The sequence below is a fragment of the Astatotilapia calliptera genome, chromosome 15, assembly GCF_964374335.1.
Source record: "Astatotilapia calliptera chromosome 15, fAstCal68.1, whole genome shotgun sequence".
Lineage (NCBI taxonomy): Eukaryota > Metazoa > Chordata > Actinopteri > Cichliformes > Cichlidae > Astatotilapia > Astatotilapia calliptera.
This window is the reverse complement of record NC_137436.1, coordinates 39,609,973-39,754,151: the sequence shown is the minus strand read 5'-3', so window position 1 is coordinate 39,754,151 and position 144,179 is coordinate 39,609,973. Positions and strand designations below refer to the sequence as shown.

At 39.0% G+C, this 144,179-nt stretch overlaps 2 protein-coding genes and 1 long non-coding RNA gene across 3 annotated transcripts; 2 read left to right on the top strand and 1 right to left on the bottom strand.

Moving 5' to 3' along the window:
• Positions 1-24,191: 24,191 nt before the first annotated feature.
• On the bottom strand, positions 24,192-87,465 carry LOC113006402 (uncharacterized). Its single transcript, XR_003269748.2, has 6 exons — positions 87,326-87,465; positions 51,563-51,627; positions 29,516-29,634; positions 29,102-29,211; positions 27,819-27,887; positions 24,192-24,296 (listed from the first exon to the last, which is right to left on the bottom strand). It is a non-coding gene; the product is annotated as an uncharacterized LOC113006402 (long non-coding RNA).
• A 19,230-nt stretch (positions 87,466-106,695) lies between these two features.
• On the top strand, positions 106,696-118,799 carry adgrl4 (adhesion G protein-coupled receptor L4). Its single transcript, XM_026143091.2, has 16 exons — positions 106,696-106,848; positions 107,215-107,364; positions 109,809-109,958; positions 110,270-110,419; positions 110,808-110,878; positions 111,597-111,776; positions 112,191-112,374; positions 113,191-113,304; positions 113,389-113,588; positions 115,075-115,254; positions 115,925-116,128; positions 116,408-116,628; positions 117,130-117,196; positions 117,298-117,389; positions 117,595-117,763; positions 118,266-118,799. The coding sequence occupies exons 1-16, from the start codon at positions 106,737-106,739 to the stop codon at positions 118,326-118,328; spliced, it is 2,307 nt and encodes a 768-aa protein (XP_025998876.1). The 5' UTR covers positions 106,696-106,736; the 3' UTR covers positions 118,329-118,799.
• A 3,187-nt stretch (positions 118,800-121,986) lies between these two features.
• Positions 121,987-132,194, top strand: vtg3 (vitellogenin 3, phosvitinless). Its single transcript, XM_026142852.2, has 28 exons — positions 121,987-122,116; positions 122,555-122,575; positions 122,685-122,836; positions 123,937-124,188; positions 124,268-124,429; positions 124,526-124,674; positions 124,759-124,909; positions 125,029-125,186; positions 126,087-126,252; positions 126,341-126,466; positions 126,758-126,976; positions 127,266-127,483; positions 127,584-127,678; positions 127,782-127,906; positions 127,984-128,085; positions 128,178-128,297; positions 128,393-128,582; positions 128,682-128,769; positions 128,885-129,070; positions 129,323-129,413; positions 129,508-129,676; positions 129,859-129,968; positions 130,060-130,134; positions 130,355-130,555; positions 131,071-131,216; positions 131,371-131,509; positions 131,613-131,705; positions 131,901-132,194. The coding sequence occupies exons 1-27, from the start codon at positions 122,011-122,013 to the stop codon at positions 131,697-131,699; spliced, it is 3,804 nt and encodes a 1,267-aa protein (XP_025998637.2). The 5' UTR covers positions 121,987-122,010; the 3' UTR covers positions 131,700-131,705; positions 131,901-132,194.
• Positions 132,195-144,179: the final 11,985 nt, after the last annotated feature.

Sequence of the window (144,179 nt, the reverse complement as noted above, 5' to 3'; positions counted from 1 at the left end):
CACGCACCAACACAAATCCCTATCCTGATGAGGACACATGGTCTTTCTATCTTTAGTAGTTGGGCATGAACACAAAGCTGAACAAAACTAGCACTAAGAGACTTTAAACTGATCGCCATGGTGATTCTACGGTAGAAAAATGAACAGGTAGAGATGGAGGCTGCAGCCGACAGCTCATCAGTTTGGGATCTGTTGAAGTTCAGGTTCTGGCTGCTGGGCTGAGGTCAGCGTTAACTCAGCTTTCATGTCACTCTGGGTTCTTGATCAGCTGAGCATTACCACGCTGTACAGCTTGCAAAGGAGTTGTATTAGCAGTATAAAGACTGCACCATTATATTGTATATGACTGACATCATATCCAAGCATCAGTGTTTCCTCAGTCTAAATGGATTTTTAGAATAATGGACATTTTTTTAAAAACTATCTCCCAAACATCAGGTGCTACTTTTCTCACTCAAAAAACAAAACAAAAAAAAATTGGTCTGCTAGTGGAGAGTAACACTAGAGTGCACTAGACTGGAGACTAGTATTACTAGTAGTGGATTAAATAAAAATAAATACACCCAACTTTACCTGACATATTGAACATTACATAATTTTCCAGTACACTGTTAAAAAAAACATCTTAAAAAGACGGTAATATTCTGGCAGCTGGGGCGCCAAAATACTACCGTAAAATAACAGAAAATAACTTTCTCATGAAAATAAAGTTATTTTCGCTAATGAAAATAGTTTGTTGCGCTAATTTTACATGGGATTCTGCCTTTTCCAAGTGCTTTTAGACATTAAATTAGGAACATTTTAACGTGATCAAACAATGAAATTACCTATAAACAAAGTGAATACGTAAATGTACAGAAATATACAGTTAAATAATAATGGATTGCATGCCCTGGGACAGAGGCGAGGCTGCCATATCACACCATCGGCCCCTCTGGCCATCACCAGTAGGCAGTAGGTGAAGAGTCTTGACCACGGACACAATACCGAGAGTGTCCAAGCCGGGGGTCGAACCGGCAACCTTCTGACCACAAGGCGAACTGCCAACTCTTGAGCCACGATCGCCCTGAAGAGCAATGATAATAATACTTATGTGATGTAACACAAGCTTATAGGAATCATGTTATATACTTTTCCATAGCATTACATTTGAATTCAACAGTTCGACCTTTCAAATAACGGACAGATATTTGTGAAACCATGATACATTTGTGAATGTATTTTAACATCTAAATATGCATATGTACAGACAGATACATTTAATAATCATGAAAATTATGTTTTATTAAGTTACAGTGATTTAACGTTAATTTACATTTGAAATGTGAAATCAGTCTATTTACGTAACTTTAATGATATTCTAGAAGAACAGAGCAAAACTGTAAAATGCAGTAAAATACTTTTATATTAGGATGTTTTCAGTGCAGCCGCGACCTTGTGGTTGTTAGTTCACATTCATTGGCCGATGCTTAGCATCATGTTATTATGTGTCCCAACATCCAATGGCATGTCACATTGTTTTCATGGACACCCTCACCCCAGGTGCAGAGGCCTATTTCTTTGTTGTGAATACTTTGAGATTTGTATTAATTGCAAGTCCTACCTCTACATTTATTTTTTAAAATATATAATTAGCACAGCGTGCAATGTTTTATGTTTTTATTCCTATTAATTATATTTTCACTTGTTACCTCTGAATTATTGAATCAGACCTAGATGACATGAAATTTTCAGCAAAATTATAATTCAAATACTCCTTTAATTATTCATTATTCTCATTAATTTCCAATCATTTTATATATTTTTCCATAGTATTACATTTGAATTTAACAGATCATTCTCTCACATAACAGACAAATATTTGTGAAATTATGATACATTTCTGAATGTATTTTTACAATCTAAATATGCATATGTACAAAAAAATATATTTAAAAAACAAGTAAATTGTGTTTTACTGTATTTACAGTGATGTTATGTTATTTTACCTTTGACATGTAAAATCACAGTCTACTTATGTAAATGTAATGATATTCTAGAAAGACAGTAAACTGTAAAATATACAGTAAGATACTTTGACATTACTATTTTCTGGAACACTGTATATTAACAGGACGTTGACCCCTTTCTTTCAGTCGTCTCCATAACTTTCATCCTCTCACTGCTCACTCCAAGATTCAGACTGAGGCTGCTGGCTCGTGGTTGGCTCTGACTTTAATCACTTAACCTTTGTTAGCTTATTTCGATTATCTATATTCAGCAGGGTGATGGTCATTTAAGTGTCTGATTATGTATGTTAGGAACGTGTTTGATGTCGTGAACTTTGTGTCTTTGTTCCACACAAACACACTAGCATGTGTTTGTGTGTATTCTTTATTTTCTGTATTTCATGACGACCCCTCTGCATCCTATGGTGGTGTTTTCCTACATCCTGCAATGAAGAAACAAAAGAAAGAAAAGTAACAGAAAATTTAATAAGAAGCAAAAAATAATACGGAAAACAACATTTCGTAACATTTCTTTGCACTCATGGTGAACTTAGATTAATTTTGTATTATTCAAATGTTGCATGAAAACACTGGGTGGTTTTGTCCAGTATAAGCAGGTTAGTTTGCACTAATGTGGAGAATTCCCAGTAAAGCGCTGTGTTGGTCCGGTGCACAGTGACCGTGGTGCTCACGGTCACATTTAGGTTAGATTCAAATTGAGCACATTCATTAGAATTAGAATTTAGATTTGAATAGTATTTCTGTTAATATCATTTTATTATTATATTAATAAAGCAAAAGGTTCAATTATCTTTGTAATTTTTCAGTTTTACTTGAGTAAAAACGTTGCTTCAGCACTTCAACTTTTACTGGAGCATTTTTCTACCCTGGTATTTGTACTTTGACTTGAGTAAAGAAAGTCTGTATTTTTGCCACCTGTGGATTTGGTTTGTGTTCATCAGCAACGTGCACAAAATACGTCCTTTCTTATTTAACATAAGGGTCTCTGCAGAGTCCTACAAATCAAAATAACTGCATTATTTTAATTTTATTGGGCAGGAAATCTTCAGTTCTGACTTTTTCCCCAATAAACAAACTGTAAAAGTCAATGAAAGCTCGGCTGTACACGTTTTAAAAATGTTTCAGGTAGAAAGCATTCAACTTAACATAGAAATAGAACCGTAACCAGGTGTTATTGTGCTAATTCCCTGACAGTTAAAATATTAACGCTTCAAACAGAAAAAATGAAGAATGAACCCAATACATGCTTTTGTTACTTCCACTGAGGACCGACTGTCAAACTACTTTGAAGGAATTTCAGTACCTTGAATTCCACAGATAGCAGACTGTCTACAGGCATAACAAGTGCAATTTTTCACAGCTACCTGTCTGTAACACATTGTCCACTTATCCATCGTCAGGCCTCAAAACTAAAGCATTCAAGTTTCCACCCTGCGCCTGTGACGTCCGGCCAGCCATGACTCATGTAATCCTTTCCTCTATAAGACAAGGAAGGGTGCAAATATTATGAATATTATACATTCGACTGCTTTAATCACAACATCTTCAATCCAAAAAAAGAGAGAAGAAAATCCACATGACTTGACAAAGACATACTCTGTCAGAGAAGCAGAAAGTCAAGATTCCTAACAATTGTTACAAATTAAAGAAAACCTATTTGTCGATTGACATGTGTCTGGCAGACGTAGGTGAGAAAATTGTGTGTGTAATCGGCAATTACTCTAATAACAGTGCTGACATGCACTGGAGGGTAGGGTTTGGGGGCTGTGTGTCAAGTGGTTGGTGAGGGGAGAAGAGCCAGTAAGGTCTGCTGAAAGCCCTGTCAGGGTTTCCAAGTGATGGTTTGTCAACGAAACACTCCTGTTTCAGACAGCGTCAAGGCTCAGGTGGCTCCAGTGGGCCTTTCTACCTCCACATGGTGTGTCTCAGGTCACGCCTGTCCAGAGTGCTGGCCTTTTTCCACCCTTCCTCCATCTGCAGGACATTCCTTCTTTTCCCTGTGTTTACTAAGCTTTTTAGTCTGCTTACTTTACCACCTGAACTCCCGAGCTATATTATTTTCCTTGAAACATTCCTGAATAAATTTCAAAGATGACTACCCAAGGCTTCCATTTAGCTTGTTGGTTACACTTCCTCCATTACACAGCTACGCTGGGTTATATTTAGTTGTGGATAAAGGACTCCAGCCCTTTACTGGAGGAGCAATAACAAAGGAAAAGTAAAAGGAAATCATTAGCAAATGTTTGCAAAGGTTCAAAAGCAACACAGACACTGAAAAATGGCATCTGTGTCTTTTTTTCCCCAAATGGTAAAATTTGGTGATATATGAGATATTTACAGATGCATCAGTTTGTATGTACCTCACTGTAGTGAGGCTTCAGCAATCCAACTGTATAGTTGGGATCAGTGGTTTCTCACGTAGGGGTCGTTCCCTCCTCAAGAGGTCATGCGAGATGTCTGTCATCTGAGTCATGAAAGGATTAATGGGGCGGGAGGAAAGAAAAACCAAGTTCTTGTGTACAAATCTGTGTCTGAGTTTTTTAATGTTTGCTTTTTGTGAGAAATGTTTAGCAGTTTGACCTCTTTGATCCTGAGGAATATTAGTTATATTTGAAGTTCAGATTAATGTAGTGGAATAAAACCTCCAATATTTTCTCATGAAACACAGTGGAATAGAAAATGGAAGAATAGTAGTTACTTTCAACCAGCAGATGTATTTACTTTTGGGTTTTTTCACCAGAGGTAGTTTGGGAGAAGTTTGCCTTCAGGGTTTACTGAGACACAATACGAGATCCACAGTGATAAAAAAAAGTTAGCAGAACTGGTCTATCTCGAATTTGCCAGATTTCTCTCAGGGCATCTTTTCATGCACTCAAAGGACAAAGCTACTGGGTCCCCTGTATATTATAGTTGATGGACCTTTGTTCATGTGGATATTTTTTATGTAGGAACAAGGATCTAACAGGAAGTGTACCACACACCACAGCCTTTATAGCCTAAGCTACTGTACACTAGATGGATAAAGGCATTGAGACACACCTCTTACTTGTTGAATTCAAGTCTTTCACTGTTATTGCCTCAGAGGTATAAAGCACCTAGCCGTACAGTCTGCCTTTACAAGCATTTGTAAAAGAATGAGTCGCTCTCAGTGAATCGGATTTCAACAAATCCGTTTGTGAAGTTTTTTTTTCTAGATATTCCATAATCAACTGTAAGTTGTATTATTGGAAAGCGGAAGCATTTAGTGTCTCACCCAGGAAGTGGCAGAGCACGTAATGTTGCAGAGCGGGGTCCCCGAGTGCCGAGGCAAACAGTCGCCAACACTCTGCTGAATCAATAACCGCAGAGCTACAAACCTCCTCTGGCGTTAACATCAACACAAAAACCGTGCACTGTAAACTTTATGGCATGGGTCTCCACGGTTGAGCAGCTCCTCTAGGTGCAATGTGTAGATGGCCCAGTACTTTTTTCATGTTGTGGAATTTGCAATGTCAGTTTCAGCTAGTGAAAGAAAGGGACTTCCAATGAACAATTTAAAAATAGCAGCCACGGACAGCGAAAAACAACCTTGAAGGAAAAACTGGTTAACTTCAAAACAGGAAATTGTCTTTTTGAGTTTCTGAATCTTTTTGATCACAGCTCAGATTTTAGTACAAATAATCATCTTACCTCAAACCTAACACGCTATGCCCTAAAATACACCAAGATTTGTAGAAACTCCCACCCTCATCAATAAACTGACCTTCTGAGTCTACACTCACCTGACTTTGTTAAGCTTAATGCCAAAAAGTCATTTGTGGAAGACAAACTATGAAATATGTCACATAGACAAGAAGAAAAGAGGAAGACTTTAGTGCTGATGAGTCACATCCTGTAGGATTTGGTTGCTGTAAGGTGACAAATGCACTTTGATCTACGTCTGGATTATGTTGATGATGTTTTTCTTTTTTTAAAAATGGTAATAAAGTGCACGTTTTGCACTGTACTTGAAGCTGCTATTATTATTTTTCATATTTAATCAGGGTCACAGATTTTTCCAATCCTTAACCAAGTGCTGAGTACTGAAACATAACCATGAAAACATTTAATCAATCTTTGGCTGGAGGAAAAAAGTTTAAGACCGTTCTCATTTGTTGCCTTTTTCTTTCACACAGAATGTAAAAGTTGTGTGAAAACTAAAGCTTGTTAAACTACGATGTTTGTTTTGACTACGATGACCTGGATGACTGAGAACCTTCACAGACATAAAGCTTGTTAAACTACATGTTTTACTGTTTTGCTACATTGTAATTTTTTAAAGCATTTTCTCACTTGAACTTCATCTACTGCTTACGTAACGCACACTGAATTCAATCCATGTGAAATGTTGTGAAAGAAACAAAAACTGGAAAAAAAGCTCATTTATTGCTGATACTTGGCACGTGCTAATGTGAATCAAACGCTCTCCGCTAATCAGATCGTTAAGCACATACATATAAAAACACAACATGCGAGAGCTCTGTTGGCCATTATATGCACTTGACAGCTTAAGCATAACTATTATTATACAGGCATGTACGAAGCAGTCGTTCCAATTAGGACATGTAAATGAAAGGGCCTAATAACCACCTATGAATAATTCAGATGTAACACTGGTGTCACATTGATTTGCTTATACGAAGAGTTGTGTTAAAAACAGCCTCTTCATTATAAATGACCACTGAATTACTCATTTGTGTCATGGCCTGAAGAGTGATGTGGGTTTCAGCATAGTAAGTGCTCATCAAATTATATTCGGCAGGCCATAGCCTTGAAATTATATTCAGTAGGGCAGAGGCTGAAGTTTATTTACTACCTCACAAAGAAAAATATTTGAATATCAAACAAAAAAATCCCTGACTGTATGCTTTCAGGTAGATGCAATGTGCTTTGTTAAACATACAAGCAATCTTTTGAGCTGTGCATACTCGTAAGCTCATCCTACTGTGCATGCATTCATGTCACCTTTGGAAAAATAAGAATAGGTTTGTGGTTGTTTGCCTAGCTTTATGCTCATTGCATTTCATATTGAATTTAACCTGCTGAGTTGGAGCCCATTCAAAAATGCAGTGTGCTGTGCTGCAACTGGAAAGAGGCGATATTGAACCAAGCTAATGTGCATTTCTATTGGCAAACCAATGCACTGTAGAAGTCTCTGACTTGATAACATCATTCTTCTTTCAGTGTTACACAAAAGAATCTGCATGCTTCAAGGTACCCAATCCAAGAAGATCATTCTTTAGAGATGGTGTTAGCCAGGCAGAACCCGACAGAAAAAACGGATGAGTTGTTTAACACAAAATGATGTCATCACCAAATTCCCCCTGTCACTTTTAAAAAAAAAAAGAAATATTCAGCCGCTGCTTATTCTGCTGCCTCACAAAGATGTCTCTCTGTGCTGATGTGTGTAAGCAGTGCCTATGGGAGGGAAGCTGTCAAGCTTTGATTGTGACAGAATTTAAATAACAGTTGTTGCTGACCTAATTATGGTACTTCTGCATTTGAGGTAATGTGCCTGAACCAGTTGAATGATAAATTAGGAGTCTGTGCATTGAACATCTATCGCGTCTGAAAGCAAACCGAGAAAGTGACGCTGGTCCAAACAGCGCCGGCTTTGCTAACTAGTCTGTGCATTTCAGTTAAAAGCAAAAAACACTTGTGGATTGCGCTGTTACACGACAGGGCAATGTGCTTGACTGTGCAACTTTCAAACCTGAAAAAAAGAGGATGAAATTGGAATAAAAACCAGCAAACACAGTGACCGACACACAGAAATAAACAAACATCAACATCAACATCAATTCAGCAAAAAACAGAAGAAAGAGACAGACCAGAGGTGAGAACTGAAGAGAGAGGAATACAATGAGAAGGGGAGCAAGGTTCAGCAAAACCTTCCAGCATGAAAGACCCTAACCACTATATCTCCTCCCTGATAAGACTCAAGAAGCTTATCAGCCAGTAGGTAATTTCAATTAAAAGGGGTTTTGCAAGACAAGTGGTTAAATACCTCAGAGGGAACCTGTCACCACAGGAGAGGTGGCAGGCTGCCTTCACTAGACAGTGAAAGAGTAGGAGAGGAAGAGGAACAGAGTGCTGCATGAATGGCTGGACTTGGCCCCGGTAGCGGCACGTGATGAGCGTTATTGCATTAGCTCCTCGCCAATCACATAATGAACTCTCTGTCAGACGAGACAAAAGTCCGGCCACACCCCTGCAGCACAGCAAAAAGCTAGAAGAATGCGATCGGTAGGATTAACAATGAAGGAACCCTGAAGGGAGGCAGAGAGAGGCCTTTTGCCAGGGAGAGATAGGAAGATTCAGGAGCTTAGTGTTGTCAAATGTTTTATTCAGCCATGACCGTGAGTGCTGCCAAACAGATTAGCCTGTTTACCAAAGGTTCTCATTTAAGAGATAAATCTTTAAATGTTGGATTTGGTAGTGGTGGGAGATGGGGAGGGGCAGCATCTATGTCACACTAAGTGGGGGTAGGTGGGCGGGTGGCTTGGGGTGGGGGAAGGACATCTAACGCCAGCGAGTAACAAAGCAACTGAGAGGTAGAAATAAAACTTCTCATTAAGCTCCGAGTTGTCTGAATTAATGACAGCTGTAAGGAGACTATGATCAATATGCCTCAGAATATCTCTCTCCCCGGGTAAGATGAGGATCGAGCTATCTTCACACCAAGCAGGTTGAATGGCCGATGTAGATGGTGTGCTGGGATGGGTGGGGTGGGGGTGGTGGTGGTAAAGATTTGACTGTTTTCTTTGTTGTAGCTCAGTGGAATTCTTGCCTCTCTCCTCTCCTTCCCTCTTCACTCCTTTTGTTCTTGTCTATTACAGCGGGGGTGATGAGGCTCCCCTGGGCGTGTTCAGCTACAGAAGCCCAATCTCAGAGGATAATCATCTTCAAGATACATCAACAGGGCAGTTGTAATTTTGAACGACTGGGAAAAAGAGAAGCAGAAAAACGGCGAAGACAAAGGAAAAGATCAGAAAGGAAAAAAACAACACGAGTTAGCCACCGTAGGTAGAATTAAAACACCTTTCCTATATAAAATGTTCCCCATTTTTTTTATCTACATGGCACACTCCCATCACATTTGCTTTCCTCCCTACTGGTTGTGTGCTGAACGCACCCACAGTTTGGCTGTGAAAGCTTCAATTCTCAGTCAACTTGTTAGAAAAGGACCATGCCAAGCATTCCACTCCATTTCCAATTAATGATGCTGCTCTTGGCAGGAAAGTAGTAAATGACTACCAAGAGGGTTGTTTTATTTCCCAAGATGAAGCATACACAGCTTCCGTTTCTCAGTCAAGAATTGATAACTACCTAGATCCTATATGACCCACTTTCTTACTAATGAGAGGTCATCACACACTGGGTATAAATGTCAGGGGAAAATGCTGTCATTTCTGTTGGGCAGTTCTTTAGTGCTTTATTGACCTTAAGGGACAGGCCAGGTATTCCTGGCAAGTGGCAGGTGTGTGAGTTAGGGACCGAAAAGGACAAACTACTGTAGGGCAACTTTTAATGGAACCAATGGGACCTATGTGTGTTTTTGTGAATGTGAGAATGCTATGGCCCCTGCATGTGCACACACACACACACACACACACGCGCGCATTACAATAAAAGTGAGCTGGCATTTGGCTAACGATAACACCGTAATAGATTGCAGTGCTGAGGAGCTGCTGACCATTATATTTCAGAATATTCAAGTATCGTCTGTCATTTCTCCACTGACACGAGAAATGGAGCCAACTCTATCTGCGTGCAATGTGACAGCTTTCTCTGGAAATCTCATTGGCCACCTGGCTATCTCGTTCAAATCAATAACAACTCAGCCTACCACAGCTGTAGAGTGAGCCACTTCCAAAATGGCAGCCATATGTCCAGTAAAAGCAAATAAATAACTTGCTCAAATCTACACCAAACCTGGATGTTATTCAATAAGTCTTGCACAGAACAATATTTTCTGCTCTGAAAGGCTACAGTTGTCAAACTGGCTCTAAGAGTGCTCAAAATTCGAGGTAGTGTAGTTACAGAGTTTCAAGTAGGTTCAAATGTGCAAATCTGCGAATTAACATAGGTCTTGACATGGAATAGTGGGGAGTTGTCATAGAGGATCATGAATATTCAAGCTTGTGACCTAGTTTGAAATGCTAGAGCAGGACAGTGGGGTGCAGGGTAAAAATCCATCTGAACTCAAATGTACCACAGCAATGTGGTAATAGGAATCAATGTGGGAGGGATTTAATCGTAATTACTCAATCAACTGTTGAGCTACCTTCTGCTTTGCAAAAAGAGAGGTTTACTCTCCTCTCACGTCTTTGTGATGCGAGCGTGCCGTAAAAAGCAGGAAAGTAACACGCTTAAAATAAATATTTCGATTCGACAATCGAGCCACAAGATGCTGAGCCTCTCACGCTGGTACCCCATCACAGATCCCTCCAAGACAAAGTGTGAACACCCTTCCTCTGAATCATGAAGCAACATACTGAAGTACACAAATGAAAAGTGTTTCATTCTTCCCAGACCATAAGTTAATAAAAAATCCACTCTGTTGGCACCAGACTGTCTGACACAAACTCAAATTGATTCATAATTGAGTTTGTATAGATTTTTATCCAGCTTTTGCTGGTTACATTAGGGCTTGACTAGTCTCATTTTGCAGTGGAGTGTAGAGCAAATGCAACCCATGCTCTGGGCTCACTGTGCACCGTGCATTGCAATAACTTGCTCAAATAATAACGGCCTTTGAAGAACAATTTTGCTCCTCTCTACTCACCAGCGTGCAGCCACTGAAAGATGTATTTAGGGTCATCTTTTCCCCCTGACACAAGGCTGTTTTATTCCTATTAAGGTTTACATTTTGCATTTTGTTAAATGGAGCGTATAATAACATAAGGATTTTTACATCAAATCCAATTCTTGAAAACACAATTTTTATTTCTTTTAAATTAGTGCAGCTGTCAAAAGCACGTTTGCGTCATCAAAGGTAGATGAGCCATCTGAATCGGTGACAGCTGTGAGGTCACAAATCAAACACGAGAGCCTACGGTCCTATCTGAACACCATCACGTGACATCCCACATTCGTCCTAAGATGACGATGACGCTGATGATTATGCTGAGCAAAATGAGTGACAGGCTCCGCCCACTGATTGCTTAGCAACTGGGAGAGGACCTCAAAAATGGGAGCACTTCTGATCAGAGCGAGTTCAAACTTGACACTGACACTCAGGTCCCCAGCAATATACCCACCAAGACTGAAGTAGATCAGATGATGCTGATGAGACAGATGAAGGAAGTGCAGACAGACATAAAGAGGCTGCTGGTTTTATTAGACATGTTTATTATTGTCTAACACAAAATGAGCTTACAGAAAAGGTTTGAAGAGCATCCTTTTAGTTCTTTCAGGTTTAGATTTTTAGGTTTTTGCTTTTACTGGATTTGTGGGGTCGTTCAAACTACAGAGGATACTGGCACAGAAGCTGAGCAATTACTGCTTTGCAGGAAAACATATTTTAACCATTTCCACCTACAAGTTTGCAGTATCACTTGCATACAAGTACTTTACCTCACTTTCCAATAGGGAGCGTACGCATCTATGCGCTCCTGAAAACTGCTGCTCCTTTGATGAAAACAGTCATTTTACTTCACAGAACAAGGGAGCTGCTGGTCTGCCGCTGCCTCAAATGGTTAGTTAGTTTGTGTTATTGTGTAACTTTGGTGTTTAAAGGGTTAGCTTAGAACGTGTTAAAACACCAAAGGCGTCTGGTGGCTTTGAAAAGGGCAATATAATGGCTTCAGTTCCCTTTAGAAAAGAGCCGGTCTGACAGCAAGATAAATATTTTAAGTGTACGCTTGACTGATACAGATAAAATAAATGTTGTTGCTAACAGTGTCCACAGCAATACATTGCTTAGATCTGCGATCTATAGACTGTGACTAAGTGGCTCATTCAAACCCACAGTAGGGACCCTGCTACAATCTGTAGCGATAAAGAGATTAATAATAATAAAAATGTCTTTTTTGGTTCTTTTGTACCTCCATCTGCTAAATTTCCCTTTCTCCCACCTTCTCCTCGAAGACCTCCTCGAGTGTTGTTATAGATTGCAAGAGGCAAGGCTGTTCCTGGTGCCACTAGCTTCTTTGATAATTCAGGATCTCTAGTGCCTGGATTACAAGCCCATTGACTAAGCAACACCACTCATTAAAGAAGTCTTACACAGATAAACCAAACAAAAGTAACCAAAGACACACTGAGATCCCTGAAATTGCCCAGTACAACCACACTTGCCTTTGTTGAAGTCTTACTTGTAGTGAGTGCTTTGTGATTAAGAAAGAGGCAGGCCATTCATCAGACACTGCTGTCCATTCAGTCCTCAGTGGGGCCTGTCATATAGGTCTCTACCCAGCCCTGAGACATGGTCAATCTTCAGCCAGACAGCCACCTCCCACTGCGATAAAAAAAGACTAAGTTTGGGATTTATGGCCGATCTGCCACAGGCCTCAACATCTCCTTAGGGAGGACATAAAACACTGAGGAAAACAGAATGTAAGCAGTAACACACACATTTGTCTTTTATGGCTCGATGTACTGATAATGATGTTTGAGTTTCCATTATGTTCCAATGAAAGGTGAGAGAAATCAAGCCCAGTACCTTGATCTCCTGACCCACGGCGGTAAAAGTTCACGTCTGTAATGTAAACCTTTCCCGCCGGTTCCGATGGGATTAGGCACCAAGGTGCTCATTACGTGCGCCTGCTGAACAATATCATGATAATAAAAAGCATGCCCCGAATCTCGCTTATACAGTGAGGTTGTTTTTCTCATAAGGAGGGACCCAAGGTGGCTCAAAGCAGCTCTTCGGTTGTAAAAGGAAAGTCAGCTACCATCACTTACCCATCCTTTGTATAATATGTCTTTGAAGGATCTTGTGCATATTTAAATAAGGGTATATGTGGTGTGCATTGACAGTGCTTCATTAAAAGACTGAAATATTCCCATTTCATTTGGCAGAATCCCCAGTGCCGTATTTATTGGTTGTCCCTGGCAATACCGTGGAACATTAATAAAGCACACCAATATTATTCAGCTTGGGGGATAATTAGGCACCCCATCCAAGAAGATGGTATATGGCACATAAATTCTATTAATAAGCCATATATTGGTTTAAGATCTAGAGGTCCTGGGTCTAAACTTGTCATGAGAATAGCAGAACATTATAGCACCTTGGTTCTGCCGGGACAAGGACTAATGGATTTTGTCCTCAATTAAAGCTGAGATAGGTAAACATTCCCCTCCTCGCTGCTTCGTTAGACCACATTTGTTTATGAAGGAAAATAGATGACTTCTTTAATATTAATTAAACTTTGCAACGTTTAGCTAGATTTTCTTTAACTGCAACTAAATGCAAATAAGTCACAGATAGAAAATTCTTGGTGTGATTTGGTTAAATTTAAGAAAAGAAGGGTGCTTTTACTGACACTTTTCCCTCACAGATATTTGCTGCTCTGCCTGCATGTCCACCACGAACCTCACCATCCACTTCTCACATAAAAATGCATAAACTCTAAATATTAATGTATGGATATAAATCACGACAAAACGTACATTTCCATAATACCCTCGGGCTAAACGCACAAATCATAATTCGTGACATTTTCAAGTCAGTTAATTTAGCGATGATTTATCCAAAGAAATACACGAACAACTTTACATTCATGTTTCCAGTTAATGAAAAGTATCTCTTAGAATAACTGCTCAATGATGCGCTTGTTTCTTTTTACTAATTGTTTTCGGACTAGGCAAGGAAAATCTTTGCCTGCAAAAAGAAATAAAAAATAAACAAATCCGTACACACATGAAAATACAGAAAAAACACACCTCAAGTTTTAAGCATCACAAGTTTCATGAAATTCGAAATGTTTATTCTCAACATGTTTGTTTAAACGTGAAATTTTAGGGTGACAGCAAAGCTCATTTTTGGGCTGGTTCCATTGTTTGATCACGTGAAGATGAATGAATGAACGAATGAATGAATGAATGAATGATGTTTACCCCTGCGGTACAGACTCTCTCCAAACCTCTGCTTATTGAGGATGGCAGTAGAGCTGGAGCAGAGACACGCCCATGCAAAATCACACAATCCGAGTCAATGTCCGCTCTTTATTTGACCATTCGTGTTATGTTGCGTATTTGCTATGCAGACATTTGCATGTATTGTGTGGCTGTGATTGACTTTCTAAACATCGCTCCCTGGACCAATAATCCTCCAATCTGCAGCCTACACAGAACCAAACTAATCATAGTGGCAAACAGTACTGCTTTACTCACACTGTTGCTTATAAACAGGGGCTGCCCACAAATTGTTAAGCAAACACAGTGCTGACTGCATCCTCAGAGGAAACTGCTGCCACTTCCAGGAAAAATTCAAAAAAGTCTATTGATTAGTGGTCACTGGTTGAAAATAAGTGGGAATTAAAATGAGATGTACTTTGCTAGATTGAGGGTGTAAACCAAGCGAGTAGTTCAGGACATTATTGTCTTCAAAATGCATCCATGTGAAATGCAGCCTTCACCAGAACCTTAATGCTCACCTTAATCTATCTAACACATTTTGATCATTTCATTATTTTTATTGTGGGACATACACATGTATGTTTTACAGCTTTTGTATTTTTCTATTATCCGTGTCATTATTTTCTCCAGCTAATTCCTGGTAAATGGAAAAACACATCATTCATGCTGCTCCGTCTGTGGAGTTGATCTGTTTATAGCAGATCTGATTATGTCACAAATAACAGCCTCTCATCACTGAAGGCTAGATGAGTGCACAGTAGCACATGTGCAGACTGGATCACCTCTGGAGAGCGAGCGGAGTTTCAAAAGTAACAGATATCACTGAAGATGCAGCAAACACAGCAGCAGGTCTGCTTTCATGAGCACGATCATGCTCAGTTTTCCAGTTTCCCTGAAAACAAATGCAGGAAAAAATAGATAAATATGAGAGAAAAGAGATCATTTATTTGGTGACAGGATAAAGAAAAGGTATATTAAAAGGAAAGTTGGGCCTGAGCCCATCTGTTATTCTAAATTTTGACAAGAAGACTTTATTAATTTTGTATAATTAGCAACATTTACTGTGAAAGATCAAAAGGACAAAACTAAAAGCATACAACTAATTTCCACGCTGGCGGATGAATACACTTTCATTCACTGAGATCTATAAAAATAAAATATGAATGATCTGAGTCATTCGTTACCTTTACAGTATTTGCTGGATGGATCTTTGATACAACTGCAGACATCACATCCAATTATTAACATTACATCCAATGATTAACATTACATCTGTTTCTACTACTGTTTCACACTTTATTAAGTAACACTGACTTTATTATAATGGGTTCAAAGAGACAGCTTATTTTATATACTTGTCAGGTCCACCTAATCCTAAATAGCTAGGAGAAATTATAAATGCATCCCAAACACGAGCTCGGGTCTCAGGAGGTTAAATTGATTAACAACAATCGAGTGATCTGTTACGCATACTGATAATTCTGTCAACGAGTGAATGATATGCTTTATCTATGACCAAGTTGTACTTTAGAAAGCTATTCACATCTTGTCGGCTTGTTAGCCACAAACTGCCACATATCTGGGCAGAAATTACAAGTATGGCAGCAAAACTCATCCTTTTTGTGTCAGATTGAGAGATAATATATGCTGACTTATGTGATATCAAAATGATCTGATTAACTGCTCTTCATTGTATATGTGAAAACACTGCTGGTCTGTATTCAGGTTTGGTGTAATGCTCAGGTATCTGAGAGAGCAGTACTTCCGTTTAAATGTTTACTCTGGTTGCATTTAATATGTTTTTGTCCATTAAAATTCTAAATTCTGTGCCTCATTACAGAGCACAGATTCTTTTAGCTATATTTGGTACAGTATATGCATTGCATTTTGCTCTTGCTAGATAAATAAAATAAAAAGCTGACTTTTCTTTCTATATTCTGCACTTTATGTTGTAGTGCATCCATTTATTTACAACTTTTAGAAATCTACACGCAGGATTTGAGCAAATACACGAGGGGAATCTGGGGGGATTAGGCTGACAGTTTTGTTTTATGAAAGACTGTCTACAGTGACAGCGACAGCTCCCTGCAACAGCAAGAGAGCCCTGTTGCACTGTCCTTCACTGAAGCCTTTTATATTATGAGTATGCAGCGTTCCCAATAATCATAGCTTTTGATCCCTGTTTGAAAAGAATGGATCTAAGTGAGAGATGGGTTTTATCTCTTTGAAACTATACGGTGAATGAGGCGCTCACACAACATTCCTAAAATGACTGCAATGAAGTTCACAATGACTGGATTTGCTTACTCCATCCACCTAAGCCCACCACCAGACAGCTGAGTCATGCCTGGCTGCCAAATGGGTTACTATCAGCAACAGTGAAGTGGCAGGACCCACTCAAACACAGGCTGAGCCAAGAAACCGATCTCCTGTGAGAAGAATGCCTGGCTGTCTTCCCGTGTCATGTAGTGGTGCTGATGGGCTGATAAAGATTTTGCCAACTTGATTCTTCGCTTCCTGTGACACTTATGATCAGTCAAAGGTCTCGGAGATGCCGTTTTTTTCCCAGTGTGGACCCAAAGGATCTAAAGGGTAATTGTGACGAGCTGCTGACCCCTGAGCTCGGGTCAAATTTCTTCAGAAAACAAACTATCCAGTGAGGAATCAAAACTATTTCAGCTCCTTAACACTATCTAAGGACTCGTTCCCATGAGACTTATTTTCTTATCCGTTTCCTCAGTCAGATAAACTGTGATGGGTCTTACTGACAGCCAGTGATATGGCAGGATGTGCTCCTGGGAGATTTGTTTGCTGATCTTCATGTTGTTAAGACGTTTTTCATATTATTGGAAGACAGTTACTGCTCTAAATGAGAATTTTAACTACGGCTTTATGGCAATGTCAAGCTCAAACGGGTCCTATCAAATCAGGAAATGAGGAGGTAAATGAGAGATCATTTACTGCAAAACTATTTCCGCAGTCGTGCAGTAGATGAAGAATACAGGCATATTTGGCAGAGAACAAACTGCTTTCCTTAAACAGTTAAGAATAATGATGGTCACCGATTGATTTAACAGCAGAGTGCCCTCTGACACTAACTGCACAAATACATTCTTACCAAACGCATTAAGTTAACAGATGATTTCCCATGGAACTGTTTGTTTATGGGTCTAATTTATCTGAGATATGTCAACAGCTAGTTTCTCATGTCTGCAGCGTTGTATATTTAAACGTTTTCACACCTTTGATTGATACGAGTGATGAGTGAAATGCGAAGCTTTAATATATGCAGTCTTTATTTCAGATGTCAAAACACACAGATTTCCACAGTGCATGTGAAACATAAGATGGACTGTAGAAAAATATAAATGTATATATATATATATAGGAAAAAAAACTTTTTCCAGCATGAGCTGTTTGCATTGTAATTAGTATTCGTTTTAGTCAGTGGTTCTGCTCTTCACACAAACGTAACCTTCCCACTCTCATTTTAAAGTTGATTTCCACAAAATATTCTCACGATGGAACGGCAGCGATGACCTGGCCTGCTGGTTGGCACAGAAGGGGTGAAAGCAATTTTACACTTGTCCCACAGTCTTGTCTTTTATTTAAAAAATATTCTTCTTGTTATTATTATTGCTCCATTCATTTGAAAAAAGCACACATTGTTGATTGTGCCACAGATCGTGCATCTTAAGGTAGTTCCATTTTCAGGGAGTTAGTGTAAAATGACGTGCTAATGGGAGGATAGCACCAGCACTGTCCACAGTTGAATTTCTAGTCTGTATGATGATGGGCATAGCCAGTGTGATGTAATCCAAGTCATGTGAGTTTATTTCTATAGCAGATTTAAACAGACCAAATTAATTTAATAATTAATAAAGTGTTTTTGGGGACTGCACCACACAGCAGGCTGCATTATTTGTCACCAACACGTGTAACCAGATGTCCTTCTTTATGCAGGACTGCACAACATTTTTATCCCTCGTCCCGCCGTCCTGCATGTTGAGACAGTGCTCTACATTTTGATTGGCTCTGCAAGACAAAGACTTTTCTGAAGTTTGCCTTTTATTTAATACATGTGAAGTGAATGCTTTTTTATCCCATAAGTCACAAGATTTTGTTGAACATGATGATAACTACCACAAAGGGTGGGCTTATTTTTCAATTTCACACGGGAGAAAATATGGTGACACAGATAAGTGATTGGATATAGCTCAAGGAAGAGCACACATATATAAAGACTATCACACGAGACCATTAGCACAAACTTCAGCTTCTTTTTAATTCCTACAATATTCACTTAGCAGTGAATAATGCTTGCTAAGTGATTGCTAATTAATCCCACTTAGTCCCATGGAAATATTGCCCCACATTTAGTTTGTCTGGACTTGGTCACCCTACCCACAGCACAAAGAGGTCCAGTTCAGTGACTCCACTTAGCAAAGGTGAGGTCTAGCAGACACTAATCAGCTGCACATCTATTAATCAATGCAGGGTAAACCCTAACGTCACTGTCCAGATGGACGAGTAAGTCCTCCAGAGTTTTTATGAAGCAAAAATGATTCAGATAGATAGAAACCGTTTTTGCACACAAGCTTAATGCAGTGACGTTGGGCACATTATATGCTAAAACAAATTCTGCCCACATGTACATGTGCTTTTTTTCGTGCATTTTCTACACATAAATGACATTTTAGGTCACTGAAAAAAGAGCTCCTGAAAGCCTCATTGCAGAATTAAGACCTTCCTTTTCATTTGGAAAAGAAAAACAAAGATTTTGTGTACCTTTAATCTCCTTTATTCTTTTTTGACATGAGGCTGTTGATTATTGTGTGCATTCGGCATTTTTCTGCAATATCAGATATAAACAAAATATTATTGCTGTTAATCTTACTATTTGGAATTTTTACACAATTACATGTACACAAACAGCTACTGGGTCTTTTCTACAGCTACTGGGGGAACATTTCCCCCCTTATCTGATTGGCTAATATTTCAGTAAGGTTAGGCTTATATCACCACCTGTTACTTTACTCTTGACAGTATGGCCAGATATTTTTCAAAAATGATGCTCATGTGGATGTGGCTCTGTAGAAAAAAAAGCCCATCCATCCATCCATCCATCCATCCATCCATCCATCCATCCATCCAACCAATTCAGGGTTGCAGTTAAGCTGGAGCCTATCCCAGCTATCATAGTGCAGGAGGCATGGTACAGCCTGGGCACATCGCCAGTCTCAGGGCTGGCAAAACCCCTCTTTAAAAAAATGCCTGTGTATGTGTGGACACACAGAGGTTGTTGCTAGGTTAAAACCCACGATAACTGATTACACCATAACCATGTGTAACTAGTTACCTAGCCATGCAACCTGCAAGAAGGTGTAGTTTTTTATGTCCACCTTGAATTAAGTCTGTAGCATATTAGGCATAAATGCCAAACACAAAGCTTCTTACCTCCTTCCACTGATGAATAGCACTACAGGGCTGCACGGTCTCTCTCAGTGTTCTGGTGTTATGATTGTGAGTGTGGTGTAATTTAAAATTTTAAATATTAAATTTGTTTCAGTAATGTTTCCAATTACTTTTGTATACAGCATGTCATAAAATAATTCCTCATGCTGGACGCAGGCTATGAGAGTTATGTGCAGCTAAGGTAACTCTTTTTTTATATTTTGTGTATTTGTGCGGGTGACTAATTGTGGCAGATGGTAAAAAAAAACATCTTTCCACTGCTGCAGTGGTGTCATGACGGCTTTGAAGGTCTTGGTTTATTTACAATTTCTCTGTTTGCCTCTACGCATTTTGATTTTTTACAGTACCAATGCTACCTTCTTTTATTTTAATCTTTGGATTTGTAGATGTTTTATTGTCAGCTGTGTATTTTTAACAACACCTAACCAGTTCCATGCCTCTCGTTTAAGTGTCTTGGTTTCCTTTGCTGTTGCACTGATTCAATAAATAGAATCATTGACAAATTAGTTTAATTTGTCTTATTTACATATTGCCAAATCACAACAATCGTTACCTCAAGTCACTTTATATTTTAAGGTAGAGGCGTTAAGACCCCCTATGAGCAAATTCTTTGGCAACAGTGGGAAGCAAAAACCCCCTTTTAACAGGAAGGAGCAGAACCAGGCTCAGGGAGGGGCGGGGCCATCTGCTGAGAGCGGTGAAGAAAGGACAAAGACACGGTGTGGAGGAGAGCCAGAGCCACTCTGGTCTTGTCATTAACATAAAACATAAAACATCATGCAGGCTCATTTCCTAGTCCAGTTATATAATACAGCACAGTCACCATAGACCTAATTATGATATGTATTGTATGTATAGGAGTGTAGTTGGATGGACGTTCACACGCACAGGCAGAAAACTAACAGGAAGGTCCCGTCTGAATTGAAGCTTGCTCAGGTGCCCAGTTGCTCCAGTGCATCACACTCTTGGGTCTTATCGTCGCTATTTTGTAGATTATTTAGAATGCGGTTAATCTTTAAAGTCTTTGAAGGATTACTAAATAATTCACAGACAGGCCTGCATAAATGTAACACCACAACAAATTTTAAAGTCACAGTAAAATAATAACTAGTGGAACAGAATATGTGGGTGAGAAATACAGTTGTTATAAATACAATGTTATGAATGTACAAAACATTTTTAAAAAACTCACCAAGTGACTTGTAAAGTCAAATCATTTGCAATCTTCCAACTCTGTAGTTCCTCTCGGAGGTTTTTGGAGGAAGCTCGAGCTCTTCTTTGCCTTTTTACGCAACCTAATCACCTTAATACTTTCCTAGCAGCAGCAGCCTGACGGAGCGAAGATGAGCTGATGAAAGTAATAAAGTTGACTCCAATTTTCAATCAGAAGTAAGTGGACACAGAATCTGTGATGAACGATTCTTGCCATAAATTTATTTACAACCCTAAAAAATGAGGACATATTATAGAGAATTATCTTCATTAACAAGAGCAGCAAAGTATCCAACATACAACAGATGATCGGAGCGCACGGTGTAGTTCTCAGACAGACCATGTGAGTACACATCTGAAGCAGATCTTTCAAGATGTTAAAAAGTGTATGAACAAATTGCTTTACATAAATTAATACCAAGATGTATATAAAATGAACAACAAGGACCTTCAAATTCAGAATTATTCTGGAACAAAAATACAGTGAAACACAACTACACTGAAAATGATCAAATATTTAATCCAAGAAGGCAGAGCAAAATGAAATATGATGAAAAATGAACATGTAGTACACCGCAGTGTTCTTGGATTTACTGCTTGTTAAAGCTTCCACTGAGGATTAGATCTTTTCTTTTTTTAAAGATGGTTGTTTGTACATTTTCTAAAACTTGAGTCGGTGCAAACACAAAGCAATTCTCCTAAACATTTGAAGCAGAACAGATGGGCCTCAATCCAAAGGTCATGTTGTCATATCACAAATGGACTTATGATGCAGACATATGTGGCAGCTCTTTAGAGCTTATGAGTCATGTTGTCTGGGGTGGCAGCTAAACGCTAGCCTTGCTTGTAATCCAGAGTGCTCAGCCTCCTTTGGGAGAAACTGCAAACAGCACCTTGTCAGAGCACATAAGCAGTAACCTCAGCCACACACAGAGCTTGTTAACTGTAATCTAAAGGAAACATATTCATGCAATATGTGATTTAGAAAGAGAATTTATGCTGAGTGAAATCTATTCTTATGCTGAGCCACATTTGTAAAGCTAACACACTTACACATTCAATATTCTTAAAGGAAAATTCCTGAGTAGGTACAGAGATTAAAGTTAATATTCTGTGCTTAGTTTTCATGTTTGATTAGTATTTAATAACTTTAACCTCAATAAGGAATGTTTAACGCCCAGTATCAAAATGATCAAACACTGATTCATGTGAACTAATATTTCTGGCGGGGCAGGGCGCTTTCCTGTAATTACCACAAGTAGTTGTCACTTTTCCATATGTTATATATATGTTTTGCATGTAAAATTCACAAAGTGCCACAGACGCTCTCGCTATAAAATGCACTGACTCCCAACACGAGCCTCTTCAGGCCCAACCTCCTTCTGAGCATCTAAAATTCAGGGTTTAATCATAGTCTACAAATATCCTTAATCCCTTCCACAAGATCATTCTATAATCTGCAAAAGAAGGACAAAAAGTCTACTTCAAGATGAATTCAGTTGTAATCCTAGCATATTGTGATGTATTAGAACATAGCATCAGACAAAATATTCCTCCTTTATTATGTAAAGCCCCCCTCTTCCCTTCTTATCAATAACACAATGCACCGTTAGAGTAAATATAACCAAAAGTCACTTTTTGGGTTTTTTGATTTTAATGAATGAGCTCCACTCTGAATGTTTCCTTACACGTGGCCTCCTACTCGTCCTTTTCCATCTAACGGTTGCACCTGTTTTTAGGCAGGCATTAACAAATCCCATAATTTGTGCATAAGCACAGAATCTCAGTGCGCTCTGCGTAGCTGCTGCTGTAAAATATCAGCATTAGCCTGGATTTCACTGGGGAAGCCACAGGGTTTAGTACCACTGTCACTTTATAGCAGAGAGGTTCACATATTTGTCCCCGTGTCTGTGCATATTTCCTCCAGGTGCTCCAGTTTCTCCCCACAGTCCAAAGACATGCAGCTCAGGTTAACTGGAGACAATAAACTGCCTGTAGCACAAATGTGGATCTGTCTACTGCACGGTAGCACAGTGATGGATTGGCAGGTGCTTTTCTCCTTTCATCCAGGGACAGGCTTCAGCCTTTCCACAAAATAGGAATTAGGTACATGGTGGATGACTTTCAATAGCAAGTATTGTTTGACACATGATGGTATAATGGTGTAAGTCACGTTTAGTAAGAATTGGGCTCAGGACAGAACCTTTGCATGTTGTACTTTGTGTTTTTAATGTGGACACAGAAAAAAATATAAAGATAAATGTTTAATAAGTTGAATAAATTAAAGGTTTGGTTAGAATCCTTGCTCCTATATTCTGAAGTAAAAGATCTGCTCATGTTGTGTAGCTACAAATGTTTTTTTAAAGTATGCTTGTAGGAAACAAAGCACACAACACAAACAACACAAAGAAGAAAATATCTTCCTGCTTGTAATTGGACTGACTGTTCTGGAAACTTTCTGCTCCCAAGAGTAATGTCGATTTTATTTCAAACAATTTTTTGAGCACCCTGGATTCATGTTTTTCATAATAATGGATAGTATGTGTATTCCTCGTGTACATGTTTCAAACTATTTGGTTTGTTAATTTATGCTGATTAACTGATTCCTCGGTAATTATGCTCAAGTAATTACAACATAAATCTTTTGTGTGTGAATTCCCTGCACAAAACTTCAAGCGTAGATTCAGTGACAAAGATGACACATTAAAAAAACAGATGAATAATGTTTAATTTTGAGCAGTACATGTAAATCAGAAATGTTTCTGGGCAACAGAAACATGAGGGGTTGAAAAAAAGCCTCAGCCTCGCTTGAACCGTCTATGATGAGGAGCTCAGATGGTCATTTTTAGAGCAAGGATAAAGGGTCCCGCTGGGGGTCTGAGTGCACAAGAACCCATCTGCAGGTCTATTGAAAAAAAAAAATGGCAAAAAAGAGTCTGCTGAGGTGGGCTCATCTACATTCCCCTGACACTGTGCAGGAGCCCTGGAGGACTGGCCAGGACATAGGAAGTCATAAATGATTTTCTTACCACCGCAGGTCCTTACTGTTTCAAGGAAATGACCAGAACGTATGAGATAAAAAGGAAACGTGTTTTGAAGCCCCAAGAGTCAGGAGAACGTGCACGACAATGGAGAGCACAAAGAAGCAAGAAGTTATAAGTGCAATTATTGTAGTTCTTATTATTCTTTCTCAGTGTCTGGAAGCTTATGTTAACCATGAAGCTATGCAGTTCTCTATTGAAAAATTACCAAACTGCTTTTTGTAATTTTGGTGTTAATTATTAACCCAGGTCATCAACCTATTACTTTGCAAGGTATTGACAAAGCCTGCTGTGCGCCCCCTCCTCCTTCTATCCCAACAAACCCAAATTGAAGAATCATTGAACAAACTTTTTCATGTAATCATATGCATATTTTATTCATGTAATGATATGCAATCATAGCTAAATCTTTCCGTGTCAGCAGTTCCTGTATGCATGGCCCAAACAGAGTTTCCTGTAACAGAATAGATAAACAGCGTTTGCCAATAAATATCAGAATAAGTGGCTTAATTTAGGACGCTCAAAAATGCACATTTCCCCTTCGTTAAATCCACGGTGCATTTCCACCAACTTAATTACACAGAATCCTGTGCCCTACTTATATCTACACACTATGGTTCCTTCTCACAGGGGGGTCCCAAGCAGGCAGTTGTAATAAATATCAGACTCCCCGTGAAAAACAGCTTACCCAACTATGAAGGCGGTAGCTCCAAGATGGCTAAGCTGCTCCCAAAACAGTAAAAGCTGTCACGTATGACTTGTGTGTGGTGATGAATCAGCTGGAAACTAAATCAGAACTGCTAAAAAAGAGAAATTCACATCCACTGTATCATATTCTAATAAACCACATACCCTACCAGTTGGGGGGGATTATGACTGTCCATTTGTCTAGGCCAGGCCACCACTGTTAGGGAGGAATTCTCTCTTTGTGTCTGCACCATGCAAAGTTAAAAGCGATGGTGGTGACTGCTGTAAGTCATTTGTCTCTGGTAACACTGGTTTGTAGGAAGCTGGGACCTCAGCTCTGGTGGATGATACATTATTGCTATCACTTGGCCTTGTTTAATTACATCCATGTATGGGGTCTGGTATCATATTCTTCAAAGCATATCAATCATGGGAAACTTTAACCAAGGTCCAAGTTATTGTGTCATATAATCCGGTGTTTGACAGAATATGTGAAAGAATATTTCAGCAATAACTTAAGAAACAGTATGGTATCTCGGCAGCTAATCCATTAATACGGTTTATCGCAGCCGCAGAATATAAAATGAATTCTCTGGCTTTTTCTTGAACTGCAAATGAATAATGAACAGCACATGAATGTAGATATTCCTTGAAAAGCTTTTGAAGAACATCTACTTTTTCTTCGAGTGTGCAGTTTAATTTTAGCCTCATGTTGTTTATTAATCACACTTCCTTTCATAGTTATCACCGTTAATTTCGCCGCACAGCATTTATGTAAAAAACAAAAATGCATTGAAGCACCTATAGATAATCCCAAAGACATAATGCCTTTCTTTGGGCTCACAGAAATTGTTACAGCCATATATGTTTATTTAGGACAGTAACTTCAAATAGATGCATGTGGATTCACGAGCTTGATAGATTTAAGTGCATTATTAACTTTGACACAAACAGACATATTTATATACCTAAACCTTGTGATAGATGCAAAGAAAATATTCTCCTTGTACCTACCAATTAATACTTAATTAGTACTTTTACATTTTATTTATAGTGATTTTTATTGTGCAATGGACCTAAATTCCCTGCTATGCTTTACGTGCACAGAGTGTGGCTTATTACATTGCTAGCTATGTAATCATTTTGTATTTACTCAACCTTTGTGCCTTTATATTTATATATATAATATTTACAGGTTAAATGCATTATAATTGCTGTGGTGTCATCCAAATATGACTTTACTGGGATCAGATGACAAGATCAAAGCAATTCTTCAAACTGAATTTGCCAAACTGTGTTGTACAGCCATTTGTGTTTGTGCTTATTTTGCCCCCTGTAGCCAATCCAGAGACACATAAACAAACTGAAATGAGCTCTGCATGGAGGCTGATACGTCTCGCTATAACCCAACGCTACACAACAACTTAATGGGTATTTGATAGACTTAATAGACTCATATCTGGTCTGAATTTATGACTAATGTGTTGTAGCTTCATTACTAAGTTTGCTGAAGAAAAGCTGAAACTCGGATCAAACCAAATATTTTTCTGACATGGCAGCACTCTGGGGAACAGCCGGTGTGTGATTGTTGGCTTCTCTGTAGTTTACATATTGTAAATCTAAGAAATTCAAGCATCTCCCTCTGTTAACACAGTGTGCAGTTATGTTGGGAGAGTTGTCCTGCAAATGTTTCCTTCTATTCGCGCGGGCCATTTTTCACACGCAACGAGATCCTTGTGTATTTGTGCAACAGTTCTCTTGTCTACATTCGGCAGCTGCAATCTTAAGTCAATGATTTTTTCTCTTCCTTTCCCCAGTTGATGAATTGAATAGGAAAATCCCTCTATGTTTATCCAGGGAGAATATCTCTCAGAGTGGCAAAAATGCAACAAATCCACAATGAAAAGTAAACCGAACCAATCTTTCCCTAATCTCTGCTTGAGAGTAAAATAAAAACTAGATTTTGAGTCTACGTCCTGAGTCAATCGCTCCCCGGATGACTAATGTGTTGCTGGGATAGAAGCTTTGCAATGTGCGATGAAATCTCGCAGGGCCTTTGTGGCTCTCACTTGCTGGACATCCCCATTGAGACAGTAAAGAATAGGTGGTCACAAGGTATGGGCACAATGAAACAGAACTCAGGGACTAGAACAATTGCTTAAGCTGTCAGAGGGTGACAGAAACTGTAATTAATGATATTTTCTATTTTCACGGAAGAGAATGAGCAGCTGACAGAAGCATTATTAATGAGAGCTGCCTTGTTGAAGGGAATAATGGCAGTTTATTAGAAGCAAGACAGATTTAACGGATCTCTCTCAAACAAAGGCTTTAGACACATTGAAAAATGGAGACAATCTGCCTTAAAGATCTAATGGGAGAAAATGTTCAATACAACAGAAATGTCTGTATTGTGATCATATTCTTTTTCCCCTCGAAACCATCTGTTAGGCACGTCAAGAATAAAAGAATTCATTTTTGTTTTTTTCCCTTGATTTTAAAAGAAGTCGCTTATAGCAAAGTCTAACAAAAGTATTTTATTTTTACTATCGCTGCAATTAATCTACAGAAACAATAGCTTGACAGGTACATAGATGGATATTCTTAGTGTTAAATGCAAAACTATAGCTCAATGTCTAGTGAAACTGTCACCTATTAAATCAGAATTATGCTGTTAGAGTGGTTTCCACTCTATATCGAGGATTTCCAACATGATTTAGTATCAACAACTTTGTAAAAGTATACTGCAGAATTTATACATGTGACACAAAGGTATCGCACTTTTGGAAGATTTATTGCGTTCTACTGAATAACATTAGCTTTCTGTTTTTTTCTATTTAGACAGATGTTGTTTAATAGACTGACACAAGTAGGGCAATAGTTTCTATTCACCAATCCAACCAATCACTTTGAGAAAGCATGATGATCCCATTATTCCTCACAGTGTCTCGCGGATTTAGGCAAGATATAAGTATTTTTGAAGTAAAGCAGATAATGGCAATATTACCACGGGGTGAAAAAGATTTGTGTAACATATTCTGGCAGTGTTTCAACAGATCCTCCACTGCTTCATTCATTTCACTGGACTGAAATATGGCTTCGATGTGATACTACAGGCATATTCCACTGAATAGACGTATTAGATGATTTCCAGAAATGAAATGATATCTCCCCCCCGAACCTATATTCAGTTCATGTAATTGATTCTCATCCAGCAAGTTTGACTGTATTATGTTTGTTTGAAAAGTTAAAAGAATTCGGCTAATTTCTCCCCAAGCAGGCAATACTTAACCAGATTAGAGTGGCCACTTCAAGCTTTGTTGATGCATCCAAGTGAGGCAGGGCAGCCCAGCTGCAAAAGCTGATCAAAAGAGAGAGGGGGAATGTGATATTAGCATCAAGTGCTTCAGCGAGTGACTCAGACAAAAACATTGAAAAAAACATCATTATTAGACACTTCCTTTACCCATGTTTGGAAGTGAATATATCTGTTTGTCAAGCAGCTGTGTGCATCCATACATGGCATTGATTCGTACTTTAACCAGCATTATAAGGCAATTCCTCTTTTCCTTTTTGCAACCCCTTATTGGTAATATGCTAATGACATCCGCTGTGATTAGTGATTTTCTTCTAATCTTTATTCCACGGTGGCCTGAGCAATCACAGAGGTAGAGCTTCGAGATTTCGAGCAGTGAGCTTCTTCTGACTGCTCTTCCCGTCTGCCCCGACTTGATTTAATCTGAATAATAACTAAAAATTTGGATTCAAAGGCCACTGTGGTGCACCGATGCGCTTTTGCGGATTCAGGAAACACACTCAGAGGGAGACACTTTTTGGCTGTCTTAACCCAACCTGTTCTGATTAAAAGGTGTTTAAAAGAGGAAATCCTGATATATTGCTACAATAATGCTTAAAAGGCAATGTGTGGCATTTTAAAAAATCCTTTGGGAAACATTTATTGGACCATCTTTTCATCCTACAGCCCATGTGTCAAAGTATCCTTGGGCAAAATACTGAATGCCGAGCTGCCCAAGGAGTCCGTCAGACAGTGTGAATGTTAGATAAAAGGGCTTAGGTGCAGACAAAAGCGTTGCACTTTTAGTAGGATGCACTAGTTAATTTTACACCGAGCACTAAATAGGAAACAAAATTAAACACTGCCTGGTAAGACATGTAACCACTGTAAACTTTGGTTATTTAAACTCAGAGACATCTGTACAGAGACATCGTGAACGCAAGAAAAAACGTCCTGTGGGGATTGTGGGGGTACTCTAAATATTTCTGTGGTCTCACACTGTTTCAGGCGTTTCAAGCCTTGTCCATCAAGAACACAGAAAAAAGGATTATATGAATTTTCCAGTTAACTCACACCGTTAACCAAAGAGAAAGTCAGTTTAAACTCCAGCTTAGAACATTTAGGAAGACATCATTACAAAGTTCACCCCTTCCCCAAAGCCAAGTATTGAAATGAGGTCTGCCATTTATTCTAGTAATTGAAATACTTTCAGAAGTTTCTGTTGAAGTCTACCTGTAATAAAGTGTCTTTGAATGGAAAAGACTACAGGGTGCACTTACCAGTGCGCGTTTGCATTGAAATGCACTTGGAAGCCCTCCCTAATTGGCAGCCATCTCATTTGGCTTTGATATTGCACACCATCATCTGCATGAGCAGAACAGGCCATTGTCTGGGGGATGAAGTACAGGTGAGTAACAGGCTAATCGTCAAAGACAGCGCAGGCAATGCTGGGTTCAACATGAAGCCATAAAGTAACTCCAAAGTAGTGTCAATTACAGCTTATATTCATAATAAACTGTTCATCCCGGCGATGTTTCGACTCAGCTCGGGATGAACTGTGTTATATAAAGTGGTAATGTGGGCAGTAAAATGTGACTTTAGACAGCGAGATCCAAGGACCTTCTAATTAAGAGCGCCATCTTCGAGACATCATGTGGAGTGATCTAATGGTGAGTGGCCATGCATGCTTTTACCTGGAGTGTGCTTTATCTACCAGTGCCTCGCAACGGGACCTTAGACCAACCCGTCTCCTGCTTTAGTGCTGAGGTATGAACTGCACGGGTCCTAGCAGCCATTCAAGGACCATTACAACCTGAGTGAAACGAATGGGCAAAGTGTTTATGCCATGTAGTACAAACAGCATCGCCAGTGTGAGCTATCATAGGTGTATCTCAGCTTTGGATACAGCCATGCTGCTCCAGAAGGTGTGGCGATAGAATTCACACCACCTGCAGGAGTGAAAAAGACTTCCTGCATCGTTTCGTGATAGGGTGAATTCATGCTATTACAGTCATGCAGGTTTCATCCTCTCTTTAGCAGTCAACTATAACCCATCTCAGAGACGCTAGGTGCTAATTACAAAAGGAAGAACTTGGAAAGAGAAAGCAAACAACAGAATCCAAGATAAAGGATTAAGACAGGTGCCTAATCTTCTGTTTTGGATGTTTTGGGCTTGACAGGCTCAGAGCTGCACATCCTCCTACTTGTAGGTTCATACATTTCACTCTGAACCTGTTGCTAAAAGCAGTGATTAATCATTTAACTTTCCCACAGTCATCCTCGGAGCTTCACAGTGTATGAAAAGCATTAAGAAAAGAGTCGCTGCTGGTGGGATGTGACAAAGCAACGGCCCACTGACTTAACTGAAATTAAATGGACAATTTAAAACGAGCAGAAACAGAGGAGGAGACCGTGGATTGCTATTTTCATATTTTGATATAATTATTTTCAGTCCACTAGAGAATAAAAGCAGAGAAACCTAAATTAACTCCACGGTAAGCCCCCTATCTATTCACCTTTAACCCCTTTATATTCCATGCTCTAAAATATCTCCGTAAACAGCTTTAAATAAGCACTGCTTTATTATTTTCTTTGCAAAGGTTTGTCAGACATTTACACAAGTATGTATTGGTGTGTCATAACTCTACTGAGGGTTGAAAAATGGATTTAGTTAAGTGCAGGAAGTATTATGTTTAGCTCAGGGCAAAGTGTTCTGTTGAGTTATAGCAGCCGATTACCCACAGCTCTGGTCCGAGGACTACATGGGGTATTTGTTTACACCAAAGGAAATGAAACTATTTCCATTTAACTGCCCTGATTATTGGCCTCCTTTGCTTCATTCCTCAATACATGTGAAATGTTTCCTACTGTTACAATGGGTACCTTTGCTCTGACCACAGCAAATAGAGGAAAAAAAAAACCCCTCTGAGCGAGGAAATAAAAAAGGTGTGTATTACGTGAAGCATTGCGGACGAATCCTGTTTTCCATTATGTCTTCGTAACCGAATGAGTTTTTATGCAGAGGTGCTGATGCAATTAGCTGTTCCCCTCCTCACCGTGTGCCAGATCGTGCTTCGGTTTCAAAGAGTCAAAGAAACACTATCTTGCTCCAATTTCTGGAGACCTGTGCTTAATTTGGCCTCCTTTATCTAACAGAGTTTTTCTTTTTCAAACACCATGTGGTTTGATTTTGGTTGAATCCAAATAATGGACCACAATGGCGAGCAACCGGGGGCTAAGAGACTGATGTTTTAACTGTGATACATCCACATTTTTATCTCCCACTTTAACAAGTATATCCTTAAGAAACCCCACTGCTGCAGAGACCATTATCTATGTTTCATGAATAGAAAAATATCAATGCTGGAAGCAGAGAGAAAAATAGAAATGTGGCCCTTGGTTTTTGAAAAGAGCCGAGCATTAGGTTGAGCTTCTGCGACGTGCGTTGGAAACACATATTTTAGCCACGTTTATCTCCATTGCTTGACAAAAGTACTGACAAAAGCTCCATATCTTGATTTCCAAGTGCATATACAGTATTTCGGCATAATCCCTACCAGGAGTGAGTGCCGCGCAGAGAGATAGAGGGAAGGTTGTGGGCAGTGGAAAAAACGATGAGGTTGATCCCTCGTAAGCTGGCCCATGGCCTCAACCCTGCAGCATTTATCTGAGCAGCAATGGTAGTGAATCCATCACCAATCGCACAGATAAAAAGACACCCCTGCTGTCCCTGATTCTACTGCCCCCTTGAGGAAACAAAATGACAAAGGTAATAAATGCATCCAAATGCATCATTACACTCTGCGTTCAAGGTGGTTGTAGGTATCAGTCATTTTTATGAGGCTCTTGTAAAGCACACACTTCAGCTATAAGTGAAATGCTCTTCTCTGCTATTTTGCAACACAGATTATGTGACACGAGTAAAAAGGCAGGCACAGTTTATTCAAAGAAAACAGACCCTGTGCCTTTAATTTTACACACACAGTGAAGTAAAGACAGAAAAAGTGTAAGAAATACACCCCCGAAATCGGTGTTTCGTTTTTTATTGCTGTGGCCATTGTCTTACAGCTTCGGAACAAATCTGCGGAGCAAATCTACAATCTACTGTCTCCTCAATATTAAATTGTTACCCACCAATTACGCGAAGCACAGATGCTTCATCCAATCGGCAGCTGGTGTGCTGTATATTTCCGTTAATATTTCACATTAGCCTGTAGCGCTACATAATACCAGATGATTGCTTGTCTGTTATGGTATACGATGAGAAGTGTTCGGGGCTGCTAATGTGAGACGTCTCTGTTTACCACTTTGATGGATGGCCTCCCTGATAGGACCTGAGTTACGTTCAGGGGTGTCACAGGAAAAAGATGACAGATGGGCCCAGCTGTTTAAGATATCGACACTTTGACCAGACCATGAAGACATTAATCACAGCATGACTAAGCAGCACGGTGGGAGAACGGGTGACTTCTCTTATTAAGACACAAGTCGTGATGGTGGGAAAACCCTGCGTAACACACCGTTCAGTGATCAGAAGTTATAAATATTATGGCGAAGACAATGCAGAAGCGACCCAAGGAACTTGTAACATGATTAACCGTCACCAGAGATTAGGGGCCAGTAATAAAGATAAACGGGGGGCTGTTGATGCTGTAATATGATATCAAGGGATGGCAGCTATCCAAGAAGTCAGTGTCACAATGAAAAACAGGGCACTAATGGCTCTTTGGGATCTGAAGACTCACTCGCACCACGTTGTCTCGTTGATAAAACACAACTGGTACTAGTCTCGCCGGAAAAGATGCTGCCATGTTATTTCTATATTGTGCCTCTCGATTAAATATTTATCCACCTTGAGAGCATCACCTTGTAGTTTAGTTCAAAGACATTTATCCCTGCTACGGTGATTTCTATGATGATCCTCTTTGATACTGACAATTATTTGAGACGATAGTTTCTGTGTTGATATGTTTCTTATACATGTGATAATTACAAGACAGTGATTGGCTGTGTTTTAGCTAAATATTAAGATGCACAAGTCATATTTAAAGTTTATTTAAACTTAAAAATATTTTGGGATTATTTTACTGCAGATTGATTACAGTGCAAAACTTTTCTTCTCCTGTCATAATTGATGTTAATTTCAATGCCTCCCAACCTGCACAAAAAAGTGACAGAAAAGACAACAGAAGTCTGGCTGACAAATTAGACTTGAAATCGTTCATTAACATAATGTCTAGAAGTTCATTAATAACGCCGTTTTAAATTATTCATGGTCTTGTTTCACTAGATACAGCATGTTTCCTCCTGCTGAGCTCCACATCTCAATTGGCTAAAAATGGTATAAAAAAAAAGAGAAGTGAGAGAACGAGGGGATGAAAATAAAGGAAAAAAATGAGAGAGAGAGAGATCACAATGCACACAAAGACGACGGGTCATTATTTCAGCACTGCGGGGAAGACAGTTAGACACTACTTTGTTCTGTTCAATTTGACTCTGTGCGACACAACATGCAACCACAAGCGTAAACCAGCGTATACCTTATTTTAAAAAACAAACAAACAACTATGCATGTCATAAGTATGACTGTTTGACTACCCACGGAGCTGTGTATTTGCTGCACAGCTTGGTATACTATGGATATCCCACTGTTGTGATCAAATAGTTACTTGGCTAGCATTCGTGAAACTATGGTTTCACACCAGCTGTACCGCCGTTTCAGACATTACAAACTTTGAAGCAGCTCCTAGCTGTTTGTGCTAGCCTACTTTGCCTTTCACCTTTTTTCTCACAGTGCTTTCTACATGAAATGAACATCCTCACTGGTGCACGTTTCACTTACCCAGTAAAGCACAACCCCCCCCCCCCCCAAAGTGATCAGTTTGCTCGGATCTTACAAATGCTTCATTCTATAGAAAAGCACTTTGATGCTACAGAACCCAGTGTCATCAAGGACGGCACTAACATAGTAAACAGCAAGAAACACAATGTTTCTTTCCTCTTCCTGAACTGGAATAAAAGGGGATCTCATTTTTCTTACCATAAATATTATCTCTGGTAAGTAATTTTGTGACTACAATTTGATCAGACATGCTTAATATTCTATTGAAATGCCACAGGCTTTGGCAAGCGCCCACTCAACATACCTGTGCAAAGGAAAGCCATCTTATATTTGAAATGCTGAATAGTGATGAATGAATGGAAAACATATCTGCATGATTTTTCTCTCAAACATAGTTTCATACCGGGTGCTTAGCAACATTGCAGCTGAGCAGATAAAGGAGGAGGCGAGAGAAATCCTCGCTGACAGCTGCTTTCTCCAAGCTTCTCCATGTTGTAAAGATGTACCCTCAGAACTGTATTGAAACAACTGACCCCATTGTTCCCAGTGTAATTAAAGAGACCACAGCTGAAAACGCTGGGCCACATGGCCAAAAGGGGCTTTCCACACTTTTTCAGCATGCTGTCCACTGTAACGTTATGAAGAGCGACGAACAAAAGCTTCTTAAAATCAAAGACTCCGTAACATTTTAATTTATGCATATATGACCTTTTGTGTTGATTTCAAATTCTGCTGCATAAAGAAAAAGAGGTCCATCTTTCACGTTGAAACAATGTCTCAATAAATTTGCACTTGGGACACTAGGCAATTGAAAATGGCCCATTTTTTCTAATCATAAGCACTGCATGAGACTACTTGGTTTTTGTGTTTAGATTTGGTTTTAAAAATGCTAAAGCAGATTACTTGTATTTTTCTCTTTTGTCAAGCTTAGGGAAATTTGGAAATTTGAATAAACAGTGAGCAACTCTTGCAACATACAAATTTGTGCTGCCATAAAGGCTCATTTTCAATTAAACTTCCAATCTCATTTATCATCGTGAAGGCATTTCTCCCTGATTTAACTGATAAATCTCAACAACTGTAACACAGCTGTGTTATGGTGCTGCACAAAATTTCAGTGCCTGCAATCACGTTCCACTCACTCGTCCATGAGCCTCTGTCTGCAGCAGCTGTAAATCGAGTAATTTCACAGTAGCATGAAAAGTTGAAGACAAGCTTAGCAACAATGTCAAGCGAGACACGGAATCACATTCATCTGCCGCTGTGACTATTTGATACATATCTGCTTATGCTTTGAAAACAGACACTATATTCCTTCTACAACCTGAAATACAGAATGTCCTCATTCTGTTAGCCAGATAATGACCCGTCCGACTTCAAAACAGTCTGTTCTAATTAAAGTCCTGGTCCAAAGCGACGCTACATTCCAGGGGCAGCAATCTGATGGAGCGCATGGATTCACATGAACCAGGCACCATCACAGCAGTCTTTGATCTCCAAGGGATTCATTGGATGTCAATCATTCAGCTAAGCTGGTTTTGATTTTTGGTGCACATTTGTTTTTGCAAATTGCGAATGTTTTGTTATTTCCACTAAAGACAAACAGTATGGCATAAATTAGAACGATACAAATTGTGCATGTGTTTATTTGGAAAATTAAAATGAAACACTGAATATTTCGGCTTCACCAGTGGGAAGAATGGTTTATTGCAAAAAGTCACTGATGAGATGATTCACATTGTTTCTGTTCCCATAAGCTTATAATAGTCTTTATTGGAGCTTTTATTGTTCTAGGGCCATGCATGAGGCACCTAATACAAATAACAAGTCTATAATCCAATAGACATGTAATACATATTGTGAACAATACAAAGACAAATACGAGTTGGAGTGACAGCACTGTACGTCCTTCCAGCTGTGGCCTAGCTGCAGCTACTGTTAGCATCTATTAGTCGTGTTTCTGGAGCAGGAATGTAGCATCAAAAAGAGGCACTGCACACTTGTCTCTCACATACTGCAGTGGATTTGTCCTCCTGCTACTTTCAGTTTGAACTGACTTTTTACACTATTTGCAGGTCACAGTGGTTTGTTCACACTGGGACAATGGGGAAAACTGGAATAACACCAGTGCCTTCAGTTATCATTGGCTGTTTCTCTCAAAGTGTGATTGACAGACAAAATAACACATGGGGCATCTTCAAGAAAACAGCAATAGCTTGCGTTACTGTTTTGACTCCAAAGAAGTATGCTAGCATCGGACTGTTTGAAAGACGTATCACAATTTAGCGACTGTTTTTTTTAACACTGTCGAAAAGAAGTTGACAGGTTTTTAGGATTCAGTTAAGGTTCTGCAAAGAAAGACATTAAAGCACAGAAAGTACAAACAACAGATCTACATACCAAAAGCCCAAAGCACATTTGCCAAAATGTTTGGGCTTGGTTTTTGTTTGGGAATGTTTCACATGCCATTTTGCACATTATAAGAAGATTTGATGGAGGATTTGGTCATGAGTGAAAAGGTAATTGCACCATTTTTGGTATGGATCCGACTTCAAGACCACCGCAGACATGGCAGTTTAATTTCAGAATGTTCCAAATTACATTTTGCACATTAAAAGAAAATATGATGGAGAGTTTGGTCATGAGTGAAAACAGGTGCATAGTTTCTTGGATTTGGCTTCACCTCCGATGTGGGAGTTTAAGAAAACTTTACGCTTGGGATTTTAACCGCCATGGTAGTTTCAAGAGTATAATTGCAAAATCTGATAGCATTTTGCCAACATGATGCTTCTGCAATATAATAAAACGGTGATCAGTCTGACTTGAAATTTGGCACAACTCATCCATGTGCTTTCCCAGGAAGGATAAAAGCAGCAATCAGCTGAGCAGGTGTGCGCTGATAAATATCTGGACCAGATGCAGTTTTCTAAATTTGTCCTGTTTAAATAAAATAATGAATTTAGAGGGCTGTGCTGTTTTGGTAGATGTATGTACTTTGGTTATTAAACTTGAGTTCATCTGCTGCTTTCGAACAAGTAAGGTGGTGCTGCTTAAAACCCATTATTGTCGCCCTGTATCTGCAGACACAGTGGTAAAATGTTCTTTTTAAAGGCGGTTGCATACTCGAGCCCGTCATCTTTCACTTCAAGGCAAGGCTATGAAAACAGCTTCATAAATGAGCAGTTAAGGTTCTTAACAGCTTTACAGCACACGTTAAGATGTTTGCCACATAATTACATACTGCGGTGATTTGAAAATAGTACACAGCGAAATTATAATTTTTATCGCCTGTCCCCTCCATTCCTCAGAGGGTTTGTCATTCCGTTAAAAGAAATGATACCAAATCCCTCCAGAAGAAAAACAACCGACTGTGAACCATTATCAGACAAAAGAATTGCTTTGACCAGTGCATGAAACGCCACAAGTTTAGTTCTCCTGTCTCCTGCACACACAGACGTGCTCCTATGCAAACACCAGTTTGAAAACTAAAATCTATATATTCCATAAATTAATGGAATATATAGAGATGAATGCTTCTGAAATTCTAATGACCATTAAGAGTCCAAGAGGTGCTACTATTTTCTTTTGGGAGGTTTGAATCCCTGAAGCATAAAAAATGAACATAACTGCTTAAATGTGTTTTGTTGATTTTCAATGAATCAACCAGCTGTGCCTCTGTGCCCAACTCACCACCCAGATGCCAGAAACTGTTACGAGGTGGACAATACTTCACTGTTCTGTGATTAGCCGATACATCAAAGTTTATAACCTACCACATCAATTTTACTTGGGTAGATAAAAAAAAAAGGAAACTGACAAAAGCACATAGTTGCCACGCATTTATCACATCTATTATTAATCAGCTACATTTTCATGTTCACTTATCTTTAGTGGAACATTTTAGTTTTCCAAACCATATATTTCCCATTCTGTTATAATCAAACCATCCTGTTTAATCATAACTTACTTTAAGTTGGTGTTTTTTCGTTGTTGTGTTTCTTGGATGTGGACAGAATGCATGGTGGGCCTATGATGTTTGTATTCACCTCCAGCACCGGTTAGGACGCAAATCATACCCATCACATTATGGAAAAGTGCTCTGAGCTAGTTTTGATCTTTCGATATTTAGCCAAGGTTATCTTTGGCCAAATGAGACTAAAGTGGAGACGCTACATTCGGAGAAAACCAAATGCAGCATATCAGCACATCTCACAGTGGAGGGCCAATGATTTGGGCTTGTTTTGCACCCACAGGAGCTGCGTACTTTGCAGTCATTGATTTAACAGTCAACCATGAACTCCTCTACACCAAAAGATTCTAGAGTCACTGCGAGGCCATCTGTCCGGCAGCTAAAGCTCGGCCCGATTCGGGTCATGCAGCTGGACAGTGACCCCAAGCACAGCAGCAAATCTGCAACAGAATAGCTGAAAATAAAGGAATCAAGCAGTTGTAATTCCCCAAAGTCAAACTTTAAATCGGACAGGATGTTGTTTTATTAACTGCATAATCACCAACGTACCTATAGTTACGCTTTAAGCCAAGCAATTTTGGACCCCGAACTAACCATCCAGTGATCTTCCAAAACCACGATGTGAACAGAATTTAACAATTGTGATTATTTCACAAGTTAAACCCATGTGTTTTCATTTATTGTACTCCTCATAAAAAGTTGTATTAAATGTTTGTGTCAAATTTTGCAGGTATTTGAATCAGCCGGAGATCAAATTTGAAGATGTGCCAGCAAGTGTGAAAAAAAATGTTTCTTCCAGCGTTGCTTCACTTTGGAAAAGTCAGTTTCAGCCACCTGACAACCTAAAGTACATTTCTGTACAACAGCACACAGACAGGCTCTTATATGTGTGTGAAACAGACAGATATGTCTTAATATTAACACTAAGGAAGCCACCTTTACAATATGGACTCCCACGTGCTAATGAGATCACTTCCTCCTGCCCAAACTCCAAATTATCACCGTGTCACTGCAATTGATTTGAAATAATGTTATCCATAATGTTACAGCAAGGATTGATAATTTCAGCAGGTAATAGACCACTGCTACAACAACCCACACATTTCATTATTTTTAATTAGACCCACCTTTTTAGTCCATTAGCACCAGCTGCTACACCAGTGCGTTCAACTTGTGAACCTCTTTGCTGCTGATTAACATTACCATCCTCAGACTAAAGGCCATCCTGTTTTTCAGCATTTTCCAATTCAGGAATAATAGAGAGATTTCAGCCTTTCTCCCCTTCACAGCATACTAGATGGACTGCCAGTACACCAAGGGACTAATAGAGACACAATTCTGGGCAATTTGCGGTACCCCCTTACCTGAATCTTCGCAACAGGAAACAAAACTATAACTCCCAAGCAACTCCTAAACAGAGAACATTCATTGTCAACACAGTTGGGCTATGAGTCAACCAGGGACTATTTGCTGTAGGCCAGCTCTTGCCATCCAATAAGTAAGCATCGATAGCAAAATCACCTCTGCATTAAACAGTGCAAGGGGATCTGGTGATGTTTTTTTATTTATTTATTTTTTCCCACACGGTGAGAAAGTTGCTGAAAGGCTGTAAGAACAGAGTGTACTTTCAGCTAAAGAAAAAAGATGGGACGTACAGACAATTGTTGTGAAAATTATGATAGTTTGTGATATAATCACAAAAAAGGAATGGTTCCTTTCAAGCTTTGGACACAAAATCCCACATTTAGGAAATATTTTTGAGTCCAAAGCATGTACTTTTGAAGTGAAAGCAGGTAGCTGTCACCATAGCAACCAGAAAAGCATAATTTTTAACAGACTGGCAAGCTCTGTATTTTATTCCAAACCATATTTTTTCTAAACTAAACCAAGTAGCTGTTGATGGCGAAACCAAGCCAAGCAACATCATAGAAATACAAAAATCATGTAAACGATGAGTATAAAATATTTGATGTGCATGAATAGGGCTCGGGTCTGATGCCTAGCTCCCCCGCCATCGCTCCAGCCTCAAAAAACTTTTTCCTCTCTCTCTTGTCAATACATATTAAAGCAAACTGATGGAAAGTTGTGTTGCTGGACATGAAATTCTGTTGGGAATTTTATGCCCAGCAACACAAATCAATAGATTAAAGGTTGAGACTATTTCACAAACTACCCCGCGGCGGGGTTACATACACAGTGGTAGCCTGGCCATCAACAGTTACTGATTCCCAAAACATTACAATGATTAGGCAGAAAAGCAAAATGCAACTACACAAAAAACTGTAACATGCCAAGAGACTTGTGCTATGAAGCAGGGTTTAGGCTTAGTGGGGTAACTTTAGGGTTAACATCCTATCCTGCTGTGGCGCAGGTTATGTTCGTGAATAGTGATCGACTGAAACAGGTATGACTCAACAGTTCTTTGGAAAACTGGAAGACTTCTTGGGCCGCAGTGTGCAGATAGGTGACGATTTTAAATAGTGATTAAATTCTTTATCTTTCCCTGATAACATTCATTGATTTTTTTAATCATTTTTGTCCTTGGCTGACAGCATGTTTATTGTTCTATAACCATTAATATGTGACTGTAAAAACAGGGCACCATCAGGCCTTAATATCAATAGACTCTCTTACCCACGTCTAAACATCAATTTAACCTCCCAAGACCCGAACTCTTCCACGGCATTTTTAATTTCTCTTTCATATTTGGGCTGATTGGGACCTGATGAATGTAAAAACAAAGAATTACCGGATTTTTTTTTTTTAACCTAATTTTTGTTTCTAAGAAAAATAATAGCCACATATGACAATATTAGTTTAAAATTTTGATACAACAGTAGCAGCATAATGTCCTCGTAAGTGCATATCAGGCCCTTGTAGAGCAAAATTGAGTATTTTGGTCTAAATAACCCAAAATGTGATGTCCACATATGTGGACGCAGGTCCTAGGAGGTTAATGGAATAACAGTATAATCCATCATATTCTTTTGTGTCTTAATGATAAACCTCTAATACTAATACTATCCTCGTTTTAAAAGGTTAACACTTTATTAATATACTAGGCCTTTTCTGGTCTCATTGACCAAAACACTTAAATTGCACACACATGCAGTACACAAACTCACACCGCTCCTTTGGCTTCAGCAGCAAATTAGCTTTAGGCCTTTACTATGTGTTTAACGTCTTCATATTTCTATAATTTTATAGTTTTGTCTTAGTAAAATCAGTTGGTCAGCTGCCACTGTACTAATCAGCATTTCCAGTTAGGCACATGAATGCACATTTAGGTAGTTTTTATATATGTTTTATTTATCAAAAAAATAAAACAGCCCTCCAAAAAAATAAATAAGTTAAAAACCCTGAATTTTACGGATTATATGTCATCTACTGGACAGCATCTTTAGTTCGTTTTTTGTTTTGTTTTTTTTGTTTTTGTTTTTTACAACATTTCATAAGCTGACAAATTATCCTGGTTATGGCACCGCATTTTCCCCTCACATCCGTACTTCTTGTGTTTCAAAGAAAACAGACATACATTTCTGGTTTTAGTCTAAACAAACCGATTCAAGAAGAATGTAAGCATTCATTGTCAAAAGTGGCATCTGTTTGCTGTACGTAGGCTGCAAAACCCAATAGTGTGACTGCTGCTCTATGTCCGGGTGAGGTCAGCGGAACAATCAGCTTCACCTCGGGGAACGGCCTGTCATCACCTGTGTAGTTTCTGCAGCACTAAGAAGCAATGATGTTTTAACAGCAACTGCAGTGGGACGTATGGATCTGGCAGACAGCAGGTCACTGTGACTCTAAGGGAGGTGACGGACCGATTTCTGCGGTGCTGGATGGAGTATTTCCCCAAAACAAAAGCCACCACTGCTTATGTTGGAATGAGTCTTGTGGTAGCAGCGTGTAATATCCTCAAGTTGTCTCTTTTTTAAGGCTTCCTCTGTTATATTGTTTATTGCATTATTTCCAAGACAGTGATGGCATTAATTTGCTTTTCTACTTGGCCCTGTGAAGTTAAGCAGTTTAATTTCTTTCCATTTTTAGGTCCGACCCTTCTTTCATCTTTGGAAAGCCCCCCAGGGAGATGTGTCTCTGCTACTGACCTCTCTCCTGTCTTGAACATGAAAAATCTTTCTGCATACAGGCCTGATTATGCAAACACTGAGTCCGTTCCTCAAATGGGAGATGACTTGAACCTGCATAATTTCCTGAATATGTATTTTTTTTTTTTTTGGTTGGATGATGAATAGGGAAACATGTTGTTGCTCATACCTGCCCAACTGTAGCTCATCCTTCTTCCTGTTACCTTGGGCCTAATTTAATAACCAAAAACTCACTCAGCCAACTGTGATCCTACTGTGCACCCTGATGGCAGAAATATGTGTAAACACCTGCACTAATTACCTTCTCAGGCAGATTATTTATGAAATGCATTAAAGCATGTGTAAAACGATTCATTGGTCAGAATTCGGAGCAATTTTTCACTCGACCATCCAAATATCTTCCAGCCCAAGGGAGGCAGAGCACGTTTCCAATGAAACTAAACGGCATTATCGCTTCGTGACTGTTTATTTTCAGGATTGTTTGCGCTGTGGAGACTAAACACGATTATCAAATAGACAAAGATGAGGATTGCTGTGTGCTTTAAATCAGACCACACTGATTGTTTATGTTAGATGCAATCTCCTTAATGTGTTTATCATCCTGTGGACATTGGAGGCTTTTTCTTTTATGAATTTGACTAAATTCAGTTCAGACAATACCTATTTCTTAGGATCTGTATCTCTCGTTAATAACCTTCGCCTAGATATGCTTCTTAAATATTTTCTTTCATGAAGTTTGTCAGACTGTATTGACTGCACTGCAGGTGCTGGGTAGAGGACAAAATTAGCACGGCACTCAGCCTTGAGTGTTCAGGAGGACTAATTGAGCCAAAACTTCTCCGAGATAGACATCTCTGATTACATTACATCAGTGAAATATTCTTGTCTCACAAGTGTGCTGATACTGCAACGACAATGAACGAGACAAACTTCCATAATGATTAACAGTGGGTAATGATTTTACATATCTACTAATTGTCCATGTTTGGTTATCTTGTACCAGAAGTTACTGGGAGGCAGCCAAATTGATCGCGAAAATTTGTATTAATTTTCAAGCGTAATGATGAATGAATCAAATTTGAAGAGTCTAGTCAAATCCATTACTATCTCATCAGTGAAAATGACAACAGATAATAGATTTCCAGACCCCGCCGTTCAATTGGTGAATCATTTAATATAGTTTATACAGTTTAATTAGATCCACTGATAGCCTTTCAACAGACACAGAACGGTAGCAAAATCTCGCATCACGCCCAGCTAAAAATGTAAAATCTCAAACGAGCGCTTCACTTAAGCTACTGAAGGTTTTGCTTTACTAGAAAAGGTTTAAAGACATTTAATGACAAACAGACAAACCTCAGCACAGCTTCCTAAAAGGAAGGAGATTTAGCCACAATCTAAGCCTCTGACTGCGAAGATGGTGGCGAGACTCAAGTTTGATGCCACTGTGCGAGAAACACTTTTTATTTCTTCAATGAGATGAAAAGAGCTGGTTATCTCAAGCCGATCTACGGGAATGAGATCAGATCGATTCACATACTTTTTCTGGTGCATGATATCAGCACACTTCCAATCAGTTTATGATAGGCTACTACTGTTTGCCATGTGCACCAACCCACTGCCGTGCATCCCTAAATGCTGGAGCCACACTGCTAAGAACTGCTGAGCATTCAAAACAAATAAACAGCAGCCGGCAGTTTCGGTTAATGACAGCACGCTTTAGCAAACCTTGTGAGCAGAGTCGCGTTGAGTTGTTTTTTTTCTAAATTGTGCTTTATTTTTTTTACATTTGAATATCAGGGCTGATTGAACAATAAACTGATGTTTCGCTCAACTGATAAAATCAGAAAACTGCAAAATCAAAAAGTCCTGTGACAACTGAGCCGCTCTGATGTGTGCCAAATATATTTAAATTGCTCTACTTCTTTTAATGTTGGTCTACTTTATGCTAAGACCTCGGTGCTGTGTGTAAGGGGGGGGGGGGGGGGGGGGGGAAGGGGGGATTTTAAAGTATTGGGTCAGCCTTGGTTGTGGTAGATACTCTGGTAGAGTGCTAATGGACTGTGATCGGGATTGGGGGCAAAAGTTGGGCTGGGAAATCCCTAAAATCAATTTTATACTCAAGGGCAATCCAAAAATGTATGCAGCACCCAATTATTTAATATCTGAATGTTGTAGAATCTTAAAGTCCCATTTCCTGCTAAGGGCAGCAGTTACTGTACTGCAAATCATGAAAATGTGTTTGCCTTGACTTTGCATTTATTAGCTGGGTTTATTCGTGCTCTAGCAGGTGACAGCTAGTCGGATGTGACAGAGTGCAATATTATCCCTCAGACACAATCTCCGCAATTTCAGACAGCTACATCATGAGAGGATGATGTCTTTGAATTATTGATGCATTGTCAAGGTTGAGTGCATCATGCTTTTTAAGGGACTGCGAATACAAGGAAACTGCTTTTTTTAAGAAAAGGAATACTTCAAAGTCTAACATCCCACAATTAGAAAGATATTAGTACACTAGAACTATATAATGATTACCCCATCTGAGCACAGCGAGGCTAAGAGATGTAGCTTTTGATGACCGCAGAGAGCCGAAGAAGGCGACTTCTGACGGATCCTTCTATCTTCGCCTTGCAGTTGTAGCATTTGATTCATGAACGCTGTGGCTCATGCACAGGAGAAGTGTTATAATTAACTATGAGGGATAAATGCATCACACGGCGATTATCCTAATTACTTGAGATATTCTGGAAGTTCACTATAGCATCAGAGCTCTTCTCTGTGTATTTGTTTCATATGAGTCCCTTGGAGACACTAAAACACAACCGCTGTTTTATTTAAATGCAGAGCACCTGAAGTTGAAGTAATTTATTGCATCCACAACTTCATTTACAAGAGGAAAACATCAGTTTCTGCTTGCACAGTTTAAAGAGTTGTGTCACTTAGTGGAGACTCTATTTATTTAAAAATCTATCTAATTGCTCTCACACAATTCGCCCTGTATTTTTAGCGCTTGTAACCCAATCGTCACTCCCTGTTCACCTGGCCCGTAGACGAGCCTGCAGGCAAGAAGTCATTTGAAATGTGATTTAAAAATCTGTGAACTTATCCTTCAAAGTGACTCTTTATATTGAACTCACAACAACTCAAAGTTGCGAGCATAATGTGTCTGTGTTGTCAGCCATATTAACAAAGTGAACACACCATTAAACAATGTCATTAACCACCGACTCATGCTAATGTCTTCGTTTAACTATCAATGACGCTTAGCTTACTGGTCTGAAAGGGAAATCTGTTTTCTGGATTATTAGTCCAAAATAGAAATTCAGTGAGCACTTCGAATGTTGTTGTGGTGCTTGAGAGGGTGGGGCACTGCAGTTAAATTGAATTGAAATAATTCAAATGGCAAGGATGGGCAGTGTAGGACTACTTGTGATTGTGTTTATTGATGTATTTGTGAGTGGTTAGCACGGAGTCAATGAATTGGGTGTTGCTTTTATACTATGTTCTTTGCAATATCCCATTTAGCATGCCCATCTAAATGCTAATAAGAAAAAGGCTGTTTTGGAATTGCTCAGTATAACTGATGTGGTAATTCACTGATTGCTAACTAACTGTAACTTTGTGGCAAGTTAAACTTAACATGACACCTGTAACGCTTTGTTTTTATGAAGATACTTTTGCAGCAACTATCATCGCTGTATTTTGAGGCATATATCAGACCAAAACCTTGTCATTCATCTCTTTTGAAGCTTCTCCACACTTCTTTCTCACCACATCGCTCAGATACCTCCCCACAGAGGCGACAGGATGCTCAACAAATATGACCCTGAAAACAACCAAAGAATATTTTTAACACGTTTTTGTTTGCACTGTAGTGACACATGTCATTATGACCTCAGGTCACGCTGTTCTTGCGCGTTCTTGACTCTACCCAGGTGAAGGATCAAAATCATAATGCTTAGTCGGAGGCCTTAAATCCTTCAGCTAGTTTAAAAAACATTGTTGTCGGCTCCTGTGACTTTAGTTTCTTTGTGACATTCTCATTCAGTGGCTATATTAATCAGCCTCAGCCCGTAGGCCCAAACAGATGGCTTTGATAACTCGCTTAAAGCGGTCCAAAACTCTGCAGATAGCGCTACAGTAAACTAAACATCCATCTTTGGCTCTACGCGTTCCATTCCCCATGCAAACAGAGTCATTATACTCACGGCTTGGGGGAAAGATTCCCTGTCACACAGCCTAACCCTCTTCTCTCAAGGATTTGGATCCTTGTCAGCTGTATTTCTTAAACTAGTCAAGTGACACTAATGTTAAGTGAGCGTTACTGGCTCCAGCCACCTTGAATATACAGACATTTAACCCGACTTTTTTTGTCATCTGTTCAAAGTGACATTAAAGCAAACTTTCAAAATCTGTTTCATTTATTCATTTATATTTTAAATTGTTTATTTCCTTTAAAGCGTCGCCTATCGGACTTGAATAACGACGCAGTGCTTTTTACGCCTCTGTCAGCCTGCATTTATTTTAGCACGTTTGCTCAAGGTAAGAGGAAATACAAACACTGCATGGCACAAACTTTTTTTTCTTTTCCTTTAGTCACAGCCTGTTTTATCTTGAAGAATTAGAGTAAAAATAGATACACAAAGTGAGCTCCTAATTAATTTAGGGCCTTTTTGGCTGTGTACGCCTCGTTCGTTGGGTTTCCACTGATGACTTTAAAGTACAGTCAGTTTAATTTAATGCTTTGCTCATCCATTTCATAAGAACAATTACACATCTATAGCACTTTTGATAGATAGCCATCTCATTTCAAGGTGACTCGAGTATTTGAGAAGTAATACTGTATTTAATGTAGCTTCACAAATGACACTTCCAAATTGCTAAAATGTATGCAGTGGCTTAAGACAGCCGGCAGTCCTTAGTCACCGTGAAGTATGTCTTAAATTTAGCTGGTCCTGTATTCAAGGATAAAATTATTTTGGCATTTAGAAGCGAGTGGTTCTGCTCAGAGTTTTGAAGCATGTTTATTGTTATTTTTGTGTATTTTGAGAATGTGGGTAATGACTCAGCAGCCTGGAGCCCAGCTACAGTCAGTGCTGATTAAGCTTAGATTACTTCGTTGTACGGACACACTTGAATGTTTCCATCTGTATGTCTAAGATTCACCGGAACATCTGCCTAAACTCTTTATATGTCATTGCCTTCTCTTGGCTAACATTCATTTTCTTTATTTAATAAACTGCTGTTGTTTATCACACACTGATTCATTGTCATTCAAGTGCTATCCTGTGCAGCAGTCTTCACTCAAAACCCCCCAAATAAAGTCTGTGATTCATTTATTCATCTCATCTTTAATAACTCTTTTTTTTAGCTTGTTTCCTCTGTTTCCTGTAAAACACTCTTTATAAATAATTCTGGATGAACTTGAGTTGACCCTCTCGAAACACAGGTTTACAGTGTACTGTACAAAGAACACATTTCATCGTTACTCATTTCTCTTTGAAGAATCTGAATGTGAAACAAACAAAAATCACAATCAAAATGTAAAATCAGTATAACGCCGCCACCACTGAGCACCGGGGTCTTCAACAGACCCTAACTGTCACAGTGTGTTAAGCATATGCACACCAGACGCTTATGTGTCCCGTTACAGCAAATAGTCTAAAACACAGGAGAGCAAAATATAATTAGTGATTTTTCTTGTTTCTGAGGTTTTGCCAATATTTTGCAAAGTACTGCATTTTGTGAGTCTTGTCTGTGTTTGTTCATGACAAAAGATGCCATGTAATATTAAGTATAAAGAAATATAGTTGAGAAAGTGAGCATAACAAGAGAGGATGAGATGAAAGCATTGCTCTGATGCTTCAGCCACCCCCAAGTCCTCATTTAACTTCATCAGTCTGTCTGCTTTTCTTACTTTTTGGTAAAAGGCAGCTTACACAACACAGTCTTTATGCACCATCTTTGTTTGGTCAGACTCACATACACTCTTTTGAAAAGGAAAATGCACCTTTTTCAGTTTCAGGGTTTTTCAGGGTTTATAATCTTCAAACAACCTCAGTAGAACAACATATAACATGTTACACGGTGTCATTATTCTTTTAACAAAAGCCAAACCAAACTGAAGAAGCAGTGTGTGAAAAACTAAGCATAGCCCATGCTTCACCGGCACCTTTAGGACCAATAATAAATTTGCTGTATTACTTTATCAGTCTCTCACATCACTGTGGAGGAATTTTGGTCCGCTCTTCTTTACAGCCTTGCTCGAGCTCTCAGAAAGGACTGCTGCAGCATTTCAATCGGGTTGAGGTCTGCACTTTGAGCCACTGGAACACCTTGATTCTTTTCTTTTTCAGCCATTCTGTTGTAGATTTGCTGCTGTGCATGGGATTTATTGTCCCGTTGCATGACCCAATTTAGGCCAAGCTTTAGCTGTTGGACACATTTCACTCTAGAACACTTTGTTATACAGAGGAGTTCATGGTCGACTCTGACTGAAAGGGGCCCACGTTTTGCGGCTGCAAAACAAGCCTGAATCCTCATCCCCCCACCACCATGACTGACAGTTGGTTTGAAGTGTTTACACTGATATGCTGGGTTTGGTTTTTGCCTAATACAGAGCTGTGCATTATATGGTCTCCACATTGGTCTGTTATGTCCAAAGGACATTGTTCCAGAGGTCTTGTAGTTTGTTCAGATGCAACTTTTCAAGCCATAGCTATGCTGCCAGGTTCTTTTTGGAGAGAAGAGGCTTTCTCCTGGCACCTCTTCCAAACAAGCCATACTTTTTCAGTCTTTTTTATCTGTACTGCCATGAACTTAAACATTTAGGATGCTAACTGAGGCCTGCAGAGCCACAGTTGTAGCTCTTGGGGTTTTTTTGCAATTTGTCTGAGTATTGCATGAGCTGACCTTGGGATGAATTTGCTGTAATGCCTAATCCTGGGAAGATTGGCAACTGTCTTTAACATTTCTCACTTGTAAATAACCTTTTTTCACTTTCAGAACAGTGTAGTGAATTCCACATTTTACTAACAAACAAAAAATCCCAAGTCCGATCCCAGGAGGAGATGCAAATCCCTTTGTGGCTGCGTCAGGAAGGGAATCTGGAATAAAAAAACCTGCCAAACCAAACATGCATAGCAACCCACTGTGACGACCCGTAGTGAATAAGGGACCAGCCAAAGGTAGCAGTGGGACTGTAGAATAAGGAACTTAAGTTTGTTTAAAAATGGCCTCATAACCCTTCATGGGTTGATGGGCAGCAACAATGGCTCCTCTAAGATCAATGCTGATGTCTTTCCTCCTTGGCTTTACATTAACACACAACTGAATGCTCTGGACCCGAAAACTCAAACCTTCTCCTCTTACAGAGGTGCTCACACTTGCTGATAATCAGTTCATCAAGTGCATTTAGCAGCACCTGGCTGCCTGTTTATCCTCTGAATTCCTTACGGGTGTAATGCTTTGTACATTGTGGCTTCGTTTTTGTTGATTAAATAACATCACGGTGTAAAATATAAATATCTCATGTTCTAGACCAGGTTATATCTTATTATATCCTGATATGTTAAAATGATCGAAATGAAAGAGTGTGTACTTTCTCGTTCACGTGACTCTATTGGTACACTATCAAATTCTCACAAAGACAGTAAAACATTTGCACCTCAAAAAAGTTCACAACCACAACCAACTTCAGAAAAAAACACAGCGTTACAGAATTACGAAAAGCACCGAAAAGATGTCTGACGTAAAAGATTTGGCTGTGCACCTTTAAAAGCAATTCCTTTTTCTCTGTTGATTGTGAGGAGCTATACACCCACATAATAAAACTGCACTTACACCCATATTTTAAAAGATTTTTACATGCGCAATTTGTTTTTCATGGCAAAAGCTGCAGCTATTAGGCCAGTATTCAAATGAGGCATTTGGCAACAAACCATATTTCTCTCACAAGACACTTGCGTTGTTTTTCCCCGACCTAGCTGTATACAACTATTACAAGTACAAATTGGACACAGCTTCATGGAATCCTGAAAACTGGGCAGAGAGTGACTGGTGGGCAGATGGGCAGTGGATAAAGTCTTTTATTTCCACCATTGAGCAGCTCCACACCTTGGATAATAGGAGCCAATTCAGTTCAGCCCATAAAAAGGTTTATCAGTTCCTGTCAGCATGCCCTGCAGGGGTGAGGCGACAAATAACAAGGTAGTGAAAAAGAAAAGTGGTAGGAGTCCAGCTCCCTAACCTGTTCCCCTGTGCCAATGGCCATCTGCATTTTCAAAAAACTCTCATTTCCGCTCATGACTCGAGATAGGAGATTGGAGAGTTAAAAGTCATGTTTGAGCAGCATTAGAAGGAGATACTGAGGTCACGTGATGTGAAGATGCTGCACTCCGTGCATCTTAGCAACGTCACAAAATGTCAAGCACTTTGTAGGCTGCCTGGCAAAAGAGGACTCGCTGTGAGCGTTACGTTTCACCGGATGGTCGATTTTAGAAAATGATTCAATTAAAATTAACATTGTATTTACTGATGTATACAAAAAATAAAGATACAGAGTTACAAGTTGTGTGTTTTAATCATTTGACTGAAAAACTGCTTTGGCAACAAGGTTAATGTTCTTTTGATATTTATATTGCTAAAATAAAATGAGCGTATTTAAAATGTTTAATGATTCGGTCAAAGAGGTACACATAGTCTTCTGCACTTCAGAATATTTATTTCTGGGAAATGATTCTATTCAAGTGCAGGACGATGAACAAACCGTGTCAAATTACAGCCCTCATCCTGATTTGACAAGCTTGTCAGATCTAAACTAAATTTCTGTCTCTACCTGTATATATATTTTTAAAGTGACCTCAAACCCAAATAAACCTGGAGGTTCTCTCCAAAAGCCAAAAATAAGGTTTCACTATAACAGACTAGATTTAAGGAATTACTCAGTTTGAAAAGAAATGTTTTTTTCTGTCAAAATATAGGCGACTTTCACATGATGCAAAACTTTGATGATGGAGAAGAAGAAATGAGACAAAGTTTGTTTTGTTTTTTTAAATTCTACATTGCATTTTATGTACAGCAAATAGTAATTTTATATATATATATATATATATATATATATATATATATATATATATATATATATATATAAATTGTATCTATCTGTATATATATATATATACACACATATATATGTGTGTGTGTGAGAGAGTATTATTTTTTCCCCCCTTTTGAGAAGTGTTGGGAGCACAGTCGTGAGAGCTCCTCCACTGCGTTTGCCTTATGCTTGCTGGAATAAATTGGTACCATATGGCACGATGACAGGATCACTCAATCTTCTGTGTACCTGAACACCACATTAATCATTTTTTGGGGGATATTCTTTCCCTTTCATCACACAGGAATTTCCAAATAGCCCCTGCCTTTATTTCTCTCACACATGTAGTGAATTTACATAAACAGAGTACACTCTGCCCTTGTTATAAGCCAGACTATTTGCCCAAGTTGGAGCAGGAGCAAAACAAAATGTTAAGGTTGGGTGTCAGGTGAGACTTTCTTCCTCCTAAACATCTTGACTTACTTTGATTGTGAAACGTTTAGAACGAGGCGCATTTTTTAAATAAATCTTTTCAGATAAACCATAAAATTATCCACATGTGTGTATGCAAATAAATCTCACACATCGCTTTTTTATACAAGTAAATAAATAATAAGTGAATTTTTAAAAGATTTCCACAGATGATCAAATGTTTGCACAGATTTTTTTTTTATCAAAGTAATAATCATAACTGTTACTTTAAATGTAATTATTTGCACCTACCTTTATTGAATTGCTATGATGAAATTCCACATGTATGAACATAAAGCTCCTTCCACTAATTCAGCCTAAGAGTTTATAGACAGAGAAAGGTGAAGTGAGTAAAAAAAAGGGTGGAGTGGCCCAGAGGTGAGAGAGACGAGAGAGAGAGAAATGGAGAGAATGAAAGAGGGAGAAGTGGGACAAAAGAGAAAGAGTGGTCTTTATAGCAATGTCCGCTTGATGAATCAGACATGTCTTATTTGTTGGCTGCACTGCCAGGGAATTTGCATTGATTATTTTCCCCTCAACAGATACATTTAAATCAATGTGGCACAGCACAGCCAGAATAGTGTGAGAAAATGTGCTAGGCACACAGTGAAGCCCGGAGCTTTAACCTTGGTCAGACAGGAGGAGCCACAGCTCCCCCTTCATGCCAAACAGATGAGATCAGGACTGAAAGCAGGACAGCACCATCTCTGATCTCCCAGTGAAAAAACAATCCCCCTCCTTCCACCCGTAATAATATTTCTACGGGCCAATATGTCTTCATTACACTGCAATTTTTCATATGCAGATGTGCCAACTAGTGTTTTCCCCTAGTTTTACAAAAGGATATATTTTGCTTTACACGTCACAGTTTTGCTTTTGTTCTGCTCTTTTTCCTCTCAACACTTCTTAGAGGTTGCTTATGAAATCATGTTTTTATTGCTTTGTCTGTATTTACACATGCTTTGTATTTATAGTTTTTTTTCCCCAAGAATACAAAGAGGTCAGCAAAATTAGTTTGTTGTCATTTAACATTTACAGGAGGAACTGCTTTATTCGGCTCTGCATATCCATGTAACTGTATCTGCTTTGCAGTGGTAGGCATCAATGTGGTTTGACAAATGCAAAAAAACATTTTCCAGGCTTTCCTTATTTACAAGGTCCAGAATAGACTGTTGCATATTTTCTTAATGTTATATTAAATGTGAAATCCCATCTTTAAAACACAGCTCAGGTATGATTTGCACTGCAAGTATTTTTCTTTCCTGACAAAAAAGCAGGGTGTCAAGACTTCTTGAAATACGCTGTCAAAGATGTACTTTTATTTGTAAAAACGAGCTTCTCAAAGACAACAAATGCTGTATTTTTGTGAATAAATAAGCACGATTTGCATCATCCTTTCACCACTCTATGGTGACACATACACTGTTGCTCAGTAAATGTATTTGATCATCTGGTATTTGCAAGCGAAAAAGTAGGTTAGGTTATTATTTACTATCACAGATGCGCTGGCTTTAATGCAGACCCAGTGTGGATCACTGCTAATGCTCCATCACAGGGTCAGGCTTAAATAACACTTTGATTGAAGGTTTTTTGTCTCCTGTAATAAAGTCCTGTGCTGCCCTCTTGCAGTATGTTAAACTATGTGATTGCAGGGTGCCAGCAGCGTGACATTGTGAAATTAACATGTTGCAAAAGGCAACGTCTATTGTATGTTTCCAGTTTAAGAGAAAATCAGTTTTTCATTAATGTTGTGCTTTTTTCTTTTTCTTTTTCCCCCCATTTTCCAGATTTGTAAGCTGTGGGCTCTAAATTATGAATTTCACATTCTAATTGGATTGGCTATTTTTAACACGCATGCCCAAGATGCACACATACACCACAGACCACTCCTGCTGCCTCTCTTTTCCTGTCTCTCTCATTCCCCATCTCATTGATAATTTCTCCTGGAGCTTCAGCCTCTCACAGTGAGATCAAAGTGCCTGTCACACACTGCCAGTGGAGGATGGTTCAGGAGCATCACCCTACAATATATTATTCCTCTGTGGATGATGAAAGAGTGTGTACTGGGGTGGAGATGACGCTGTTACGAGGCAAATGCAGCAGGGGGCATGATATTAGGCAAACCAATCCACTCCTGGGCTGACCGTTACATTAGGGCTCTAAAGTTAAATTAACCCCTGAACGTGTTACTGGCAAATACGCCAGCATCTCAGAGAGATTTACTGCAAGTGTAAATTTGCTGCTGCGTGCGCTGCTACAACAAGGACCTTCATTTTAGAAAAAGAACAGGAAGTGCAATGATTCATATTTTGAGCCCGTTTTGATAACAACTGGTGGCAACAAATTATGCAAAGTTTGCTCACTATTTTTTTTTCTTGCATCAAGTTGTTTGTTTGATTTTTTTCCTCTTCGAAGAAAAAAAAGAAAAGAGAGGCTTTCCAATATCTCCTGACTGTCTCTCTTTTCTCTGAAAGGCACATCTTAAGTCTGACTAAAGCATACACTCGTCTCTCCCCTAGGGTGCAGTGGCAGCGGTGCAGAAAAAGTGAACTGCCGAGGACCCCACTGTTTAGCAAACACTCCTACTGAGGGGAGGAATTAATTATTCAGAGCCAAGGACCAAGGCAGCCCCATTTGATTGCACCACAAAAGAAAGGTCAGAGCTTTTCATATGAGGAACCTCCTGGTTGTGCATCCTGTCAGCTGAGGGGACGTGTGTAGGATATAGGGCTGAATGGCAGCTTGGCTAACGGCTCAATTAAAGGGACACAAATTTCTAGGTGAGTGTGTTCACCAGATATGCGGCAAACAACAGGTACAATGCAATTTCACAAAAAAAATATGATTAGCAGCAGAAGAGAAATGGGTGATTGTGCCAACTCTGCAGGAGCTGGAGCAAGAGAGAAAGAAATACGCCTATTTTATTTAGGAAAAAAAGAAGAATGCTGCTGGTGAGAATAATTAAAAAGTTATGACCACTGAAATCAGCTTTTGTATAAATTTGAAAAAAAAAAAAATCATTTCATTTTCCTTCTTCGCAAGTTAGCAAATGATCCATTACCGTTTGAATTGTTAATAGGCAATAATGGACTTCACATTTAATTAATAACATATTATTTAATTTTGTGCAAAATGACCTTCTAAAGACTGAATTATTAGCTTTCAAATACTGCAAATACAGTGTGGACACTTGTGGCAATTAATTGAGTCGGTGAAAGTTTAGTGCCAGGCTCCCCATAGTGTGATCGTCTGCATAATCCGATCGAATTTCACCAAGAAAGGCACGCGTTTTTTTCCCCCAGTCATGGTAAAATGCCTGATTTTCATCGAGTCCCTTCTCTCCACTCTAAATTCACAATGCTTAGCTCACAGAACAGACCATGAACATAGCAGTGCCGCAAAATCCAGCTACAGCATCCTTGGGGTTTATGGAGTAAATCTGCTGTCAAAGTAGAATACTGTTGAGGCCTCTTGGTCCGTTACTATAGGTTATAATCTCTAAAAACTATGGACTAGTGAGCCCCAGCAGGGTGGAGGATGGAGCCGGGAGAGCAAATTCTACAACCATGCAACAGGGGGTGCCTCTTCACTCACTATTGGTGAGTGTGCGCTCCACACCAGAAACCGAACACTTCTATTGGCTCTCTTCAACACCCTGTGAGCCAATCGTGTATGGCCCAGCTCAACCATTCCATAGAAACCAGGCCTGCACCAGTAATGACATCAACTACTCCATTGAGCTCCAGTCTTCACCCAGTAACTCACACTATAGTGCTCAGTGTGTCTGCAAAAGGTCAAAAAGTAAAATGACAAAAATGTGAGGAATGCAACCTCACAAAATCAGCAACCTTTGAATGTTTTTAGTATTTAGTATTTAGTATTTATTTATTTATTGTCATTGTCAAGAACAATGAAATTGCGTTTGGGGCTTCCATACAACCCAAAAAAAAAAAAGAACATAAATATAAAAATGTTGTGTAAAAAGAAAAAAAATATCGGTGGTCTAATTGCAGGTAATCAGTCAGTAGGTTGTGTGTGCTAACTGTGGTGTCTTCACCTTAACAGTATGAATTAGCTCATTGATTTATGCTGCTGGAGCATTATGGCTGAATAGACAGATACAGATAGTAAAGGGGATAGGTCCTTTCTGGGATGATTTCTTGCAGATGGTTCAGCCATTACATCTTAGTCTCTCAGACCATTAATTTCCCAGGTAATAAACCCCTGTGTTGTTAGCAGGTCCCCTTCCCCCCTGCACCCTGTGCCGCGGGATGCAGCCGGGTGTAGCTTGTGAGTAGTTGCCAAATGGAGATGACAGTTTGCTCCATTGTTCATCAGTGAAACCATGGAGCCATGCTGAGTCTATAGCACATGGATGAAAAACACCAAAAAATTAACGTGTTGTAATACAGTGTGTTATTTCCCCCCACAGAGATTTCTATCACTGCTTCAGGTCTGCCTCGAACGCGTCCAATAGGGCTTGACAGATATAAGATTTTGCAGACATATTTAATATTGAAATTACAGACAGATGAAATTTTGCATCAATATTCTAAATGTATCAGGACAGAGAGGCACAGGAAAAAGTAATTAGACATAGACACCAAAGTCCTGGGCGAAGCCTCATGTTCTAATTTAAAGTTTTTATTTCCACTTTCTAGATTTAGAGTTTCTCACTTACAGTAATCATGCAGTGTCAACGGAGATCTCTGTATCTGCTTAATTATTAACATACAGATTTTTCTTTTTCTTTTGCTTGTTTTTCTGCTCTGCTTCAATTTCTTCACAGAGGTGAGAGGAAATATTAAATTACTTTTTCCCCTTTAATATGGGCTCACTAACTTCTGGATGCATCGCATGTTTTTATGAGGGATCGCAAACAGCACAGGGTCTAAACTTACCGTAAGCACCTACAAATTCAGCTGCATTGAAAAGTATTATATCCTTTCACTAAAGCTGAGCGGGTTCGGTTCATGTTCTTTTCAGACAGATGTAGTGCAGCAAAGAAAGGCCAAAGTGAGAATTTATTCAGGATGGCCCAGGCATTATCTGCAATAGTGAGTGAGTGTAACCCTTATCAACTTTGAAGTCAGGGAAAATGCATGAGTCGGTGGGAATGTGAAAGCTTTTCTTCCTGATAGCACAAGTATTTCATCACATTTTACACCAGAATATACTGTACTGTTGGCTACTTTCAGTGCTCCAGCAATCCAAAGGCTAGCAATCGACTGTGCCAAAAAAAGAAAGAGAGGGGGGAAAACAATCTAACCTTGATTGTCAAACACTCCTTTGCTGTGCCAGCCTCATGAACTGAGGCAAAACAGCAACACAATCTACCCACTCATAACACAAGCGAGGATCTCTGGAGCAATAAACTGATTCTGAGAGCTCTCATCAATCTTTAATCCTTCCTCAGGCTCCGTGGGGCCGCAGTGAGTAAAAACCTCCCTGCAAAACCAGAACGAGGCCGGAATCTGGCACATTCAAGGTTCAAGCAAAGGCCTGGAAGACTTGTTCATGGGGCCAAATCAACTGAGGAGACCTTTTAACGCTTCATATCCAAGGGCTGAGACATGTGCCAATATTCATCACTTGTCTACAGCAAAGGTTTTAAGGGAAGGGTCATCAGAGCTTTGTGGTAGGTCGGGAAAAAAAATATGTTACGGGATTTTTAGAGGACGTATTTAACCTTGGTTATCTTCTCTGATACAAAGAAGATTACGTATACGTAAAAATCCGAAAATACAACCACAGGCTGTATTGAAATTAGTAAATACATTCACTTTGCAGTGCACTAAAACGAAATGGACCCGGGTATTGACAGCAAATAGTTAATCATTAGTTGGAAGGAGCATTAAAGTAAAGTTGCCTGGTGTTGTGTGGGCTTTGGCACTACATCCCAGCATCCAAAAGTCAAGGACACATTCTAAGCTGATACGAGAGAGGACAATCTAAACAACTATCTGTGTCATCGTACCAAAGCCACAAACATAGCAGCTGCGTGTAGCCTGTGAGTTGTTGCCAAAAGGATATGACAGTTCGCTCCACTGTAGATCAGTGAAACCAAGGAGCCTTGCTGAGTCTAGAGCACAACGATGAAAAATTAATTCAGACACCGAAAAAAATTAAGTGCCTCAGGAAGAGTGTGTAGTCTGTCCCCAGAGGTTGTTCTCGTCCCTATTCTGAGTGGTACGGGGCAGCTTGTAATGCGACCTAAGTAAGTGTCTGCTGACTGAAAGTCTGAGCTTTAGTCCCACCATATGTTTTCCCACCAGTATTTTACAACTCGGTATATCCGAGCAAGTCACTACAATGCAAACGCAGCGTATCGAGGTGGCCTTAAAGGTCTGCTGAAATTAGCGCGTGTATGTCTGTTTAAGAGGAAGGCTCAAAGAAAAATGTCCTGCTTCCAGGACACACAAAAACATTGGTTGGACACCATTTGAAAAGTAAGGCCACGCAGTGAGTGGGCTTTGGCACTAGCATCCAGAATCTCAACGTCAAGGACACAAACGAACAGGATATGGCAGGGGCCAGTCTAACCATCTGTATCGTCACACTAAAGCCGCAAACAAACCTGTTTACTTTTCATATTAGACAAAATACCGAACTCTCTAGAGTAAAGCCAGACAACCTCCACTGGCCTTTCTAGCTAATTTGTATCTAAACTTGCCCCGACATAGCTTGGTTTTCTGTTGAGGCTCGTCTCATAAAGATATAACAAGTTAGACTGGGGAGGCAGCGGGAGGGAGTCCACGCTAGTTCACCCACTGCAGAAGCAAAGCAGGTGGCCAAGTTGGTGACAATGAACAGACAGCATTGGTGGCCTAATTTCTTCATGTCAAACAACACCATATGGCTCCTCTGCTCCCCTGTACCTATTTAGAAACTGCGTCCGCATAAGTATGCAAGTATCATAGTCTTCACAATTAATTAAAAAAGGGAGGTAAGAGGATGCACTTCATTGTATATACTGTAAAAGATGTACAATTAAGGAGGGGAAAAAAAAAGAAAACATATCCCCCCAGGTATTTAGGCTTTATGCATGCCACGTCCTTGAAAGCAGCAAAGTTTCAACAGACAGTGTTCTTTTTTTTTTACCCCCTCGACACATCCTCAAATTTTGCATAAAATTGAGACAAGGCCTCTTACAGTTGTAGAGCACTCGTTTGGAAAAAAAGTGGAATATATTCAATTAATCCCTCTGACCTCTGGTAAATGTTTCAGAAGATGACAAGAAATCCTTGCTTTCCAGTCGTCCGCACTTGATCGCAACTTGAAATCGGTTTACAAAAAAAAAGTTGTACATTTGTTTTTTATCACTACATTATGTAAAAACACACCGCTTTAGACGCTGGAATAACAGTTATTAATGTTCAAGGATGAGTCAACCTTCTCAGCATTTTCATAGATAATAGTTTGAAATACAATGTCTTTGCTGCTGATGTCAACAGTCAGCCAGCTAAACTAAAATGATATTTAAAACATATCACCAGAAAAGCTTTAATGATGTTGGCCAGTGATTCTGTGACAGCTCTGCTAACAGAAGTGAAAGGCTCTGTTTATACCCAACCATGTGACTAATGGCAGTGATTGCTGACACAAACTTTCTCAAAGCAGAGGTGGTGACAGGTAACAAGGTAAACTATGTGCACGGAGACAGGCCGACTCCTTAAGTGGCAGCAAAAGAATATTGCACCATATGGTTCCATATGCTGCACGCAGCACTGGAAGCAGATCCATTACAGTTTATATTCAATGCAAATTATTTAAATCCCATAACAGAGTCTGCTGTTTTTGTTTTGGATCATATCGATTTCATTAGGTGTCTAAAATTCATTAAAAAAATGGGTTTATACGCGAGTGGTCCCACTCTCATTTAACGTGTGTGCTGCACCATTTGTGGCACCACATAAGAACTGTTTCCATTTAATGTTTTATTCCACAAAAAATGCTCACTTATTCAGATGTGAGCATAAAAACAGGAAAATATGAAATGAGAGACCTAATCAAAACATATCCAAAGTTGTAACAGTTATTATGCCTGTTATGATTATAGCATTTAATCCAGTTAATTTGAATTCCATTTATGTCGACCCCCTCGGGATTATTCCCAGGTGTCATCTTAACACAGAAATAAGACCGCAGACAATAGCAGAAAGTTTTCAGTGAGAAAGAGTTGAAGGGCTCTTGTCACCCCCCATGGGTTCCCAGCAAAATCTTTCAGCAGGGGACGAATAAAGCAGAAAATGGGTTTGTGCAGCATACAATAGCACACAGATAACTAGAAGGACAAGTATTGAAAATGTCCAATGGGGACGAGTTTGCAGAAATGCCTTGGTTCTGCACGACTGTGGAATGCCTGGTTCTTAATGGCGCACTAGTGGGGGTCACCATTAAGTGACAAAACAATATCAGTGGGGAAACATTTGCATCACGGTGTACAAATATGCAAGTTGTCAGGCATAGAAAGCCTGGCCTTTTCACTGTGACAGCAATCCCTTTAGGTGTGAGGCGAGTGCAGTTCAGTGGCGCAGGGGACAGCAAGAGATTTGGTGGTGGGGAACCGGTGGGACTGCGGAAGTTGCATGCAGTGAGGTGTGTGTCAGGGCGCCAGAGACAAAGAAATGATTACACACAATGAGTGGAGCAGAGTACATGCTGACACTAATGCAGTCCGAGGGGAGACACGAGACAGAGCACTTGTGACAACTGTGAGAGGGTGACGCTCCTCTGACAGACAGCATCGGGGGTAACAAATAAAACAAATTTGGGTTTTTTTGGTTTTTTCATTTGCTTTTTGTTTGTTTGTTTTTATAAAAACTACAAATAAACCTGAAACAGGCCGCATAATCGAAATGTTGCCTCAACAATGTGACATAAATGAATAAATCTTTTTCAGGGTTTCAGCTTAAAAGGTTACACATCTGTACAGTTGCAGTACAAACAATGTGATTTCATACAAAGAGCTGCACAATCACGTGTGTGGTGAACATAACAGCACGTCTGAGGCCGCCATGTTGCTGCAAAATGTTAAACATTTGAATCCTTCTAATATTTAAATGATTGACTGTTTAAGGTGTCCTTGGCTTCTAATGTTACAGCACTGGTTAACGTTACTTAAATAAAGAAATGTACCAAATGTTAATGTCAATAAATGTTACCATTAAGGAAAAAGGAGCTCAGACAGTCTGACGTAGTCAGAAATATACTTGCTATCTACACAGACGGGCTCCTCTTATATACAATAACATAAATGGTTCTTATATTGCATTTTTCTGCTCCACTTGAGCACTCAAGATGCTTTATACAACATGCATCATTCATACAAACACTTTTTTATGTGTCTAAGTGCTTTCTGCCTAACATTCACACTCGGGCTAACGCACTGCCAGCAACCCTGGGTTCAGTATCTTGTCCAAGGATACTTGTATACCAGAGCAGCTGGGGATTGAACCACCAACCTTTCAATTAGTAGATGACCTGTGCTACGTCCTGAGACACAGCCAACCAAACATATCACGTATATATTGTAGGGGACCGTGCCAATAGGTTATGGAGTACACAGGACAATAGTTTAATTCACAAGTCATTAATATGCTTAATACTAAGCATACTTGCATTCAAGCTGTAGCAGAGAAAATCTCCATTATTTCAAAAAGATTTTTTAAAATCGTTGTCAGGTCTGCAATTATGGAAAGTACAGAAATGCACAGTCGCTACTGTACAGATCAGATGGCAGCTTTCAAGTTGTCTGCTTCACTGAACACAGCGAACGAACCTTCACCACCTCTTCCAAAAAGATATAATTGTAATAAAAAACATGCAGCACAGCTGTAAAGTACTTTGTTTGAGATCGGTAAAGGCAGTTCTAACTTTACTGCAGCTCTGAACACTTTGCTCAAAGGATGTGTGTCATAAAGACTTTACAACTTCTAATTAAATTTGATTCGGAACAAATGAGAATGTTGCACCATCATGAAGTCTGACAGCACATTACATATGCAGCCCTATTATTGATTTTACTGAGTCTACTTGTGTGAGTTCCTCTGGGCCAGCCTCCATCTCTTTATGACAGATGGGGATCCTGATGTGCTCCTGACTGCATCTCACTTAAGGGGTGTGCTTAGGTGCATGCTGTTTGTTAAAACAACACCTGTCTGCGACTATGCGTGCGAGCAGTATTCAAGAACTTCTGTACAAGTACCTATCACCAAGTGTGACACCACCGTGGCTGAAATTGTGGCATTTCTGTTCCAAGTCACCTCATCAAGCATAATTTAACTGAAAATCAAACAGCAAACAGCTCAGCTTTGAATACTTCATGCTTTAATAAATATGCGAGGAAGGATTTCGAAAACAGTTGAAGAATAGCAGATTGCAATGACCTAAATAAATAGTTCACATCAAATTCACTGCATTCCCAGGAACTAGAAAAGTGTAATTTTCACATCAAACCCGCGTCCTCTTTCTTCAGAAACACGAGGACAGAATGAATAGAAAAGATTATCGCATTGCACAAAGATGCTTTAAAGTACCCACATAACACGCACAGCAGAGTGGCGTAACCTCTGCAGATTCTTTGATACCACACGCATATTTCTGAAAAAAAAAAAGCCTATTCCTCTTTCCACTTTTCTTCCTTGCTGAACACGTAAAAATGCAACCATGCATCAACTCAGTAAACACCTTACTCATTGCAATAAAACAAAAATGCAGCAGCCAAAATACATTTGGACTTTAGACAAAGCCTCAAACTGTGAGTCACATCGTGATGCAACCAGAGAAAATATTATTCCAGAAACTGAAATGAAAAAGTTGAGCGGTCAAAAGAGAATTTTAAAACGCATGCTGAAATGATTTCTCTTGCTCTGTGCACATATCTCAGAAAGCATCTTTGGACAGTGAGAAGAGAAGTGATGCTTGCAACTTTCTACAACACAACTTTAGTCTACAGATTTTATGATAATGACTCTTTATATAATGATCATTAGAATATTTGAAACCTCTGGGTTAAAGTTCCAGACATTAATCACTCTACATGGTTTAAACAACAAGCTGCATGAACACCTTTATCCTCTACACCAAATTAGGGAACTATTGTCTACGTTACTGAATGCCTAGTGCATTCCTTAAGGAAAGTTTAATCTATTTACAAATACTGTCATACAGTAAGCCCAAAGGCAACAATGTCACGCTGAGAAGAAGAATTACCTCTGCAAGTGACAGAGAATTTCTATCAAAACATAATGATATTCTTTATTTTAAATGCACACACAAGGCTTCAAGAAAGGACTAGCCCTCCCTAAATGCCAGTCAAAGTGTCACTGTAAGCTCTGCTCTCTTATGACTCCTGACTGGGAGACACTTTTGGGAAAATCAACAAAGGAGAACTCTTCATCATCTTGGCAGGTAGGTCTCTTCACAAATTACCTTTTCCCCTCCATCCGTCACACAAGGGAGTTCACCTGCATCTGTAGCACAATGCTCTGCTGCTCGCTTCTTTAACATCCCACATCTCTACAGCTCATCTCATAAAATATTGCTTCATTATGTCTTGAAATAATGTCACAAATGCTCCACATGTGAAAGACACCGGGGAGAACACACACACACACACACACACACACACACACACACACACACACACACACACACACACACACACACACACACACACGTGTATATATATATATATATATACATATATATGTAAATATATATGTATATATGGTTTATGGGGTTTTTTTGGGTTTTTTTTTTGTGTGTATATTAAAATTTAATAAAGTTTGAGTCATAATATATATATATATATATATATATATATATATATATATATATATATATATATATATATATATATATATATATATATGCAAAAGTCCTATTGCACTTATTTAGGTTTCTCCAAACCAGTGACCTACTAAGCACTTGTTTTTTGTATTGATGGACACTAAACACAGCTGGTGAACCAAAGGTTGCAATCATGTGGTTTAATTTGCCCTTGAAAACAGGCCTGTGTCAGCCTTTATCCAGGTTGCTCTACACCTCTTTCACATACCACATCCAATGAATGAGAAAGACTAATAAGCAGCAAGCATCACCCAGTGGACTTGTCTAATTGGGTCAATCAACATCATCACCTCCTATAGCAGGGAAAGAGCGAGAGCATTCAGTATGTCAGAGGTGCTGCTCAGACCACTGCAAATGAACAGGCAGACGCGTGTGGATATTATGATATGGGTCTGTGATTAAAAGAAAAAGTTTCTGATAGTCTGGCGGTGACATTGCATATCTTCTTGGCCTTCTTTCGATCTGACATCTCTTTACGCAACTCCCCCCCCCCCCGTGCTTTGAGAAAAGGAATGTTTTAGTTAAAATGTGAGAAAGATACTTGCATGTCCACAACCCCCCTGTGGTGGACTCCCATAAGACTTGTGATTCTAGAGCTTCTTGTCCAGTGCTTTTCATGCCGATGGACCAAATGTGGAGGAGTGCAGCTGCCATTCAGGCAGCGTAATATGCAGTGATGCATGTGTTTTTCATAAGGCTTTTACTGCTCGCTTCAAATTGAAATATTGCATCAGAATTGCACTCGTACTTAAAATACAATCAAAGCACCCGAGGCTAGGTGTCAGCACAAGATAAAGATGACAGAAATTACTGCTTGGTAATTCAAACATCTTATCTGTTATAACTCTGCTTGGCAAGAGTTAATCTGACATTGCAGAAAGCTGTCATGAGTGCGACTTATGCTGTACTGTATGAAGGATGCATGTACATGATGATAAACAAGTTTTTACGCACATGTTCTCACTATATTTTTTTAATGATCTGACCTAAATCACATAAGATATATGTTTGTTAGACTAAAGAACAGAAACAAATCTTTAAACCCATTCCAAATATTTAAAAAATGCTTGTTTACAGATTTACAGAACTGTTACAGATTAAACCAGCAATGTTTGAACAGCCAACCACAAAAACACCAACTGTGTGAACGAGCAGAAAACGTTGAAATGGAAACTAGACAATAGGCAAGCTAGGCAACCGCATCCAGTTTGGGCCAGGTTTAGAAACATTGTGCAACTGAAGCACTGGTGTCATCAGTAAAAAAATGACAACACAGATGGCCCTGCTGTCCGCAGGGGAAACACCATACAGGCTGTACTGGGTTTAAATATAGCATAAGCAATCATATCGGAAAAGTCGGAAACAATTAATTACTCCAGTAAGGTATTTTTAAAAAAGTTTTCACTTCATACATTGCAGCAAATTAAAATGTGTTTATGGAGCATTTTATGGAAGGTGAACTCCAAAAGAGGCAATTTCAGTAAGACATTGGTCATAAAACCTGAAGTCACCAGTGTGTGTGTCTCTCTTTGTGTGTGTGTTTCTCTATGTGTGTGTGTTTTGAGCTTTTATCTATCTATCTATCTATCTATCTATCTATCTATCTATCTATCTATCTATCTATCTATCTATCTATCTATCTATCTATCTATCTATCTATCTATCTATCTATCTATCTATCTATCTATCTTATGGGGCAGGGATAGCTCAGTAGGTAAGGTGGTCGCCCCATGATCGGAAGGTCGGCGGTTCGAATCCACTTAACGGCTACCCTGAGGTACTCCTGAGCAAGGTACCGTCCCTACACACTGCTCCCCGGGCGCCTGCTTAGTGGGCTGCCCACTGCTTCACTGAGTGAATGGGTCAAATGCAGAGAAAAACAAGTAATTTCCCCATGGGGATCAATAAAGTATCCATTATTATTATCTATCAACATTGGGTGTTTATGAGATGATTGTCTAGGGGCTTGTATATCTTCTGTCCTTTACAGTAGCAGACTGTAGGTTTGACCAGTTTTCCAGGGTGCTTGGTGGGTAATTTATATTCTTGTATGTCCTTTGTGGGGCCATACCTTCATTTGCCAGATTCCCTGTTGTTCTTGTGGCTAAAGATATTCCTTTCCCTTATAAGTAAGTAAGTCATAGACACAATTTTATTAATATAGAAAAGTATGTTGAAATATGCAAACCAGAGCAAAATAGTATAAAAGGCACTGATCAAAAATGACTGCTCTGGACTAAGTTAATATAATTTAGTTTTGTTATAAAGATCGCAGCTGACAGAATCCAAACTGTAGCCAAACAGACAAAAAAAAGCAACATATTTTTTGTTTTGTTTCGTATTGAATGACTTAAAATGTCCTCTTTCAGTGCTTTGCACTGAGTTACAAATGTGAGTAATAAATATTGTGTTAAGTCCATGTGGAGAGCAGAAAAGCTAGACAAACAGTCAGTGTAAAAGTGACTGAACCTTCCTGACATCTGATTGCCACTGTCAGCCACAAGGCCCTTAAATTTTTAACCAAACCTTTTGTACTCTAGAGCAGTAAAAAATTAATCACTACTCAACATGAGAAAATTACTCTGCCTTCTTTTTATTTTTTCCCTTTCACTTTGGCTGTGGCCATTAATAGCGCAGTCACTGTTGCCCGGACAGCGTGTAATTCCTTTTGACTTTCCTTTCCATTTGCCTGGAGGATAAAGTAGTTTAAAACATTTCTGCACACAGAAGCATGGCTAACAGGTAATCTATCTAATTATGGCAAGGGAGGGGTTCCCCTGTAAAATATTGAAGAGCTTCCATAACCTTTGTTTCACCCTTTCTGTACACAACCCCCTAAAACAGACATAGTCTTAATGGTAGGTTGGGCCTAAAGGTTGGAAGTGCAGACAATTCAAGCTAGCCAAGTGGAAGAATAGGAGCTGATCAGCTGTTTGTTACCATGGTGTCATTTCAGAGACCGTCCAATATCGCGATAATTGCATGAGATAATTGAACTGCATGATAAGAAAAGTAAAACCAATACAATAGCCCTGCAGTATAAAGTATTGCTGTTGGCATGTTGGGGAGATTTTGATTTGATGTTGGACTGCATCACACTCTGATGAGCTTCTGTCTGAGTTTCCTTCAGCAGGAGGAAAGAAACAGTCAGACACTTGTATTTTAACTGTAACATACAGAGATAGTACTTTTGTTTTTATAATATGTAAGAGAGAGTGCTATGTACAGTTTTATTAATTTATTTAAAAATCTTATTAATATTAATTATATAATATTAATTAATATTAAAAAAATACACAATCTTCCTTTTTATTATCTGCACCTCAGATAATTTACTGTCTTACATGTACGTGTTGTAGGCAAATATTTAGCCTATTGGGGTGGTTAGCACTCTTGTCTCACAGCAAAAAGATCCAGGGTTTGAATCTGGATGGGGCCTTTCTCCCGTCTTATTAAATGCATGTTCTTCCTGTGCATGCGTGGTGTTCCTCCCGGTACTCTGGCTTCCTGCCACAGTCCAAAGACATACATGTGTTGGGTTAATTGGTGGTTCTAAATTGGCTGTAGGTGTGAATGTGAGTATGAGTGGCGGTCTGTCTCTTAGTGTTCGCCCTGCAAAAGATTGCCTGTCAAGGGTGTTCCCAGCCTCTTGCTCTGCAGCAGCTTGGATAGGCTCCAAGCCCCCAAGCAACCAATTGACAAGCGGTTAAGAAAATGGATAGATGGATGGATGTCCATTATACATCCATCACTGTTTCACTGGAACACTGGAGAGTGCTGAGATAATGTTAATAAACACGTCATTGACGCGAGGTTGATCTGCAGCCTTACTGTAGTGGAGGCAGGAACAGAACACACCTTTTCTCTAAGCAGTCCATCATAGCATCATTGCCATAAGCTGAGAGACCCAGAAAAATGACAACTTGTATCTACAGATTGTCCGGTTTATTGGAATAAAGAAGTTTTCTTATTCATTAGAACATTATTGTGATAACAGTTGCTCCATGTGTTAGTGAAACATGTTATGGTTTATTAAATAGTCCACAAAAATACAAATTCACGGTCTCACTTCCTTTCTTATTCTTAGCAAGTTACTATACTATGCCCTTTGACATGTCCACAGTCAGGCATTAATAAACTCTGCACAGTTACGGCCTCCAAGAGGTCCATTCATTTCTGATAATGGAAACCTCATCAGGGACTATCTTTCACATAATACATATAAACCATCTTCACATCAGGTAGCTACTGATAATTTCATACTTTGCCCTTGTTCAAGATACAATAGTCTGAAGCAAATTGGCAAAAGTAATGTTGTGATTTATTTATAAATGAAAAATAAATGTTTGCTAAATAATAAACGATGCCCAATTCTCCTGGATACACTATGAAAAACACTTATTGTCTATAGCATAAATAACAATTTCAAGTGTTCTTCCAAAGGCATTGAACTGAAATAAGCTGCATTCAAAGTCAAAACTGAAATTGTGCAAACCAGATTATGTTTCATGGGTAAAAAAACTGAAAAAAAGCAAAAAACTTGCATCAACTTGAGTTCTTTGGAAACTTGAGTAAAAACAGTTTACTATCCTTTGTAGTCTGCAGACTCATACATTTGTTATTATATAAATGTATTATATAATACATTTTTTGAAAGTATGTTTATTATTTAAGCATCTTTTTAATTTTAAATCATTTAATTAGTTTATGAATCAAATTGGGTTATTTATAAATCCTTTTTTATAAACAGTGCTAAAAAAATATCCAGAGAAAGCAGCACAATCGTGCTTCTGTCCTTTTAAAAGCTGCGTTTCAGGTTCAGAGTCACATTCTCTTCTTCCAGATCAACATTAAAACAATGCAACCGTGGCGCAGACAGCTCGTGCACTTCAAACACCTTCTGAGCCTTTTTGATGTGAAGCACAGGAGTCATCCTAAGGAACACTTCACCTCAGCTGCTGTGACCCTATTATCCATAAAATAAAACATAAACGAGGAGCATCTGAGCTCATTAGTAAACTATGATTAATTTGAATTTTTTGGGTAAAAATAGCATATAGATGTGAGTTATTTGAATTTCTCTGATTTGTATGTAATGTTAATTTGCAACCTATTTTAAACTCAAAGCAAAAAATATTGCCAAATTAAAGAAGTGATGTTTTTAAAAGCCTGTCACCTTGAAATGTCAAATTTTTCCTTCTTTGCACTACGTATTCAAGAACAGTTTTTTACTACATCAAAGCACTTTGCAAAACTTGCCACCATTATGTGGATTTGAGCTGTGAATGATCCTAGAACTGATTACCTGCCTAATGGGACTGACTTTGATTAAGAACATGAATTATTTACATTATTATCCTTCACAGAATCCATGGGATTATTTAGGTGGAACTGATGCGACTCGCATAACAATCTAAATGGTTTCTGAACTGATTCTAAACCTGATTTTACATGAAATACAACCACACCCAGAGAAACACTCGATATTTACTAGCATTAATAGTGACAATAATTCCCCGGTAGAATAATATTTCCTTTCAGATGGTGGTGACAGTAATTTACCTAAACAAAATCACTAAAAATAAACTAACATTTGTGTTATTTTGACTTTTTGATATTATCCTGTAATAGAAATGCTTGTTCAGGGATCTTGTCAGATGTAATAACTTTCAAAATAAAAACATAAAAATCAGTTTTATTGTTCTATTTTATTTAACCCTTTCATGCATAGCGGTCACTACAGTTACAGCTATTCAAAGGCTGTTTTCTTGTATTTGTGCCAGTGTTGATTGTATACTTGCACATAAACCACTACATTGGACACTGATGTGTCACTCCATACCAAATTCATAAGTCAAAACGTATGTTGTCCACCTGAAGTGGACATGTAAGTCAAAAACTTTTTTTCATGCCTAAAGATGAATGAAAATCTAGATTGAGGTTGTCATAATTCATGCATGAAAGGGTTACGCTCAGCACTAACACCAGAGCAGCATCATAAACTAGTCTTAAAATATCATACAGTTCTTTCCACACTTTTACGGGGGAGTAAGACCAGGTTTTGTAAGTGTTGCTGGGGTTCAAAGAGATCAGGCGTAAGTATTTGACCACACACGAGGGGGGTGGGGGGATCTTTCTTGCTAAGATAAATGAAGGAACCTGGTATCAGCAGGTCATGTGTAATAAGCATTTATGATTAATGTCTTTAAAGAAGAATCACCTAAGGGACTCTTTAAGCTGATTAGGATACCAAGCTGTGATATGATGAATGCTCACTTTTGAGTAAAAATACACACTCGGAGTCCTTTGCATATGGGAGACCTGCTTGCTTGCCTAATTGCCTCAGCCTGCAAAGATGATTCATTTGATCTTTCCGATTGGTTTTTGTAAGTGGAACAAACGGAGAGCCACAAATTTGAAATAAAATTTCAAGCTTTATTATTAATGATGTTTGGCCGCTATTGGTTACTACGAAAACAAGTCTTTATCCTGGTACTGTACCACACTGCATTTACAGTATATATGCTCTTAACTGATTTCTATTTTAATCTGGGATATTTTTACTCTGTGGTATGTATTGGAATTAAATCAAATAAATGTATCAGTCTGACTATACAGTGTGTGTGCTTATTTTTTTATTTGCTTGTGTGTGTGAAGTATGTGCATAAATCCCACAGGCCTGGAGACGAGTCACTGGTACCCTGACAAGCACTGCTTGCAAGTGAAAAATGTGAATGTTTCAGACACCTTTTGAAATGTGTTGGTGTTTGCAGGTGGAAGGCACAACTTTTACTTTGAAGGGTTTGCATGTTGCTTTTTTCTGAAGCTTCACTATCCAATGGTGAGTTGTTGATGAGTGTTTGCAGACATGTCAGTGTCTGCAAACTATTTCCTGCTGACCAAAGCAATTACAGAAATGTTTGTCCTTGCAAGAGATTTCACTGAGCCACTTCCTGCAATGATTTATCAACCAGTTGGCTTTTCTGAGCTCTTTGACTTTGGCCTAACATAAACAAATAAGTCATCTGGGCAATGCTTATAGCAGCTTTTATAATAAGAATAAATAACTTCTCCAATGCAATATTTGATTAAAATATGAAAGGACAATCAAGTAAAGTGTTACAGTGAAGCCATTTTTTTTTGTACCAGCAAAAACAGGAGTTAGTGAAATGTGTGACATGTTTCAGCGCCTCGAAAAAATGCTGCAAAAATTCCTGATGAGTAAACCCAAGTTAAAATTATCCTCTAACATCTTTACTAAGACAAAAAAAGAAAGAAAAATTATACCGGAGCCCAGAAATCTGCCAAGTTGCCAAGAATCACAGATGATGAGGAGCTTAACAACAAAGATCGGAAAATAACTCCCCAGAAAATGATTCTGACCACTTCCAAGAGACAGAAAGGAGAGTGTGAGTAGATGACTGACAAATATAGCGTTTATATTAAGCTCTAGTATTAATATTTTCCATGGATAAGGAAAAGGCTTTTTAAGATGATGATTATCTTCTCCTGAAACTAATTGTGTCTGTAGCTTTCCCAACAGGATTAGCAGAAAACACTTTGCATCTTCACAAATATAGGTGTTTTAAATCGAGAGATGTCTCACAGTCAGGTTAGTCTCGTTTTGTGACAACCCATTTTGAGAGAAATTAATACCCTCTGGTGTGAATTTGCATCACAGGGAAGAACAACAATGTTGCAAAATGCTCGTATTAAATATTCGGATTACAACAGATTTTCTTTGTTTTTAAATCTCTGCTTTTACAAATATACCCGTTAATAAGGAAATCGTATATTTAATCAAAACAAATTGTTGTTCTACCTCAGAGAAAGAAAAAACAAAACCACTCACAAGATTTATAATATGGACCCACCTACACACACACACACACACACACACACACACACACACACACTGACCTTAAACATGAACATTATGCAGAGTTCACACATACAAACTTTTGTTACTGCCTCTACTGTGAATACAAATGTAGCAAATTTATACCTTTGATCCACATTACTGTAATATCACTTTCACACACCCTCTCTCTCCTCCCGCTTCCATTTCAAATAAGTAAAAGAAAAAAAACCCAGGATGTATTGTTTGTTCATCTATTTCTCAAAATGCCCGGCCTCCTGTTGGTTGTGAGGACTGGGGTTCTTTGACCACCGCCATGACTGCAATTCCTCCCACACAGGGGAGAATGGCATGACATTTACCAGAGCTGCAAGGCGGTAAAACATCTTTTTTAAATGGCAGGGCTGGAATATGCAGGGCTGAAAGGACCCACGCTGGGCCTCACCTGGACTTCTTCACACTAGCTTGCTAAGCTCATTCCGATAGGGCAGTAATTACAGGCACGGAGGCAAAGCTGAACTAATTCAGACAGGGCAGACCAAATGTTGGTAAGTTTACTATTGGAGCACCTATTCTGTTCAACTGTAATCAATAAATATGTGATTTTTGTAACGGTTGCACTGATTTACATCACTGTGCAGAACAATCAATCTCTTTATGACTTTATGAAATTATTTCCCAAACATTTCCACATCACTCATGGTGGGTTTTAAGATGGAAGTTGAGGAAATTATGCTTCAGTTTTCAAGTTTTTTGTTTTTTATTTAACTGTGAACATGCCAAACTATACACAAGCCCATAACAGTGGGAAATACTCAGTCGCAATCAGGCCTGCCATTATTTGGGGTCTTACACGCACGGTGAAGTATATTTATTTCCATCGACAGACATTTATCCATGAAAATATTGTTGGTGGAACACCACTGGGAGCAGTAACCTCCAGCTCAGAGGCCATATTTTCTGATTTTAATTGGATGTCTTCACAGCGGCGTTGAGAGAAGTCTCCGCTGCAATACAAAGGGAAAAACTGAGAACACCACTGTCCTTTCATTATTCCTGTAAACACGACAATTGCTCTACAGCGACATGAGAACTTTTGTAAACTCTGACTACCCAAACTGCAATTTGAAGGTAAGTAATGAAGGAATCGGTTTTCCTACTTTGTCTGCTCTCTGAGAAGTCTGCTTGTCTGTCAGTTCACTTTGTTGCTTAAGCAATTTCAAATATCTGAGACAGCAACCAAAAACATCATCTCAGCAGGGTGGCACTGAAGCAGTCATAATCAAAATCACATCACAGCATCGTTGATATGAAAGTTGACCCCCCTGTGAACATGGAAATCAATCTCTTTGACTGGCACTGAGATTTTTTTCCCCCATTACACGAGAACAAAAACAGTGCATTATTTTTCTTTCAATCTCATTTTTTTCTTCTTTTTTCATTAAATGTACTTTCTGAATTGTTTAAATGTATTTGTTTCAGTAAAACCAGCAGTTTTCTGTTCTGTTCTTCTTCATCCTTATACATTATCTGAGTAGCAGATGCCAGTGAGATATAAACTGGAAGGCGAGGTGGCGATGGCAAGCAATCAATTGAAAAAGGAATATTTCGATTGCTTACATTCGTCTTCTTTCAGCAGGTCCGTTTAGGGATGGGCATAGCAGATCATCTGTCTCCATCTCACCTATCCCTACCATCCTCTTCTGTAACACCAAACTCATCCATGAATCTTTTCTGTGGTCTTCCTCTTTTCATCCTGCCTGCTAGCTCCATATTCAACATCCTCACTATTCCTCCTCCAAACTACACTCCACATTGCTCAACCTGAGCTGTCCCTCTGAAAACTAACCTTATCCATCCCGGTCACTCCAACTGAAAATCTTAGCATCTTCAGCTTTGCGCTCAGCTTTCTTTCTTTTTGTTTGTACCCCCATGTTCCGACTATACATCACAGCAGGCACTCACTACCATCTGGTAAGCCTTTCTTTTCATTCTTGCAGGTTTGTTACATCAGCATTAAAAATATATCCTTAATCTGTTCCTAAGACATAAATGTAGATTTATTATATTCTCCAGCTAGCCTGAACTTCACTTTTCTTCATCGTGCAGTGATGGAGTATAAAGTATTTGTATAGTGCTTTACACATCCAGTCATTCACACACTGGTGATGGCAGCTACATTGGCAGAGGCGAGGCAGCCGGACACTGGCGCCACCACCACCAGTAGGTAACGGGTGAAGTGTCTTGCCCAAGGACACAACGACTGAGACTGTCCGAGCCGGGGCTCGAACTGGCAACCTTCCGATTACAAGGCAAACTTGCAACTCTTGACCTACGATCGCCCCGTTGTGAAAGCATGTAAAATAAATGTTGTTAAAGAACATTAATATATAAACTATAAAATTGATTATTGATTTGCTACAAGCAACATTTAAGATAATATTGTTTTTCACATTTTTAAAGTTTTGTGAAATTCTTGTTAAACCCACAAAGATATAAAACTGAGCTTTTTTTAAACACCCATCTTTTGAAATAACATCTTATATTCTCCACAATAAATTAGACCCAAGTCTAATCCTGACCCTCTGCTGACAAATACAGTCCTATCAAGTTCATTTTGCTAACTTATGCACTTAATGGATATGCTATAGAGTTTCAGGTTCCTGCCGTTGCGGAAGTTGGAGGCCTTTAAAAGCCACCATGAGCTAGTTATTTAGCACTGATCTCCCTCCTGGCTGTAATGAATCTTACCATGGGGTCTCTCTGAAAAGGAATTCAAATTGTGACAGTTTTAGTAAAAATAAGGATAAAAAAATCTTGGAATGGATTTGCATCAGTGTGAATTAAAAACACAGAGCGAATAGAAATTAAATGAAACCAAATAATCAGCAAGTACTGAATAATACTGAGGAATAGTGAATGGTGCTCAAAAGCAAATAGTCATCAACAAAGGGACTTTTCTGGCTCTTATTGTCATGACTAAATATATTTACTGAGCTTAGTTGTCACTGAACAGGCAATCACTTTGATACTGCATCAGATCAGTAATGAGTAATCTGTAGGAATACTTGTGTGACTTATGAGCCAAGTGTGAAAGGCAAATACACTCTGTGATACTACAAGTATCACAAGGAAATCCACGCTTCAAATCATTTCTAACTTTGTCCAACTTGGCTGAAGAGAAAAAAAAACACCTTGTATTTTAATTAAAGCTATGTATCATAAAACACTCCATATGGCTATAACCACTATTAAGAGGAAGTGTATACGAGTCCATTTGGATGTTGCATGATATAGTGACACACAGACTCAATTATACTGAGCTGTAAAATTTTTATTCTGCCAGAAAAATCTTTCGGCACGAAGACTGGAACTGCAGCCTAAGATAATCCATAAAAAAACACATGAAATGTTAATAGATTTTAATGATTGATGTAAAGATAATTGGAATGTCAGAAATGAAGAAGTGTAGGGGAACAGAGGTGTTTTGGAGCATAATAGTTGAGCTGGTGGCAGAGGTTCAATCAAGTTTGCCGTTGCAAACTTGATGCAAAAATGACTCTTCTTGAAATTCTGTAATGATGAAAATGTGAAAAATCAAACAGTAGTTGAAGTATTTTCTCTCTTTTTCTTGACCCTGAAGCAGTTACATGAAAATGAATAATATCATCCATAATGTAGTTGCAGATAATACTATAGCTCAGTAGTATATGTTGTAAATGCTGTAAGAAATAATGTTATCCTCAGGAATTTGCAGTCAGGTTAAAAAAAATCTGAATTCAAAGAGAAATTATTTTATTTATAATAATAAAATAGTTTAAAAATAATTTATGGGAGAGTAAAAATCTTCTACCTTCCTAACCCCACAGAGGCAGGGCTATTATCACAATTTGTAAAAAAATACTATTTCTGTGCAGAAAAATGTGTAATAATGAAATAATAGGTCTAAAAAGTTGAATTTATTCAGTCAAACACAGATGCTGTAAAAAAGAACCATCAGATGCTACGATGACCCTTTAGCGATAAAAAAAACTATACTGGTAACTCAGAAAACCATCCTTCAAAAAAAGCAAAAAAACATAGATGTTTGAGTTAACATATGATAACCGCAGGTCATAACATGTGATCACATTATTTTGATACTAGGAAACGACTCCTATCAGGACAGATATGTCACATCGTGGGGAAAAAACTGATATATTTTTTTATTGATTTGCTCCAAGGGGACAAATAAACCCTGCTAGCAAACTGACCAAAATGCACAACACAGACAGACCCACTGAAAGTGTAACATGTTCGGGATTCTGGTTTGATTTTTTAACTTCATTACACACATATCTTAACAAGCATGCATAAACTGACACCCACTCGATAGCCAGGGGTGAAAGGAAAAACATGAACTCGTCTGCATTTAAATTAGTTTCACTCTCTAGCCATTTGAATGCAATAAAAAGTTCAAGTATAACTAAATTGATAACAATCCCGTGGGATGATAAAAGAGCCCTATGTGGCCAGTACATGTTTGGAAACTGGACAATCGGGGCTATAAATACATGTTTTAATTTTGTTTTGTGTTTTTATAATGTTATTTTCTATAGACTTATAGCCAATAAATGTTCAAATTCAAAATGATATATAAGAATGCAGAAAATATTTATACTGTTTAAGCTGCATAGCTAGCTACCATCCATTGAAAACATATCAACCATATTGTCCAAATTGTTTCAGTCATTGTTATGCAGCTGACATTAGCAAGTTAAATGTGTTTGAGAGATGTTCATTGGCTACCTTTATTATCTGGGCAGGACTCCACAGTGGGTGCTGCTGGTGAGCATGCAGTTTGTTTGTTTTTTGTAGTGGTTATGTGATATATTATATATATTAAATCGTGATTTTTTTCAGTCTCACTTTTGTCACAGAACATCAAAGCCTTGGAAATGAACACATTAAGTGAACATTATTATTATTATTTTTTTTTAATTTAGAGACAAGTACACACAAGTTGACCTGACTGCTGTAGCCACATTTCTCTCAGAAGGCACAATATAATAATTGTATGCCGTTAATAACAAGCAGGATTGTTCTGCTCTCTTCCTGCCTCTGGTCAGCTGTGTCAGGGTACAAAACAAAACCAGGTCGACTATTTCAATTTACTTTCCAAATTAGAAACAAAATCGTTGTTAACAGCAACACTGATAAAAAATAATCTGAATTGAATTCCTAATTAATTTCTAAATCCAGAATCAGAACTTAATCATTTGATCCACAACTAAGAAAACACACATCCCAACCTCATACTCATCCCAATCTTTAAACATTCCCATTCTGTTTTGTTGTTGTTGTTTTTTCAATAGGTGATTTCTGTGTTTTCCTCTTTGGTGGACGACGTTCAAGGGCAACACGTGACGTCACAGACACTATAAATCGGCGTCTTGTGAAAAACTATAATTCGAATCTAATTAAATATGTAGCATTACTTCAGTAGTTACTTCAGGAGCTGGTCATATTTGGTGAAACCACACTGTTCCTGAAAAAACTGAGTGAGTGATTTCACTTTAAAAGAGCGAACAGGATTTTTGCTGGTGCGCTGACAAAAACACACCTAACTTTGACCAGGAGACGAGAGTACAAGTCTCGCTTGCACTTGCACTCTCGCTTTTACAAATGACCTATGTATGTTGTCTGGAGGAGGACAGTCGAGGTGAATACTGAGACCGCCCTAAAGAAGTTCCCCTAAAAACTATGAGGATGAACCATAAACGAAGTAGAGGGAATACACAAACATCAGCGGCTTACAACTAAAAAGAAATTACTGTCAGTCACAGAGAAAAACTCCTCCTTAAACATTTTGATATTCTTGCCATGTTACTCTTCTTGTACTGTACAATAGCACTGCAGAGCACAGTGGCAGGCTGCACAGGGGTGTCCTACTTTAATAAATGAGCTCCAACTCTTGCTCCAGAGCATCAGAACTGCAAATTTCCTTATGTAACTGCTCAGTGTTGTGACAAAGTAAATTTGAGGCAGGTTCAAAGTTTGCACTTACGAGGTATAAATGACCTCGCTTTAACACTGGGCGACACCGATGCTGGTGACTTGACTACATCTACCTGTAAGTGGACTTTTTGTGTGAACCTTTGATGTGTAAAGAGCAGCAAACAGATGGTTTGATGCGATGTTGAAGATGTGCTGCCTCCAAGCCTTTTTGGAAACAGCGTGAAGACCTAAAGTGAAATTCAAGCATTCAAAACTGTAACTTTCTGCACTGCCTTTGCAAAAGCTTTGATAGTATGATCAGTGCTGGTTGTTGAGCAGTATTTTCACAACACCAATACTATTAGAGTCATTAGGGGCCCTGCTGCGGTACAATCTTTAGTTTATCCTGAGGGTGACCATTTGGGAATTGCAGGAACACAACTAAGCTGTAAAATTACATTCCATAGATTTGCTTAGATCTCGTCTTGATACAAAGTTGAATTGCTTCGTGAAAGTGTTTTCCACCGACAATAACAATTAGTTTTTACAGTTGAGCTGCTCAGAGATTTGTTGTTATGTTTCCATGACTGTTTAAAAGACTTCACTTGATGTTATGGCTCCATTCTAGAGACATTTTGTTGAGGGACTTTATGGCCCGCTGAGCAAACAATCATTTAAATTCAATTAAGACTACGAAATGGCACAGCTGAAAACAGTCCTTTAAAAGGTTTGTTTTCGTGTAGTCTTGACCTATGTTCAGTGACTATATCCAGCACAGTATATACAGTATATTGCACATGACAGTGGATAAACTCTTCAGTGCATGTGCAGTGAATAAAATGGAATCATTAGCACAAAGCTCAGCATAATGAGAAATAAACAATAATGGGATGAACCCACTGTGTCTCTGCCCATCAGAGAATTTCATAATTAGCAATTAGCGGCCATTGTATTATAGTAGGTGCAACTCAAAGCTGGCTTAAGTGTCTACACTCACTTTGCTATCCTGAGGCATTGGAAATAAAATATCCCACTGGATTCAAACTTGATTAATGTCTTTCACGAGAAGGACTGCGATGGCAGATTAGCTATGATTATGAGTGGCTCATTTATTTTCAACATGTCATTATCTTTTACAACACTGACGAAGCAAATGGCCAGAGTGTGTTTACGAGTTTCGCGATCATTAATAGTGCGCCCTTAAAAAAAAAGCAGATGAAATGAATCAGAGGAAGTCCAATAACCCTAAAGCTTGATGTCTTTCCAATCAGAAATATTCAGAGTAAAGAAAGTTTGAAAGAAACATGATTTATTTCACAGAAGATGCATTGTTTTTGTAAACCTGAACACGCCGCTCTTTCTCTGCAGTTTCTTCCGCTCTCATCGTGCTCCTGATACGACAACATTATTAAACATCTCGTATCTTGTACTCCTTAATTCTTATGTTTTCACATTATCTTCAAAAACTTAATTAAGAAAACAAAAATGTTTAACAGCGTTTTTTCCTGTATTACTAGGTGTCTCGTCAGCCCACCGTTCTGGTAAATGTTGATGAGCCTGTTGAGCAAATGTGAATAATTGATAACTGTTTTCCAGTGGCCTGATTGTCACAAAAAACCAAGACAAATAGAGCGAAATAGAATCATAAAATATTCACCAAAGTGTTGGCTTGAAAATGATTAATTCCACAGTCATTTTTACAAGGATGCAGGTGTCCTCGCCCAGACAGGGAGACTTGACCACGGACAGCAAATACTAAAACCACTGAAGAAGCGTGTGATGTTCTAGCTTTGCCCTCTTCAAACTTTTCTACAGACGAAGAATGTCGACCAGATACCATCAAGTGCATTCGGGCCTCTTAAAGTGCAACAGGTAATAGCAGTCAAGAAGCCTTCAGGTTAAGGTTCAAAGAGAGTTATCTCCAGCAAACGTGAACCCTCACTCTCGCTCTGACATTTCGTCTAGTCTCTGCTGCAGCACATTTTTGCGCTGATTGTACTTTGGTGTAGTCACAAACACTCCAGCAGCTCTTCTAGTGAACATCTTCACACCCACAATTGTTGCATCACAAACAATGAGCGTTCAGTTCCAATGCATGCTCCAAGCTGAACGAGACACATCGGAGCATCTTCTTTCAAATATGATAAACTGCATTATTATTATTATTATTACTACAAGACGTTCAATAATGTTACAGTTCTAAATAAATAAATCAAGAAAATCTTCCCATTCAGTGGATTTTGGCAGATCTGGTACCCCACCCCCATCCCCGCTCCTCCTCCCATTTGTGATAGAGATGGTTTGGAAATAAAAGATGAATTAAAGCTTACTCTTTATATCACGATGACATGGTGCCATCTACTGTTAATAAAGAGATGATATTGCTCGAGGTTCATATGCCTTTGAAAAATATCAGGAAAGTGGAACCGTGATTCCAAATTACATATTTACCCAGTTTTCCTTCCTAGAGCCCTTTTTATTTGATGTGTGTGTGTGTGTGTGTGTGTGTGTGTGTGTGTGTGTGTGTGTGTGTGTGTTGTTGATGTATGGGAGTTTTTCTTTTCAAACTGTGGACTCACACAAATCTCAGTGTCTGTAAACAGATGTAAAAATGACACGAAGCCATTTTCAGTACAACATGTTTTCACAAATAGAAATATGGTTTCACGTTGTAATTGTGTGATCATGAACTTGACTGATCTCTTTCTATGTTACAGTTCTGTGAGAACGGTGGACAGTACTTCCGGCAATGCTCGTCGTCGCCACAGTCGACTCACAGCCCACCACAGGGCTTCTATATGAGCACAATTTGTACAGACGATCTTTCTGTAGAATTTTAACATTGTACCTCCTTCAAGTAGCGTGCGCTGCTGCCACAGACAAGTTGGATTGTGGGAGTAAGGTATTCATTAGCATATCAGTGACACAGATTAACATATATTAACATACATTATGGCTGAATTAATCATGGCATGTAGTAGAACTTGGAGCGGCATCTGAAAACAGTGTGCTCTGAAGTCGATTCAAGGAAGAAAGCTCGCTGTTCTTGCATAGTAATCTCAGGCAGCTCAAATAAGCCCATAGAACATGTGATACCCTGTGATATCTTGGCTCTTTCATAAAGCTTGTTCATTGGTTTTTTTCATATCCAGTCTCTTGTTTTGGCTGATCTACTCATTAATGAGGGATTTGGGTTGTAATATAGTTTTACGTTTTTAAAATGCATTCATATAGATATATTTTGGCTTTTAAGGTAAAATTGCTTTGTGGTCACAAACGATAGCGTGCCTTGGTTAGTATAAAGCTTGTGAACAATGAGATTTTTCACATATTATTACAATTGTAAATTGGGATACTCCACAGAATTTGATACTGGAACTCCATATAAACGGGCTGACTGTTATATTTTTGTGGTTTAAGATACTAAGTCTTTGCTTTCAGTTGCAAAAAGTTGAAGTCCCAATCAAAAGAACCAAAAAATGGGATTATGGGTCAAAAATTGCAGAACTAAAAGATTTAAAATGAAATTCTTCATGAACATAAAAGGTAAAAAAACCCTTAAATGTCACATCCTGTCCCTTAAGGGCAGAAAAGTTATAAACACTTTAATCAAGACATGCTTGATAAGAATAACACATCAATCTTCCACAAGTCTTCCTGCAGCCACAAATCCAAACTCCTCGTAGCTAAGGAGGAGCAAAGCCACAAAATGAATTGATAAATAAATCGAGCCTTAAAAGTGGGGTGGGGTGGGGGGGATTAAACTAACACATCAAATGTCACCGATTCATTTATCAGCATTTTGGTCATGGCTACTTTTGTGGTGCGCTATCTCAGTGAAACACACAGCTGGGGTCCTATCTAGGTATGAACACAGATTCTGCCTTGGGCCCAGGTAGCACATTTAGTTTCTGCTCGTGGAGATGAACACTAAGCAGATAATGCTATTCCTTCCAATACTTATCATTAACTTTTGACTGCCAGGCATATTGTTATAGGCCTGATTGAAGCGAGGCCATATCACTGGTAGTATGACTCCGGTCCGGACCGCCTGTTCCACTCAGTTAGGAGTAAAGCAAATAGTTTCCTTTTAAACACTACTTAAACAGCTCTCAGAGTGCTCTTAAAATCGTAATGAAAGCGTCATGCACGAATCTGGAATGCAAGCGCCCGAGTGGCCAGTATCACTTGAAAAGGGCCATTTAAAAGGCAAGCCGGAGCACATGATGGACAGCTCCTTCTCTGTGTTGCCAGGTGAAAAGGGGCTGACAACTTGAATTATATGGTTATTACACCAGTCCAGTCTGCCTCTATGGACCTGCTGACACCACCACAATAAACACGACCCATCACCCACCAAGCTTTTTGCCGGGCAAAGAGTAGATATAATGAAAAGCAACTCTTTTTTTATATATATTCTACTGTGAATATCTACTGCAGGTAAAGCATGAACTTGGGCCTTTTCTTTCCCTGACATCCCCCAGCAGCAATTCAGCCTAACAAGGCACAGCAGCACAGTAGGAGCAGCACAGTGTTTTAGCTTAAGTAATGTCAAGTTAAATTCTGTAAAAAATCAGGCAAAAGAGATGTGTCTATTTTCATTCCTCCGTTTGCAATCAAGACATAGTGATACGCATGCTTATTGCTGGCATGATTTACAGTCGTTTGCACTGATATGACACTGTTGGGGAAACTGAACGATTCAGCCAAATAAACTTACTTACAGGCAAAACAAACAGACAACCTCTCCTTGTGCCTTTACCTAATTATTCCTTCTTCTAAAGTCCTAATGAACTCCATGTGATAGATGTTTATGGCTGCTGCAGATAGTTTATTTGGATTTTTTGTGTGCTTGAATGCTCGTCAATGAAATTCAACGTGAGAAAAGGAAAAACTTCTAAGTAAACCACTGAAGATATCGGCATGAGAGGACAATGTCCCTCTAATCCTTCTAGTACTTCCTGAATAATTCATGAACTGTCCAAGTGTAACTGCAGTTTTAGAAATCATTACTTTATAGTAATTGAGGACCTAAAGGGCCTTGTCTCACACTATTAGCCAGGTGAATTAAAACACCCTTGCTACCTTACATACTCCAGCATTTAGGACCACATTTTGTGTACCACAAAGAAAAAATTGTGTGCATAAAGGCAGATATGCATGTAACCACAGCCAATTTCACTCCTACATTAACACAATACAATGTGCTAAGTTGACAATTACTTGTAGAAAATGCGGTTTCTTCCTTTTCTTTTTTCCTTTTTTGATGCGAAAGTTGGCGCTCGTTTACAAAGCAGGAGTAGGGATGGGTATCGTTTAGGTTTTATCCGATACCGGTGCCAAATCGGTACTTTTGAAACGGTGCCGGTGCTTAAACGGTGCTCAAACCGGTGCTTAAAGAATGGAGAACACAAACTTTGTCCAAAAACCTCTCATGTTCAGCTGTTTTGTTTTGTTTTTTTGTAAAAAGATAACAATGTTAGCCTTTTCTGCAGCTATGGGGCATATATGGTATCACTCTTGGCTGGAAGCAGTGCTTAAACAATGGAAAAAACACAAACTTTGTCCAAAAACCTCTCATGTTCAGCTGTTTCCCACTTTTTCTTTGGTCATTTTAGCCTTTTTGGCCAGGGTGAAGGGAGCATCTGCCATCAAACAAGAAGACAGCCGCATGTAGCTATGATGATGTTTGTTAGTTCACCTTACATGCATTAATGTAATAACGTGGTTAGCCTACTCAACGTAATTTACACTCGAACAACATTAAGCGACTCACGCAGAGAAGAACGGCTGCTGCCATCATCATCCTCATCATTTCTGCTACACTGGCAGGGCTAGGGGCCAGGACTCTATTCTTCGGGTTTTTGGGGGATGTTGCTCCGGGTCCGATAACTGGCAACCCACCCAACGTGCACAGTGTGAGGTCTCGCAGCAAGCTATCAAATACGGCGCATTTCTCGGCTTTTAACAAAATGCTATGCGTCGCCAGGTGTTTCATCGGATTTGAGGTGTTACCTCCTTTGACAGTATCACAGTATCAGCTTAAAGCACTTGTTGCTGCTGAGTTTGCATCTTTTGCTGTGAAGTACAGCCAGACTTTTGACCGCTTCGCCTTGGACATTTTTAATCTGTAGCTCTGCTCTAACTGAACCTACGTACCTGGCCCCGCCTACTATCCTGGGAAACGTAAAATGATTGGCTAGAAGTGTATCACAGCTCAGGAAAAAAAAGCACCGAAATAAAGCACCGAAATGTGCGCTGCTTTTCGGTCTGGTTACTACCGTTTATGTCAGAACCGGTGCCATCATGGCACCGGACACCGGTACCCATCCCTAAGCAGGAGTTGCAGCTACGGTAACTGCACGAGTGGACCCAAGATATGTTCTCCCCTGCCGATGCAAATACAGACATTTTGGCACAGAACTCCTTGCATTATTCAGGTCTATCTATAGAGGAGATTAAATGCATAAAGAAGTGCACTGCTGTTTCAAATGTGGAAACCTCGAAACATACTGAGGGTGGGGGTGGGGGTGGGGGGATTTCCTGTTTCTTCCTTCCTTCTTAAGGACTCGTCATTCAGTGAGCTGCGCATGCTCCTCCTCAGATAGGTTTATTACTCGAGGCAACACATGGGATTAATAATGCATGTTTTTTGACACGATAAAACAAGAAGGTGCAGAATCAGAGAGCCGTCTATAAATTTAAGATGTACTTTTTACATTGATTCTCTCATACTAGACTAAATCACTACAATGGGGACATCTGGAGGAATGGTAATTAGACATTATGTGAACTGTTGTACATGTTTTATCGCGGTGATCTCAGAAAGTGTAGGTTTTACTTTCACTGCTGATATTCTGAATGGATTGCTTGCTTTTCTCAGATAATGCACGCACCTCAACACTCAGCAGATCGTTTCTTAAGATATTGTAAAGTATGCTTTTTGGTGTAGCTCTGTGTTTTGAGTAACTCCTCTTCCTTAGGGGAAGGATTTATACACAGCACAATGCCAGAACCAGGCAAAGGACTGACAGCCTTAGAAATGGGAATGTCAGATAACTGGCTGAGGTTTTTATGCCAGTTTTCTGGTTGCATTGAGTTCTGTTGTTTTGGCCGGGGAATACTGAGGCCGTAGAGAGATTCAATACAGACATTTTGTTGATCATAGATGGTCGGGTTGACATTTTGACACTACTTGTACAAGTTTTGTCTATTTCTATCACTGTCTTGTCAGCTGAAATGAGAAATATACTGAAATATGAGGTGATCCGTTAACGGTTGGGTAACCATGAGTGAAGGTCTGTCAATTAGTCGTCAGACTACGGAGTGTCATTAAATAGTCAATGTACTAAAAACTGAAAGATCTATATGATTGATTTCTGCATGCTATGCAATTAGAACTGGCATTAAGTGTGTTTTAGGGTAAAGTGTTTCTGATAAGTAGGTGACATTAAAGACATGAGATAAAGTCAGATTTTTGAGAATTCTTTTGACATGAAATCAAACTAAAAATAAACACAAATACCCAAAATGACTGGTGTCAGAATAATGTTCCCACATTACTCTGTGGTCTCCTGGAGAATGAGACTAAGCATCCCCACATAATTTGACTTCATGTCTGCAATTTATGAAGCAAAGGATGGGAGGAAGGCGCACTGACTGAAATTAGATGCCATGCTACAAAAACGGGGCCAGCATAGGTTGCCAATGAAATCACTGTATTCACCTTACATCATTTGACAGCAACAAAATGGCGACAAAGTATCTCTTCAGCTCCTAGAGGTCACAGAGGATGGATGCACCACTAATCTCTGACACTCGCGCTGGGACGGTGGGGGAAATCGACACAAACTGGGGCTTTAGATAACTTCGCTATCCACCAGTGACCTCAAATGCGAAGGCATCTCTGAGCCCGCTGTGCTCTGTCAACCAAATCCTTCTTACTGCTTGGTGAGTTCAGACAGGGAGACGTTGCCTGCCCCACAAGGATAAATCCCAACCAAGAACGGGCTATATATTAATCTGATATTGTCTTTTTATTGTTTGGGGAATAATGCTGTGGAAAGCGATGACTGATCGGAGGGCTTGAGAGACTTTTTTATTGTCAAACTTGTATTTAGAGATGTGTGAATGTTTCTCCAGGGGGTTCGATCACACAAAGCCAAAGAACAAAAGCATCATCTTCCTCAAGTCTTTCCGACTTTAAGAATAAGACCTAAAAACGCGCTAAACCTGTTTGCTGTTTGCACACATTGTAAACGCCGTTGATAGAAGCGACTGATGAGCTGACTTTCATGCCTTAAACTTCTTCACTTTCTTTTTGGAGCAACATATGACACCGCTTGAACAGCTTTGTGGTAAACATGCAGATTTGTCACCAGCTCATTGAGTATAGTTCACGTCAAATTGAGCCCACAAATGCCTCCAGTAAAGACTCTGGCAGAGGGATAAATAGTGCGCTGAATGTATCTGCCACTGCACCCCAAGAGGGAATATTATCAGGAAGGTTTGTGGTTTCATTGATTTCAAGACTGCAATCATCCCCATCTCATGTAGTGGGCTGAGAGAGGATAAGTGAGTCTGCAGTCAGTGGAACAGCTCCGTTTGACAGTAGGACACGTTTGAGATGACTTCAGCGATAGCAGTCCACTAAGGAAGTTTCAAGAATTATTTCCTGTAACCAAAGAGTGCCAAAAAAATCCCACTTTTGTTGTAACAACTGATCACATGAAATAAAATCTGTCCCCTCTTTAGTTTATTGAATTTCCTTCCTCGTGTATTTTTATGAATTGATGCTTTTATTCAGGTTTCAAAAATCCAAGTTTTTGATAATTAGAAAACAGAGTGCATTCAGAGGACGGCCCCGGTACAATACTCTACAATAACACAAATGCAAAACAATCAAAGCACTTCTAATGGCCCTGACTAGATGTTATCTCGCCCAACTTTGTATTGCTGCTTTCAGAAATAAAGTTCAAACCATTAAGCAATTTGCAGCGAGGGGCAGAGCACAGAGAAATAAATTGAATTCACACTTGCTGTGCTTTAAAGTTCTCCTGACAGATGGAGAAGAATTATGCTTGCACCGTTTTACTGAAAGAATAGGTTCAGCGAAAACGAAAGCTCTGCCATATTTGGTTTTCAAAAAGGCTTAATGGATGATGATGTTAACTTCAACGCCCTTTCCTCCTTTTAACCTGCCACGACAGCACGGAGATTTCAACTAGATATGCGAAAACTAAAATAAAAGAAGGGGGGAAAATCGATTGTCCTTCTTCATCTTTCATTCATCATGCGTGTATTTAGGTTTTAGGTCAAATCTAATATTGAAAGTAAGCCACAGAAGCCCTCAATTTCTTGTTGCCTTGATACCTTTATGATTATAGCGAGTTTATAAATAGGCTGCGTGTCATCCACCGTGAAAATAAACATGATGAATTAATCAGTTGTGCTTTAATGGATATGTATGGAATTGATTCAGACGCTTGCTATGTCTGTGAGCTACGCTGGGCCAGGATTCAATCTAAAACCCTCTGCTGGTAGGATCTTTAGACGTCTCCTCTGGCATTGTTCACATCCATTCTTACCGTTTCTCACTGGCACAAAGAGAAAAGGCTCGAGAGTTTTGTTTTATACAGAAGCTACATTTTTAAATCCAAGTGAAAAAAAAAAGAAAGTTACAAAACCTTGGATTGGTGAGCAGTGGAACGTTTAATTTACTGATCTAAAATTTTAAAGATATATATTTCCTTTGGGACTCCAACTAAGGTGCTCTACAACTTTATTTTTCTTTTCATCAATATTAAACCTCATCCTCTGATGCCAAACTAAATGGTGATAAATAATGCATTTGAATTAAAATGCAATGTAACACAATGTTTCATGTAACACAAAATTAGGATTGTTTTAATCACAACATTTTTTAAATGTAATCTGTTAAAAAAAGAACAAGCTGTACAGTTTACCTCTGGAAATTGGATTTCTCAAATGTATTCTTTTAAATGTTTGATTGTCTTGACTATCCTCATGGAACAACATAAAAACAGGAGATACATGCTAGCTTTTCCAAAATGGCCTTTCCTTAACCAAAATCACATGCATGTGCAAATCCACTTTTAACCACTATAACACACACAAAAGCTTTCTACATCCCAGACAAAAGACCCTGCAAGCAACTTTTCACAGCTAATGAACTTGCGTAACTAACAGTACTGCAGTGACAATATCGCCAGTCAACACAAACAATCAATCGGCTCTGCAGCAATAACACCGAAAGGAAGTGCCTCCAATTTATCTTTATTAAATCAATAGGGATTTGATAGCCTTACCTGCAGTGGTGCGCTTTGCCAAGTGTTGGAGCTGTAAGTGTCTAGAGCATTGGGACAGGGGGAGATCTCTGATTCACTTGTTGTTTGTCGGGTATGGGGTAGTTTGCTGTGTGGCTGGAAGCGACACTCCTAAGGGCCCATTGTGAATAGAGGTCAGGATAATAGACACAGTCACACAACAAAGACTGATAATCCTGTCTCGCCCCACAGCTCCCATGTTGCAATCAGACATTTTAAGGGCAGTTAAGTTGCAGCGAGGGGCGGCTGAATGAACTGCGGTTAGGAAAGACTCCCAAGCTCCCATTATGGACTGTAACCGGTGTCAATTCGCAGCAATTAGACCACTCAGATGTGTCAGTAGACAGGCCTCAAATTAATAAATAAATAACGTCAACCACAAGTGCTCGCTGATATAGCCTTTTGAGTCATTTGAGTCTCCCAATGGTCTGTTTCAAAGCAGAACACTTAGTCCTTCAAAAAGTGACGAGGTGTACCTCCTCTTTCCTGAATGACCTTTGAGTGAAAATAGTCCTGACCGAGCAGGCTGCTTAAATCCGCTTCCTCTGCTCATTAGAAACATCTGTTTAAAAAGGACCAAACTCTTTGTGGCGGTTCACTGACGGCCCAAACTGCTGACATCAACTAAAAAATAAATAAATATAAATAATTAAGAGCTTACTACATGTTATATTTGTGCAGCACATCAGTTAAATCTGATAAAAGCAGTAGCTATAACCCGAAGAACCCGATCCATTGGGGGAGATAATCAATGAAGACACAGAATATATATTTTTATATCCTCCCTAATAATAAAAGTGGGTTATGACACGGACCAAGGTTGTTGCCTTAGGCCTTAGGAAACAACAGCAGCTAAAGACTAGCCTCGGGCTCACCGCTGTATATCCTCTATAAAACAATTTTTTGAGGATCATCACGGTCTGGGGGCACAACCTTTTAGTTAGCCCTGTGTATTTGTGTCACTACTCATTTTTTCTGAAATTAACACACTGTAGGAAAGTAAATAGCAGTCGACTTACCCTAGCACAAATCAATGCAAAGTAATTCTGAAGATAATAATAATAATAATCAGGTCTCACAGTTAACTTTGCGGGTGTTTCAGTCCAACATTATTTGACAAAACCCCACAAAATACTGTTTTATTTTAAAGTCTCATATTATGCCCCACACAGAACAAAGAACACAGATCTCTCAGCATTTGACTGGGTGCACTCAATCAAGAGGAAATCATTACTTCAGAATAAAGGGTAGCTATGCTTTGCTGGCTGACTTCAACTGAATACCTCACCTTTCAGCAATGCATAAATAATGTGCCAACTGTCTTTGATCTGCTGAAGGTGATAACTTCACAAGCATGGGCATGCTCCACTGATATAACAGCCTCTGCCCTGTCCAAATATGTGTCAACAAGCATCACTCTTACAGAGATGAACTGATGAGGAAAAAAATTAATGAAGCAAGAGCCGAGAGCAGACTTTACAAAACCAAAGGAAATAAAATCATGATCACTGTGATTGTGAGGGGGGAAAGAATTATTTTAGATTGAAAAACAAGGTTATTTTTTTGATTGATTAAAGCACAGATTGTTACTTAATTACTTCTATTTATCGTTTGTTGTTTACAATGTCCCAAAACAGTAAAATAACCTTTGTGTCATATAATCACTGCATAATGATAAACCTATAAATACTTGGACATGAAAAGCTACATTTAAAGGATTGTTACCATATGTCTGTTGACACTGATTTATTGAGAACAAATCTATTAATTTCTGAAGTTTTTATTCTTATTTCAGCTTCGTAAAGTTACATCTTAAACTATCAAATTACCAGTGAAGTACCAGTGAAGTCTAGTCCTTGGAAACCAATACCACAGAGCTAATATTTGAACTGAAACTGTGGTTAGGCATCATTTTTGTCCCCATTCAGCCTAAAGGAAATCTCATTAATACTGTTGTCAGCATCTTTTAAGTGGTCATAGTGGACACTTTGGATTGCGGTTCTCCAAGAAATCCCAGAAGCCTGTAAAAGCCCTTTTCTGTGTCAGCGGGGCAGATTGGGTGACTTTTCCTGGACAGTCAGACACCCTGATACAGCTGAAGAAGGGAGAAAAAAACACATAGTAAAGTGAGCACACAAAGCACTCTCCTGAGAGGTCAAAGCGAAGACAAGTGCCCCTTTCAGACAGAAAGAAAAATAAAAGCCCGTGTGACTTCCAACAAGCCTGCTTTATCCAAAGTGCCCAAACTGTGTGAAATGAAGGGTCACCATGTAATAATGGTGATATTAGAAATTGTTATAATTGCCTCTCATTTCCATTTCAGATTTAAGCTGTGAAAATATGTCCAGTAATGGCCTAGCCCTCCAATTTATTTAATCCTTATTCACATGAAATGGCGAGGAACACAGAAACTATTCAACTATGTTTAGCACCATACATTCTATTTTTATATCTCATGACGCGAATACTTAACATTTTAAGTCCACAATGAATGAAGTGCTGAATACTTTGTCCAACATTTGAGAGCTCTAGTAAAATATCTACAAGAACAAATGCATCTTTAGTTCTCTTTATATTGTAGGGAATGAGGTTGAAAACAGGTTGGGGTTAGCCCGGGGAACTTATTAGCAGAGCCTCCTTGGTGGGTGAACTTCCAGGGAAAAAGGAAGAGAGGCTCTTCCTCAGAGTTGGCTCCAATGCCATGAGCATCCTCTGCTGGTAAAGAAACACTTCAAACAACCGGCCTGAAAAGAAACGCACCAGAGAGGCTCCTTGCTAATTAATACACAACATGCATGAATAACCCATATGAGTGTACTCGCTGTTCAAGCTTATATTATAATCACATCTTACACTGCAGATTACACTAATGAAGACATACATAAAAGAATAGTGTTGCACTCAATATCACGATCTATGCAGATGACAGTGTATAAAACCTTTTTTTTTCTCTACATCAGCAGAGGCTGGGGAAATCACGGTGAGTATGCATGAGCCCGTTACTAATAAGAGTCAGTAAATAAATGACTGACAGCACATCACAGAGTCGGGTAAAAACATTAACAATTATCATTACTCTCATTTTAGCAATAATACTACAGGCAGTAGTCACATTACCAACTGATAGTTATTTATGATATTTAATTCAAAATACTATCAATAAAATGTTATTTTAATACCTCGCTTAATTGGCCGTTATTACTGTTTACTTAACCCTGTAACACAAGTGTGTCATATTTGGTGCATGTGTTTTTGTGTTTTTTGGACCTCCACATCATCAAACTAAATATTAAATATGTAAATATTAATTTCCCCAATTATTTGTTAAGACAATACATCACAAAAAAATCCTGGACGCAGGAAAAATAATACAAATTTAATGATTGAATGATATTTAATTTCTTTTTGTCAGACGGTTCAATAAACAGGCCGGTTAAAAAGAAAGAAATTTCTGGTAATTATTTCATTGTTCAAGCTTAATTTAAAAAATGACGTTAAACAGGAAAAAGACGCACATTTTAGTTTTGTACTATACAGTAATTCAATGGATAAAACACGACACATGAACCTGTTATTTTATTTCTTTTTATTTTATTTTATGATAATAAAAAAAGTAAAGCAATAAATTGTCACATTTTATCAACCTATGCAGGCAAAATTTTTTGCATTATTTTCTTAAAATTAATAAAATTTGTTTTTGATGATATTAGTTGCACTGCAACTAATATCAGTTGCGGTGTAACTGGTATTAGTTGCAGTGCAACTGATATTAGCTCACCCAGCACACATCTGTTCTGGCTCCTTGCACTGCTTTTTGATAATTGTCTGAAAATGATTTTGTTTTTATTTTAATTTTCAATTGTTTGTTTACCCACATCATTAAGATTTTATCACACTATATTTGAGTTGTCCGATAAACCATATTCTTATAATCTAAACATTTTGCAGGTTCAAAAAATTTAAAAACCTCATTTCTGAACTCTTAGTTCAACAAACAAACATAAAGTTTTCCATTTAAAATGATAAGTGTACAGGTTAAAGAACAGGTTAAACAATGGACACAGAAAACAACCAAAAATGGAAAACTTCACACGTCTCGCAGAGGTTATAACACATCCTGTACTGTATTCCCAGGATCCATGACAGAATTGCTGCCTGAACCATAAAATAGATTGCTGGGCCAAATAAAAAAACACCATGTGGGTACAATAATCACTCATTGTCCACAGATACACAGACTGTGGCAGTAATCTTCAGAACTCCTAAGTGGGGAAATACAGATATTTGTAAAAGCACTGAAGGGATTAGGCAGGGTTTTCTACCTCCTGCTGTACATGGACTGAGTCATGCTGAGAACACCAGGAGCTCTGTTGAAGTCCGTTCAGGATGGAAAGGATTTGACCTGCTTGCCGCATTATTCTGATATGACCCAAACAAAAGCCATCAGCATGAGTCCAGGGTAGGGGGTGCACTCTATTTTTGTCTCTTACTCGTTCCTTTTTTAAAAATTTTTAACATTTTTTGTTCCGATAACTCAACATTTAATAAGGCAACTTAGACAGAGATAACTGGCTGACCTAGTGTTTTTGTTTATTTATTTTATGAATAAATGAAAATTACATGATAAACAGAGCTGAGGTGTTTTTTATTAGATGTCTAGTTCTAATAGACCTAATTTGAAGTAAATATTTTTCTACAAGTCCTTCTTAAAATAAGTTACTAAACCAAAACAGCTTTATTTTGTAATTTTTTATTATCATATTTCTTCTGTTTCAGGCATACAAACATTCTCAGTTTCTATAGAATAGAATAGAATAGAATAGAATAGAATAGAATAGAATAGAATAATCCTTTAATTGTCCCTCAAGGGGAAATTTGGTTGTAACAGCAGCCAAAAAGACACATACACAAACAAACAGTACACAGGACACAGAACAGAAACATACACATTTTTTCTTACATATTTACATTAAGGACAGTGGTTACTATATACAGAATACTGTACAGTTATTAAATTAAATAAAAATAACTACAGATGAGAGGCAAACCAGGTTGTAATGTGAATCGGTTAATTAACTTATTGCAGTTACAGCATTGATGTAAACATCTATGTTTGTTGGGAGCAGTTCTGATTGTACAGTCTGACAGCTGCAGGGAGGAAGGACCTGCAGAGACGCTCCTTCGTACATCTAGGATGCAGCAGTCTGTCTGCAGTTCAGCAACATTTACATGCATGGGGTGGGAGACGCTGTCCATCAGAGATGTTGTTTTGGCCACAGTCCTTCCTTTAAGTTTCTGTCTTTAAATTGTAAAAACTGAAGAGGTTTTAAGTCAGGAAATTAAATCTCTTTCAGTAACATAAATAATTACATTTGAACATATTCTGGGATTTATGCCATTTTTGTGGTGTGGGTATGGGCAAGGGGACGTTTTTCTAACCCGCCAAATGAGTAACGAGGAAACACGTGCCTCTCTTAAAATTACAAAGATAAAGGTAGAGTATAAACATTAGTCATGTGTGACAAATTAGGGGAAACATGACAAACTCAGCTCTTCATTTATGCCTCGACTGTGTTTAAAGTGTGGGGACCGTAGCGACTGTCCGCAGCGCGCTGGGTTGACGATGTCACCACCTCCAGAAGAAGAAAATACTTTGTGTTTTTCCAGTTCCTCACCACTTTAATGAGGCTTGTGTCTGCTTATAATAAGCCTGTGCATGAGGTCGTGCAGGCTAATTGCAACAAAATATCACACAAATGTCTAATATAGCGTAATGCATGTTTGTGTATGTACTGGAGTTGGATGTGCAGATATGCAAATCTTTAAAGTTCTTTTTATTTGTTTGACATGAACCAGACTAAGCATTTTAACTTATAGTGTGTAACTGCAGTTAATGACAGATTCTAAGGACTATTTTTTGCCAGTGCATAGATGTGAAAAATACGTGGCTTAGAAATATTGTGCACAGTGGCCATGACAAAAATACCCTGCAGGAGATTTAGGTGTCAGAATGAACCAGTTTGTCTCTCAAATTGGAACATCTCACTGGGGGAGGCAGAGAGCGGACATCATTTAGATATGGGTTACGTTTGAAGATGCTTCAACATTTAAGGGTAATAATTTTGACAGTGCCTGCTTGAAGGTGGTGTGTGTGAGGATGTCGTGATAGCTCTACTTCCTTGACTAGCAGGGATTCCTTTTCTGAAAGAAGCAAGCAAAGGTTCATAGTGCTCTATAGTGAGAGAGGCACTTAGTGATACAATGTATACATTTCAGTAAATCAGGAAGCTTCTATTATCTCTCTATATGACCACAGTAGCATCAATGCAACTTTCTCGAAAAGCAATCTGGGACAAAAATGTATTTTTGTTTCAGATCAGTTTTATCTGGAGAGCATGCAAGAAGTTCAGTGTTTGTAGTAAATGGACCGAGACAATCTTTGTGCAGAATTCTTCTTCCGAGGGAAAATACTGAACATTATAAAATAACTCTGACAATCAGAATACAAACAAATGCCTTTTGTGCATCCTAAACATTTGTGGTTTAACATTTTGATGCCTGTGTGGAACTTTTGTGGAGGTAATATAACAAGAGCTGAACTAGTGGCCGTTCACTAATTTTGATCATGGTCTCAGTCATACACGCCTAAAGGCCAGAAACAACTGGGGGTCAGCTGAAATCAGCTGCAACTTGCAGTTGCTTTGGCACGGTCAGCCAAAGTTTGCATGGAAAACTTGTCTTGTCCTCAAACATTCACTAACCACTAGCCGAGTAGTTTTGAAACTTTGGCCTTGAGAGGTCAAAAGTAATGCATCATAAGGATACACCAGCAAATAGAAAAGCACTGCAAAATCACACAAAACACAACAGAAAACATTTAGAGGCGACAGTAATAAAAGGATGAAACCTTTAAACTTTTTTTTTGGAAATCATGCTTCATGTTTGTCTTTTAATACAGTCTATGTTTTTTACATGAGGTCCCAGCAAGGTTTACCTTTGACCTATGAAATGTGAGCTTCAGTTTGGAGTCTTTCCCAGCTCACTCTGGGTGGAGGCGGCTGGCGAAATCTCGTGTGTTTGAATTTTTCCTCAAAAAACAAAAACAAAGTCTGTGGCTGAGATGTGATTTAGTCTTGTAAACACTTCACTTCATAATAATGAAAGATACATAAAGGAGACAGTAAAGGCGTTGTAGCAAAGCACTCGCCATCTGTAGCTCCTTTCTTAATCTTTTAAAATAACACAATGACTAAATCTTCTCAATAGCAAATAAGTCACATTACCAAAGACCTCAACTTCTGTTTTACTTGTGAAAGTAAAACTGCAACATGTTAATAATTAAGGCATTATAAATTTATTATTATTATTTATTAATATGCACTCACTAAGCGTCATTAAATCTACATGTATTTACACAAACCCACTAAAAATGCACACTGCATGAGAGCAATACTTTAAAACTGTGCAACAGACTTTCGAAGAGGCTGTCCTCAAACCTATTAGTTCATACTGGTTATGTACACATACAGCTATTAACCCTCTCAGTGATTCTCCTGAGTTAATTCCTAATGAAAAATAAATTGAGTTGCTCCCTACACTTTCATAACATTCCCTCCTCAAAATAAATGGGCTCCTTTATGAGAAAAGACATACTGTTGTTAATGATTTTATAAGCAGGGAGCCCACCTGACATCCTGTTTTCTATTACTGTTCTTTATTCAATTTGCAAGGCACGCTGCAGGTGACCTAACCTATAAAAGGGCACTCCAAATTAAATTATCAGAGCTTCTTGAAATTTTATAAATTCAGAATCGGCCTCACAGAGGGATCTCATACCAGAAACTAATGGCTTCACCTTTAGCTTTGCATAAATCAATTGCACCAAAGGTTAGAACACATCATGCCAGGATGTATCAATGCAGTTTTTAACATCATAACATGCAGTAATTTTGGAAGTGCGAATGGCAGGTGCGTGAGGTCGTGTGTGTGTGTTTCTTTTCTTATTTATTAAAGTTCCAAAAATGTGAAATTTAATGCAGATTTCCCCAGATAGTTTAAATCTAGCACAAAGAATTACCATTACCAGTAGAATTACCAGTAGGCAGTTTATCTTGCTGATTTTTTCAGCAATTACGTGTATTTGAATCCAGTTCGGAAACATAAAACAAAAACCACGCTGATCGTATATTTTGTATAACACAGCTTTGTCACCTCAATAGGACCCCCTTTATCCTCGAACGAGCACAAGCTCTTCCAGTGTCATTTTGTTCCAGTCGCTAACCTAACAAGAGGTTGGTGGCAGGAGAAAAAAAAGGGCCAATCAGTAACACTTGTTGCACCTGAGAACATGGAAATTTTAGACTTCTCTGTTTGAGAAAATGAAAAACATTGTCTTGTAAAGAAGTCGGGAATATGGATAGAATCATTCAACTGTGTTCAATCTGAGTCAGGACAAATGCTTTTATGAAGCAGTCGAGCATGAAGGAAATTCATTTGTAAATTGCACCCGATCTTTGGAAAAAATTCCTTCTTTTTCCAATTCAGGTCCAGATGCAGGATCGACACAGAACAAAGTCTTTTTCATTTATCCAGCTGTACACAGACTTCAAAAATGGACTTGAGCAGTAATATATTAAAATACACTACACAAACCGCGTTGTGCATTTTAATATACTTTGCATATGTTACATTAGAACTGCACATAACTAAACATTTCTGTATGTACAGCATATCAGAAGCTATTAAATACTTCGAGAAATTTGGCAGGTGGTTTTTTTTTATTTAAAAAAAATGAATGAATTGAATTGCATCAATTTGTATATTTGAACAAATATGTTTTAGCTTTGAGCTCTGCAGAAAGAGATGCAGTCAGAGTACCGAGGTCTTCAAACACTTTTTTAAGTGAATGAAGAATAATGAATTATATTTGTGCAAAAATCAGTGGTTTATGGAGGAGCAAGTAAAAAAAATGGATATATTCTTTCCAACTATGTAAATATTTTGTCCTTTAAACAATTTGCTAAACATGTTCCTTACATTGACACTAGGGGGCTCTTTAAGTTTCACAAAGATTGTCTATGGCACAGAAGGACATTACATTGGGTTCTACATTTTGCTAGAACCCCAGGTAATAAATGAAAGACAAAGAGGGATATTTAACTATTAAGCCTCGTGAACTTCCGGTTAAGAGGTTGTGTACACTGATGATGTTATTTTTTTCTTGGTTAAAAGAGGTGAGAATTTACTCTATTTCAAGGATCTCCACTCCCATGAGAATTACGAACTGACTCCAGAAAGGTGCCCTGTTTCCCCTTGTGCAGGTATATTTAAAGTCTACTGACTGCCCGGCATTAAAGGTAATACACATATTAAAAGGAGCGAAATATTCACTGTAAAGGAACATAGAATAGATCAGGGCAGTCCTTGTCTTAACTAAGGGACCTCAGTGCACTCATCTCATACGTCTGTTGTACACACAAACTTGAATCTGATTACAATTATGCAAAGTGGTGTCAAGTATGCCATTAAATCACACACTTCCACTTTGATGTTAGATAGACGATCTTTTCAGACAGTTGCCTCACTGAACCTGAGTGCTCCTGTAAACAAACGAAAGCGCGTGGCCTAGAAAAACCCTGTAGCTGTTAAGCTTGAGGTTCAGTGCTTTTATGCTGAGAGGTTTGCCCTATTCATTTGTAAACAGTGCACGGCTTTTTTGTTTGTGGTTGGAAATTCAGTGACTCTTTTTGAGAGCAGCGTTTTAATGTCATCCATGCAGCACTGAGCAAGATTCAACTTTCAGATATTTGCACAATTAGTCTGTAAGTGTCCTTGGGAACTTTTCAAGTTATAGACAAAAGCTAAACATTAGACCTGTGTTTATTTAGGTTTATGTGTATAGTTTAAGTCCTTTTTTCCTGGATTACCTTTCTGTAGTATTTTAAATTTTAGCAAGGGCGTGTTTAAATTTAAATTGGTTCTAAAGTTGTACAAATATATCTCTCAGTGTTTAAAATTAGCTTGATAACGGTCAAGCCTTTGACTCCGTGACACCAAGAGGAGGGAAATGCTGCCTGCTGCTCGCTTTCTGTAGTCCACACGTGACAGGAAGCCAATGTCAACCTGACTCCTGTTGACCAGGCAGCTGCTTTAACCCATAGCACTGTTATTCAACTCTATCTAGCTCCAGAAGAACAATACGGTGCGTGGGTGGTAAGGGCACACGTAAACACCGTGAGCTGTGCTGGAGTTTCCGTGTGCCTTCAAATATGCAGGAGCAACAGTAATAAGGCGAAACGGCAGTACAACGAAGGTCAGAGTTTTCCTGCCTCACAAGAGAGAATCTTGTTTCTTGTTTGTTATTGGTTCAACTATGACCTCTGTAAGCTGTTTATTAGCAGCAATTGAACTTTATTTAAATACTACGCATTTACTCATGAAGCAGGTTTCAGCCTGCCGAATCATAAAATCATTCACTCTATAATAATAATAATTAAAAAGAGCTTGGATAGATTGTGCGAGAGCTTTAATGCTGTATGTAAAGTGTATGGACATAACAGACAAAACCATGACAGAAGGTGAGGATGAACGGCAACAAGGATAAATGCAGAAGCCAAGTGCAAGCACAAAAACCATACATACACTTTGTCCCACTTCTGGAATTTTTCCTTTAAAAAAGGGAAGAACATGCAGTAAAAATGTGCAGACCTCACACATTCTTCACGCCACACCTGCACATGCTTTTACAGAGCAAGCCGAGCTGCGGTGAAAAACAATGTGAGACCCCAATTCCACATTTTTTATTATTATCGTCATCAATTTTTACACATACAAGCATACCTGTAAGAATAATAAAAACCAAATATGAACATAAACCATCCACAATTTATGAACGTCATTGATATTATTTGCAGCCTCTTCATAATTATACTAATTATTACTATCATGGTAGCTAATTATTGGGGCTAAAAATAGCTTAGCCATGCTTAATGGTCTGTTTTTTCTTGTGTGCACTGATGTAGTCTGACTATGCATTATTCATTTATCTTGCCAGGGCCCTTTGTTCTGAATTTCACAATATATCCTCTGTAACTTTTTTCCCAGAACTGAGACCACAAAATCAAAACTTCCATTTAGGCCACTACACTTCACAGGCAGGAGAGAATTCAACTCCTTTTATGTGTTATTTTTATTGTTATGTCTAAGAAGCTGAAGTGAAAACAGTCATTTTGAATGGAAATGATGTCATAAGGAAATGTTAACATCTATTCATGGCTAAAGATGGGACTGTCAATAAGGCTTGCTCTAGTAGCAATTTACTCTAGATTGCAAACAGGTGTGTCGGAAGTGCTAGAGTCAGTCTTTTACATTATAAAGATGTAGGATGAAGCTACGAGCGACGGTTTATACCGTCTGAAACTCCACTCTCCTTAGCTTTGCATTGAAAGAAATTTGAACAGTAGACTTAAGATTCAACAAACAACAGCACAACTTGAAATATCATAATAATAATAATTAAAAATTTGACCTCATTTTTCTATATAGCACTGATTCACTAATTCACAGTAACCTCAGCATGCTTTATATTGTAAGCGAGGGACGCTACAATATTAGAAATAAATCCCAGCAATCACACGATCACGTGGCGACAGTGAGAAGGAAAAAAAAATCATTTTTAATAGGAAAAACATCCAGGAGAACCAGGCTAAGGAACGTGGTAGCTACCAACCGTGGCCGGTTGGGTGCGATGTAAGTGTTTAGATAACTGCTAGCAGTTATCTAAACCAATATCTAAACCAGTATCAAACCAGTATCTACCAGTATCATTTCTCTTCATAAAACTACTTATTGTTTCTTCTGTTTGCAAAAAGCTGCATAAAAAAGAGGGCTGAAGGCTGGAACAGATAGATGCTTAATCGGGAAATCAAAGCTAGCAAGAATACAGCCTTACAAGTGTTCGTAGTTCAACAGAGTCACTCTTTAGAGGTTTGCTCTCATTTAAGATCAAATCAAATACTCCATCAGTGAAATAAATATGGTCATATAGCACTACTCAGACATGGTTGCTACTGTGTTTTAAGGACTAACAGCTAGCTAACTATCATGCTAGCAAACTGTTGACGTTATCCTTTTTTTTGTCTTCTCTACGAAACTCCTTTCATGAAGCTTGCTAGCTTCGGACTGAACAATATAAGCTTTAAAGACTTGACACACCATGCAAATAAAACTCTTTTTGGACTCACCTATTCTTAATGCACTCATTCACAGATCATGTAATTTCAATGAATGAATTCGCAGCGTTTATTCTTCCAAACCAAGCTTGAATTCTTCAGATTTTTCTTATCTGAAACAGATATGACCAATCAGACCACTCGTAGCTCAAAACGGGCACAAGTAGTGACTATACAGTGATGAGGAAATACTAAAATAATACTGTTTTACCTCATAGCTAGGCGCTGCTCCGGGTCAATCGGCCCTCTGAAATGATTTCCCTCATCAGATGTGTTCCCAACTCTGCCAACAAGAGCTCAAACTGCCCCACTGGCACCTGAAAAATGTATGAATGCGGCCATGATACAGCTTCAACTCCTGGATCAAACTATGAAGTTCTCCCTGCTGCTGCCTTCTCTTGAGAGTTGGATGGACCCAGAATGTGTTCCTTCCTTTTGCTGCTTAGAAACATCACGACCATCGCTTGATACAGTTTTTTATTTTTTTCACGGTCTGTTTTTTGAGGAAAGCTTTTCCACAAAACCACAACAAGTTCGGATCCAAAAAATTCGGAATTTCGGGTTTGCTTTTTTTGCAATGCGCTTGATGTGTAACGGCCTTAAGACTCACATTTAAACTAACACTTACCATTGGCTGTTCATCATCTCCCATATTGTGATAACCATTCCCTCCTTAAATTAGTTTTACCACCTCAAAACATTTTTTTAGATTTACAGTTCACTGGCTATCAAAAGAATATGATTCAGTTAAAGCCTCGTCTCACGAAAACCATTTCCTGATGCATCTCACTCCAACACCAGACAGCACCTTGTGCATAATCGACATGCTAGTGACATAGTGACAAAACTGCATTGTTTACATGGAAATGACACCAGTCTGAACCAGTGTTGGTCAAGTTACTTGAAAAGAGTAATCAGTAACTAATTACTGAGTACTTCCCCAAAAAAGTAATCCCGTTACCTTACTGATTACTTATTTTCAAAAGTAATTAATTACTTAGTTACTTAGTTACTTTTTAAAAACACGATTTACAATCTGAATAGGTGATAAAGCGATAGATCTTTCAGCACAATTCTACTTTTTCTGCATAATTCATCATACAAAATGTAATCAAATGGAAAAGTCTCTTTTTAAAACTTGTTTTATTAGTTTTAATCTTTTAACTTTATGCATCAAGCAAAAATTTAATTATATTATATTTGTTTAATATTTAAACCTATTTTCTGCACATTCCAGCACATAAAATAAATATCTATCTATCTATCTATCTATCTATCTATCTATCTATCTATCTATCTATCTATATACAGTGGGGCAAAAAAGTATTTAGTCAGCCACCGATTGTGCAAGTTCCCCCACCTAAAATGATGACAGAGGTCAGTAATTTGCACCAGAGGTACACTTCAACTGTGAGAGACAGAATGTGAAAAAAAAATCCATGAATCCACATGGTAGGATTTGTAAAGAATTTATTCGTAAATCAGGGTGGAAAATAAGTATTTGGTCAATAACAAAAATACAACTCAATACTTTGTAACATAACCTTTGTTGGCAATAACAGAGGTCAAACGTTTACTATAGGTCTTTACCAGGTTTGCACACACAGTAGCTGGTATTTTGGCCCATTCCTCCATGCAGATCTTCTCGAGAGCAGTGATGTTTTGGGGCTGTCGCCGAGCAACACGGACTTTCAACTCCCGCCACAGATTTTCTATGGGGTTGAGGTCTGGAGACTGGCTAGGCCACTCCAGGACTTTCAAATGCTTCTTACGGAGCCACTCCTTTGTTGCCCGGGCGGTGTGTTTTGGATCATTGTCATGTTGGAAGACCCAGCCTCGTTTCATCTTCAAAGTTCTCACTGATGGAAGGAGGTTTTGGCTCAAAATCTCACGATACATGGCCCCATTCATTCTGTCCTTAACACGGATCAGTCGTCCTGTCCCCTTGGCAGAAAAACAGCCCCATAGCATGATGTTTCCACCGCCATGCTTCACAGTAGGTATGGTGTTCTTGGGATGCAACTCAGTATTCTTCTTCCTCCAAACACGACGAGTTGAGTTTATACCAAAAAGTTCTACTTTGGTTTCATCTGACCACATGACATTCTCCCAATCCTCTGCTGTATCATCCATGTGCTCTCTGGCAAACTTCAGACGGGCCTGGACATGCACTGGCTTCAGCAGCGGAACACGTCTGGCACTGCGGGATTTGATTCCCTGCCGTTGTAGTGTGTTACTGATGGTGACCTTTGTTACTTTGGTCCCAGCTCTCTGCAGGTCATTCACCAGGTCCCCCCGTGTGGTTCTGGGATCTTTGCTCACCGTTCTCATGATCATTTTGACCCCACGGGATGAGATCTTGCGTGGAGCCCCAGATCGAGGGAGATTATCAGTGGTCTTGTATGTCTTCCATTTTCTGATGATTGCTCCCACAGTTGATTTTTTCACACCAAGCTGCTTGCCTATTGTAGATTCACTCTTCCCAGTCTGGTGCAGGTCTACAATACTTTTCCTGGTGTCCTTCGAAAGCTCTTTGGTCTTGGCCATGGCGGAGTTTGGAGTCTGACTGTTTGAGGCTGTGGACAGGTGTCTTTTATACAGATGATGAGTTCAAACAGGTGCCATTCATACAGGTAACGAGTGGGGGACAGAAAAGCTTCTTACAGAAGACGTTACAGGTCTGTGAGAGCCAGAGATTTTCCTTGTTTGAGGTGACCAAATACTTATTTTCCACCCTAATTTACGAATAAATTCTTTACAAATCCTACCATGTGGATTCATGGATTTTTTTTTCACATTCTGTCTCTCACAGTTGAAGTGTACCTCTGGTGCAAATTACTGACCTCTGTCATCATTTTAAGTGGGGGAACTTGCACAATCGGTGGCTGACTAAATACTTTTTTGCCCCACTGTATATATATATATATATATATATATATATATATATATATATATATATATAAAAACACCCAGCACGCCCCTGCGGGCGGTTTATCCTTCAAGCTCGGGTCCTCTACCAGAGGCCTGGGAGCTTGAGGGTCCTGCGCAGTATCTTAGCTGTTCCCAGGACTGCGCTCTTCTGGACAGAGATCTCCGATGTTGTTCCCGGGATCTTCTGGAGCCACTCGCCTAGCTTGGGAGTCACCGCACCTAGTGCTCCGATTACCACGGGGACCACCATTACCTTCACCCTCCACATCCTCTCGAGCTCTTCTCTGAGCCCTTGGTATTTCTCCAGCTTCTCGTGTTCCTTCTTCCTGATATTGCTGTCATTCGGAACCGCTACATCGATCACTACGGCCGTCTTCTTCTGTTTGTCTGTTTGTATATATATATATATTTGTGTTTACACTCACTCTTTCAAATAGATGCAAGTAACTAATGTTTTTGTCACTTTTTATGGAGTCAAACTTAAAGTAAGGTCAGTACTTCCACGCTCTAAACGCTGCATGCTCATACTCTCTCCTGCACTGGATATATTATCCATTGTTGACTGCACACAGCTGTTGTAACGAACATCGCACTTGCTTAGGTCACTGTCATGAGACATTCTCGCAAAAAAATCACGGTTTTAGTAACACAGTAACGCAGCGTTCCTACGGGAAAGTAACAGTAATCTAATTACCGTTTTTGCAATAGTAATCCCTTACTTTACTCGTTACTTGAAAAAAGTAATTGGATTACAGTAACGCGTTACTTGTAACGCGTTACAAGTTACAAGTAACGTTACAAGTTGCGCGTTACTGCCCATCTCTGGTCTGGACACACCCACTCCCAGTGTGGGAGTGGGTGTGTCTGGTCTCAGCAACGCTCGTGCCCAATGAAAAGAAACCTCAACGTCAGCCCTGAATATAAGCATTGCTGTACAGGTTCATCAAATACATCAGCAAAATATATCCTGACTAAACAATCATGATGAATAGACATAGTTTGTTCCATGGTAGGGATGGGTATGGATACGATTTTCACGATTCCGATTCCATTTTCGATTCTGTTTAACGATTCGGTTCTTTATCGATTCTCTTATCGATTCTTTTTAAAAAAGGAGAACACTAAGGTCGATTAGCTTAGAACTTTGTTTTATATCTTCTCTTTGAACAAGATAGAAATTTAGGAGTAACATGGCCTTACAAAGAGATCCACAGCCTACGGCTCTTCAATGGAGTGTCACAGAGTCCCCAGGAAAAGAAATTGTAAATGTAAAATAATAAAATAAATATTCTTCTGTAGCAATAACAAAGTATAACATAAATTATTCTGTAACAATTGTAGCAAGAATATCCAGTAATGTCCCTGCCTACAATTAAACACATTCACTTACCAAAAATCGGGGGCATCTGTTGTGTGGCAAATAGATGCAAGCCTTTGACCACAAACTCGCGCTAACATAATATGCACTGTTAGTTGATTATTTACCTGCCGCATTAACGGGAGAGGACGCGCAAACGTTACCGCTGCTGCTGGGTTGAGATTCACGAGTCGAGCGGAATTAAAAACACGACATTCATTTAAGGTCATCGTGTGTTTTGTGAGCAAATGCTTTTGCATATTTGTAGTGTTTCCTCCCTTAAATGAAATATCTACTTTGCAAGTATTGCAAGTTGCCCTGTTGTCATCCGTTCTCGTAAAGTATAATCAAACTTCCTGCCAGGTACGTAGCAGGAATAACGCGGTGACGTTATTCGGGGCGACTGGAATCGATAAGGGAATCGTTTGCAAAAATGGCAAACAATTCCAAGGAATTGAAACAGTGGGAACCGGTTCTTGTTGAGAACCGGTTTTCAATACCTATCCCTGTTCCATGGTGTGCATAATCCTGCTACATGAATTAAGATTTAATGAGTTTGTAAGAGAGAGTTTCTAGTCTGCACAAGGATTGATTGAAACATCTAAGCAGACTAAAATAATTTAAGGTTTCTTTTTTTCTGGTCAACCAAATAGTTTCTGAAATTGTGGCGATTGGTCCACTTAAGAGGATATTCTTGATCCTCTTATCTACCCCTGACCAAAAGCTGCCCAAAATAAATGGAAAATTTGAACCAGAAGAAAACTTACTTTAGTGCTTGATGAGCCCAAACTCAATCTCAGTGCATCAAATAATTGTGCTGCAGCTGGTAACTCGAGGCATTGGTGACAGTCGTCAAAATAGCAACAGGTTATTTTTTAAATTCTTATCATGGTCATATTTTTCTAGGCTCTTTTTATTAAGTAGTGCCACCTATATGTGCCTTCAGTGTACGTTCTAGAGGGTTCTCCACACAGCAGCTGGTAGCTCTGAACTCAAACAGAGGGCGTACTTTGTCTCTCCAACGCCATGTCCTGAAATATTCAAGAGCTCCAAGTTTATGAGACAGTTGCTGCCATCTGTGCCCCAGCGTTCAGTCCTCCCATCATGGCTGAACATACGGCCAGCATCAGAACAGATATCTATGAGAAGTATCAAAATAGATTCTTCACCCTTCTTCGTATTGCAAATCTCAGTATCCCCAATGGCACAAACAACACTCTTCATTTGCTCACACTTGCACACACACAGAAAGCCGTGCAAAATACCACAACCGTAGAGTCAAAATTTCCATATCCATGAGAGAGGAAAGGAAAGGAGGAAACATTTACACAAGACTGCCTTGACACATTTGAAGAGCTCTTTTCTCTTAGATGTCTTTTTTACAATGTCATTGTGGAGCAACCAAGCTCCTGTGGGCTTACTGAGTTTCTTACTAAATGAGAGATTTCCTGAGACAAAAAAGCGGAGGAGGAAGGGTGCAATCAGTCCAGGTTTGTTCGAGGCAACATCACTTCCTTCCTTACCGTTAGGAGAGTGTCAGAGTGAGACATTCAGATGTGGTTTTCACCAAGCCCTTTCCCAGGACAGTAATGCAGAGCGATTCTAATGGTGTCATTCAAAGCAGCTGCTAAACGCCTTGCCTAAGCAATTCAAACCGCCTCCACAGACTGCAATACAGTCAACAAAGAACTTATCTTCCAAGTGAAACTATTCATCACTGAATGAGTTTGTGTGCTGAAAAAGTAGAGGGTATTTTGAAAAGACCTCAGACACCTGAATGGCCACTTTTCTTTTTGGAACCATTGTCACTGCATCACATTTTAATTCACCTGTTCTGGAGCAGCACTGCTAGTTCAATTCCACCTTAAAACAGCAATTCTGAGGGCCGATGTTCATGGGTGAGGTGAAAAGGCGCCACTGAAAATATCTGCATTTGAAATGAGCAACTCCAAGTGAAGACATTTTGTGTAGGTCAGTGGCCCACACGCACCAAATAACCTTCGGCCCCGCTCATTTCCCTCACGCAAGAAAGGGGTCACTGCTCCATGACAGTCAAAGAACCTGCGATACAATGTGTTGCTTAATCACTTCTCTCCAAAGACAAACTCGAAATGTAGCTTCATTCAATGACCTGTTTATGTTACCATTTTACACAATATGACAATTAGTCTGGCAGTGCTCATAGAAATCCAACGTGTATAACAAAGTGAACAATAGCCAACTGGAGCGTATTTCAACAACTCTATAAATGGAAAATGGTATCTGCGCTGTTTTAGAGGAAACGTGGAAAATCGGGCCTTTTTAAGTGAAAGTCCAAAAAGAAAGACTGTTAATAGAAATTGCAGTGGGACCACTGATAAGAACCAGTCAACACTGGCCAATCAACATTTCCTTTCACTGTGTTTTCTCAAGAGCAGGAGCCCCGATGCATTAAACACACCACCAAAGAGTCTGCATCTCAAGTTTAGTAACGTGTGTCTTGGAAAGGATAGCATGTGTAAGATGATACGTGGAAGACACAGCTCTGGAATGTCCGTGTGTGAATTTGTGTGCTAGCGCCTGCGGAAGGGAGGGGGTCGTCCTTCAATGAAGTTAGCTGGTGTTGTTTAGGCCTGTGTTTACGTAACCTACTGTATGTGGTCAAGTGAGAACAATGGCACGCAGGCCTCCAAAATGACAACCTAAGACAAAGTGTCAGCAACGCTACGAAAAAGCGACTCAATGCAACTAAAAGTCCTTTTATATTTAGTGAAAAATGGAGGCAAACGTGTCTGTGTGGCTGATGACTCGACCAAGCTGCGTGTTTTTCAAAGCAGATTAAAGAGCAGGACAGGAAGGGCCAGGTTTAAGGAAACAGGAAAACTGATGCAAGGAAATGAACGACGTCACCAGACAGCCCACTGCAGTCTACGATCAAGTAAAATCCAGACACAGCGCAAGTATGGATTCTTTGCTCAAGTCACCAATGAAACTTGTACTTTTGACAGGTACGTGAGCTAATTTATACTCGACGGGTACCAGATGTCTTACTGGGAGACTGTTTTAAATGTATGTCCCTCAGAGGGGTCCGCATTATCAAGTATTATTAGTTTGGAAAGGTGGTTTTGTTTAACATAAATTTTCTCTTCAACTTTATTTCTTTTGGGGGGGTTTAACTGGTTTTTGACAGGTACGTGTTGCTTTTCGGTTTAAGTTGAAGTTTGATGGATTGCATGACTGACTCTGCAACTTTTAGGAATTTGGAGGTTAACATGTTTTGTTTTTTATATAATCACACGTCTTCAGGAAGGTTTGGAATAATAATGTTGTGGTGTAATTAAAACATACACAGTGTGTCTCTTGTGTCTACGCAGCGTGGCTCTCGAGTCTGATGGGCCCATGCGTCCCCTCTGACATTTGTGTTTCTTGTCACACACTTGCAACATGTAAGACCTTGAATGGATCAAACAAGGCCTGCTACTGTAATCACGGATACACCGGAGACGGAACGACATTTTGCAATGGTGACTACACGCACGCATACACAAATCAACCTTTATATTAAAGAGCACACGCAGCGAGACTGTGGAAGCCTCGACTATTTTAGGAAGCCTTTGTTGCTGTGACTGCGTGTCGTAAACAACAGTATTAGGCCTACGTTTTGAAACAAGCGGGCTAATTGAACATTTTTAGAACATTACACTTGACGGAGCAGAGCATAGATGTGAGGCGTTAAAAATATAACTCTGGGTGGGTTAAAGCTTCTTATGACGGCTCTCGATGGCAAAAACGTTTGTGTCAAAACTTAATGAGGAACAAGGCACTGCTATGGTCATATTATCAGTATAAATCACTGTGACTTGTGCAGCTTTTCTCTTCTGGAACCATTTATCTCTGATTATCTCAAAATAGTCCACAGACATGAAGCAAATTAGCGACCTAAGGATGCTCGTGTGCAAGCAAACAAGATTTATTATTGTAATTCAGCTTAACTCTGGCCAGTTTAGAAAACGTAGGCAAAAGGAATGGCTGAAAAAAACTTAAGGTCTGTGTAAGTCATTTGAAGTTAGTTTTCTCGTGTTTGTTTGTGTATGATCGACTCGCTGTGCTGGCTTAAAACAGCTAAAGTTAGGGGGGAGGTTTTTTAGAGTTTTCTTGCCTAAAAAGTTGCCACAGAGTTATTCACCAAGGGAACAGTGTGAAGTGGAACATACGTCCAGATACAGCTTTATTAGAAGGATTTTAATGGCCTGCATCGCCTACAGTCGGCATTGTTAGTCCTGTTATGTTTCTGGGCTGTTTAGAATTCCTGGAACCCCTTTGGTTTCCTGGCCAAATCTGACCACAATCACCGCTTACATAGCCCAAGGGCCAAAAGTAAATGAAAATGTTAGAGGGGTTTTTTTTGTTGTTAAGGTTACACTGAAGCCAGAGACGTAAAATTAGGACAATATTAACTAGCAAGAGCATTTCAGACTGTGTCTGCTCATGCTTTATTAAATCTGCATTTTTACCAAAACTGTTTGGAAAATTCACATGAAACAAACAACAATTGTAGATTTCACACAAACAGGAAGAAAAGGGTCATCTTTAACTTTTAAGAAGTAAGTGATGATAGGAGGGTAAAATGGATCCATAAAAACAGGACATTCAAGTGAATCATGAAGTATGTGGGTGAAAAGTCTGTGAGGATGACAGATAAAGGATCACATGTGCTATGGGAGTATTTCCTCTCTGACTATGGTCACCTTTCTCGCTGAAGCAGAGGATTTCCCTTACCGGACAGATTGTGTGCCAAAGGTACAGAGGAGAGGAAGAGCAGAGTGTCCATCATACGTCGACAAGTAAAAACAACAGTGGAAAGTCTTAGCAGGTCCTTGTCAACAAGGGGCGGAAGGTGTGTTTGGAAGTAAAAAAAAAAGCTGGAACAGCATTTTCTATAATGAAGCAGCATCTTCAGCAGTGCTCGGTTAGCCTGGAAAGCAAAATATTTTAGGTAATTTGACTTCCATGAAATCAAACACAGGCAAACAACTGCAAATCAGTCACAAATGTGAACTATTTAAACTGCGTGCAAGTTACACCCAGCCAAGGCTTTAATCAAAAGAAGACTAACATCTCTGAGCTTCATCAGCTCATCCACACCACAGCCTTCAGGATCACGATCACATTTGGGCATTCCTGAAACAGCAATCATGGATCAAACTTCAGAGTGTACTTGTGTTAACATGCGCTCAAAGTAACTCAACAACAATGATACTAAAAAGGATCTGGGAAGATGTTATGTTGAGTTTTATGGTTTAATATATAAATTGATATGAAAAATGGGTTGCTTTTTTCTCTCCATCCAGTACAATTTCAACAAATTTAGGGGCAAATGCATAAGTTCAAGTTGGTTCTTGAAATTTCCAAAAATGCTGTCTTTGTAGTAATTTTTGTATTATTTTTGTGACATTTTGAGTCAAAAACTTAGAGAACACTTTGCATAGCATATGGTTAATCATGGAGGATTAAATTAAGATTTCATTTTCAAAAAGTAACTGAGTCTGAGTATTTCAGTGATTTTTAAATTAATGCTGCACATTCAAAGAAGAACTGATTTATTGTTGATTCATTTCTCATTAGAGTAAAATGCATTTCAGCCTCAACACAAACCTGGACAGGAAATGAATCTGCTGAGACAAGATGGAAATATGATATTGTAACAGTTTAAGAATAAAAAGTAGCCTTTTTCAAAATGCTGTAACTTTTAATTTGTAAAAAAACAAACAAAAAAACATGAATTTTAATGCAAAGCAAAAATGCAAACTACATCAAACTCCTTTCATCTTTGTTCTAGGTCATCTGTTAACCAGCTGGTTTACCCACTCCATGAGTAACAGAGTAACAAGCTGAATCTACTTTGCTTATTGAGGATGAAAGATTTTGAGCTCATTTTAGCGTTTGTATTTCCATTTCCTCACCACAGATGATGACGAGTGCCAGAACGTGACTAATATCTGTGGGGACAGGGGCCAGTGTACCAACACAGTGGGCAGCTACTACTGTAAATGTGTCTCTGGATACAAATCGACAGGACGGGACGAGTTCCTGCCCAACGATGGCACTGACTGCATCGGTAACGTCTGGTTGACCTGTTCAGGATTTAAATATACCAAACTTTGTTTTGATCAGTATCATAAAGAGTTATAAAGAGTTATAAAGTTTAACGAGGTCATGAGAATGAGTTATTAATGTGTAACATGCGTGCAAGAACTGCTGGTCACATATTTGTATTTAAAAAAACCAACCAATTCTTATTTTGAGGTAGGAATGCTGCCTAGACAAACATCTGTAACTGCATTAACTTTGTCAGCGAGCAGCCAACGTAAGGGAACATCAAACTGCTTTGCTTTAATTGAAGCTGAACTCTTCATTTGCATCTTTCAGATATTGATGAGTGCGAGTCAGAACAGGTCTGTGGACCAAACTCAGACTGCCATAATACAAATGGATCTTTCAATTGCACCTGTCAGCGTGATTACATCCTGACTTCAGGCCCTAAGCACTTTCATCCAGAGAGCAAAGTTAGATGTAAAGGTCGGTATGAGGATGGAAGAGCACACACACACACACACACACACACACACACACACACACACACACACACACACACACACACACACACTGATCCTTACATTCAAGGACATACATCTTTTTTCATCTTTCTTTTTTTTTACTTGCTTTTACACATCTACACACAACCCAGACACATCCATTATTGTGTGTGTGTGTGTGTGTGTGTGTGTGTGTGTGCACTGTTCGCTCGATGCAATACATCGAGTGAACAGTGCAATACTGAATTGTTTGATGTTTTAAGTAAAGTTGATGATAAAGAGAGCTGCTGTTTTTTTCTAAATGAAAGGCAGACTGGCCAAGTCATGGTAGTGAATTAAAGATGCGCTTTTGCAAACTGTTTGTTTTCCAGAGCATCCCCAGAAATACTGCCATGACAACACCGGCTGCGTGACGCAGGTTGTCAACAGAACATTGGAATCTGTGAGTACTCCTTTCTCACAATTTTAACCAAACGGGGTAAAAAAGAAAGGATAAGATGATGCTGCCCTCTGTTGGCGAGAAGTAAGACAAACAGAGGGTGGAATAGGAAAACGGCTGAAATGACTCGAGATTGTATGATAACAAGGATATGCAACACCAGCCGCTATGATCCAAACACAACCTGCAGTTTCAATCAGCAGTTTCGGTTTGGAGTCCTGCCCCCTACTGGAGAGTAAAGTTATAGCAGGACCAGTTAATGGATGTCATGTAGCACATTTTGTGTTCCTTGTTACAGGAGAATGGGAGAGATTTAATTAGCGTGTGGTTAGGTGATGATTTATGTAAAACTGGCTCACTAACGTGATAATGAAGCTGAGTGTAATCCGTCGTTCATGAACTGATGTTTATAAAGAAAAGCAAAAAATAAAATAAAAATAATTCTGAAGGTCATATTTGGGGATTTACTGCATGCAGCTGTGATTAGTTTGAAGTTAAGAGGAGTACGTGAAAATTTTTTAGCATCTTTTCAAGTAGTAAAAACACTTGACACAATTGCCGCCTTTTGTAGAGAGTCTTCACGTGATTAGATATGTGCACACGTGTGAATAGGATGAATAGGATACGTCACGTTTTCATGTAAAGTTTGGTCGTTTCACAGCTGTGATCCAAAAAAACATAACAAGGACATCTATCAATCTAAACATTTCTCCGCCACCAGATGAGCAACCTCACGGAGCCCCAAAGTCTACTGAAAGAAATTGCCAAGCAGACGTCTGGTGAACTTACTTCAGTGGAAGTGATTGCATATGTTGAGGCCTTGAGTAGATCCGCATCAACACTGGGTGCCGCAGAGAAGGATTACGCTGTCAAACCATCTGCCATCAACTCAACTCTCTCAGTAATCTTTGTTTACCATTCTTGTTTCTCAGTCAACAGTTGGAAGTCTGCCTGAAGTGCAGCTATGCTTTGAACTGGTTTAAGAAAAAGTGGCACTGGTTGCAGCCCATTGCCTTCTTAACAGTTACGCCTTGGAGATACTATTACTTTCTGCTAATGTGTCATTTTTATTATTAGCACTTATTATTTTGTTGTTGTCCCAAAGCTGACAGCAAAATTACCCATTAACCAATAATTTTTTAAACACAGTGTAGCTGCTGCTTGTATTTAATGAAAGGCCAAAAACAGCCAAACTGACGTAAACATCCCATTCTAATCATACCTAATTGGAAGCATATTGCAGTGCAGACATAACATGCATTACATGCTATATTATTGTGCACATGTTATACTCGAAGCAAATCTTTTCAAACAGAAATTAGTAAATGCAGTAAACAACCTGGTGGAGAAGGATGAACTGGTGGCTTGGACCAGAATGAAAGAAGAACGTCGTGAGCATACCATCACCAAGCTGCTGCATGTTGTTGAAGAAAGCGCTCTGTCTTTGGCCAGCAATTACAAAACTCCAACAGAGCTTGAAATCAAAGCTACAGATATGGGTGAGGCTTTCAGTTAATTGTCACTGTGATGCATTTAATTCCTTTATTTGCTTTAAAACCAGACAGGGCGCTCCTACGTTTGCTTAGAAGTTTCACTGTTTAAAAAAAATCATCTGTAAACATAAATGAATGCCATGAATTAATTCACCCTAAAATTCAATGAGCGGTTCAAAAACACAGAAAAAAATTACTAAAGGTATCAAAATACACAAAAGGCAGTTATGAAAAAGATAATATGAATTTTAATACAGCATATGTATTAATTCGATATGGTAGTATAATAGTAGGTGTTGCCCGTTATTATTATTTTATTTGAATTTTCAGTCGGTCATCAAATTATTTAAATACTATTTATTTATAATCTTGAACCTCATGGCTTCATTTCACTGTTTTATTTTCGAGAAAGTGAAACTTCACCCTCGTGCAATGTTGAATATTTTTTGGGGGGTACGGGTTCTTTTTTATTTATTTATTTAATATCTGTCCTCCTTTTGTGTGCTTGTGGTTGCTTTGGATCTGTCTCCTTTTTTCTGTTTCAGCAGAGAGCTATTCTTCCAAGTCGTAATCTCTTTTTAGAGCCAAATAACATTTTCATCCACTTTAGCTTTTAGTTTCTTCTTTTCTGTGTCCCAAATAGCTTTCCTTACAGTGTGTTATGATTTGGTTTATTTTGATTGGTGTTTGAACAGCAGTGATAGTTACAGTGTGCCTGATAAGACTCAGTAACTATCACTGGGCTCAGCTCTCCAGTTTGGCGAGGCTTTGAAATGGAGAGGGTTATCCCTGACCTCTTTTTTTTTTTATCCTCAACCGCAGAAGTGAAACTCTTCACCTTCGAGGCTCATCACACAAAAGCCAAACTGTCTGCTTCCATGGGAGGAGATCATATAAATCTAACACTGAAAGTGAGACCAGAAGAAGACCGAAATGGTAAAGTAGCTTAAAGCCTAAAAGGAAAATCAGATGCAATCTGTGCCAAAAAGAAAAGTTTGTATAAATTTTTTTTTTCCTCAGGAAGCGTGTCAGTGGTGTTTGTGCGATATGACAGCATCAGTGACATCCTGAAGCCGAGCAGCGACCCAGGTGTCACTGACTACTCGCGGTATGCAGGGACGGGGGAAATCACTGTCAACTCCCAAGTCATTGCAGCAGCCGTCAAACCTGCTGACGTTTACCAACTTGACCATGTCACCTTCACTCTGAGACACAGTGAGGTACAGACTGCACAGAGTGCTGAGGCAGGCTACATTGTTTGCTTTTTTACTTCTGCATTTGTAGAATGTAATGTCAAAACATATACTGTTTCAGAAAGTCGCTGCTCCTCTACACATGACTGCAGCTTTTCTTAAGGGAAGCGATTACTAGAGATTTTCATTCATTTTTATTCTCTATATAAATTCAGTCTAATCCTTTTGCTCAATTTGATCAGGGTAAATTAAGAGCAGCGATTCAAAATAGTTTATGTTACTCAAGGTTTTTCATTTCGAAGCGTCGTGTGATAAACAAGCTAAATACGGCGTTAAAAACAAACATTGCTGCTCACTTTTGTGCCACTTTAAACTTACAGCTAAACTTTCTATTCTGCAAACGAGTCATTTATCAACATTAGCTAATAGGATCTTGTTCAGTTCTCTCGTCAGTATCTCATCATATATATCCTTGTCAGACTGGGGCGTTGTGCTTTTGTTGTGAGAAATAGCTTCCTCAGTCCCAGATTGGGTCTGGCAGTAACCTGATAACTGCCAGAGTTTCCATTAAAGTCAAATTTGAACAAACTCACATGGGAGGAACAGTTAGCGCTTTGTGTAAAGTTTTTATGAAATTTTAAGATTTCGCACCGTGTATTTCGGCAATGACCTTTCATTTAAAGGGAATAGCTGAGGAAACGTGACGAGATTATGGAAAAACGTGGGTAATGAGATAAACAGCCCTAAAAATTAATGTACTGGTGTTTTCTTTTAGGATAATTAAAATGTATGAAAAAGTAAAATCATTATTTTTGTTGCTCCCTTGAGTATTAAGGCTAACAAAGGATGAGTTGATTTATTTTCGAGCCGTGAAAATTCTCTGTGAACTGCCTTCTTTGAAGAGCAACAATCAATAATTTGGGCCCCTTTTTTGTGCAGATACTTTTTACTACTGAAGCAGATTTTTTTTTCTCCTGTGATGCACGGGATGCTTTTTTCTTGCCTGCACCTTTTAAGTTTTTAAGTAAGGACTTTGAGAGTATAAAATACACAATTTTAAACGTTGATATACAAACATATTGTCCTGGTATTTTCTTTTAGGATCATTAAAACATATAAAAAAAAGTAAAATCATTATATCAATATATTATATCATTGTAAAATATATATATTTGATACATAATCATTTAGAATAGGCCCAGTGAGCCCAGCAAAAAAGCTCATGTGCCAGTGATTAATGATCTTCCCATTACATTTATTTTCTGTGCTCTTGCATGTCAATGGCAATATTAACGTGAAAACTTGGAAAAAGCAAAGCTCATAAATAGTGTTAGAATCAATAACAGAACAACAGACCTTCGATGGGCTGTGCTGATTTCTCACAGCTGTTTTGATGAGACCAGCTCTGGGATCAGTTTAAGCCCCTATTGATTTGTTATCCCAAAGCAGCGAGCTGCAAAAACTAATAATAACTCCACAGTTAACAGTCTTTGTTCCTCTCCATCCCCTGAAGCCCATAGACACTAAAGCTGATGTGACGAAGTGCGCCTTCTGGGAGTACGAGGCGGATAGCCTGCAGGGCCGGTGGGCCACTCACGGCTGCAAGACAGTCCACGTCAACAGCAATGCGACCACTTGCTCCTGCAATCACCTCACACACTTTGCTATCCTCATGTCCTCTGGGCGAGCCAACGTGAGTGAGCATACACTAAATTACAACAGTGAAATATGGAGCAAGATCAAGGAGTTTTTTAACAGCTTTTTTCACCAATGTTTCCACGGTTACTGAGGGAGAAATTTCATTTCATGCAAAATAAACACTATGTTGTCTTGTTTTTAAGTCATATATTATTTGCTTGGTGGACAATTAGTCGCCTGTTAGCTGAGAAATTTAAATATGTGGATTTATCTGTGAAGATGATGGAAATTTCTACTAAATATTTTGAAAGCGCTGCTTTGTTTACAGTAGAAAGATAAAAAATCAACTAAAGCCAAATGCAGAGGAAGTCTGAACAGGTCCTAGAGGCAAGGTGACTCAGTGCACATGTTTGGCATCTATAAGAGTTATCCACCCACTACTTTTTGAAACCTTCTCTCACTTTATTGTTGGTTTCAATTCCAATTTAAATTGTTTGGTGAATTTCACACCAACAACGAGGAAGTTACTTTTTTTTAAACTGACAACAAACCACTTGCCTATAATATTTGGACCAGTATCGCCCCAGAACGTCTCCAAGCACAACATGCTGCTGTAACCCCAGCCTGTGCCTATGTTATGCCAAATGATTCCAAGCAGAAAAGACAACAACTCGGCGCTCCATGAAACTGTGAATGAAACGCCTCCCTTTCCATTCGCTTCTCAGCTGGTGGCCCACTATACCATCCTGACCCGGATCACCCAGCTGGGAATGATCATCTCGCTCATCTGTTTGTTCATGTGCATCTTCACCTTCTGGTTCTTCAGTGAAATTCAGAGCACCAGAACCACCATCCACAAGAACCTGTGCTGTAGCCTCTTCATGGCCGAATTCATCTTCCTGGTAGGAATCAACATGTACACGCATAAGGTGAGGATGCCCTTGACGTAGTGAAACGTGAAATATCATGAAATATTGTCCGTTTGTCAGCTTTAAATCTGGTGTAAATCTGTTCTTATTCGACTTGCAGATAATTTACTTTATGAAAATGAAAATAGAAAGTAACAGTACATCTCAACATACACATTGAATAAAGATTGCAAAATACACTTAGAGTATATGAATACTGTACCACTTTTTTAACACAGTTTTATTTAAACTAAAATTGTAAAATCTCTGTCTTTCTCTCTCCCGTCTGTTTCTTGGCAGCTTTTCTGCTCTGTGATTGCAGGGCTGCTGCACTACTTCTTCCTTGCGGCCTTTGCCTGGATGTGCATCGAGGGCATCCATCTGTACTTAATAGTGGTTGGCGTCATCTACAACAAAGGCTTTCTGCACCGTAACTTTTATATTTTCGGCTATGGAAGCCCAGCGGTAGTGGTGGCCATTTCCGCAACACTAGGCTCCAAGTATTATGGCACAGATAAAGTGTAAGCTGACAATATTTGCAGCTTTTTTATATATATGTATGTGTGGATAGACAAAGGGTCGTAAAATGACTTCTTCATTTTTCAAACTCATTCAGGAAGCAAGATAAACAAGTTACATTAATTATAAGTACAAGGGGACATAGATTAAATTTGGCCTGGAGGGACATGAAGGAAGTTGAAGATGGTTGTGCCGTGGGGCAGAAAATAAATTCTGAAATGTTTTGGGTACCACAGAGAGCTTGATAAAAAAAAACCCTAAAATAGTAGCCCTGTTGTTTATTAGTGTAAAATGCTATTACAAAAGACAAGAGATAAGTTATGCAAAAGACGCGTTGATTGCTTTTTTTAGGGGGTTTTAGGGGTTTTATCCTAAGATAAGAAAGCTTATGTACAGTATTATTATAATTAACATCAGGGAATTTTACACTAAGGTGGAAATCATAATTTGCTAAAATATGAATCAAATGTATTAAAATGTTATTAAATATTATTCCATCATAGGTGTTGGCTCAGCACAGAAAACCACTTCATATGGAGCTTCATCGGACCTGCATGTTTGATCATCCTGGTAAAATCATACATCATGACTCATGAATGTGTTCAAATAAGCAAGTAAAGTAATTTTTTTTAATAACAGATATTCATTTGATTGTTGTTTTTCCACTAAAGGTTAATCTCTTGGCTTTTGGAGTAATCATCTATAAGGTATACCGGCATACTGCTGTGAAAAAGCCTGAAATCAGCCACTATGAAAACATCAGGTAGGATTATCTTTACTCCCGTTGAGTAAGTTGGAAAAAAGAAGGGGGAAAAAAAGAAAGTCAAGTTGTAGGTTCCTTATCTGGTGGATTATTAGGGTATCATGTGGTGCCTTTGCAGAATTAAATTACAGCTGAGTTCTTTGTTGATTGAGAAAGGAGCTTAGCCATGTGCAGGGTGTTTAAATCGGTGCTATCTCCCTCTCAGGTCCTGTGCCCGTGGTGCCTTGGCTCTGCTGTTTGTGCTCGGTGCCACCTGGACGTTTGGAGTCTTGCACATTCTCAATGAGACAACCCTCACTGCCTATTTGTTCACCATCACCAACGCCTTCCAAGGGATGTTCATTTTCATCTTCCTCTGTGTGCTGTCCAGAAAGGTAACATCAGCTTTTTGGGTTTTTTGCTTTTTGCTTTTTTGAATCAAATAGAACAAATAGACCCCAACAAAACACATTTTATATAGTCAACTGAGAATATTAAGGTGAAGATATTAAGGCTATATGAAAAAAGAAACCTGTGTGTGAGCAAATGTGCATTTTGGATTAGGATTTAAGCATCCGAATATGCTCAGTTTGTTTGGGTTTGCCATGTTTTCTCTCTCCCCAGGTGGTCAGATTGATGCATAAATCTTTCCCTATCAAACATTTAATGAACTGACTGAAACTTTTCCTGTTAGTGTTTTGACAGGTCACAAACTAGTATACTTGTGAAATATATAAATTAGAGTTAAAAGTACAAAATATCCAAGTGAAGGTTTATAAATGTATGAAAACCCTGTAAATATGTTAACAACACTGGCACAGCTCACCACTGTATGGATTAAACATACATTGTATTATATCTAAAGCATATTTCTGTTGTGTGTGTGTGTCTTTTCAGATTCAAGACGAATACTACAGGCTTTTCAAAAATGTCCCCTGTTGTTTTGAATGCCTAAGATGAATTAATGCAGCCAAAGCCAGACCATCTGCACTTGTATAATAATAGTCTATAGTACAGCTTTTTAATATCCTGTGACTCGTGCTTCCACTTTTGGGAAAAATGGTGTTGGAGGATTTTAGTACAGATGTCTAATAAATTAGAACATGTAGCAGTGGTAGTTTCAAATGTCTTGTTTGCTTTTTAACAGACTGGAATCATAATTATGCAGCACACTTTTTGTTTGATTGTTTGTTTTGTTCCATAAAGTACATAAAAAGCCAAACAATTGCATTGCCTTTTACACAAAAGCAATTCTTGTGAGAGTAACAACAGAATAAAAATAGTTTGCATATGTTCAGTTTAATTGAGTACCTTTACCTTAGTGCCTTTATAAGCATTACACTCCAAATAATCAATGTCGTGTCCGTCTTTGTTCTCATCTTTTGTTTGAAATTGATTGTAAATTATTAAAATAAATGTGTCAAAGCAAAACTTCTCTGTTGCCCATTTCTTTTAAACCGAAATGCAAAATAATCATTGGGCTTGGTTAATGCATTCATCAGCCTTCTTTGCTAAATAAACACACTGGTAAGTGGACAGGAAGTCCAACATGAATGGCTGTGTGTCCTGTCCATGCGCCACAGTAACAATTGGATAGGCCAATGGCCCCATCTAGTGGAGATTATCAGGCACACTCGTTCTTCCATAAACTCAGAGTATTTTTGCATTATTTATCTGCATGTTAAGAAAAAAAAAATGTTGTAATGAATTAATATGTGTTATCTCCTCAGCACACAGCATTCCTTAACTATCTGTCTCCTAGGCTGTGGGATCTTTTAATGAGGTTAAGAAACGTCAGCCTGGGGTCTAGCAATTAAACACATTTACCAAAAATTTCATTATTGTCTTCATGCTAGTACATTTGCATATGTCATGACTCTACTAATAAACTGAACCTCAAACTTTTGAGTGAAACAAACGAAAGTGCTCTATTTTATAGAGCCAGGAAACGCTCTCATGCTGCTCGTTCATTTCAGAAGTGGGGAGGGAACACTGTATATTGCGTTAATTATTAATGTATAGGACACATTTATTGATTGGAGGGTGCTAGCAAGATATATCCTACAATACCTATATTACTGAACAAACAAGAAAGCAGTGTGTCTACTACAGCCACCCAACAGTCCTCAGACTATCTGAGAAACTGTATGTCATTATTAAAAAGAGCATGTGGTAATCTCTGGGGCTGCATAATAAAGCACAGGTGAAAGTGAAAAAAAAACAGCAGTTCCTTAATTAAAGGAAGTATAGTAGGGCGAGTTTTTTCATCTTTATTTATTTATTTATTTAATGAAATAATAAATAACCATCTAAATGGTAAAGGTGCTCTCACTGGTGACACAGTAGGCACTGCCCTGGGAAACGTATAAGTACACATCAGGTTTGTGTTTATTTGTTTCACACATGGTTCAACAGAATTTCGTTTCCGACACGCAAACATCATTCCCATTAATATAGCACTGCACCCATGAATGGAAAGGAGCAGGAGGAAGAATAAATTCTTATTGACACCTGCCCCCTATCTGAATACCAAATAGTGGGCACCTACAACCCAAAGAGCACTCTAACATTTATCGACATTTAACAATGCAAAACAAAACAACAAAAGAGTAAAATCAACAGTGTACAAAACCACAAGATGGCAAAGAAGAATTGTTCCTTCCACAATTAGCCCAAATTACTTTTGTGTTCTTCATATTGAAGATATTGAATTCATATTGAAACGCATTTTAAAACGGTGCATATTTGTACAACTCTTGAGATTATCATGGAGAGAGCTCCATATTCTTATGCCTGCAACTGTTGGACACATTTGCCAAACTGATGCTTACAATAATAATAATCCTTCTACTGTCCCCACTTCCTGAACACAATACAAATAAACTTTGTAACTTAAGAGGTAATGTATTATTATTTTTTGCCTTGAACATCATTAATAATGTCTGTGAGGACACTAAATCTTCTAACTTCAACAATTTCGATTTTATAAACAGATTATTTGTATATTTAACATTATGAATCATTCGTAACATGCTGTAGAAAATGGGAGCAAGCAAATCTTATATCTGTTAGTGTTCCTCACGTTAGCTCTGCAGATCCGTTAAAGCTTATGGGAATAAGGAAACACAACAAAGAGACCTGAGAAGTCCCTCAAACGCTGCACTGCAGCAAGTGTTGTGGCCTGTGTCGAAACCCCTGAAGGTTTAAAGCTAATAAAGTTTGGAGCCAGACGTCTGTGACTGACAGGTAGATACTAATATATCAGTCTGCTAGGCGTGTCTGTGTTAGTGCTCTTTTGATCATTTTAATAGAGAAAATAATATAAAATTACAGCTTTTTATTTGTTTAATTGTAGCATATACAAAAAGTCTTTGGTCCAGTATCTATTTCTGTTTTATTTGCAGGTATATGTGCATCTGTCCAACGTGCTAGACTCTTGACAAGCCTGCCAGTTGCAGCTGATAACTGAGCACGTAGCTCTCTTTCTAAATATATTTACTCGTCTGGCTCAAAAAAAACAAAAAATCCCCAGGGTGATGTCACGGTGGCCATATCCCGTTTATGAAGTTTGTGACCTTAACTAGAACTTTCATTATTTTTCTTATTTTTAAATGCACCTATTTAGTCTTAAACGCTGAAACAGTAGGATATTTTAAATCTGTCAGAAAACATATGGAATATAATTTTTTCTGTGATTTTGGTACAATGTTGCCATTTTTTATTTCATTTGAATCTATGATTGTAATTGCAGTTGAATCTAAAACCATAACTGGCTGCCACTCAAGTGTGTTAACAAACATTATTTAAAACACGTTTGCAAGCTTCAAGACAAAAATATGATATTCCATATCACCCTAGAGGTGAAATAAAGACTGGGTGTGATTGCACAAGACAGACGTGCATTGTGAAATGTGAGCACGACCCTCACAGTTCAAACTTCACATACGAACAGGGATGTTTGTTAACCCGTTTAGGCCAAGGCAGAATCTTTAAATCTGTAATGAAGAGCGGCGTGTGTGTGTGTGTTTGGTGTATTATGAACATATTTGAAAACCAAGCGTTTCACTGATGTCTAAGAAGTAAAAGCACAAACCCGGGCAGCAAACAGCTTTCTCCCTTTACTTGAGACACGAATCTCACTGCATATTTCGTTTTTGACTGAGCAGCGGAGCTTTGAAAAATGTGTTTATTTCTTCTTCTGAATGATGAAACATTTACATTTTCACAATGTTTATCTGTGATATAAAACATATAAATAGGTTTTGAATATATAAATTATTTTTAAGCCAACTCAACTATTTTTTTAATGAAGGTAACCCACATTCACAACTGTTGTAAAATATTCAAAAGGATAACATTGATTTATATATAATGCTTTTCTACAGACACACTGATTTTGGGCACTGGGGTATCTCGTAAAAAGACACTTTGACACTTTGACCAGAGAAGCCGGGGATCAAACCAGTGACCTTCCCATTAACGGACGACCTGCTCTGCCCCTTAAATTATCTTTGACATATCATCTGTGTCGCTCTGACAGCGCCACGGGTTAGCACGGCCTCACTTCAGAGAGGGTGTGTTTATTTTATTATGTTCTTTGGCCTTATCACACGTCTGATGTGCTCTGAAGGATCAATGAGTAATGACAGCTCATGCATATAAACGGACAGCTCTGAAACCTGATCTCCACTCCTCTCTCACCATGCGGGGTCTTGTCTTCTTCTTCTGTTGCCTTGTGGCTCTGGCCAGTAAGTATCATTCACTCAGTTCTACTTGTAGGAGGATAGCACCCCCAAACTTAATAATCTTCTAACTTCTCTTGAGAAGTTTGGGTAAGAACATCCAAAAAGTCCCTTGTGAGTGTCTTTTATAGAATTGTTGTACTGTTATTGTCAGGATTCAGGTTTATTCAAGCAAATACTTAATACCTGGATAAGATTAGAACAGAATAGAATACCAATTGATTTAGTTGTCTCTGCTAACGATACTGGACTATTCTTCTGGAGTTTTCAGATTAAGTGTTTATTAGATGCCATGTGTGTCTTTTAACATCTTAGAAAAACACTGTTGTTACTCTAACAAGGTGCCTGATTGTAGCATTATGTTGTGTAGCATTGACGTAGACTCATAGTGTACCTTGCAGTGTGTTATAATGCTTACACTATGTTTGACTTTCTTGCTTTTAGCTTGCCAAGCTGCTCGTTATGGTGAGTCTTTTTCTTTAATCTTAATCATAAATCCATCATATAATAATAATATTCTCTTCCAAATGCTTTAAGTTAGATGGTATTTAACTTTAATAAAAACACCTTTCAGATCTCACCCTGAATCACAGGAAAACCTACGAGTACAAATATGAAGGAGAAGTGAAATTTGGATCCGGCAAACCCAACCGAGCCGAGTCTGGCGTGAGGATACAGTGCAACATCAAGATCTCTGGTGAATCTCCACAAGTATTCATTCTTCAGGTGAGAGTCCCAGCAGACAGTAATATAAATCCACACACTGGTTACTTAAAGTTATAAATGATGGGCATTTCATCTTTAGTAGGCTTGATTACTGTAACAGCATCTTTACAGGTCTACCTAAAAAATCAGTCAGACAACTACAGCTCATTCAGAACTCTGCTGCTCGAGTCCTCACTAAGACCAAAAAAGTGGACCACATCAGTCCAGCTCTGAGGTCTTTACACTGGCTGCCTGTCCGTCAGAGGATAGACTTTAAAGTTCTGATGCTGGTCTATAAAGCTCTGAATGGTTTAGGACCAAACTACATCAGTGACCTCCTGACCCAGTATGAACCTTCCAGATCCCTCAGGTCATCTGGATCCGGTCTTTTATCAGTTCCCAGAGTCAGAACCAGACACGGAGAAGCTGCATTCAGCTTTTATGCTCCTTATATCTGGAACAAACTCCCAGAAAGCCTCAGATCAGCTGAAACACTCAGTTTATTTAAATCCAGGTTGAAGACTCACCTGTTCTCAGCTGCATTTGAATAAAACACAAAATCCAAAAATTTCAAAACTTACATTTTAACTACTGATTTTATCTACTGTTCCTTTTTTTCATTTTAAATCATGCTTTTGATTTCTTTTTGTTTTTTAATGTCTCTGTAAAGCACTTTGAATCACCTTGCCGTTGAATTGTGCTATATAAATAAACTTGCCTTGCATACACAGCAACACAATGTTGGCCAGTTAATTTGAAACTTTATTTATAAATCCACCGAATAAACATTATGTAATCATCACTATAGATTCTTCAGAGGTCAAATGAGTAGACACTACTGAGGCTTCAACACCCTGACAAAATGATTTCTTTAAGACATTAAAGCAGGTTCTACTTTAATTTCAATGTTTGCACACCTACAGCTGTGCGACGCTGGCTATGTTCCAGCATCTTTCTGTCTTCTGCTTTACAATGTTATAACTACAAAACTGTGAACTTGTAAGCTAATGATACTACATACAAATGACAATGTCTGCACACTTTTGTAGGGTCACACGTTATTCGATGTGTTTTGTTGCTCAAATCTGAAAAATATTTCTTTTTTCTGTTCGGGCTTCAAGGTTTCAGACGTGACCTTCGCAGAGCTCAATGGCATCACAGGGAAAAGTGATTTCAGTCAATGCCCCAAGCTCAGTCAGCGTATTGCTGCCCAGCTCGCCAAACCTTTCAAGTTTGAGCACATCAACGGCCATGTTCGGCAAATCCAAGCAGCTCCTGACGTCACTGAGACCACTATTAACATTGTGAGAGGGATGCTGAGTTTCTTCCATGCAACTGTCAAGACCTCACCAACTGTCTATGAGCTGGAGGAGGTAAGTCATCAGTTTCTGATTTTTTTAGTCTACCTCATTAGTAAGAATGTCAATAACACAAGTTTTATTTTCCGTATAGGTTGGAATACATGGAATGTGTCCGAACAACTACGCTACTGAAATTAACAAGCAAACAAACAACATGAACGTCACTCAGGTTGTGGATATCGACCACTGCAGAATTAAAGCAGCAATGCAAAACGGAATGGCCTTTGCTGTCCTCGACAAAGAGACCAAACAGGTTTGTTTGTCTCGTCGTAAATGCAGCTGATTGTGCGATTTTAAATTAAATCCAGCAAAATCATCTCCGTTTCTGTTTGCATATGCTCCAATCTAGAGAGGAGAATCTATGATTTCTACTGTGCAATACCTTTACACCATCCAACCAACAGAAGAGGGCGGCATGGTCAAAAGTGCTTATGCCCTCGAGCAACAGCACTTTAGTCCCTTCAATGTGAAGGGCGGTAGTTTCAGAATGGAAGCAAAGTAAGACAAGAAGGCATCTGCATGTTATACCTGCTAATTAACTTTAGCTGCTGCATAACAAATAAAAAAAACCTTCTCCTGCAGGAAGGAAATGGTACTGATTCGTGTGAGTGAGGGAGGCAAACCTGCCAACGTCGGGCAATTGCAAAACAGGGGCGACATCGTGCATAAATTAGTGAACTCCAACGCTAATATCCCTCTTGTGATGCAGGACCTCGCAGAACCAAAAGCTAAGGTAGGGATCAACTGGTGTAGCAAAATTTCCACCAGAATACAACAAAAAGAGTGAAATTCTTCATAGTTAAACAGCTAAAATCAGGAATAACTGATGAAAATCTCTGCCCCTGTTTGCAGGCTATTAGAATGATCAAACAGTTGGCTGAGGATCATAAAAATCAGATTAAGAAGGAAACAACTGAGGACACCTTAAAGGTGTATCAGCTTTTGCGAATGCTTCAGGACAGGGATTTGGATGAGATGTGGGTGGAACTGGCAAGAAACAATGAACACAGGTGAGTGTTTGTGAGGTGATTACAAAAAGTAATAATGTAGCAATTTATTTTTTTTTGCTTTTTTTGTCCAAAATTCATGGATAACAATAATGTCTGATAAAGAGCTTGCACATACTTAAAATATATATTCTTGGAAATACCAAAAGTGGACAGCTGAGACATAAACCCTCTGTCGGGTGGTGGTCAGACACATTTGTTATGCACTGAATGCACTGTGTAATACAATTGTGATTCAACAAAATACTACTTAGTTATACTACTGCTACTACTTTAGTTATTAGTTTTTTAATACCTATTTAATTGGAGTTTGGAATTTAATGGAAATTCATCTGCATTGACAGACATATGTGTAAAAGTTGCTACATTTTCATGCTTCAAGGCACTAATACTCGTTGAGTATGCTCATTTGAATGAATGCGGTTGATGGTGTTGTAAATACAGCCTCTAACACGGGATTTACGACAAACTTTATGAGTAAAGCTGCAATAAAAGTATCATTATTAAGTTATTAGTTAACTTTTTGTGAATATCTTTGTACCCAGTGAGAACATGTTTTTTTAAAGCTCAAAGTGAGACTCTTTTACGGATAACCTTTAAAAAAGCTTTTCATTATGAAGAAGAACATTTTTCGAGGCTACCTCTGAAGCCTGATGCTGATCCACTTCAGCTGATTATCCTTCGACTCAGTTCAGGAGGGATTTAGTGCAGCGCATTAACAATGAGGAATAGTTTAATATTATGCGAGGCATAAATGTAACAACTTAATTAAAACCTTATAAATATCTTTTGTAACATTTTGGTATACACCTTCCCTTCATCTGTGTATTTGAAGGATAATCTTTATCTGAAGTATTTGTGTATGTATATTAGCTCTCTTCTCTCTTCTTTTTCACTTATTAGACGCTTTTTCTTGGACATGGTTGCCGAGATCAATGACGACAGAGTCCTCAAATTCCTGCACAAGAGATTTATTTCAAAAGACGTGTCTGCAAATGAAGCTGTGCAAACCCTTCTGATAGCTATGAATCATCTCCAGCCCAGAGCTGAGCTGGTTGAGAAGGCTAAAGTGAGTTAGCAAAGCTGGATGGTGATCACGTAACAAACAAAAAACAACAACAAAACGATCACCTAAATGACATGTCGATCTTTCGCAGGAAATAATGAACATGGAATTCATCAAATCCAATCCTCATTTGTGGACTGCTGCCATGTTTTCTTTTGGCTCTCTGGTGTACAAATACTGCGCATATCATTCACCATGTCCACAAGCTGCTGTTCAGGTATTCACACATCAACAGGTGTATGCTATGTAATGAGAAATTATCTGTGCAATGGAGTGTTAAGGTTTTGAGATAACTATTTAAGTAATATTTCAAATTTAACTAGAAAAAATCATTTTGAGCTTAAATATTGAACTAATACTACTTCAAGTACTGTTTTCCCCCAAATTAACCATTATAATTAGAAAAGATCTGAGATTACAGTCGAGATCATCCATGTGTAAAATGATAAAGCAAGTCAACAAGCATTTTTGAAAAAAATGTTAAACATGTATTTGTTGTTTTAACTAGCCACTGCTCAACCTTGCCAATGAGGGCCTGAGAAACCACAATGAAACTAAGATGTTCATCGCTCTGAGAGCTCTGGGCAATGCAGGTCATCCAGGCAGCATTAAAACCATCACCAACTTCCTCCCTGGAGTCGCTGCCAACCCCGTAGACGTGTCGTGCCGTGTGCAGAGCGCTGCTATGCAGGCTTTGAGACTGACAGCTCGCAGAGATCCCTACAGTGTAAGAACATTACATGACATGCAGTTGTTGTTGTTGTTGTTTTTAATATATGCAGATAACTTGCGTTTAAAATGTCACATTTTTTAGGTCAAGTGAAGTATTTCATTCTCTTAACTTAGACCGGTAAAATCAAGTGGAAAGCGTCTTCAGTTGTCTTTCAGGGCTCACTGAAACTGAAAAGAAACTGTGCCAGAACATAATAGTTTTTGTCCTAACAGTAGCTGGCAAATGTGTGAGTTTTGACCATGGTTTCCCCAACAGCTGATTATTATATTGCTTATGTTTTCAGGTCCAAGAGATTGCCCTGAAAGTGTTCCTGCAAAAGAACTGTGCCCCTGAGACAAACATGATGGCAATCATGGTCATGTTTAACACAAAGCCATCAGCGGCTCTTGTCTCCACACTGACTGCACATCTAGAGAGAGAAAAAGACATCCATCTCGCTAGCTTTGCATACTCTTACTTGGAAAATATAGCTAGATCCAAGACTCCAGACAATCACAATCTGTGAGTATAACAATAAAAAAAGGGGCTGTATCTTTATCGGTGTTGCTTTTGCTGGTATATTTTACATGATATCTAATTGTTTTTGTGTTTTCTGCTAAAGTTCAATTTACTGCAGTCTGGCTATGAAAAGCCTCGCTGCCAAATTTGGACGTCTTAGCTACAACAGCAGATCATTCCGAATGGACATGTTTGATGGTGGGTTCAAGTTCACCAATAATTAGACCACTTTTGAGGACTTTAAGTAAATACATTTACACTCACATTATGAAAATGACCATTTTTGCTTTTCCAAATGCAGATGATTTACTGATGGGGACATCTGCTTCATTTAATATGTTGGGAGGTCCAACAAGCGTCTTGCCCACTGAGATCATATCACAACAAAAGTATTTTGCCATCGGTAGAATCATGAAGCTAATGGAGGTACAGAGTCATATAATATCCTTCAAATAACGTTTCCCAAACACAAACTGTAATCCTGTTATTTCTTTTGATTCCAGTTTGGTATCCGTTCCGAAACACTCAAGCAGCTGATTGGCCCCAGCATTCCTGGATTTAAAGGCGATTTTAGCTTCAGCGACTTTCAGGCCATTTACAATGTCGTGAGTATTACATCAAAGACGTCAAGGGAAAAATATCAGCTGTACTATGACGCCAATTGATGTGGGTGTCCACTGTGTCGTGTCATTTTCAGCTTAAAAACTGGGAATCGCTGCCAAATGATAAACCGATCATTTCTGCCTATTCACGCTTGTCTGGACAAGAGTTTTTCTTTGTAAACATCCAGAAGGATCTCCTTGAGTACATCAAAGCGGTGAGAATAAATTGGCAGAGACACTGCTGATCTATTAAAGACACATGATGCCTTGATACCTCTTACAAGATGCTGTCCTGTGATTTTGCATGTAGGCTGTTAGTCCTTCTGCACCTAAAGGAACCCCTGTGTGGGCTGCCATTGAGCAATTGCAAAAAGGACTTTCATGGCATTGGACGAAGCCTTTGTTGAATATTGAGGCTCGTTTGTTGCAAGCTACCACCCTGGGTTTGCCAGTGGAGATTGCCAAATATTATCAAACAGTCACCGGGATCACCATTAACGGTGAGGAATAAAACCTTATAACAAATGGCAATCACATTTGTTCATTATTGAAAAATGTACTTGGGCTAAACATTTGTGCTTCTTTATGTGTGTCTATAGCTAAAGCTGCAATAAATCCACCACAAGCTCAGCATCTCGGAGACCTGATCAATGCAGATATTTCACTGGAATCTGAGGGTGTCGTGGGGTAATTTAAATAGATAGATACCCAGTGTATTTGGCAACTATCATCAGTATATGCGACCAAACAATTTTTTTTGGAGGTGCAAACACTAACTCTATCATTACACTTTTTATTGTAGATTCACAAAAGATTTCTGGATTTTCCACGGGATCAACACAGAGCTTTTCCAGTGCGGTTCAGAGATGAAGAGCAAAGCTCCCGTTGAGCTGCCAATGAAGCTTTCTGCCAAGATCAATGTTGGAAAAAGAGTTTTGGAACTTGACATCCCCGCTTGTAAAAATGAGTTTGAACTCATTTCATTCAGGTATGTCAAGATCATGATTATGTCCCTCTACAGCTCTAAATACATTTACTAGATCAATTACCAACCACTCTCATTTTTTCTTTACTTTAGTCACTGGAGTGTGATTCCTTTTACTTTATATAAACTGGTCACTCCACTCCAGCTCACACTGGAACTCACAGGAGCTAAAACACAAGAATGAGTGCTTTTCATTCATTCAGATTCATCAAGAAGCTAAATGTACTAAATAAATCCGACATTTCCATTTTACAGCTCCAATCTGTATGCAGTCTCAAGGAACATTGGAGATCCAGAATCCCCTAAAAGGACACCAATGATACCTGATGAATTTAACTCCCAACAGGTACAGCCAACACCTTTGGAAGATTACTGTTACACGTTCATTTATTGAAAACTGGCAACAACTTCTTCTTGATTATTGTTTTTCCTTCAAACAGCAGCCAACACCAAACAACTGGTGGCGAAAGGCAAATATGTGTGCCAAGAGCAGCATGTATGGAGTGGGTGTCTGTGTGGACTATGACATCAGGAGACAGTATTTTAACAACGAATACCCCCTCTACTCTATAATGGGATTCACCCATGCGGCCATCAGAGTAGTCCCAGGTATACACAGCAAGTTCAGTGCACCATATGCACAGATGACCTTTATGTCGTGCTTCTTCACTCACATGAGACACATGAGACTACTACTTTTAAATGTCTTTTTCACACATATAACCAACAAGAAGGCCTGTGTTAGGTTATAAAGGTATCCTGTGCTCATGTAACCTGATGCACTTTTTTAGCTGAGGCGACCAAACCTGTGGAGAAAATCCACTTGGAGGTTCAATGCAAACCCGCCAGTCATCCATTGACCATCCGCCATCTGTATGAGACTATGAGGAGGATTGCACAGGTATTTGAAGACTTCTGTAACGTTACATGTGCATCACCTCTTCCTGTCTTTTATCATTTAAAATTTTCCTGTTCCCATGTTGTGTTTACAGGAACGATCCCAGGAGCAATCAAATTCCGCATCAAATGAACGGGAAACCCGTAACAGCCAAGAAATCATGATGGATGTACGTTAAATAGGCAAAATACAGAGTACTCTGCATTTTAATCTGACATGCACTAAAAATAATATAATATACGTGACATATATGTATATGTTGACTTTGCAAAAAACACTTCCCTCAGCTTTATTTCATCCATCTACAATAATTCACACTCACTTTGGTATTACTATAAATTTAAGACATAACATGATTAATATAAAGTAAGTACTGTCTCATATCTTAGGCCACAGCACCTCAGCCTGTGGTCAGCATCAAAGCCATTGCCATGAGTGGTAACCAGAACCTTGAGGGTTTCGATGTGACCCTGTACAACCCATCTGAAGGAGACACTCTGAAGGCCCAAATGATCATGTCCCATATCGGAGACGCCGCCAACTGGAAGATGTGTGTCGACGCTTCTGCACAGTCTCCTGCTAATGTTAAGGTAGAAAACCTATGAAAGCAAGACTTTCTTAGTGATTTATGTTTAATTTGATGTGTAAACTGCCAGGACTTCATTTAATGGCATGGCATCAGCAGTTAATGTGTCCTGGTCACAATCATTGTCTCAGTAACTAAGGTTTGGCATGTTTTTTATTCATGTCCACGGCCTCCTTAAATCACTGGGGAAAATATTCCTTAGCAGCATTTAAAAAAAAGGCTGGTGTCATTATGTTCCCATATTTCTGCTCTCTAGACAATAAAAAAGAGTAGTTAATAAGCAATGGCATGCTACTTGGAAAAGTTTTAAAGAGTAATATTACAACAGTTTGGCATTAAAAAGTAGCAGACCTTTAAGCTGCTGAACATATAAAAATCTTGGAGTAGATAATGATGTCCTTATTTTTTAATAACATACTTTTCCTTCTTTTTAAATGTGTCATATTTTTTAAAAGAAAGCGCTAAAGCCATGTGTTTGTTTGTGGAGTGGTGCTTCAACGTTGACTGTGTTTGTTCTAGGCAATGATTAGTTGGGGAGCTCAATGTAAGCCCTACAAAATATCGGTGATGGCTGCTGCTGCACAGTCCCCTGCTCCCAGGCAGACACTTGAAGCCAAAGTAGAGTGGGCCAGTGTGCCAGAAGAGATGGTGAATTACTGCTCCAGGTGAGTTTCTATAAAATGTCCAACTTCTACCAAGAAATAAAAGCTGTGACAAGTTAAATGATTATCATGAGGAGAGAAGATTTGACATTCTTATCACCTTCTCAACCAACTTCCTTGAAATGTTTTTTGTGTTAATGGATTTTATCCACTCCAGAATGGAAAGATACATCCCAGGCATGGCTTTGCTTTACGGCTTCAACCAGACATCTGAGAGCAATGCCAACCAGGAGGTTTCTGCATCAATTGTATGTGCCTCATCCGACAGCATTGATGTGACCATCAAACTTCCAAAGGTTTGACAGGAAATATTGACTACATACGATTATATATATATAAACCTTCATACACTGTAGCTAATCATTCACTGATGTGTCCTTTCTTCTGTTTCGTTAAAAGTATACAGTCTTTCGTCAGGCTGTTCCACTTCCATTTTCATCTACCAGTTTCTGTGTGGAAAACACAGAAAGAAACGAACAAGCCTAAAAATGTGTAAGCAAACGAAACATGTCTGATTAGGAAAACTGAGGGTTCACTGTAATCGGCTGAGTCTTTTTATGTTAATCCTTGTGTGTTAGCATTGGTCTCTGTGTTTGTGTGTGTGGCAGTTGATTAATTTTTGTGAAAAGAACAAATGAGGAGCTGTGCCACTTTTGCTTACTGTCTAAAATCTGTTTTCTGTTGCAGAAGGACATCAGAGCACAGATGGGAGCCAGATGCCTCGTCTCACAGTGATAACAGCGCGACCAAAAGCTCACCACAGTGATGAAACTGAGGAGCATGAAAAATGTATCAGCAATCTGTTAGATGTCACCAGTTTGGAAATAACCTGTAAAGGTCCTGATTTATTAATTTGAATGCATGTTATTATTTGAACACCATCAACTGAACTGTGTGAATTCGTACCTACGAGTACGCTCACTGTGCTTGAGTTACACTTTGTTTTTTCTGATTCTGCTACAATAAATGTTTGTGCATCCAGCAATGTGTCGAATCTTTTTTCTATTTCTATTCTATTTGTACATTTAAGTGGCTAAACTGTAGTTACACAGTAGCTGGAGCTCCTCTGTCTCTTGATTAAATGTAATTAGCAATATAACCGAATATCTCACACATGCCATCGCAGTAACGGAGGCATAATCCACGCTTATTGAGGCGGCTTTCGGCTAAGTAAGAGTGCAATGAGCAGTACTGATGAAACCCCTGGAAATCTTCTCTTTTAAATTAACTTATAGTTAGAGTCTTAACCATATTTGATAACAGCTGTGCAGCCTCTCTGGCTTTGTTTGAAAAAGCAACTTGAAAAGCATTATATAAGAAATTATGCTCATCATTATTCCTTGCATCAGTAAGGCCTCCTCAGTATTGGGGCCCGATCCTTCAGACCGTGAGATAGCTTTTTCCCGAAAGCCATCAGACCCCCCCAGGTCACTTTACATCTCAATTGTACATTTTTGATTGTTATTAACCCTTGTTTACCTCACCTGTATATTTACTCCCCTTACCTCAGTCTTAAAGTGTATATTCATTCTTACTCTTCCTATATTTTACACTTAATGGAACTGGAGCCTCGTTGTCTCGTCTCTCTATATACTGTGCTGTATAGCGGACAATAAAGTTTACTTTGACTTTGAATAATAGAAGATGATGTGAGCAAAGCAGAAACCCTAACAAAATTAGCTGGTATGTAAGGTCCACATCATGTTGGACTCTGTCTTTTGACTTCTTTCTGTCATAGAGTTCATAGGATGCTCAGCACATAAACTGTCTGCTGCACATCCATGATGAACACGACATCCTAAAGGTGTTCTATTGGATTGATAACTGGTAACTGTAGAGGGCATTTAAAGAAGCCAGACTGAGTTGATATGAGCTTTGGGACATGAAGCCGCTTCCTTTTCTTAGCCTACAGGAGTGGCACCCAGTGTGGTCTTCTGCTGCTGAACCTCAGCTGCTTCATGTGTTGTGAATTCAGAGATGCTCTTCTGCATACCTTGATTGGAACAAGTTGTTATTTGAGTTACTGTTGCCGTCCCATCAGTTCAAAGCTCTCTGGCCATCCTAAACTGCTGGTCACTGAACATTTTTTCATTTTCAAATTTTCAGTTTCAAACTGTAAACCTTAGAGATGGTTGTTGTAATGTTCTTATTCCTCTATGAATAAAACATCAAGAATTTCTCCTTGTGCTAGCTTCAGCTAGCTGTTTATTGTTTTTCTACCAGCGATCACTTTCTTCTTCTATTCTGTATATCCGTCCCACAAGATTTCGCAGGTCTTTCCTCCCCACTGCTGTCAGACTCCATAATAAAGACTTTAACTGATCAAGCACACACATCCATACATATGCAATAATACTAAGTGCAATAATCCTTTCTGTCATCGTTGTATTTTTACTCAGTTGTATATAGTATTTGTATTTGTATTCTATTTTTATCTTATTGTATATTTATTTTATTTTATTCTACTGTATATAGTATTTTATTTTATTCTATTCTGTACAGTTGTGTACTGTATTTATTCTTATTGTATTCTAATTTTTGCCTCAACTTTTGCACTGTCCACTTCCTGCTGTGACAAAACAAATTTCCCACGTGTGGGACTAATAAAGGTTATCTTATCTTATCTTATCTTATTGATTCCAGAGCGCCCCCTGTGGGTAGCTTCAACAATAGCAGCTATCATTACGTCCCCTTTCCAAACAGGTTGGTGTTATAATAACCACAATTCCGAAGAGAACTGTGTACTCTGTAACATCTGAACATTCTTGTCTAACATTCAACATGTTATAAATTGTGCAACAAACTACATTCAGTAGTGTTTTTTTATATAACCAAAAGTTGTAGCACAAGTCAAACAAAATAAATCCAAATGTATATGAACCAAATGAGTCCCATACAGCCCTCAAACACATTAGAACTCTTCACCTTTGACAACTTGAACAGTCAATAACACATTATAACTCAGCAGGTCTCAAGTAAGTGTGAACAATTACTATTCTAAATGAATTATTATCATTCTTTACCACAACAGTTCACACTTGTTCTATGAGCCTCTCTGTAGGTTTCTTAGGTCTGGTAGACCTTCTCAGTATCTCAGACATTGGGGAAGGTGAAGGAGGCTCACTGTGGTGCTCAACAGGGTTAGCACCTCGCTGTTCAGTTCCAGTCTCTGTGTCCTGATGTTTAACATCCTGTGTCTTTAACAGACTTCTCCGGTTTTTCTTAACACTTGTCCATTCTCGGTCTGAACAGCAAACGATCTGGGTCCTACTTTGCTGAGAACTGTTGCCTTCCTGTCCCAGAAATCTGGACCTGCAATCCTCACAACATCTCTTTCCTGAAGCGGTTCCAGACGCCTTGCAGTTTTGTCGTAGTTCCTTTTCTGTCTGTGCTTGAGTTTGTCAGTCAGCTTGTTGTCATGTGCATTGTCATTTTCCTTGGAAATGTGTGGAAGTGTGGTGCGTAGCTTGCGATGCATGAGTAGCTCAGCAGGTGATCCCCGCACTCCAGAGATGAAGCTCTGTAGCTTAGCAGAGCCAGGTAAGGGTCAGTCTTGCTTTTTTGAACAGTCTCTTTACTATTTGGATCCCTTTTTCTGCCTGTCCATTCGCTTGGGGATACAAGGGACTAGAAGTGATATGCTGAAATCCATATTGCTTTGCAAAGTCACTAAATTCTCTACAGTCATATTGTGGACCATTGTCACAGATGACACACTGTGGAATTCCATGTCTGGCAAAAAAGCCCTTCATGTGTGTGATGACTGACTGTGCTGATGTACTGGAAAGCTGTGCCACTTCTGGACAATTAGAATAGTAGTCAATCACCAAAACATAGTCCTTGCCATCCAGATGAAATAAATCCGTGCCTACCTTTTGCCATGGTGCATTGGGTAGATCTGCTGCCAGCATTGGCTCTTTTGTTTGTTTGTAGTGATGTTTGAGACATGTTTCACATTTCTGTATCATCTCTTCAATATCCCTGTTGATGTCTGGCCAGTAAACTGCTTCTCTCGCTCTCCTTTTACATTTCTCCACTCCAAGATGTCCTTCATGGATATGCAGAAGCATGTCCTTCCGCATGGATTGAGGGATGACAATGCGGTTTTGTCTCAGCACCAGCCCATTAGCCATGCATAAATCAGCTCGCACAGAGTAGAACCCTGGACAGACTCCCTTTGACCACCCATTCTGTATATGGTGGGATACTTTCTGCAGCACTGGATCTTTTGTCGTCTCCTGTACAATTTGCTGCAACATGACATCTGATGCTGGGAGTGAAGCACTTACCATGTTTACATGTGTTTCAGCCTCCTAGTGCTGTGTAGTGCTGACTAACCTGTCACCACTTGGTGCTGGCGCTCGGGATAATGCATCTGCGAGTACGATATATTTCCCAGGCGTGTAGCTCAGCTCAAAATCATAGCGCTGCAACACCATCATCACGTGCTGAATTCTGGGTGACATGTCGTTGAGGTTCTTTTTTCTGATCGATATGAGAGGTTTGTGATCAGTCTTTGCTGTAAAGGTTGGTAATCCATATACATAGCTGTGAAATTTTCCACACCCAAACACTAAGCCCAAAGTCTCTTTTTCAATTTGAGCATAGCGTTGTTCAGTTTCTGTCATAGATCTGGACGCATATGCTACAGTTTGCCACTTGTCTTTGTTCCTTTGGAGCAGAACTGCTCCCAAGCCATCTTTTGAGGCATCTGTTGAAATTTTTGTTGGCTTTGATGGATCAAAGAATGTCAGGACCGGCTTCTCATACCGGGCCGTCCACTCGAACACTGTGTTGAGCTGTAGCGGCTCCCTTAAGCATGCTGTGTTGGAGGTAAGATTAGGAATGAACTTACCCAGAAAGTTGATCATCCCCATTGCTCGCAAGACACCTTTTTTGTCAGTGGGTGCAGTCATATCCAATATGGCTTGCACCTTTGACTGATCAGGTTCCACCCCTTCACTTGTGACCTTATCTCCCAAGAAGGTCATCTCTGAAACACCAAAGAGGCACATGTCTCTATTCAGTTTAAGTCCATTCTTGTTAACTCTCCACAAAAGAGTCACCAGCCTTTCATCATGTTGTTGCCTTGTATTTCCCCAGACTACGAGGTCATCTATGTAGACTCTGGTGCCTTCCAGCCCTTCGATCAGGGACTCCATTGCCCTGTGGAAGATCTCTGGTGCTGATTTAATTCCAAATGGGAGCCTCAAGAAACAGTAACGCCCAAATGGTGTGTTAAAGGTAGTGTACCTGCTGCTTTCTGGGTCTAGCCTCAGCTGCCAAAATCCATGTGATGCATCCAGTTTGCTAAAAAACTTAGCTCCTGCCATTTCACTCATATCCACAGGAGTTTCCGCACCGGAAGTAGCATATGCTAACGTGCACATAGTCTATGGTTGTGTCCAAATTCATGGGCTGCATCCTCCTGAGGCCGCATTTGTAGACCGATTACGTCACAGCGACGCGCCAAAGGCTGTCCAAATTTGTAGACTCCTCCGAATGCAGCCGACAAATGCGTCCTCCTTTTCCCCGAATTTGAAGGATGGGTCGGGTGTGTCCTTAGTGGCCCACCTTATCCCAGAATTCATAGCGCGGCCCAGCCAAACTTCAGTTTCCGGCAATGGCGGCCGCTACTAAGTTTTAAAATTACTCTTATTCATCTTTCTGGGTCACAAAATAAACTTTTAACATATTTTCAGGCGAGAAAGTAGCTGTGTAAACTTCAAGTATCTGCTCGGTTTATCAAGACACCACATATTTGCAAAAGTGCTTCGATGTTTTCGGAGACGTCTGTTACCCACCAGCTCGATAGCGAGCCGAGAGCTTGAGGGTCACTGAAGCCACCGAGAACAGCACAACTCCCGGCACATCATTTTCAGATCACCGCGGACTTTCGCTACTTGGGTTAAACGTGATGTATAAGTCACTTCGACAACCTAAAAATGTTATTGTTGGGCTTTTTTCAGTGTTTTATTTGTTTGTGAGTAAATTGGTTTGGCTGAGATTAAAGTTATTAGATTAGATAAAATAAAACTATTAATCCCCCTGGTGGGTTCCTCCTTGGTGTTCACACAGCTGAATAAACATCAAACAGAAAACTGATTAAACAGAAGTATGAGACAGTCGAGAATTTACGCCAGTGTCCTGTTATATTTTAGATAGCAGGGAGCAGACGGCCGAGTTGATTAAACTCCACCGAGATAGCGGTGACGCTAATCAGAAGGCTAGACCGTCCAATTTCCCCAGCCGTTTACTTCCAGCCTACCCGACCTTCTGAGGACCCGGCCCACGTAGACCGCGAAGGCCGGGTCCTCGGGAGGATGCAGCCCATGAATTTACTGCTGTTTGAAAGTCCTCCAACTTGCATCCACGTTTCCAGTCAGTTTCAACGGACTTGACGGTTTTATTGCATCCATCTTGTTGCATTGCTTCTTATTCTTGACCTGTCTCCTGGTACCATGTAATGTTCTTATTCCTCTATGAATAAAACATCAAGAATCTCTCCTTGTGCTGGCTTCAGCTAGCTGTTTATTGTTTTTCTACCAGCAATCACTTTCTTCTTCTATTCTGTATATCTTATTGGTTCCAGAGCGCCCCCTGTGGGTAGCTTCAACAATAGCAGCTATCATTACACTTGTGTGGAAAAATCCCAGTAGATCAGGAGTTTCTGAAATACTCAGACCAGCCCATCTGGCACCAGCCACCATGCCATGTTGAAAGTACCTTTCTTTCTCATTTGGATGCTCGGTTTGGACTTCAGCAGCTTGCCTTGACCATGTCTACATGCCTAAATACACTGAGCTGCTGCCACACGATTGGCTGATTAGATATTTGATTAGATAGAAATCAAAGCTGGCTGTGACTGTATCCTGTTTTTATAGCACTAAATGCTATGGGTGAGTTTTGGAGTCAGTAAACTGGATTATAAATGCAAATTTTGGGACTTTTGCTGGAGGAGAAAGATATTTGCAAGGTCTGTATGACCTGCTCTGTTTGTTTGGTAAACTGACCCAAGAGGAGTGTTTGCACATGTCAGTACACAACAGCACTGTGAATGCCCTTAAAGTTCGTTTTTCCATTCCATTTCCATTTTGGAAAAACAAATATTTAGATGGCTCGACTATTTAATATTAACATATTTTTGTACATTTTTCATAAGTGTGCGGATACGGAGATACGGCTCTGTGAATAGATGAAACCGTCTGATCCGTCCCACATTTCGAATCTGAGTTTTGACAAATGGGATGTGTAAGTAGCCAAAAATCATGATTGCCTCCTAACAAAGGACTGGTTGTCCTAACTACTCCTGGCTCCGGTTCTCCCGCTTACACTAATTTAGCCAGATGGTGTTGAATTGCAGAGAACAGACACTGCCATCAAAAGCAGAGCAGAATGAACACAGTCATAATGCCACCATTATGTCCTATTTACATCCCTAATATCCTGCAGGCTGTCAAGAGTTGGTTGACAAGATGATTGCAAATTTGTTGTCCCTTCGTCAAGATCCACGTCACCTCCTGTTATTTAGGGGATCAGAACAACCTAACCTCGTGCTGACATGACTTCACCAGATCAGCTGGTAGTGAATGACTGATCTGGTCATTTGGAGGAGGAGGGATTGGCCATCACCTCCTTTTTACTGCCACTCACTCTGTAATTGTGGCATGCCTCATTACACAGACTATACCAGCCCGACTAAAAGCCATCTGAGAGTAGCTGATAATAAAACCATGGCCACAGACATTTTTGCTGTTTTTTGCTCTTTTATGCACAATGTGGAGGATTGCTGCAGGCACAAGGGGTCAATGCAGCTTTTATTATAAAATAAGAGGCAACCTCTTATCAAATAGATTTAATAAATTAAATAGAGTATGGATTATTTGGGTTGGACAGATTTTAGAAAGCCTCGTCACAGTGTTTTAAAAGATGAAAATGAAATCATGTTTCCAGCACAACAACAGGTTACATGAACATGTGGTGTGTGAGCACTAGAGGACAGTGTTTACTAAATATTAAAATATGCCTGGCACAGTGCTGACATCCTGGCACCAGTATTTGTTTAGCTCACAGAGAAGGCTATGCAGTGGATGTTGACATTTTGAGGGTAGATAAACATAACGTGTTGGCACATTGAAGTGCTCCAGCAGCTCTGGATTTTAAATAGAGGAAACCTTTAAACATTCCTAAAAACAGATTTTTTTATTTATTTCTTTTTTTACATTTGACTGTTAACTCATTGCACACTGAAATCAAATTGCATCTGAAGTTGTAACTAGCAGGTAATTATGGCTTATTTTCAGGAGATTTGCAAATTTCCTTACTAACCTGAGCACAGCTGAGAGGAGAGCGCTGTCACATGTGAGACACTGTAGCTGATACAGATTTCTTATTAGCAAGAGGAGCCGGTTTAGTCTCAAGTGAAGAAGAGAATTAGCGAATGATTGATCAGGTAATTTGGAGGAGAACATAAAGTGGATTGGTTTTTGAAGAGCTTCGCATGATCACATGAAATGCCCTTCTAATTTAAGATACACAAAAGCAAGGCTTACATAAAGCGAGTGGGTGAGAGACTGGTTATATCACTGACATTATCAAGTGGGCACACCTTGTCACTTCTTGACACCTCCAGAGGGCTTAGAATCTGACATAACACTCGCAGTTAGTCTTCTGTGGATCTCACATTAAAAAAAAAGATAAATAATATAAATAATTTAAAAAATCACAGTCTTACCAGATGAGCTTGTTGCCATGCTCTCCAACATTATTAGGAAAATGTTGTTGCTCTGCACTTGAGTAGCTGTGCAATGTTTTCAGGGGATGATTTAAAAGCAAATCTTTAGCTTCTCCAGAAAAAACGCAGAGCACCACTGAAAACATTAGTATTATCCCAGAAAGATCAGAATAACGGCACATGTTATGATCATATCATAATAAGTGGTGCACTGTCATGCTGTGTTATTGCTATGACTTTGAATAGCAGCACTGGTTGAAGCCTCTAAGGGACTTTTGTATAAACAGAAACTGAAGTCAGCCGATGAAAGTGAGATTTCCATGCTGAAGGCTGTTTGGTGCTCAATGTTTGTAAGCACAGAGTTTCTATTTCCACTGAATGACTGCAGGTCACCAAGTTAGGAGTCTGTTTAATGCTAATAAAGGATGTGCTGTCATTTTAAAGACTACAAAGGTATAGTTTTACAATAGAGTTTTCAATTTGAGATCACACAACAGTCAGTATCAGTATTTGCATGCTGTATCAGTATATTTTTATGCGATTCAATTCAATTTAATTTATACGGCAAAAAGAGTGCTTTATATTGAGAGGTAAAGACCCTACAATAATACAAGGAAAACCCCAGCAATCATATGACCCCCTATGAACAAGCAGTTTGGCGACACTGGGAAGGAAAAACTCCCTTTTAACAGGAAGAAACCTCCGACAAACCAGACTCAGGAAGGGGCGGGGCCATCTGCTGCGACCAGTTGTTTTATTTTTATTTTATTTTATTTTTGTAGCTTCTATTTGTGCATAAAAGAGCAATGCCACACAAAAAGTATAAGATATAAACATATTTTTGTTTGTTTATTCATTTTATCTCATATATATTGAACAATGTCTACATTGTGCTTTACGTTCAAAGAGTTGTTCTGATAGAGCTGCCGTTTTGTTTGCAGTTAATTAATGCAAGAAGTTTACTGTTACGGGTATAATTAGGTTTGTTTCTCAGTGTCAATTTAGTGACCACTGTGGTTTCCTTGGAGCTGTGAGAGCTGCAGCAAGTGCAGTGTTTCTGAACTTTTTAAGGGCTGGTATAGACGTCCGACCTCTGTGATACTGAACAGGACAAGTTTCAGACTTTGATTTCCTATATTTTCCATATTGAAACGTTTCATAACACCCCGTATTTGAGATTGTGTCCGGAAGCTCTGCCAAATCAAACTGCCTGCTGTTGTGACCCCTCGTGAATGAAGGAGCAGCCACAAAGAGCTTACCTCTACTGTACTAGTTCTTAATAAATTGGTATAGCAAACTTTAATGCTGTTGTAAGCAGACATAGTTGTTATCTGGTGTATTTGTTAACAACTTAACAAAGCTAATGCATACTATTAGTTAATGAACACTCAAAGGGACCTATTATGTTCATTTCTAGCTTCATATTTTCATTCTTTGAGTCTAGTGGAGCATTGCATGATTCAAAATAATCCTTATTTAATTTAAACTAGGCCAGTAAGAGATAATGAATGGTGGAGGGCATAACACAGGCAGCAGAAAGTGGATGTTATCCACTTGTGGGGATGATGATGCCCGAATGCTAGAATTTTCCACTGATGAAAGCGAAGCAAACACTCAGCTGGCAGCTGAATTCCAAATCTTGTGAACCTTTAAAAGCGTCTTATAGAAATCTTGGCGTATTTGCTACATTAGTTGGTATTAGTGGTCCTATGTGAACATACATTTATTAAAAATGTCAAATAGACACAGAGGATGAGCATTGTTGTTTAACTCAGTTGTATTTCTTCAAAGTTTTTCTCTGGTAAAAACGTCATCTCTGCATCTCTTGGCATGATGTGCAGTGTCCTTAAGAAAATGAGGAAACTGGACAAGTGGAGGACAAAAGAAGAGGTGGCAGGCCTGAAAAACTATCTATTGCAGATAGCTGAAAGGCACATCCACTTAAGATCTGACAGAGGACCTGACGATTGCGTCTGGCCTTTGGTTGATCCAGCTGCTGTTCACCTACTCATCAGAAATGGTCCCAGTGGAAGGGTGGCTGTCGAGAGGCCCATCTCAAGTCAGGGAAACAGGGAGTACAGATGCAAGAACAGGATGGAAAATAAATGGGAACAGCTCTAATGGAGTCATCCAAATTTGAAACTTCTGGCTCAGATTGGTATCAGTATGTGAGTGTCTACATGGTCATGGTTTAGGGCTGAATTTCAGCCAGTGGTGTTGGGTTTTTGTCAAACCTTCTGACATTATAAACACAGAAAAGTACAGCCAGACTTTACAACACACTCTGCAATCACCATGCAACACAGACGGCGTTGCATAGTGGATCAAAAAACCAGCCAACATCCAAAGAAGATCTTTGAGTTTCCTTCAAGAAGCCTGGAGATTTGTTCCTGAAGACTACTTAAAGAAATTACCAGAAAAAGAGAGATCAGGCTCCGTTGGAGAATAAAGATGGCCACACCAAATATTGACTATTGTCAGTACTCACATATTGCATTTCCACTTATGTTTGCACACGTTTCAATAAATCGCTGTATCTATCTCCCATTTTCCTGGCAAAATATGAAGAAAAGCAGGGCAGTTTTTTGCACAGTTCTCTATGTTGAGCATTTCTATTCAATATATTTCCACTATTTCCTTTTGCAGGAGTTTTCCTCTACATGAAGAGTTTCTGTGCCTGTTTCAGCCTGTGATGTAAAATTCAATACTATGTGTGTGTGTTATTGTGTGATGTCTTCCAAATCCCATCTAGTACCAAACACAAAGGCAATTTTACTGAGGCAGCTTTAGCTTCCGTAATAGTTTAGGATTATCCTCAGCTATCCAAAAAGTAGATCACACATCCATAAACCCACTGGTAGCCCCTAGCTGCTGCATGGATTCCTCCTACCCTCTTGGATAAGACTACTGTAACCCAAATCCTATCAATAAGAAGACTTCCCACCGTAGAAGTATTGGTTAGGCGTCAAAAACTCTGACAAAGTAAAAAAAAAGCTACGTGAGCGCTCACATCTGACTGCAGATCATTGGCTGCACGGTACCAGCGTTAGCAATTATGCATGCACGGTTACACGCCTGATGTAAATTTTAGTACGACTTAGAAAAACAAAACTACTATACAGCAGTTATAATAAATGTTTTTATATTACTAAGACTGCATGACTAATTGTAAGTGAGACGAACTGTTTTTAGGGATGCTAATTATCACCTGCAGAGCTTTACAAAATCTTTCAGCTCATTTTTTGGTTCTCTGGTTCGCTGTCTATTTTGATTCAGTCTCACCACTCTCATCAACCTTGTTCCAAGCAACAGCGGGCAGCTGTTTTAAAAGGAAATCACTCTATAAAAAGAAAAACTACCTGCTTTCAGATATTTCTCTCGAGCTGGTGGAGGAAAAAAGGACTATAGACTTACATTGAACAAGGGGACAGAAACATGACTCCAAATTCACGCCAGTGGGAATTTATAAATGTTTCAAAACTGATTCATAAATTAGGCAGCTTTGATTTAACGTACCGCAGGGCAGCTGCGGCTCAGGAGGTAGAGCAGGTCATCAGAGGGTCAGTGTTTCAGTCTCTGGCTCGTCCAGACCCGAAGCTTGAGACTTAACCCCAAATTGCCCCCAGTGAATCTATCATCGTATGAGACTGTGCAACAGATGAAAAGGAATTAAAAGGAATTAAATGCATAGAATAAAAAACTGTCTAAAAGGACGAGGGTGACTTGTAGTATCAAAGCAGCCTAAGTGCTCAATAAGAGTAAAAAATGTGCTGCAGACAGACAGACAGACTATTTATCACCTCAGAAAAAGCACTGGAGACGTTTCAAGATGAAAACATTTGCAAATGTTGACAAATTGGCTTCATTCCTCATTTCTGCCTGCCTGGTTATCATCCTGTGGTCTTTTGACCTCAGGTCCATTGTAACTTGTCTATAGACACATCAGAGCTCTAAATGCTACGTGCCCCGTGCTCTTTACTGTTTTGGCATAATCCTATTGTTTACAGATGGAGATGATGCTTTTTGCATTTAACTGTGTATGTGTTTGTATTTTTATTTATTTATTTTTGGATAAAGAAGTCACCTAAATAGTCAGCCACCAGGCGGGGGCACTGTTGCGCTTAGCGGCGCCGCAAGAAGCCCCTGCTTGTGGAGCTTTATTTTCTATTTTTACTTCTTGTGAAAATTTGATGTCTTCTTGTGTAGATCAGTGCCATTCTCCTGTTCCAAAC

What these genes read in the sequence shown, in the direction of transcription:
- adgrl4 (XM_026143091.2), top strand. Translation starts at nt 106,737, where the DNA reads ATGAACGACGTCACCAGACAGCCCACTGCAGTCTACGATCAAGTAAAA. An exon ending in CGATGGCACTGACTGCATCG is followed by an intron (nt 109,959 to 110,269) that starts GTAACGTCTGGT and finishes TGCATCTTTCAG; the next exon opens with ATATTGATGAGTGCGAGTCA. An exon ending in TGTCCTCTGGGCGAGCCAAC is followed by an intron (nt 115,255 to 115,924) that starts GTGAGTGAGCAT and finishes TTCGCTTCTCAG; the next exon opens with CTGGTGGCCCACTATACCAT.
- vtg3 (XM_026142852.2), top strand. Translation starts at nt 122,011, where the DNA reads ATGACAGCTCATGCATATAAACGGACAGCTCTGAAACCTGATCTCCAC. An exon ending in AGCTGGTTGAGAAGGCTAAA is followed by an intron (nt 126,253 to 126,340) that starts GTGAGTTAGCAA and finishes GATCTTTCGCAG; the next exon opens with GAAATAATGAACATGGAATT. An exon ending in TTCAGGCCATTTACAATGTC is followed by an intron (nt 128,086 to 128,177) that starts GTGAGTATTACA and finishes TGTCATTTTCAG; the next exon opens with CTTAAAAACTGGGAATCGCT.